Raw genomic sequence first — 144,179 nt, 5'->3', positions numbered from 1 at the left:
AAGTGAGCCAAATGGAGAGACAAAAATATTGACCTAAATAAATTCACAAAACTTCACTTACATGTACAATCAATATCATTAATTATACTCATCAATTCTATACTCGTCAATTCTCCACCAATGTTGTAGACTCCTCTTTTGAAGGCCAAATGTGTATCAAAACCTTCACCATATTATCCAATCTCACAATTTACCCTCTAATGCAAATGAATTTAAAATCTTTATTATCAAATTTTTCGTAGTGAAGAAGGGATGAATTTCAATGGTGCATCGACACTTGTCTAAGTGAGCCAAATGGAGAGACAAAACATATTGACCTACCTACACATCATGGAGGATATTGTTAGGATCTTCTTTATTGAATCCAATAAGACCTCTGTTATATTTGTAGGTCTGAATTTTGCCATAGATGTACCAGATGTTTGTCCAACTGCCTTCACAATAGCCATGCTACCAATGGTGGTAATCACCTTTCTTGATTCAACCTTTGGTAGGTCAGTCTCTGTTTTCATTTCTACAAATAAAGGTTTAGTCTTTTCAGTTTGGGTCGGTGACACTGTCTCTGTCTGAACCTGTGCTTCAACCTGTATCGATTTCAGTTTCTCTATCTGTGTCTCAAAAGGTTTCTTTGAGATTTCAACTGTCGATTTCTCAGATGTAGTCTCAGTTTGTACCTTTTTACTTTCCTTAGCCAGTTCTTCTGATGGTTTTTCAGATGTATCTACCGATTTCTCAGTGGTATCCACTGTCGGTTGCTCTGTAGGTGTAGTTTTTCAATGCTTATCTCAACTTTTGCAGTCAGTGACTCAATAGTCACATCTATCCTCTTGTCCTCAGTGGTTTCTCTATCCACCACAACATTTACTTCTTGAGTATCAATATTTATAGTATAAAAAAATTCAGACTTGGGATCTGTATCCTCTAATGGAGTCTCTATACTCTCTATGGCCGGTTGACTATCAGTAGTATCTACCAGTGGAGTATCTAAAGGAGGTGGGGGTACATTATCAGTTATTTTAAGGCTTGGAGGACCACCTACCTTACCTTTCCCCTTATCCCTGTCCTTTTGATCTACTTTAATAGTCTTTGGTCTGAGTAGTTCTTCTTGTTTTCCTTTTTCCACAAAGAATATATCCCATGCATTAGTTGTTTCTTCAGAGACTTCTTTTACTCTTCCTGCCATTAGTGCTACATGTTGGTGAGCAGTAGAGAATACTATCTGGTTTGCTTCACTGATAAGTTTATCTATTTCATCAGTTGAGTTGACTAGATGTACTGCAAGTAGTTTTTCAATCTTAATTTTCTTGTCCAGCTCAACGATTTCTAGCCTTCTAGCTTCTAATCTCTTATATAGATCATTTGGTATTTCATCGACAAGTTCCATCAAAAATTTCTTATAAATATCTAAGTGTAAGATTACACTGTTCTCTATGCTTTCCTTATCATCGGCTGATAGTGTATTGTATATTTTGTTGATGTTCTTCAGCTTACCATCCTCTATGATTTCACTCAAGAGTTTATCCAATGGAGCAATATTCTGTTTTACCTTCTTTATCTTAGGAGTCATTTTCTTTACCAAAGGCCTAACTGATTGTTGTTTTTGTCTTGTTCTCTTTGGTGAAGGTGAGGGTACCAGTGAGGGTTTTCTTTTCCTTTCTACCCTTTTAAATATTGTCGGTATGTCACTCTCAGAAGAATTTCCAACGGGTGAAAGATGAGTTTTCGGTTGAAGTGTTTTCAACTCACTTTCACTATACCAGTTTGCTTCAAAACATCTTCCTTAATTGCTTTATCCTATCGGGTTCCTTTTCTTAATGTTTCCTCAACCTTCTTAACCCTTTTCCTAGATTGAATTCCACTTTCTATTGTTTCAGCATTTCCAAAAACTTCCTCAGTAGGTTCTTTGGGTGCTTCAAGGAGGGCTTTTGCATAAGTTTCAATAATGTTTTTGATTAAGTAAAAATGGGTTTTAAGGGACCCAAAACCCGATTACATTCAAAAGATAGCCAAGAAGGAAACAAAACAAGACAGCTACAAAAGACCAGCAAAAAAACCAGCAGCAAAGAAAGGGACAGCAAGAGGCCAGCAAGAAATTGGCCCCAAGCCCAACATTACAAGTTAATTAAAAACTCTTAATAGATTCCTCAGCATTCTGAACCAAGAGCATCATCACCTTGGCCGCTTCCCTCAGGTCATTTTTTTCCTGTCCCAGCTGGCTCTCTTTCATTTTGGTGTCCTTCCCAGTAGTGGTCTGCCTAGTTCTACGTCTAGGATTCTGGTGGGTGGGGCTGGAGGTTGGACCGTCTTCTATAATTACTAGGTTCTTATCCTGATTTTTCCTTTCCAAATGATCCACCAAAGTGTTCATGTTCTGGGAAGAAACTTTAAGGACCTGGAGGCTATGGATCATGAAGCTTTTCAGAGCCTTCTCATTGCGGGCGATCTGAGTGTTGATGTTTTCTTTGTCCTATTCCACCTGCTCTTTCAAAGTTCTAATAACATCCTCCAAGTGTTTTAGGTCCCCTTTGATCAGATCTTTCTCTAGCTAATCCTCCATCTCCATTTTCCTCCTCAACTTCACTGTTTTCCATATCATCATTCTGTTTCCCAGAGTTAGAATCCTTAATCAATCTATTAATCTTATTTTCTAGCTCCCTTTGCTTACCTTGCATACTGGTAATGTTTTCGACAACCCATTTCTAGAAATTGAAGGATTCCAAAGTGCACTTACGGGCGGTGTTCAAGATAGTTTTCATAGAGTCCTTGCCCTGTTCAGTCTCCTCAGAGTTAGCGTTGTCATAGTCCTTAGAATTCAAAGCAGCATTCTCACTTTCCAAGCCATTAGGGTTAGAGTGAGGATTTTTAGAGTTGCCCCCTTCCTCCCCTTCACCATTGTTCTCATCCTTATTTTGCTCCATTTCAGTATCAATTTCCTTATCCTTTTCCTCTTCCTCATCACAGTGCACCTCCTTTTCCTCATGCTTTGTTTCGGCTTTCCTTTTTTTGTGGGTAGGGGTATTGGGTTGATCCCCATCCGAGTCAGAGTCTTTGCAGCTCTCAGAGATATGAGCGTTAGTGATCAAGGGGTCATCTTTGGTTGCCCTGGCCCTGTCCTTTAGATGTTCATATATTAGCAGTATAAGCCCCTAGTGGGCTAAAGGGTAAGAGTTAGGCTATTTAGCGTGGTCTGCAAGACTCTCATTTAGAGAGGATGCTAAATAGAAAGGCAGGGAAATTTTAGTCCCATGACGGAAATTGTTCAAAATAGCGAAGTGATAGTTATAGATTTTTGTAAATCTTCCATCCACAGTCAAATACTCCATTAAAACCCTTAGAACTTTTTGCTAGAAGGGCTTTACCTGCTGGGGAGTGTAGTAGGAGATGTTGTCCTTCTTCACAAGCTTTCCCTTCTCATCCTCTGACTTGGGGAATTTTTTGAAAGTTTCAACTACATACTTCCGATCCTTGTAGAATTTAGTACCCTCCGCCTAAAGACCTGTGACCTCTGCAACCAGTTTTTCATCAATTTGCCAAATCTCCCCAAACAACGTGACTTTGTTGTTACTCCAGCTTCTAGCAAAACCATAAGACATAGAATTTTTGCTTCCGTGAAGCTTTTCCATATAGTCAATAAAGCCGTACCTAAGGAGCCTTCTCCAAACCTTTCGTTCACTCTTCCAATTTTCACATCCTGGAGGCTCGTTCCTATTTAGGTTGCCACCCATTCTGAGCTCCAAGTAGAGATACCCACTGCTACAATTCACAGTCCGCAGATGAAACCCTGAAAACTTGTTATTTCTGGAATTCTAGTGTAGAGACTCTTTCGTTGTTTTGAAATTAGTGCTTATGGCCGCACAAACCCAGCAATTATTACTATAATCTTTCGCACACATATGATCTTGGAAATAATGCCAAAAAACACTCATTAGCTGACAGTTAATCCACCCCCAAAATCTATCTTTGGAATTCATTCCCCAAGAAGTAATCATGAGATTAACTTGACCCATTGATACGATCAAAGTATAATCGCTCTTTAACCTCCCTTTTAATGTGAGTTTCTCCAATGTATTTGACATCCTTCTCCAAATTGACCCCTTCATTGGCTAGGATATCCGCAACCTTATTGCCTTCTCTAAAGGTATGAATTATGCTAATACTAACATAGTTATTTAACAAATATTTAGCACTTTTAACTAAGTTAGTAATATTCCAAGAGACAGAGCTTGTACGTTTGAGGGCTTGTATGATGTTTAAAGAGTCCCCTTCGAGCCAAATTTTTTTGAATTTGAATTCCTGAGCTAGCTGGAGGCTCTTTAGCATTGCCAGAGCTTCAGCCACATGGTTATTTTAAACCCCAAAAGGAGAAGCAAAAGCAGCAATGCAAATTCCTTGAGCATTTCTAATAACTCCTCCACCACCAGCCTTCCCAGGGTTCCCCTTAGCGGCCCCATCAAAATTTACCTTTATCCAGTCATAATCAGGAAAATGCCAGACAATATTATCTCTCCTATTCTTATTGTCCAAGTTGTAGACCTTATGTATTAGGTTCCATTCAGTGAGGATGTCTCTTTCCATATCATTCATATCAGTAACAAACCATTGTTGATTGTTCTTGTGAGGAATATTGATGTTCTCCTTTATAGACCTGCAAATTTTTTCAAAGACCACTTGAGTATTACACTTAGCTTCCCTAAATATCCTATTATTTCTTTCTTTCCAAATGCCCCAGCAAATCATGGGGAGGGTCAAAAACCAAAGGTTCTTGACAAGTTGGCATTTGGTTGGAAAATTCCATTGCCAGATAATATCCTTGATACTCTTGTTCATAACCCAATTAACTTTCCATTTTTCCCACATTTTGCACCAAATATCCCAGGTAAAAGAGCAGTGAAAAAAGAGATGATCAACTGATTCTCCCTCCTTCTGGTATAGCTCACATCTATTAGGGAATTTGAAACCTCTTCGAATTAAATTGTCAAGAGTAAGGGTACTATTACAAGAAGCAAGCCAAAAGAAAATGCTGACTTTAGGGATCAAAATGTTGTTCCAAACTTTACTCCAAATGGGATTACTGGTTTGAGAAAAGGTGTTTTTGTAGGCTGAGGCAACTGTAAATTCACCTTTAGGATCACTTTTCCAGAGGAACACATCATCATAGTCTTTGTTAGGGGAAAAGGACAGCAACTCCTTCTGGAGTAAGGAAAATCCAAAATGAATATCATCAAGCCTAACCCACTTGTTCTCCTTCCAGTAGTCACACACCATAAGCCCAAACCTCCTTTTACATTCCTCAATAATTTGACTGTTGCCTTGATCATAAAGAACTTCATTCTTCATCCAAGGGTCTTCCCAAAACCTTATTTTGTCACCTTTTCCAAGGACCCATCCAGCCCCAGCTTTGGCCACTTTTATGGATTTAGTAATGCTATTCCAGATGAAGGATCCAACAGGGATGTCTTCAGAATTAAGGATCCCTTGGATAGGCTGATTCTGAATGTATTTGTCAAACCATATTTGATTCCAATCTTTCTTAGTATCATAGGCTCTCCATAATTGTTTAGCAAGAAGAGCTTTGTTTTAGGTTTTTAGAGCTTTAATCCCCAACCCCCCTTTGTTCTTTGGTCTACCAACTTTGTCCCAAGCAACCAAGGATATTCTCTTTTTTTCTTCCACTCCTGACCATAAAAATCTCTTCTGGATTCTTTCCATTGCTTCAACAAATTTAGCTGGGATGCCAAATAGGCTAAGGGCATAAACAGGGAGGTTTTGAAGAGTAGCTTGAAGGAGCTGCAATTTCCCAGCCTGAGATAAAATTGAACCTTTCCATCCAGCAAGTCTTTTATTGAATTTATTAATAAGCATATTCCAGAAGGAATTTGGGGGAGCTAAACCCAAGGGAAGACCCAGATAGGTGGAAGGGAGCAGCTTCACTTTGCACCCAATAATTTTAGCAATTTTTTGTTGTCTTATGATCAGAGTATTCAGGAAGTAAATAGCCGATTTGTCCCAATTGACTTACTGACCAGTAGCCAAAGCATAGGAATTAAGAGCTGTTATGAAGGCTTCAGCCTCCTTAACAGAAGAATATCCCATGAGGATAGTAACATCAACAAACTGTTGATGAGAGCAAAAAACATTGGCAGAGGAAGGTTGAAGACCTTTGATAGTTTTTCTCTGTCTCATAGCCCATTTCAGTTACCCAGATAGTTCTAAGGACAACTGCCTCCATCCAGATTTCATCTTTCTTGATTACAAAATAGATTTCTTTTTGATATTTGTCCACAATAGCTTGTGACAGTCTTACTCTGCTTTTCATTCGAGCCTTTAATGCTTGAAAATGTTCATTTAAGTTATTCTCTCGGTTTTCTCCCATGTTGCTCAATAGATCCAACAGTTGTTTTCCTACTGCAATGTCAAAACCAAAATCTTTTGGACCAATACTGGGTACTTGTTTAGTTATGTATAGCATTAGACAAACAAGCAAATTTCCAAATCTGAATGTTCCTTTCTGATCTCTTTTAATTTTCCCCAGATTGTCTATCAATTCATCTTTGAGCCATTCACATACATCTATTCTTGCATTATCATTAACCATATCATAGGCACTTTTAATACATAGGCTAAAAACTAAGTTCGACCTATTTGCATGTGTAGCTTTATAACCTAAGATCATATTGATAAATGTGACATTGATTTCTTTTACATCGTTTACCCTTAGAGACCTTTTGTCGAAAGTTGCACCGGTTAGGTTTATCACTGTGTCATTTGAGACCTTCTTTGTTTTGTCAGGTTGGCTACCAGTGGAAGGTAACCCTATTATAGCCTTGATGGCTTCCTTTGTGATTTTATGGATTGAATCCAACCAGAAGAATTCACCATGAACCCTTCTTATCACAATCCTTATAATATCCTTGGGAAAATCCAGGACACTAAGGATTTCAGTAAAACCTAGGGTTTCCACTATCTTATGTTCTGGCTTGATGTTTCCAGACTCATCACAAATCATAGTCCTATACATATTTTTGATCTCATCATCACCTAATTCCTCTATATGACAATGTATATACATCCTAAGGTCTTTAGCATATACTACTACCTTAGGAATTTGAGAAAATGCACCTATGCTATCATCTTTCTTCGCAATTTCAGGAACTAGTTTGAATACGGGTCTGGGGCGCTTAACAACCTCAACAATAGTAGGGTTTGCAATAAATTTAGGAGTGGATGAAGATGCCATGATTATAAATACCTCAATTCGCCTTAAGGATGAATTCTTTGATGAATTGCTTCACTTCTTCGCTAAGAATGCCTTCGTTCAGGAATTTTCGCGCTCTCGAAGGTTTGAATGTTCAGTGAATAAAAAGGAGCCAAAATGCTTGCTTTATAATGTTATTTTCTCCAACTACCACATTTAATGCTCGTTGGTTAAGTCACAACTTAACTCATCTGCTGGTATAGAAGTAATTATAACTTCTTACCATTGATCGAGGGAATAATAGCATGTTTATCATTTTGTTGCTAAACCCTCAAGGATTTTTCTTCAGTTATATGAAGAGTCTCCTGTCGGTGGAGTGTTACTCTGTTCTACTGATGGAGGAGTATTCCCATCAACATTCCGATCTGACTTTCTAATCCATTGTTTTGAGAATTCTTGCTTTACCTCTTCAACCTTTTCTTTACCTTTCAAACTAGGACCTTTGTTATTTGCCAGTGGGGACTTGCTTCTACAAAATTTTGCAATATGTCAAATCTTGTTACAAGCATAACAAGTCACATTGTTCTTATGAATAGCTTTACCATATCCTATGCCGATATGTGTTCTGCATTGATTAGATAAGTGTCCAAATCTTCCACAAACATAACATCTTACATTCATTCTACAATTTTCTGAATTATGACCAACTTTGTTGCATTTAGAACATTGACCGGTGGGTGTATTAGTGTTTTGATAATTTTTAGATCTACACTGATTTGCTCTATGACCATACTTGTTATAGTTAAAGCATTTCCCATTAAATTTGTAAGCATTAGGTTGTATTACCGGTTTGCTATGATCATGATTGTTTGTAGTACCGGAGCTTTCACCAATTTCAAAGCCAAGTCCATTTGTATCACCATTAGGTTTCTAATTCTTCAACATGTCACCAAGTTCTTCTGAACTTTTCTTGAATTTCTCCTTGTGTTGATTTGCAACAGTAAGTTCATTCTCCAAGATTCCTTTTTGTCATTTTGTGTATGCATCAGATCTATCTTCAACATATCATTTTCATGATTAAGTCTTGTGTTTTCATTTCCAACATCATTTAGTCTTCTAACCAAGTCTTCTTCATTCTTCTTTCTGTCTTCAATTTCTTTACAAAACCTCATAGTCATGTCTTGCATCTCATTCTTTGTTGTACCGATTTCTTGTCTTAGCTTGTTTACCAAATCATTTAGAGTTTCATTTTCATCTTCATCATTCTGCATTTTTTCACAAAGTTCTCTCCTCTTGTTCCTTGCAATAGTAAAATTCTCTTGAAGTGCTTGAATGATATCTTGAGCAACCTTCAGATCGTCTTCAAGTTTGATATTTTTCACCTTTTCTGCATCATAGTCGGAAAGAATTGTTTCCAATTGCTTTCTCAAGTTTTCCATCTCTACCGGTGTCAAGATCTTCCTCAAGCTATTAGGCTTTTGAAAATAGAGGAATAGGCTTTGATACCAATTGTTAGGATTCCCAAAGATACTGAGAGGGGGGGGGTGAATCAGTATCTAACCGGTAGTAGGAATTTCTTAACTTATAACATGAAAAACATATTAAGACTGTGTACCGATAAAGCAGAAATAATGCAGCAAATAAGAACAAGGACCACAACATGAAAATCACACCATAACACAAAGTTTTAACAAGGAAACCTAGTGTGGGAAAAACCTCGATGGGATTTGTGACCCACGATATTTGCTTACTGGCCAATAAGGGAATATTACTCTCTACAATAGGGGCATGCACATGCAGGAAGGTCAAGTGCCTAGAGCTCACTGCTCAATTATAAAGGAAGTCACACTGACTTACAAAAATGGATTAAACTAATCCAATGTCTTGTACTGCTTCAAATTAGCATCTGCTATGCCAAATTCAATACCAATTTAAGCTCTGCTACATACATAAACCCTTTCCAATAATTTGCATATTAGGTCTACTACCTTTACATCATATTTTGCATCATACCTCTACTTCTTCTCATCTTGATGATCTACAATGATCTCATACATATATGAGTCATATTACAATCCGCCATGTCGGCTTACAAAAGATTTTACAATTAATTACAAAATATATTAACACAAAAATGTTGTCGACCAGGGTGTCGGTATTCTTCTTTTTCAGTGTCGATGTTCTGTGTGCCGGTGTAGAGTTTGTATGCTGGTATCACATGATTGTAATGTTGCCATCAATGACAATACCTTCAATCACCTACAATTTCTCATTGGAGTGTGCATTTGCCAACAGATATGTGGCATTCAAGTGCTTCAATGCAACTTTAAAAAGGAACGTGCCAAAGTAGTTGTGCTTTGAAAAAAAAATGGTGCTCTAATAAGAAGGGCCCAACTTTTCATGAGAAATGCAATAAATATATCTAGTAGGTGCCAAAACCAATGGAAACCCGGAGCTCATACATAAAGATACCATATTGGCATATTTGGAAAGTGTGGGTCATTCATGATGATAATGAGATGGTGCAACTTAAAAGCCAACTCGAAACAAGAACTTGTGCTATGAAAAATGGATATTCTCCAAATAATGCCACATGTGATGAATAATGATGAACAACAGATACCCCAACTGGTACTGAGAGGGGGGGTGAATCAGTACAGACAAAAATTCTCAACAACTTATCTAGCTAAAGCAATACCAACTGGTTATCGCCATTACTGAACTTAACCATGGCAATACCAGTTAAACATAGTAAGACACCAGAAATCATAAACTGATAAGTCTGAATACTTCAAATACGATCAATATGCAACATCAACTTCACCCATAAACATATGCATGTGGTATGCTAGTAATACCATAACCTATTAACTTTGCATGCATAACCTTTCAACCAAATACTTCATAAACATCACATGAAAAATGCATAACACATAACACAGATTTTTCACATGGAAACCCAAATGGGAAAAACCACGGTGGGGATGAATACCCACAAGCTTTTTTTGAACTCTTTTGAAGCTTGCCCTGTTAGGAGCCTAGTCTGGTTAAAGACTTTATAATAAGGTTTTGTTAGGAACCGATCCTATTAGAGATCACCCAGTTAAGGGATGGCTATATACCCTGTTAAAGGTTACCTCGCTAGAGGATTTAAAGAACTCAATGATCTTGAGTCACCTGGTTACAGGTTTTACAATAAGCCTGTTAAAGCTACTCAATAAAGGGATTTTCCAACCGTCGAAATCGTTAGAAGACAACAGGTAAAACTATGATCTGATAACAACACTACATGCCAAGGCAGATCCTTTTTGTATCCTCTACTCTGCAATCACACTCTACAGTTTCCCTATTACTGGTCTGGCAAGTATCAAGTATCTCTTCACTCAGATACACACACAACATTTGCCAACAACTTTACAATAACAAACATCATCGACCTTATAGACAATAGATAGGTCGGTAACATAAACCCTAAACCCTAAACATCTTAGGTTTACAACATAGGCAATCCAATCCTCACCGTCCAAACATATTGCATAGAGTATTACAATTTCAAATAGATCACAAGACAATATGCATTGTTCATTCATCACCGCTCATGGGAATCAGTAACCCATCACGCTCCCTTCGCATACCACCAAGAAGAATGATCATTCCCGAGGTAGACTTCAAACGCGGTCGATCTTCTCATGCCTCAATCCTTCATGCACACAAGGCTGATGTGGCACCTCGATCACATCTCTTAGCAAACTCATCACAGAGTATCATACAAGTTGGATCACCAAACCGATAACCATAGAGCTGAAACTACCAATCGGTAATCACACTTAGTGAAACCCTGACATCGGTTCACTGCATGTCCTCATACCTCTTCATACCGGTTCACTTGAACTTATTGACATCAATGACAACATACATTATCATCATATCAACATACTGGTTCATCATATGCCAATGATATACAACAACATGGACCTAGGAAAGGACCACCATATGAGCACACATTTGTAAGTGAACAATGGCATTGCTAAAATATTTAGGAAAAGTGCTTGACCGATAGAGTAGTTTGAGGAGGTGATAGAATAATGTAGCAAAAAACGTCATAAAACTACTTAAGAGGCATAAGCAGGCTCAACTAGTCAACACAAAAAATAAAGTTTTGTATACTAATGATGCAAAATATCGATGTATTTTCAAGGTACTAGCAGTTTTGGGGGCCAATAGAATAATGTAGCAAAACTTATTATAATATTACTTAAGAGGCATAAGCAGGCTTAACTACTCAACACAAAATAGAAGGTTGAGATATTAATGATGCAAAATATAATTGTCTTTTCAAGATGCTAGTGGTTTTTTAATTTCAAGATATTGTAATGGTGTAATTTGGAACTAGGGTTTCACCAAGTAGGATAAGACCACTAATTAATCAAATTAGCCAATACATTGAAAGAGGGGTGCACCTAATAGATCTAGCCTCAATCCAAATAAGGAAAGGGTTGGAATTCTAATTAGATTCATTGGTTAGGGATCTATTCCCTCTTTCTAGATTGAAATGGATTGTATATTGTGAAGTTAGGGGAAAATGAGGGATAATTGAGTTAAATTGATAGAAATGGTAAGTTACAGATGTCAAATGGAATCACCAACTAATATATAGGAAAAATAAGATGTTTAGAACCTATTCTCAAAAGTTCAACCTGTTTTTTTGGGATCATGTAGCACAAATTCGCCCTAGTCCTCTGTATTTTTCTTCGTCGAAAGCTAACCTTTTTGTCACTATTGAGTGTTGGAATTCTTGAGTATAGCTCTTGTACCTATTTCTAGCACACAAAAAGAGAGGGAAAGATGTTGTAGATAGGGGTTTGCCTAAGTAAAACCTTGGTTTAGGAATTAACCTTGAATAAAATAATGCAAATACTTAAACAAATGTTAAGGAGATATACCTCAAATCTGTAATTGTTGATGATGATGCAATGATCTTTGAATGTAATCACAAATGTTGAATGGAATGGCATGACAAACACATGGACATGAAAAACCCTAATCACACACACACATGATTGCATGAAGATTGATGCAACTTTGCTCCACAATGCTCGAATGATGAATATGCAGCTTTGAATCTCTAAAGATTCTTCATGATGAATGCTTTATGAATGCATGAATACTTTAGGTATGTAAGGATTCTTCTAGGTCTAAATGAATTGATATGATGTCTTTGTATAGGTTTCCCTAGGTAAATTATTGATTAGGTTGACCTCCAACGATCATTTGTAGCCCTGAGAATCAAATGCTATCAGGGAAATATAGAACCTGCCCCATTTCAAATTAGGGCATGTTTGAGAGGGACTAGGGTGTTTTGGGGTGCCCTGGTCCAGATCACGGAATCCCATGGCCCGGTCCTTCTACAAACAGGACCAAAATAAATAGTCAAGGGGGAGTGTATCCCATGATAGAACCCACAAAAGGGTGTTCATGACATCAAAGTTGGAAAACGGGGTCAAATCGAACCTAGAGAGAGGATGGAGATAGAACACGCTAAAGTAGGAAACCAAACATGAGGTGTAAATTGGACCGGTTACAATTTATGATGCTATAGATTAATAATATTCCCTTCACATAAGTGTTTATTACTAATAATTATTATTGTTTCTACTGAGAAAGAAGACAATAAGTCTTTTTATTCTCAGTTAGTGTTAATTGTCTTGTATCCTTTTTGGAGAAGTCTATATTGAAGTTGTTTTATTGTTAGTAAACTATGTTGATTTGTTTTCTTTTTCGTACAACTTTAATATGCAATTTAAAAAATATTTGTTTTATTTTTTTTGGTAAGTAAATTTGGCCATGAGTGTTGGCAAATGCACACTCCAATGAGACATTGTAGGTGATTGAAGGTTTTGTCATTGATGGCAACCTTACAATCCTATGACACCGGCAAGACAATTTACCGGTGCTAGCAAGATCAAACTTTACACCGGCACATAAACCATCGGCACTGGTAGTAAAAGGAAGCATACTGGCACAGAAGCCGATAGGAATTTTGTTTGTAATATATTTTGTTAATTATAGTAAAATCATTGTAAGCCGACTTGGCAAGTTGTAAAATGACTCATGTATATAAGAGATCATTGTAGAACATTTTGAAATAGATGGAAGAAAATATATAGGCAAAATAAGGCAGACCTATTATGCGAATTATAGGTTAAGGGTTTATGTATGAAGCAGAGCTATAAACCGGTACTGGATCTGGCATAGTAGATGCTATTTTGAAGCAGTACAAGATACTTGATTTATATAATCCATTTTGTAAATTAGTGAGACTTCCCATTTTGTAATGGAGCAGTGAGCTCTAGGCACTTGGCCTTCCTGCATGTGCAGGCCCCTCTTGTAGCAATAATATTCTCTTATTGGCTAGTAAGTGAATATTGTGGGTCACAAATCCCACCGAGGTTTTTCCCACATCGGGTTTCCTCGTTAAACTACTATGTTATGGTGTGTTTTTCATGTTGTTGTTGTTATCTCTGTTTATTGTTTATTGCATTATTTCTTGTTTACCGGTATACATTATTAATATGTTCTACATGTTGTAAGTTAAGAAAATCTTATAGCCAGTTAGATACTGATTCACCCCCCCCCCCCCCCCCCCCCCACTCTCAGTATCTATGGGAATCCTAACAATTGGTATCAGAGTTTGGTCCTCTATTTTCAGAAGCCTAACAGGTTGAGGAAGATCTTGACACCGGTAGAGATAGAAAACTTGATGAAGCAATTAGAAGCAACTCTCTCAGACTATGATGCAGAAAAATTGAAAAATATCAAACTTGAAGATGATCTAAAAGATGCACAAGATATTATTCAAGCACTTCAAGAAAATCTTGCCATTACAAGAAACAAGAGAAGAGAACTTTGTGAAAAGATGCAAAATAAGAATGATGAAAAGGAAACTCTTAGTGATCTGATGAATAAGCTGAAACAAGAAAACATGACAACAAAGAATGAGATGCAGGATATGAATATGAGATTTTGTAAAGAAATTGAAGATAGAAAGAAGAATGAAGAAGACTTGACTAGAAGACTGAATGATGCTGCAAATGAAAACACAAGACTTACTTATGAAAATGATATGTTGACGACAGATCTGATGCATGCATAGAATGACTCAAATGAACTCATGAGACAAAAAGGTATCTTGGAAGGAGAACTGGCTGCTGCAAATCAATATAAAGAAAAATTCAAGAAAAGCTCAGAAGAACTTGGTGACTTGTTGAAGAATTAGAAACCTAATAGTGACACTAATGGTCTTGGCTTTGAAGTTGGTGAAAGCTTCGGTACTGCAAACACACAGGTTCATGGCAAACTGGTAAGACAACCTACTACTTATAAATTCAATGGCAAATGCTTTAACTATAACAAGTATGATCATAGAGCAAATCAATGTAGATCTAGAAATTATCAGAATACCAATACACCCACCGGTCAATGTTCAAAATGCAATAAAGTTGGGCATAATTCTAAAAATTGCAAAATGAATGTGAGAATTAATGTTTGTGGAAGATTTGGACACTTATCTAATCAATGCAGAATACAAACCGGCATAGGATATGGAAAAGCTATTCAGAAAAATAATGTGACTTGTTATGCTTGTAACAAATTTGGACATATTGCTAAACTCTGTAGAAGCAAGTCCTCACTGGTAAATAATAAAGGTCCTAGTTTGAAAGGTAAAGAAAAAGTTGAAGAAGTTAAGCAGGAATTCTCAAAACAATGGATCAGGAAATCAGAACTAAATGTTGATAGGAATACTCCTCCACCGGTAGAATAGAGTAACACTCCACCGGCAGAACAGAGTAACATTCCACCAATAGGAGAGTCTTCATCTAACTAAAAATTTCCTTGAGGGTTTAGCAATCAAATGTGAAACATGCTATTATTCCCTCAGTTGATGGTGAGAAGTTGAAATTACTTCTATACTGGCAGATAAGTTAAGTAATTACCTAACCGGTAAGCATTAAATGCGGTAGCTGGCAAAATTAACATTATAAATCAGTGTTTTAGGCTCCATTTTCATTTCAACAATCAAAGAGCGCGAAAATTCCTAAGCAAAGACATTTCGAGCAAAGAAGCAAAGCAATTCAGCAAGCAACCTTTCCTAAGGCAGATAAAGGTATTTATAATCATGGCTTCTTCATCTGTTTTCAAATTCATAGCAAACCCTATTGTAGTCGAAGTGATTAAATGCCCTAGACCCGCATTCCAGTTAGTTCCTGAAATTGCTAAGAAGGATGATAATGTTGGTGCATTTTGTCAAATCCCCAAAGGAGTAGTTTTTGCAGAAGACCCTAGAATGTACATTCATTGTCACATAGAAGAATTAGGTGATGAGGAAATCAAGAGCATGTATAAGACTGTAATTTGTGACGATTCTGGTAATGTGAAACCTGAACACAAAATAGTTGAAACCCTAGGATTCACTGAAATTCTCAGTATTCCAGATTTTCCTAAGGATGTTATAATGATAGTTTTAAGCAGGGTTCATGGTGAATTCTTCTGGTTAGACTCAGTTCACAAAATTACTAAAGAGGCAGTAAAGGTTGTGACAGGGTTACCCTCCATCGGTAACAGACCTGATAAGACAAAGAAGGTCTCAAATGACCTGGTGATGAACCTAAAAGGTGCAACATCTGACAAGAGATCTTTAAGAGTGAATGATGTAACTGACGTTAATGTTAGATTCATTAGCATGATTTTAGGCTATAAAACCACACATGCAAACATGTTAAATTCAGTCTCTAGCCTATGCATAAAGAGTGCCTATGATATGATCAAGGATAATGCAAAAATAGATGTGTGTGAATGGTTGAAAGATGAGCTTATTGATAATCTTGGAAAAATTAAGAAAGACAAAAAGGGGACATTTAGATTTGGAAACCTACTTATCTGTTTAATGTTGCACATAACAAAACAGGTGCCCGGTATCAGTAATAAGAATCTTGGTTTTGATATACCGGTAGGCAAACAATTGTCTGATTTACTAAATAACATGGGTGAAAACAGAGAAAAGAATATAAATGAGTACTTTCAGGCATTGGAGGCCCAGATGAATACTAGAGTCAGACTTTCACAAGCAATTGTAAATAAGTATAAGGATGAAATATGCTTTGTTATTAAGAAGGATGAGATTTGGATGGAGGCAGTTATCCCAAGAACCATTTGGGTTACTGAAATGGGTTATGAAACTGATGACCACATAATTGAAACATATGCAAAAGCCCTTCTGGAAGCACCCAAGGAACCTAAAGAAGAGGTATTTGGCAGTGCTGAGACTATTGAGAATCAAATTCAATCTAAGAAAAGGGTAAAGAAGGTAGAAGTAACAGTAAGAAGAGGATCTAGGCAAGCAAAGGCTATCAAATTAGATGTACTTAAACAAACTGGTATCACTGAAGATGAGTTAGAAACACTATAGCCAGAAACTCACCTTTCACTGGTAGCAACTTCTTTGGAAAGTGATATGCCAGCTACATTTAAAAGAGTTGTGAGGAAAAGAGAACCCTCGCCGGTATCTACACCTTCTCCTAGAAGAACCAAACAGTAACAACAGGCAGTAAGGCCCCTAGCTAAGAAGATAACTCCAAAGAAGAAGAAGTTAACACCCAAGAAGAAGACTCAACAAAACATTGCTCCAATTGACAAACTACTAGATGTAATAACAGAGGATGGACAGCTGAAAAACATCAACAAAGTATATGATTCATTATCAATTGATGACAAGGAGAAAGTTGAAAACAGTGTAATTCTACAATTGGACATTTACAAGAAATGTATAATGCAAGCTGTAGATGAATTACCGGCAGAACTGTTTAAAAGACTCGAAGCTACAAGGCAAGTTGTTGTAGAGATTGATAAGAAAATGAAAATTCAAAAACTACTTGTTGTTTATCCTATCAACTAACCAAAAGAGATAGATGATATGATCTCAGAGGCTAACCGGTCAGTATTTTCAACTCCACACCGGCATGTAGCACTTATGGTTGGTAGAGTAAATGAGGTTGCAGAGGAAACTACCAATGCATGGGACATATTCCTTGTAGAGAAGGAAAAGCAGGAAGAATATAGAAAACCCAAACCCATCAAAGTATATCAGAAGGATAAGGATAAGGGAAAAGGCAAGGTTGGTGGACCACCTAGCATAAAAATAAAAGATAACTTATCCCCACCGCCTCTAAATACTCCACCGGTAGTGACTACTGATAATCAACTGGATAGTGAGAGCATGGACATACCACAAGAGAACACAAATCCTAACTCTGAGGTATTATACATAGTGGACATTGATACTCAAAAGGTCAATATTGTGGTAGATAAGGATACAACTGAGAAGATAGATATGGCTAATGAGCAACTGGTAACTAATGGTACAGAAGGTAAACCGACAAATGATAACAGAGAGCAACAAGCAGAGCAACAAGCTCCATCACCGCAACAGGTTCACACAGAGTCAGTGCCACCGGCAACAGCTGGGCAAGACAAACCTTTGCTTAAAGAAATGGAAACACAAACTGACCTACCAGAGGTCACCACAAGCAAGGATATTGCTCCCACCGGCAGAATACAGAGTGTTGGCTCTTCAAGTACAAAATTCAAACCAACTAATGTAACAGAAGTTCTTTTGGATTCCATAAAGAAGATAACATATTGTAGCTCACATGCTTACAAGGCAATAGATGACACCATTCCAATTTTGAAAATGATAGCACCAAAATGTAATGTAGATAATAAAGATTCTTTGAGTCAACTTGACACTTTGTCTAAGTATATTACTGAAAACACTGTGAGAGTTGAACAAATAAAAAAGGAAGCATTCAAAGAGAGATTAGAGAAGGAAAAACACAAATTCTTTGAGGAAGAAATAAAGAAGTGTACAAGGCAATTTGACACACTTCTACCGAAACTATGTAGCACATTGAAGGAATTCAAAACTTTGTACAGGGATACATGTAAAACTAACTTTTTGACAGTTGATATAGACAAGAAAATTAGCAAGATACGGGAAGAAATAAATCAACTAGCTGACAATTTCATTAATTCATCTGATTCATTATCAGTTTTTGAGCAGAAAATAACAGGTTTTGAGGAAGAACTACTAAAGTTGGAAAGAGACAAAGAAAGAATAAAAGGAAAGGCTAAAGATCTTAAATGGAGACTTAGTCCAAAATTGGACTATCTCGCCTCCTTAAGGAAAGAAATATCTGATGCCTTGATTCAAGGACAGAAAACACTGGCAGAGCAAATGCAACACCTCACCGGTACAGTTCAAAGGATAGAGGCCGCAATAAAAGACAACAAAAAGTTCATTGAGAGCTTGAATCTAGTTTTGGCAGATCTTTTTCAGATTGTAACCAACCTGTTACAAGGATGAAGCAGAAAACCACACTCATTGACACTTTGACAACCTTTGTCATTGATGCCAAAGGGGGAGTAGTGGAATGAGAAAAATAATCAGTAAAATGACTCATCAACTCAAGGGGAGTACACATTCTTTTGGTACACATTTTTGGTAAGACAATACCGGCAAATTCTTTTTGGATGACAGTTTTTGGATTTTTCTCATGAGTGTTGCCATCAATGCCAAAGGGGGAGATTGTTGACAAATGCACACTCCAATGAGACATTGTAGGTGATTGAAGGTTTTGTCATTGATGGCAACCTTACAATCCTATGACATCGGCAAGACAATTTACCAGCACTAGCAAGATCAGACTTTACACCGACACACAGACCACCGGCACCGGTAGTAAAAGGAAGCATACCGGCACAGAAGCCGATAGGAATTTTGTTTGTAATATATTTGGTTAATTATTGTAAAATCATTGTAAGCCGACTTGGCAAGTTGTAAAATGACTCATATATATAAGAGATCATTGTAGAACATTTTGAAACAGATGGAAGAAAATATATAGGTGAAATAAGACAACCTATTATGTGAATTATAGGTTAAGGGTTTATGTATGAAGCAGAGCTATAAACCGGTACTGGATCTAGCATAGGAGATGCTATTTTGAATCAGTACAAGACATTGGATTTATATAATCCATTTTGTAAGTCAGTGAGACTTCTCATTTTGTAATTAAGCAGTGAGCTCTAGGCACTTGGCCTTCTTGCATGTGTAGGCCCCTCTTGTAGCAGTAATATTCTCTTATTGGCCAGTAAGTGAATATTGTGGGTTACAAATCCCATCGAGGTTTTTCCCATACCGGGTTTCCTCGTTAAACTACTGTGTTATGGTGTGTTTTTCATGTGGTTGTTGTTATCTTTGTTTATTATTTCTTGTTTACCGATATATAGCATTAATATGTTCTACATGTTTTAAGTTAAGAAAATCTTATAACCGATTAGATACTGATTCACCCCCCCCTCTCAGTATCTGTGGGAATCCTAACAATGAGGACCATCACATAAAATTGGAAGGAAAAAAGAGAAACCACTACATATAAAAATATTTAAAAGAGTGATATAATTCATCATTTCTGACAATAAATGATCATTAAACAAAATTTGGGGGCCATAATAAGATACATTTATTAACATAAAACTTTTTTACATTATCATGTCTATCAAATCTATTATATCATCTACCAAACCAAACCTCGGTGCACCATCCTTAGAGAAAAATAAAGACAAGTCTATATAAGCCTCATTAGACATCCTAGCTACCTCTTACAATAATTTGAGGCACTATGACACTTTTTTTTCCTCTAAACCTTCATATCGCAACCAACAACTTTTACCACAAAGGGGGCCCATAGCCCATTATGTGGGGGAAACTTGATAGACTTTAAACCCTTTCTAGTGTAAAACCACAATCTAGTGATCGCATTCTCCAAATCTGCATGGACCCACCATGCCACTTCAAGAAAACCAGAGCCTCCATAACACTTGTGATAACAGATTTTTGCTCTCAAAGATCTAATATTATGGCCACAAACATAGATGCGATGTCCATGTTCACACAATATCTATGAGATGTTGCAAGGAAAACATTTTCCACAACCATTCTAATCACACACAAAAATTAGGAAATGCATATTCAAAAATATTCATAAGCTTGATATCAATTAGTGTCCCCTTAAAAGCAATTTGTAACCTATTCACAACAAGGCCAACAATTGAATCTTTGGAAACAAGTGAAGAAAAAACCCAACCATGCTAGTATTTAATGTTGATTATTTTAGATAATGAACATATGTGAAATAATTGAGTCATATGGGCATCAATCGTTCACCTCAGTCCAAAAGAATATCAACTCTTAATAAATTTCACTCACTTTCGATTAGAAGAGGAGATTATTGTTGTTTTTTAAAATATATAGCATTGACAAATTAAATCATTAGGTTGGTAAGGTATATATACATCAAAGACATCAATGTGTTGCCTTTCAACATTTAATTCACCACAAGCCAATAAAGTTGTTCAACAGTCAATATATTGAGCACTTCTTAGATGCGCGTTGACATTTGTCTTCATTTTGAGAACTTTATGTAGGAATTTTTTTGTTTCAAAACTTCAGCCCAAAATAGAACTTATGTTGTTGTTCTTGGATCATTTGATGATTTATATATAAATTTTAATATAAAATATAATTTATTTCTTACTCAAAAATTTCATGTACGCTGCAACCAAAGACCAATAAAGTTGTCCAACGGATACATTAAGCACTTTGCAAATACTTATTGACACTTGCCTCTATTTTAGAGAGTATATAAGAATTTAACAGTCAGAACTCCAGCCCAAAATAGAATTTATTCCATTGATATGCAATTATTCAACATGTAATCATAAATCTATTTAAAGTTATAAATTTGCCAAGTAACTTGAGCATTATCATTTATCATTCAACATTTTTGCTACCCACATTATAATTTTTTTTAAACTTACTAGCACATTTGCCAAATAATTAATTCTATAATTTTGAATATTTATTAAATCCACCACTAAACTTATTCGTTTTGTTTGAGCATGAGTATAATTTGCCAATGAAATTATTTTATTTTTTAATACAAGTATAATTCGCTAGAGAAAATATTTTATTTTTTGAATATGAGACCAACAAGATTATTTTATTTGTTTGAATACAGGTATAATTCATCAATATTTTCTACAAATTTTTAAAGATTCAAAAAAATGGCTAATAATTTGTTTTTTTTCTTTTTTGAAAAAAAAAAGACTTTCCAATAGAAATGTTTTTTTTTCAAAAAAATGAAATATTCACCAAAACTTTAAATCTTTTTTGCGGGTTTCTCAAAATTATGACCAATGTCAAAAATACTAGCATATATTGATGATCTAACACCAACATGGGTTGATTTTGCAACATGCAAATTTCATTTGGTTTAAGGAATCGGTGATCAAAGGATCAAGACAAATACTTGGGGATGTGAGTAGATGAGATTGAGTTGGGCTAACTATTTGTTAATTTTCTCACTAGATTATGGTGCTTGTACACTATTCATTGAACTAAGCATAACCTTGACAAAATAGCCCAAAACTAAGAGAAAAAGTGTATAATATGCTTTTTTACTATTATATTTTTTCTCCACTTTGACTTAGATGTGAACTACTATGAATATGTATATCAAAATAAAACAAGAAATTAACAAATAAGGATATCAATTCAGTGTACTTTTCCCTACAATAAATGCTCCATCTTATAAAAAATGTGAAATAGAAAATTTAAAAATAGGAGCATCGATCAATTTTTTGAATAGACAAAACTACAACTTGCTCAAAATGTCAACAATCAAAAAGTAAACATGTAGGAATTCTACTTGGTACACTAATCTACCTAGCAACAAAAACATATAGGACTCAGCAATAAATGAAAGTGATCATGAATTAGTCAATGCAACCATACTCCAAAAAGGATTATTAATAACATTATATTTTCTCGTGCGATAGGTTGCATTCAAGGGATACCAAGAAATTAAGGAACTAAGAGAATGATGAGATCATGTGAAACAGATATGTGTGTTAAGATATCATCGTGTGAAGAACTTCTAACAACATACTGAAATGTGATCATGAAAGCATGTGTGAAAGAGGAAGCAAGGTGTACCCAATGCTATCCTCATTGAGGGAAAATTTAAAAAGTGATAAATTCATGAATACTAGATAAGAACATGTAATAGAAATGTAAGGTGACATTATAATAGTCATTGATAAAGCATAATCCTCATAAACATCACAAAAATCACAAATGTGTAAGCATAAGATCGTAAGTTGTACCCATTTGATTATAATGAGATAAACACGTAAACATGAAATAGGAATATAACATGGTAGCAAAAGATATTAAGCATGATAACTATAATTGAACATGTAGACATGTGAGCATATCAACTTGATGACATAATATCGTAAGTATATGATCCATATGGTCATGAATTTCATCATCAATGTAAGACAAAACTACTATCATGAGAGGGCACTCCCAAGTGGAGAATAAATGACATAAAAACAAGACGCAAAGCACAATATAGAGACTGAAATGAAAAAAATACAAGAAAACATGAGAAAAGGAAGATCATGACATACACATCATTTATCAAAAATTCAAAGTGAAAGGTTAGAATAAGACAATAGAAGTTATATAAAGGATGGGGATCACAACATACATGTCATGAGAAAAAGGTCAAACATAAAGCAAACCAACGATGTAAGATAAAAGGAAACATGTGCACAACAACAAAGAAGTGGCATAAATACAACACATGTTCAAAGTCAATATGAATCAATGAAGATGTGTTTTCATCATCCACGTGCTAAATAAGAACATGAAAACAAACTACTATAAAAAAGAAATATCAATATAAAAAAATAAATATATAAAAGGGATAATAAAATTTTTAAGATTCAACCGATAATGTGAGAAAAATACTCTTCGAAAATATCTCTCTTATTACATTGTATATTAAATTTCAATACCGTTAAGTAAATGGCTCTCACAATCATATGTAGTGTCCTTATAGAAAATATTTGAAATAGGTGTAATAATTGATTTGTATTATGCATGAAGTGGAAGAAATAGATAACACTATGAGAAAAAAAAAAATCCAAGTTATAGGGATTCCTCAAAAAATTCAACACACAAGGAACACTCAAAGAAAACACTTACAAGAAAAAACCAACCTCCAATGCACATTGATCATATTATCTAAAACAAATATTACAATACAATAAAGTAGTACTGCCCATGAGAGATCTTCACCTTTGTTTTATGGAATCAATCCAATAGTATAATCACATATTAAAAATCAATATATTAACTCCATCCCAAGCATCCAATATATAGGTGAAAGAAACATAGAAAACCATGCTTGAATTCTCGAAATCAATTAATAATAATTTATTGTCAATTTTTTAACAAAATACACAACTTTACTATGAATGTTGTCATAATATAGACTTCATAAATATTTATGAATAACACTTATGGACACAATATGTGACACACTTGTGGACACAATATGTGAGACTTGCACTATGCAAGTTCTACCTTAAAACTTTGAATATGCACGTATGCCAAATATAAGTATGAAACTGATAAGTAATCAAGTACTATCAAATTTATTAGTATTAAAAGAATTCTTTGAGAAATGGATTCATCCAAAACTAAAATACGAGTATATTGTTGCTTTCATTAGTAAATAATGATATTGACTAGGAGCCAACCTGTACTTAATTTTCATCTCTTCCTTGTAAGCCAAATGGACTTATAGTTGCAACGCATAACTCAAATCACTTTGAGGATCATTGGGTAAACAAGAATGCATTTATATCATACAGAAGATGTGCTTTTATATATATAGAGAGAGAGAGAGAGAGAATTCTAATGTCATCATGAGATACCATAAGAGTGTAAAGTCTCCTTATTATAATGCAGATCTAGGCATGGGAAGAAAAGAATTCATCTATATGCCTATCATTGGGATGGCCCCCAACGTTGAGAACACATCCTCACATAAAGGCTAGTAGACATTAATCATTTGTAGATAAGAAAGAACAATATCCCTTGATCTTGAAGTCATGCAAAAACAAAATAAGTAGACGAGTGACCCAAATTAAGCTTACACATATCTTGGAAAACAACCAAGATTAATCCTATATCTAAATTGGTACATACATAGCAAACTATGAATTCTAACAGTTCTCGAGTCATAGGCTCTCTCATGTCCCAAATCCAACAATGATTTCAATTTGGGTCTTGATTTTGGCAATGTTCAACCCTTACCAATCAATTACAATTGCTTAAATAGTTCTAAAACACACTTCACATTTCCACATTTTTTAACTTTATTGAATGTCATTCCAAAGAATTCAACGCAATGTTCCTAACTCACAGAATGAATTTCAATCGTATAGATTGGTGGCTGGTATTGAATCATCTTTGACAATAATAGTTTACACTCATTAACCAAAAGAAATGGTTTCTCCTTGTTATAAGCTCCAATTTAATGACATTATTTATTTTAAAATCAAAAAGTATTGCACATGCTAAAAAAAATATGGCTTGTATTCATTAATCATTATCTTCAACCTCTCATTCACATATTATCAATATTAATTTCAATTTAAAAATTGTGTTACCCAGATGTTACCATATAGTGAAACTACTAATACAAAAACAAACTAAAGTTGTCTCAGTCCCCATCTTGGAATATACGAGGCATCATCAACCCTTCAGTTTTGTACCACACCTGTAGTTTCCGCCACATCAATTTGTTACAATGGTTTAGCAATACACTCTCGTGAAAAGGATTAATCTGCCGTAGATATTCATACATAAATTTCTAGGCCACTCTACTCTTCACATCTAGATTGTTTGTCGTTCATAAAAATTTTGCTTTTGGACTTACCAAACATCCTCCTTGCCACCAAAGATTGAAACTCTACATCTAGCTTTTGAAAGAATATAGTGTCAAACTGAAAGACATATACACCAAATTGTATAGAAGTTCAAAACATGAAAGCCCAACCCATGCATGTGCTTAAAATTTATTTCTAACTTGACTTTAGCAAGATTACACCTCGCATGTTAAACAATGACTTTTTTACCATCTGAGGGACAAAGAAGGTACATAAGACCTATCAGACAACAAAATTATTTATATTTCAATGCATTATTTTCATTTACAGGGATATTGAAAAATTAAATCACCAGATTCTTTTGAGTGTCAATATCATGAAATTCATTCATCTCCATTTACCTTTTTAAAGCAAACAAATCTATTTGCATGATTTCTAAAGATGTAATTCAAACTGCACATAAAGGGGTTCTGCACTGCAATCATTAATAAATTCTTCCCTATGTGCTACAAATGTCTAAAATGAAAAAGCTTCTACACTAAATTAAAGTAATAGTAAGAAGACCATCCAGATGCCTAGCCTATTATCTCCAGAGACTAACATAAGGTTTTCTAGCCCATTTCATTAATTGTTACCGGTAGCTCAAGCATGATATTATGACTTCACAATAACTTTACTGATCCCTCTTTTAAAACTGGACAGAAGCTTTACTTTAAGACTTGCTTCATCTCTAGTTGTATTAAAGGAAATCATATAAACTAGTTTAATTGGTTCGCACTGGACTTTTATTCCAGGCATTAGGTTTTAGCTGAATAGTTTTTCAAAGAATTAGTCCATTTTCTGCGATGTTAGCCAGATACACAGCCAAAAGTACTATAAATTTCCCATGAAAAAATTGAAAGAACTATTGCAGATAAACAGTTCTCCATAAAATGAGTCCTCTCACATTCAACAAGCACATAACATATTCTATTGGAGATAAATTCCTGTAACTCAAAAACATTAACATATAAACAAAAACAATGACTGGTTTTAACAGTTTTGAAGATTTGTATGGCCTGTATCAATATCTTGAAGTCCGTACTCATCTACATGAAAATACCTACAAATATGTGAATATCTTACACCCCAAATTATTGCAAACTACCAACTGAATTTCCAGAAAAAAGTGTTTTCTGAAAAAAATAGAAAAATGTTCTGCTTTGTAGCAAGTTTATAAAAGTTTAAAGATGAGTACAAATTTACCACTTATCAGTTGTATAGACAAGGTAAATACCTTAAATGCTGAAAAATAAATGCCTTTACATCCTATATATGCACTTCCAAAATATCATTATCATTTCTTTTCAAAACAGCACAGAGTTCTGATTATCAGGTACAAGGAATCCCTGGTATGTTAAATTGTTGCTGGTATCTAAAGCATGTTATTACGAGTGCACAATAACTCTAGTAACTCTTTCAAAACTAGCCTAGTAGCTTTACTTCAATCCTCATATCATCTCCAGTTGTGTTGAAGGAAGTCATTAAAAGAAATATAATTAGTTATTGCTAGCCTCTTATTTCATGCTTCAGGTGTATGATAAATGATTTTCCAAATTATTAGTTAATATCATATATTGTGTTAGCCATATAGCACAGCCATAAATTCCCCCAGTTCCCAAGAAACAATAAAGAGGTATATCGCAGGTAAACAATTCTCCATAAAATTATTCACATTGTATTGTTTCTTTCAAAATGTATGGAGTTTTTATTATCATGTACAAATAATTGCATCTCAAGTTCAACAATTCTTGTGCCAGCTTATTCAAGTTTATCATTTCTATCAATGACAAGATTTGAATGCCACTTCAGAATCTGGACACAACATTTAACCAAATGAACTGACTTTGTAATAATCTTAAGTTTACGAAAATGCTAGCCCTACCAAAAGCTTTCTCCAAATATATGAATAACACAAATATGAAGCACTTTAACATTAACAGATCCAAGATGGCAGCTTACAATGCATTCCCAAGAAAAGATGAGGCTCTCACAGATTGGCATCTGAGTAACCCCTACATGAAGATTTGGAATTACAAATAAATATATCAATATCAGATCTATATAAACTCCATCTATATTTACAAACACTCTTTCTTACAATCATAACATCTCTAGTCAAGACCTCACACGGCATCATGTTTAGATGGTAGCAATGAAATGACAGCATCAATGATGCCATAAATAGACGTCAATGCGATTATCTACATCTCTAATAATCTTACAATACATAGAATTGATTCCTACAAATATTTTTGTTTGTTGTGTTGAAATAAAAAATTGTTCAATTGATTACAAAAGCATCTATGGGGAATCCACAAATAATTAAACTAAATGAAACAAAAATAGGTGTAAGGAACATCGGAATGACCTATCAAGCAGGAAAAGTTGCCACATCTCAGAAACGTTTTGTTTGAATGGTTCCATCAAAAGGCAGGAAGAGCTGCAATCACAATTCAAAAGCTTCAAACGTGAACAGAAGCCTTATAAGCGATCAAAATGTCGATCCAGCTGTCTATCAGGACCACCCCTTCCTATAACTGCATGTCTCTGATCCCTAAAATGGCGAAGAAGTGCTTGGGCCTATAAAAAATGTCATAAACCACATAACAAATTAGGCAACTTTGAGGGTTTTTCTTTAGTCAAATCACTTATACTATGACAACAACAGTCTACATCTGCTTCAAATGAGTAGTGAGTCACCTTCTCCTTTGCTCGTGGTGTACCAGATTGTGCCAAAGAAACCAACGGTGGAATTGCACCTTCTTGCAAAACCAAAGCTCGAAACCTATTGCTATTTGTACAGAGTTGCAGAAGTGCTGCTGCAGCATTTTCTTTTCCTCTCTGAGAGCCTAGCTCCACTACCTCCACCAGAGCAGGAATGCCTCCCTGCTCACCAATAGCAAAGCGACCTTCAGGAATAGTTGAAAGATTAGCCAAGACAGCAACAGCCTTATCTACCATTCCAGCAGCAGGGTCCATCAATTCGACAAGAGATTGTATTGCCCCAGCCCGTACTATGCGAGCCTTGTTCTCATGATAAATAGACAGATTAAACAAAGCAGTGGCAGCATCCTTCTTCCCCCGAGGTGTACCATCCCTAAGCAGATCCACCAAAGGTGGGATGGCTCCTGATTGACCAATAATTGTTTTGTTTTCTTCCATAACTGAAAGACTAAATAATGTCGCAGCAGCATTCTCTCTTGCTTCAGGACTTCCTGTTTTAAGTACATATATCAGTGGATCAATAGCACCAGCAGCAACAATCTCAATCTTATTGTTGTCATTAATGGATAAATTCAGTAATGCAGTAACAGCATTGTCTTGGGTCTCCATATCAGAACAATGTAATAGTGCAACCAAAGGCCTAGTAGCTCTGCAATTTGCAATTATGATCCTGTTTTCCATATTGTACTTAGCAAGGAGACGTAATTCTGCTGCTGCTACTCTTTGCACTTCAATTATATCTGACTCTAGATCATCCACCAATTTTTCAATTTTCAGTACAATATTTGGACTGTCAGCCCTTGTATCTGACATTGAAGAAATTATCCTAGGCATGGAGCTCCGATCTTCAATTCGCCGGTTCCATAAAGGCAAGCCACTCGATACAGATCTCTCAGATATTCTGTTTGAAGTTTCTGTATCTCTATTTTCTTTATTTTGAGGACCTTTCACTGATGTTGCCAATTTTAGCTCTCCTGAAATATCACTGCTAAACTGGGAACCATCACTTGATGCTTTTAGACCCTCCAAAGCATTAGTACCTCCAACTGCCAGCTCCTGCCTATCATCCAGACTTGAAGTAACACTCGAAATGGATGCCTTTCGGCTTTGCTCAGGCAATTGTTCACAGCCATGATTACCATTGAGAGTCCCTTTCATTGAAGGTGATTCTTGCTCAGTGTCACTCAGTGGTCCACTTACTGTGCTCAAGCCTTCTTGGTTTTCACTGCTTGAAACAAGCCCCATGTTTTCTTTTTGAGAAACACGGTCTTCCATAGAAGATGTAAAATTCCTCAATGTAGGCTGTGAATTTGAAATTCTCAAGTTTCCAGCTGCATTTTCATCTCTAGTTGAAGAAAAATGTATATCATCCAATTCCTTCTTTTTAGTAGCCATTTGAAAGGTTTGGCTTTGAAGCATAGTGCATGTTGGAAGCTTGGCTGGTTCAGGTAAGGGCACATTATTTGACTCACACCAATTTGCAATCAATGCCTTTACAGTGTAGTTGGGAATCAGATTAGTATGACTAAGGGTCTGACGTGTTTTAGGGCATGTTGTCATGCCCTGATCAAGCCATTGCTGAATATAAGCTCGCTCATATGTTTGCCCAGAAGCTACAATTACTGGATCTGACATCAGTTCTAGTGAAAGAGGGCACCGAAAATCTGCAGGAATTGGCACTACTCCTTCTGTTTGGCATTGCTTGACTTCAACTAGGTAATCACATATTTGTGTGATAACACCAATAACATCATTAATGTATTCTTCTTCTTGCTTGTCATTTTCAAGGCGAACATACTCCTTTTCTTTCTCCAAAGCAGATGCTTCCTTCAATACCTCTTGATTTGATATCAAATTGAATCTATCTGCAATCCATTGTAGTTTCTCACAACTTATCTTAAGACCCTCTCTGTGATCTCTCAGAACAGACTCAACCTCTTCCAAAGTTTGCTCATCTAAAGATTCACATGTATATCTTAGCCTTCGCAATTCCTCAGCACAAATTTCAACCTACAATTTATGGAAGTGTGAGTCATCCTCTGCAAACTCAAACAACATAGATAGTAAATATAGAAAAAGTATAAAATAAGTATGTGATACTTAAATACCTGAAGCTGTATCTGGTCTGGAATATGTAGAGAAGAGAGAGGCAATGAATTCAGGACTCGATAGATATCCAAAGAAACATTTCGAAATTTGGCGATATACTGCTGGCTGCGAAGTACCTGAGATGCCAGAAATAGTAAACAGTAAAAACTACTTGCAAAAGCTCTTCTAAAGAAAAATCATAAAATCATTTTGATACATAAGTGTCATCAGAAGACCTCATTCCTCATATCTCAACTGTAAATAGTAGGAAAAACAGAAAATACTGTGCTTTGGAGAGAAACATAAGAAGCTTTGGAAAGAAACATAAAAAGATCAATGCCATTGGCATTTCAGGTCTCCCTCAAGAAACATCATCAGGATAAGAATGCAAAAGAGCTACTTTCTGACTTCCAACATTGACAATAACTCTCCTTCACAAAAATCTCTGTTTGAAAACAATAATTCCAGAGCCCAGCTACTATCGTCAATTTAAATATGCCAATATGTGCAGCATTTTATTTAATTGAATAGAAAAAGGATCCGTAATTCCACAGGTACTAGATCATATCATACAGCCATTGTATTCACTCAAACAAAAAAGAACAATTTAAATTCTTCAAGCTTCAACAAGCTACATCCATTTCTTTGTATCGGCATGTCTCCCTCTCCACAACTCTGTGGAAATAAAAACCAAGATGGAATTTATAAACAATCACTATAGTTGTGTGTTGATATTTAGATTTGAAAAGAGGAATGTATATAGCAACAAAATAATTTGTAAAAATCTAAGATTTGTAAGAGAATATGATCATAAGATCTGATGCAGAAAGTATACTCAATCTGACAAGTTAGGATTTGCATCTCACAAATAAAGCAATAAAATCTATAATGTTATGCTACAATGATCTGATCAGTGCCCCAAAACCATAAGCCTCAAACATGGAACTTTATGAGGAAGCAAGAGCTACAATAACACAAACTTGAAACAGATGAAAATCTCAACAAAGAAATGTTGTTCAGTGAAAAGGACTTTCAGCAATGGCATTGAGACCTTGAAGAACTCAAATCTGAAGATTTTTCAGAACATTGACCTTTACAAGCAACCTTTTAATGAAGGTGAGAAGTGTTAATTATTATGTGTAATGTCCCCACTTTGAAATAGAATTTAATAATAGAGAATAATAATAATAAAATTAAAATATTAAAAAATATAATTAAAAATAATTAAAATTTAATTAAGTTAATGAATGGTCAAAAATAAATTGAAAAGTTGTGACTCCCTCAAACATGAGGTATAAAAGAGAGAAGAGAACCTCATTTGAGGGGGGATAATTTGGGAATCAGATGTGCAGATCTGACTTAAATAAGTGCAGATCTGTCTGTGAAAGGTTGAGTTCCTTTCAAAGGGCAGAAATAATGAAGAGTTGCACTCTTTCAAAGGGTACTAATGGTGAAAGGGTATGTCTCTTGCAAAAGGGCATACATGAAGAGGTGTGATCTTTCCCTCACATTGAGAAATATAAAGGAAGGAAATTAACTGGACTATCAAGGGAATTCAGATCTGGTTTGTATTGAACTGCAAAGGAGTTACATTCTGGTCTTGTGATAACAGACTGGTATGCTGTGCTGACCTATGCAAAAATGCTTTCTTATTATCATGTTTCATTAAGTATATAAGTTTGTCTGAATTATAACTGATTTATAACAGAGATAGGATAAGAAGATAATCAGTGATATAAATCAGAATGTCTAAATTCTTTGTAGATTAATATGTTCATAGTACAACACAATATCAATGTATTCATAGCCTAAGTACTTAACAAATTCTAATTCTTCCCTAAGGAGAGGTGCGGTGTTATTAGAGAGAGGCGGAGTAAATCCATCCCAAAAATAGATGAGCCCCAAGGGTGAATGGACTAATGATCCTAAAATCTGGGCTGCATTATGAGCCCCAAGGGTGAATGGATTGATGTTCCTGAAATCGGGGCTGCATTATATAGGTGCTGACATCGCACCCTAGACAAGTAAATCCCCATCCAGGGTTGAGAATTAGAAGGGATTAAGATTAGAGCTTGAATAAGGATAATATCAGTTGTATTATGAGCAACCATAGTTATTTAATATGTAATTAATGTATCATAATAAGTAGTAATGTATGTTTCTCTTTAGGAATTGGCAGCCTCCTAGTAGGGGACATTACAAATGTTATCAAAGCTTTGATCCTACCATCCTGCAAGGTAAACATTAATCAATGAATCATTCTAGTCAATAAGAAGGAATCTAACAATACATGTATTTGCATGTATGCTCCATGTTTGCATATATCCATGTATATGCTCCGTGTTTTTATGTGTATGCTTCGTGTTTGGTTCATGCCTGATATGTTTCCCGCATGTTCATTCCATGTGTGTTTCCAAAGCCATTTCATATTGGAAGTCATTTTAAACACTCCATGATTATTGCTTGAGGACAAGCAATCTTGGGTGGGGCGGACTGTAATGTCCTGTTGTGATGTTTTCACACATCACCCCAATGCAAATGGGGATCCCATGTTTTCGCTTTTAGGGTAGTGTTTTGGTGTCTTAGGGTTTCATCTCTGATTTCTCGCCTCTGTGAATGAATCAAGTTTGTCGAAATTTGGAGCAGTCACCAAAATCAATGAGGAAAAGTGGTCAAATGGACATTCTAATGTTATGGGTGCGCTCAGATAGGTTGAAGGAGTAAAATCACAATTTCTCGAGGTCAATTCTGACAACTTGCTTTTTTAGGAAATTTTGCTTTTTTAAAATTTAGAAAGTTTCGTTTTTTGGCATTTTGAGGCCAATTCAGGAACCTTCTCTTTCGGTCTACTTTTTTCTAAAAATAGAAAGTTGTTTTTTTGTTTTTTTAAGCATGGATGGTTTCAAGATCAGAGGAAGGGTCGGGTTGGAAAAATTCATCCAAAATGGAGCAAGCATGAAATATCTTTCAGAAGATGTGTTCCTGAAAAGCTAAGTTGAAGATCATGGCAAAAGGGTCAAGTTTGGAATCAAGATCAAGAAATTCCTTGTTTAAATCATGGAGGTCGCCTGGAAAGAAGAAAATTTTCAATTGAAGACCAAGGCATGTGAAATGTTGTGTGGCAATATGCAAAGTCCGCCCATGAGAAGCAAAATCTTACATGGCCTAGTGCAAAGTCTGCCCATGGTAGGTGAAATCATACGTGACCTTATGCAAAGTCCGCCAATGGAAGATGAAGAAAATATAGCTGTGTGTTTGATTAGCCTTGCAAGTGAAGAATGTTCCCAACTCATGTGTGAAGTCTACTCTAGGGGTAGGTATGAAAGTGATTAAGTGTTGGGAAAAAGATCTGAAATGATAGTGAAGTATAGCAAGCATGATGGAAGTTCCTTATCAATTTGCAAAGTCCACCTTCAAGGTGACAAATCTTCCTTACACAAACTTCAAGTCTGCCCATGCCAAGGTCAAAACTTTCTTGAGAACTTGCAAAGTCCACCTAGGCATGTAAAATCAATTCCAAAACATTTGCAAAGTCCACCCTAGGAAGAAATTTCCTAAATCAGACTTAGTTTTACAATTTCAAGAGTTTTTCCAAGTCTGGTTTCAATTTTCAGAATGTTTTGGAAGTCTGATTTTCATTCCTAAGGTTCATAATCGGACTTAATTCCATAATTTACAAAGTTTTTTTCTAACTCTTAACTTTTTATTTTCAGACTTAACTTAGTCTGATTTTGAGTCTGATTTTAAGAATTTATGAGAAAATCAGAGTTTTTTCGAAATTCCCTCAAAGTAAACATCAAACTCTTTGTTTAGCTTAGAAAATTTTCAGGGTGTGGATGTCAACTCGAGGAAGGATTTCAAGAAGTAAGGGACCAAGGCTGGGGTCCATGATTGTGATGGAATGGAAGAAGGTTGGGGATGCCAACCTTGACCATGTGGACCTCGGAGACTTCAAGGAAAGTGGTGCAGGAGTACCTCTTCAACAAGCAAATCATGGATCTGAGGATGAAGACTAGGATCATAGTGTTTGTCTTAGTGTCTTGTGTTTATGCAAGTTTCATGTATTCAATAAAGACCCCACCATGTAAACCAATGTCACTGATTAGGCAACTTGATAAGCCAATTGGGACAATGTGGTCAATAGGGGTAGTAGGATGTTTGTTTTTGTGTTTGATAGGTTTTTAGGATGTCTTAGTGGTGTTTGATTGATCCAAGTTGTGTGGATCCCAAGCTTGTAGTGTTTGACAACTTTTATGCAAAAATGCAACTTTTGAGAGCAAAAGTGCAACTTTTCAAAGTGCGGTTGATGTAAGCCTTTCAACGGCTCCAACCTCCTCCAAATTCGGTTGGTAACCGTTGGAGAGGGCTATAAGCCTTGTGGACACGCTTCCCAAGAGAGAAGAAGTTGTGATTTGAAGTTTTGATGCAATAAGACACAAACAAAACTGAGTTTTTCCAGAAATTCTGAGTTTGCAGAGATTGTACGTCCTTGTACGGATTGAATTGAGCAAAAACATTCATGGAGTAGTTGGAGGGTTGAATCAGCTTTCTTTTGGTGGTGGTCTGAGGTTTTCATCATTTATGAGTAGGGAGAACCCTTCATTTTCCTGACTGTAACCCGGAATGTAAGGGTTTGGCTAGGGTTTTAGCCAAAAATGGCCATATCTTGCATTCTTTCCATCTAGAAGCTTCTTCCTTCGGTGGAGTGCAGGATTGGCCTATGTGTTTTAGGATTTTCATGGGTTTTTGCAGGGGAGATTTGGTTGTGTGGAGAAAGAGATAAATCTAGGTAGGCATCGACATGTGACTACCTTAAGCAAAATTAGGACAGTCATCTTAAAATTTGATAGCGGTGGATTCCAGGCGTGCAACCCTGGAATTAGAGGTTATTCACCATCCCCCACATACTCATAAAGTTGGTTTTGCAGTTGGGAAACTGGTAATGGGGATTGCTTTGCAATTTAGGCCTAATCGCCCTAATTAGGTCTCTAGGCTTCTAAGGGGTTCAAAGTCTTCAAACCCTTAGGTTGCAGATCTTGCCAACCCATTTTGGGGATGAGTGTAACTCCCAAAAGGGTATCTGGAATGGTGAGTAGTTTGTCAGAGTGTGTGGAATATTTTGGAGTTAAGGTCAATTCTCTCGCTAAATAGGGCTACTAGCCTAGTGGGTAGGTTTCCAAAGGAGGTATAAGGATTTGAAGACAAAACATTAAACCAATGCTTGGAACAGTCCTTAGTAGCCATGAATGGACCAATTCCAAAGCCCCTAAGAGCAAGAGTCATCGGTGAGGCATGTTAGAGAAGTTGAAGCCATTTACTCATCTCGAGTAGGTGTTAGGCTTGAGTAGTGGAGAGTAGTTCAAAACCTTAAGATGTGGAGTCCTTCCTTGTAGGGTCATTTTTGTCATTTGAAGGGTCAGACCCTAACCTTTTGGACTTGTCCTTAGGTGTAAGAAGGCCTATGCATCAAAAAGAAGAAGGGAAAAAGAAACAATCCAAGCAGTCCAAGACAAGGACATGGACATAGAAAGCCAAAAATTCAAAGCAATTTCTTCACTTTTGTAAATCCAATCCAAAAGCAACATTTTGGCAAGGCATCCTCCCTTATGTCCATTGAGGATGATTTTCGAAAACTGATAAGATGGACCTGATGGAATACAAGGTCAAAATTATGCCATGTATCCCAATGGAAGAGGTCAACCCCATAATGATCAGGTTAATTGAATTTGCTGCCAAAGGAAAGGATAAGGGATGCCCACTTCTAGAAGAAAGTTGGATTTGGTGGTTGTTTATTTCTCATTGGCCCACTTTGGATAACTATTGCAACAAACCCTAATTAGGGCTTTAATGTTTAAACTTGGTTGTTGATCTTGGATCAATCTGGGTCTCTTTGTAATGGGGTGTCTATATAAACCCTCCTCTCATTTGTAAAGGGAGAGATTTCTGAGAAATTGTTGTAGTAGTGATACTTCTTAAGTGCTAAGACATATTCATTATTCAATTGTTGGTGAATTTTTGTCTACTTTTGCAAGTTAGCATGGTTTCTTCGCTCTCCTTAGAATAAATTTCATTTCCAAACTGATAGATTGAATGAAGCATTTGATAGAATTGCTTAATGTGGAATGGATGTGTTCATACTTTTGATAGTTGGATGATTTTCAATTATTGTGCAAAGATAGTCTGAACCTATAAATAAAACTTAACTTCTATTGCTATAGTCATTGTTCAAAATGTTGGTGAATGTGGGTGATAATGATAATCTTTTGAATTCCTTAGAAGATTGCACCGTCCTTGTGTAGTTGTTGAGTTTGGTGAAGCAAGGATTGGTTTTGGATGTCACTTTTGCAATTTTGGTCTCTCGAGTTCATAGGATTAGCTTAGGATTAGAATTATCTTCCTAAACCCTCCCTTTTTCCCTTTTTTTCCAAGTCTTAGTAGAAGTAGGATTGAAAAGAGCTTATTACAAAATCATTCCAAAAAAAGAAGAAAATTAAAAGTGTCGGCAATTAGTAAAATCCTTTGATTGATTCACTCCTCAAACAATATGTAAGTCCCTCTTGAGATTACCAGCATTTCACAATGAACCAACTGAGACTATCCACATTGAATCTGGAACCTTGGAGTTGTCTTTGTGATCACACAGTCCATCTGTTCAGCAATTAGAATATTTTGATCAAAAGAGAATAGGATATCTCAAAGTATTTTATTCTGAGTTGCGCGTGCATAAAAAACACACCAACATGTCCCCACATTGAAATAGAAATTAATAATAAATAATAATAATAAAATTTAAAATTTAAAATATTAAAGAATATAATTCAAATTTAATTAAGTTAATGAATGGTCAAAAAACATAAAATGAAAAGTTGCGACTCCCTCAAACATGAGATATAAAAGGGAGAAGAGAACCTCATTTGAGAGGGGATAATTTGGAAATCAGACGTGCAGATCTGGTCTAAATAAGTGCAGATCTCATTGTGAAAGGTTGTGTCCCTTTCAAAGGGTAGAAATAATGAAGAGTTGCACTCTTTCAAAGGGTGCTAACGGTGAAAGGGTATGTCTCTTGCCAAAGGGCATACATGATGAAGAGGTGTGACCTTTCCCTCACATTGAGAGATATAAGCAAGGAAATTAACTGGACTATCGAGGGAATTCAGAAATGGTTTGTATTGAATTGCAAAGGAGTTACATTCTGGTCTTGTGATAACAGACTGGTACGCTGTGCTGACTTATGCAAAAATGCTTTCTTATTATCATGTTTCATTAAGTATATAAGTTTGTCTGAAGTATAACTGATTTATAACAGAGATAGGATAATAAGGTAATCAGTGATATAGATCAGAATGTCTAAATTCTTTATAGATTAATATGTTCATGGTACAACACGATATCAATGTATTCATAGCCTAAGTACTTAACAAATTCTAATTCTTCCCTAAGGAGAGGTGTGGTGTTGTTGGGGAGAGGCAGAGTAAATCCATCCCAAAAATAGATGAGCCCCAAGGGTGAATGGACTAATGATCCTGAAATCTGGGCTGCATTATGAGCCGCCCCAAGGGTGAGAATGGACTGATGTTCCTGAAATCTGGGCTGCATTATAGAGGTGCTGTCGTTACGCCCTAGACAATTAAATCCCCATCCAGGGTTGAGAGTTAGAAGGGATTAAGATTAGAGCTTGAATAAGGACAATATCAGTTGTACTATGAGCAACCATACTTGTTTAAAATGTAATTAATGTAGCAAAATAAGTAGTAATGTATGTTGCTCTTTAGGAATTAGCAGCCTCCTAGTAGGGGACATTACATGATGTGACATCAAGAACTGCCTGAGGAATCGAAAATCTCAGCTGCATTTTGATGACATTGATGTACATTGTAGATATCCATCGTGAGCATATTTCAAACGTCATTAGCAATAAAGGTTCAGACTCCCAAACAACAAGTTGAAGAAGAGTCTTTCATATTAGAATACAACTTCTGCAGTCCACTTTTTCATTAAGAGCTTTTGCTATTTCCATCACATTCTAATTCTTTCTTAAGCACGTGTCCAAGTTTCAATTCAATGTACAATATAATAGAAGAAAACTGCTTACATTAAAAGAACTCAGCTACATCCAAATGGCATTTGTATATAGTATATACTAATAAGTAATAACAGTTAGTAACAAATTCTTAAAATAGAAGAAACAAACTGTACCAACAGCGAATACTTCAAATAACCAAACAGGACTACCACTAAGCATCAACATCTTAGTGCACAATTTTACATTCTCAAAGTGTTATCATTGTAATTTTTATTTTTTGGCTTTCTTGTTGTTTAAGATAATGCAATTCGAAATTATATGGGGAATGTGCAAATGCTGGCAAATTGGTCTGCAACAGCACTACAGTTAAGTTTTACATTAAGGAGACATAAAGAATGGATGGTGGAGAGATGTGAGGATATCTATAGCATTAAATATTTTAAATTCCAATGTCATTTTGGAAATGTAATGTTAAAACCTGAGAGCACAGATGAATGTATAATTTACATACAGGAGAGATTATTAGACTTTTGTCACTTCAACAAATTAATTGGTCCACCCGAAGCCATTCCTACACTAAGCCCAAGAGAAGATATCTACCACAGCTTTCTTGCTTGCTTAACAGTTTGTACCTGATTTCCCATCAATGTCTCATCTCCCTAAAGACAAGTGCAATCTTGCGGAGTTGGGCGGACAAGAACATACATTTAAACATTATTCATTATGTGTAAGCAATATGTAAATATGTATACCACAATCGATTTGGCAGATATGTTATTGGTACCACAAAGATAATGGTCTGATTCTTATTTGAGTGCTTCAATCTGGTCTTCCTTAATGATTCGGTGCTGTGGTTTTCCTATGATGATTTGATCTGCCTGAAAACTTGGTCTGCTGGACTGATTTCTGATGCTGATTCAATGCTGATGATTTCTTTTGATTCTGTTTTCTGATGTCTGATTTCAAATCTATTTGCTTTCTTAAATTCCAGTACTTTTCCTAGATGCCCCTCCTTAGCATTTATTTGTCAATTAGGACACGCCCGAATGATCCCAAAGTGGACCAGCATATTGTACATCAGCTTCAACAAATACCTGAACGCATGTAAGAGATTGAACATTCAATTTTACTGTACTAAACAATGACCTACAGGTCTGCAACTATATTTTCCTGTTCGTGTCCCTTAGCTGGAATTGTATATGCGCCCTCTTATATCTTGTTAGTTCCCAAGAGAGGCATCTTTCCCATGAAGTCGGCCATCTACTGCTTTTAGACATTCTTTAATATTTAATCCCACATAGCCCTAAGAGGTCGGCAATCCACTACAGACTTAATTCATTTCAAATACTGTTTACTAAACTTACTTATTGATGGCTTTAGGCTTTAAATACTCCATCTTGGGCAATAACTGATTCAGAATTTTGTGAAGTCTTTTTGAAAAGACAATTTTCTTAATTAGGGGTTTAATTGTGAAGGCGGGGGGGGAGGGGGGTGGAAGATATGGCAGTCCGCCCTTCCCAAAAAAAATGTCCTCAAGCAAAGTTAGTGTTTATTGAATCCAATTCAACCCTTAGGGTTTATGGTGTAATTAGCTTCTTCTATGCAACCCTAGTTGCGAAAATGCACTAACTTGTAACAACAAAATCTAGAGTTGTCATGGTCTGGAAGTTTTCTCATTCTTAATCTCATCACTATGCTTAGATATCTCTTAGTGTTTATGTAATAAGATGAGGATCAGAAGCATGACACACATCTATCCTCATATTTTAGATCAACCAAAAAATAAAAATCCCGTTTTACTGTAATCATAGATACTCATGGGGCAGACATCAGGTATGTATCAAACGCAGAGTATACACACAAATGTAAAGCATACAAGTTAATATATGCAGACACGAAGCATACATTCAACTACACATATTGTCATGCTTGACAATCTCTCATATTGTCTCGCCCTTGTCATTTAGTTCTTGTCATATTTTGGGACTGCAAGACCCACGTTTGTAGGAGGTAGGGTCTTGATGTCATGCACTTTATTTTAACTCGGATGGATCTTGAACAGTTATAAGTACTCATAAAGCCCTCATGGAGTAAACTTATTGAAAACACATCAAACATGATGAGACACATTTTTAAGACATAAGGCATACATTAGGAAGGCACAAACCACCATGAAGTAGCCATGCTGAAACATAATAGACATAAATCAAACACGTAACGCATGAAGTATTCACTTGAATATGCATAAGGCATGAGTCATACACATGAATACACGTAGAGCATGAAGCATGCACCCGAATACACGTAAAGCACATGAATACACAAGGCATAAATCATACGTAAGTCATGAATCATACACATGAATACATGTAAGACATGAATCATACACATACATGTAAGGCATGGATCATATACACGTGATGCATAAAGCATGAGGTATACACATGAATGCACTTAAGGCATGAAGCATATACGTAAATATGCATAGCTCATAAGCATGAATTCACTTAAGTCATGAAGCATACACGTAAATACATGTAGCACATAAAGCATGAAGTATACACATGAATTCACTTAAGTCATGAAGCATACACGTGAATACATGTAGCATATAAGCATGAAGCATACACATGAATTCACTTGTCATGAAGCATACACATGAATACATGTAGTATGTAGAGCATGAAGCATACACATGAATTCACTTAAGTCCTAAAGCATACATGTGAATACATGTAGCACATAAAGCATGAAGTATACATATGAATTCACTTAAGGCATGAAGCATAAATGTAGCGTATAAAGCATGAAGTATACACATGAATACTCTTAAGGCATGAAGCATACATGTAGCACATAAAGCATGAAGTATACACATAAAATGCTTAAGGCATATTTGTGGTGCATGAAGCATGAAGCAGCATACATGTAAAACGTGAACCAATATACATAGATATGTGCAAGGCATGAAGCACAAATGCATGTAAGGCATGAAACAATATTAAGGCATAAAGCATCCACATAAGGCATGAAGCAGTACACGTGAATACACATAAGGCATGAAGTGTTCACATAGGGCACGAAGCCATATAAATACATGCCAGGCATAAGCAAACATTTGAAAATCACACCCATATAGAAGTGCAATGTTGCCCTATTTGTTTTTAATCCACTTAGGAACAGTTAACCCTAATTGTATGGCAGTTAGGTAGGTTTGTTCCGCAAATTGGCAGGAACGGTGTTCTAATACCATTTGTAATGTCCCCTTCCTAATTTGCCCTCAATTTAGCCCTAAAATACAATTGCAATAAATTAGGGTTAGGGTTACATCTTACCAAGTAAATATCTCTTTAACAATGAGATCTTGGATTTGAATTTTGCATTCATAGCATAAGCAACATATATATATATATATGGTAAGATTCATATTCATATACTATCCATAATACTGTACAAGCATATTAGGGTTTGGAGGAAGAGACATGATGGGTCCGCCCAAAGCCCATTCTAATATTTGTGTGGCTTTATAATTGAACTACTCTTTGAAGATTTTGCCAATTTTGACAATTCATAGCAAGTCTCAACAGATCCAAGTCTATATAGTAATATACAACCAAGACTATCTTGTCAGTACTATAAATAAAGTGTCCTACAAGTTATTCTCCACAGCAGATGAATATTTAAGGGAAGAATATTATGGCAAAATTGACATCATATTAAATGAGAAATACAGCTTAAGTAGTAAGCAAGAATAGTTATACATTAAAATTGAGATAGACAAATAACACACTCCAATACCAAACTATAAATAGTAGCAGTTCAAAGGAGAGATAAAGAATATCAATAACAAGGCAAATTTATATCTTGGAAAGCATCACCAATTAAGGGGCAAAAAAAGATAAGGCTATGCATCATAAGATACAGTGGAAACCTCCCATAATCGTTTACTCAAACAGAACTGTAGCAGGGCAAGCAAAGAAAATAAACAGCTAACCCAAGGCAATGGTCTATCGAATCAACCTACACCAAACAATGAAGAATAAGGGAAAGACACTTCTTAAAAGACTACAGATAGCTCTTCATAGCAACTATTTATCCCTAATAGTAGAATGAGATATGATAACTAAATAACCTAATCCATAGCATCAAAAAGAAGGGTTGTCAATATTGGTATCTTAACTCTACCATATAGGACATAGTTGTCCCAAATGAAAAATTAGTATCAATCATAGATAGCAACCTTGTCGAGTATTAAGTGGAATTTTCACAAGGTCAAATATTTCAGGCTTACCTCATGATTCATCCCTCAGTGAATACAGACAAGTTTCACCACCAAAAACAAGTACTCAATGTGTCTAACACTGAAACTCCCCATTCACAGATTGTACACACAAAATGTGTTTCAAACACAAATTTCACATTCAAAAAACACCGCATTTGCGTCTTTTTAAACACACATGCCCTCACAGGTTCCTCACATAGCATTTGAGCATCCTTGGGTGAATTGGAGTTAATTTATGGCTTATTTGAAGAGTAGATTTAAAGAATCGCTAGTTTCCAAGTTAGTTTCTTCTCTTTTTTGTAGATGCATGTAAATTCTTTCTAGCATGCTAATATTAGGTTTGTCAATATGATTTACAAGTTTACATGCATTGAATTTGATTGATGTAATTTTGATTGCTAATTTTACACTAGTTTTTGTGAATGAAATTGCTAGTTTTTTGTTTAAAATATAATTTACAATTTTACATTGTAGGGTCACAAAAATGTTATGTTGGTTGAATAAGTTAATGTTGTTGCTATTTAATTGTCCTATTAAATTTCAAATGCAATTTGTATACAAAACTAATGTTCAAATCATTGTTTTTTTTCATATTCAAACATGTTGCATATTAGCATACAATGACAACCAACTTAGCATCAACAAGTAAAAGTTGTCATATAGAGAACTATGCCACCACTTGGAAATATGCCACACATGGACTAATCAAGTGAATTGTGATTTGCCTCTTCCTCAAGAAGAAATTTAATGGAGGCATCAATTGCCTCAAAAGACCATACCATATGCATTCCTTGTCATGACACCAAGCCATGTGAAAAAACCACAAAAGAGACAAAATGAAAGATGTAAGCAACCCCTGCATTATTGGTTGAGAGGAAACTACACAAGGCAAGGGCACAAGCAACCATTAATTCTAACTTGACAACCAAAATAGAGGTACTTTAATCATGGTCAATGCATACAAGACACATCTACCTTGTCCAATTCGAGCAAAGCCTAATCAAAAGGAATTTTGTGCCTAGAAATGTATCTGGACCACAATCATCATTGCAAGGTACAAGGTGGAACAAAGAAGTAGATAAGGCATGTGCAAATTCCTAGAATTATAGAAACCTTCACTTCAAAGTGGTGAAGATCCTCTATTGGGAGAATTTGATGATGGCATTGGCTATAGAGAAAAGGTACAAGGCACCCTGTCCAAAAAACTTAAGTGGGAAGTTACTCCAGGATGCTATTGCAGATGTGAAATCAATTCTAGAAGAACATAAGAAATAGTAGCAAAAGTGAGGATAGACTATCTCAACATGAATGGACAAACAGAAGGAACTACACCCTCATCAATTATTGGGTAGCTTCATATGGTGAGATGGTTTGAAAGATACCCGCTTATGCAACAAGAAGACTTTTAATAAAAATCACAATGTTATCAAATCATTCACAGCAAACATTTCCATTGAATTTCAAGTTCATATATTTAAGTCTTCAAATCATCAATTTATCTAGTAAGTAGAACCATGGACAAACAATATCATAACCCTAGAAGACAATAATTCCTCTCTTCAATCTGTAACTTATAAATTAAGCATTGGCAACATACTGATTTTTCTGGAAATGAAGATTTGCAGTCGGCAGAGGTAGAAAGCGATGTTTCCAGATTGGCTTGTGTTCCCAGGCGCAAGCATCAGCTACAGACAATGGCCACGATCTGCTTGCTATCATGGTTTGGTTCCAAGTCTAGCCTAAGTTGCTACACCGTCTACAGTTATTGTGGATTATCAGATGTTGTATCCATCCTTATTTGAATTGTATGGCCTCCTGGAATCCCCAACTGGAAGACTTCAAAAGATGTTATTAGCCGTAGAACCCACGCAGTCCTTCCAAGAGCCTGTGTTATCTCCTTCACACTCCACTCGTCCACATGCAATCTCGCTACTACACAAACAGTTGTGGTTATACACAAATCTTCAATGATCGATATCACCATTAGCGCCACAGCATTAAGGAGGACGATTTAATTAGTTTTACGACGAAACATATATTTGCAACCTTTACTAGAATTCCACCCAAACATAATATGACTCCACCATCAATAGGGCCTGTATGTCACGAGGCAAATATTAATCATGCGCACCGATTCATAACATCCAATTGCCCAAAATGAAATATACATAGAACTCGACCAATAGAATAATATAGAACTTCAATAGTCAGAATAAAATATTCTTTAATCTCCCGATAGATATAAATTACCTCAAATCTGCAAACATCTTTAATTTCTGCAATAAACCCTTACAAAAATCTAAATTTGGCACAGATGTAGACTCCGTCACGAATCCACCCTTAGGAAGAACTAGGGTTTCATCTAGCCCTTCTCAAACTTCTGAAGGTTTCTGTCTCCAGGGAGTATAAACCGTTTATCAAATCCAGCATGCATTACAACTCCCAGCAAGCCTCCTTATAAAGACCTCCAGGAACTTTCTAGAAGATAAGGCTGACTTAAAAAATGGAAACTTTATTTAATAAAGTGACAATATAATATTTTTATTATTTAATTAAATTAATTAATATTAAGTCATCAATGAATATTTTATTTATATTTTGATAACTCAATAAGAATCAATTTAACCAAATGTCACCTTAAAAATTGGGGACATTATAGTCCTTTATTAAAGTCAATTGATGCCTCTAATAAAAATGCGGAAACATTGAGTCTAATGTTGGAGGAGGTTGTCTTGGAGGTGGGAATAGAGATTGTTATCCAAGTTGTCACCAAAAATGCAATGTCATACATGGTGTTTGGGAAATTGCTTCAAGAGAGGCATCCATCACTCTTTTGGGCCCCTTGCACAAACCATTGCCTTAACCTTCTTTTAGAGGACATTGACAAAATTGAATGTGAAAGACTAGTTGTAGAAGATACTAACAATATCACAAATTCATATATAAACACCTTTGGATTCTCAACTTGAAAAAGAAGAAGACAATTTTAACATCCACGAGGTTAAACATACTCTATGGGAAAGAGCTTGTGAACAAGTATCAGAAGATTTACAACTAACTTTTTAACATTGTAGATAATTTAGTGATTTGTCAAATGACAATACAAAATGAATACAATCAATATTCAATAATTTCCATAATGCTATTCATCGAGAGCATCAAATTCAACATTTAATTCAATTCCATTTACATCACAGTCAATTGTCACTGCTAGTAGCCATATCATATGCAAAAGCTACCTCATCTATAGAAATTAGCAAGTTGTGCAACTGTAGCATCTAAGCTAGCACATTCAAGAGTTAGATCCTAGTTCCTCGTCACCCCCTCATTGTAATCAAGTCTCTTATGTGACAAGAGATGAAATTTGGACTGCACAATTACCAAGTCCTCAACTTCTTTTTGCACCCAATTAGTTGTGATTAATCAAGTGGTTTAAAGAGTATGTACTCCAATTTCACAACTAGAGAACTTCCAACTTGTTGAATTTGCATAAAAATTTACAATAACAAAACATAGATTATAACAAATAACAAAATAAAAATGAGAAACTCAAAAAATACAAACATGCTACTTGAGAAAAATACTATTAATAGAGTTTGCAAGTAAATAAAACCTTGGCCATGCATGTACCACCATTCATAAGCATCTTTCATATATTTGTCTCAAAGAGCACAAAGATCATGATCTTTTTAAGATATGCAATGGCCAAACTCACTCAAAACAACACTCTATATATATACAACCAGGAATATTCTTCTGAATGCAATCTTGTACCCAAAAGCAGCCACTTCATCTCTACATATTGCCAACACCTCTCTTTTTTTCTTTTTTTTTTCTTCTTTTTTTTCTTTTTTTTTTTTAATTTTTTGCCACCCCCTCCTTAGCAAAGAAAGTACCTCTAAGCTATAACATTCCACTTCAACTGTAGAAAGAGAAATAGAAGCTTTCTTTTTACTGTGCCGTGAAACCAAACACTTCCCAAGAAAGGAAGGCACCTCCACTTGTGCTCTTCCTATCATAAATTGAGCCACCCCAATCTGCATCTATGTATGTTGTAAGTAAGAAATTATTTCCACTTGGATACCAAAGGCCATGCTCCATAGTACCTTTAAGGTACTTAAAAATTCTTTTGACTACATGAACATGTGTTTCTTTAGAAGCAACCTGAAATCTTGCAACACATCCTACAGCCTACATTATATCAGGTCTAGTAGCTGTAACATACAATAAACTACCAATCATAGACTTGTAAAGAGTTTGATTAGCATCTGATGATTCATCATCCTTATTGAGTTTACAACCAGTTACCATAGGAATGCTAACAGGAGTACAATCTTCCATTTTGAACTTCTTCAACATCTCTCTAATATATTTAGTGTGGGAAATAAATATACCTTCCTTAGATTGATGAATTTGCAGCCCAAGAAAAGATGACACTCTCCCAACAGTGACATTTCAAACTCCATCATATTATTTGCAAAAACTTCACACATCTGCACACAATCACTTCCAAAGATTAAATCATCAACATAAACAACCACTATCAGCATATGTTTACCTTCCTCCTCTTTGATATATAAGTTGTTGTCCACAATACCTCTTCTAAACCCTACTGAAGCAAATAACTATTTAGTTTGTCATACCAAGCATGGGGTGCTTGTTTGAGGCCATAAAGTGCCTTTTTCAACTTGCACACATAATCTTGATTCTCTGACAAAATAAAACCATCAAGCTATTCTACATATACCTCTTCATTGAAATCACCACTCAAAAAGGCTGATTTAACATCCATTTGGAAAACTTTCAAAACCTTTAAAAGAGGCAAATGCTAAGAACATTCTAATAGCCTCTAATCTAGCAACTAGGACAAAGGTTTCATCGAAATCTATACCTTCAACCTGAGCATAACCCTTACACACTAACCTTGCTTTGTTTCTCACCACTTGGCCATCCTCATTCAATTTGTTCCTGAATGGCTGCAACCCAGGATTTATCTTTTGTTACCTCTTCAAAAGTCTTTGGTTCAAACATGGACAGCAATGAAATATCATCATCTTCATAGTAATTAACATTCCTTCTTGATGATCTAGGTCTATCCTCTTGCACAATCTAATTAATAGGATGGTTCTTTTAAACAAATCTTGATGTAGTTTTGAGAGATGTTCTGATTGTAGCTTTGTTTCTGTCATGTGAAGTTGTTGGACCAGCTGATGCATCTGCTATACTAGATTGACTGTCTATTGTTCCAGCCTCAAAATGTGTACCAGCACCTTCATTTTGAAGAAGTATGATGAGTTGACTCAATGACACCTTGATTGCCTAACTTTTGTATAGTACAAATTTTGGCTTCACAAAATAAAGGTGGCCACATCACAAGAGTTTCTAAACTTGGATGGTATTGGTCCCTATCGTGACTGGATTGTGCAAAATGAGGAGAGGTGCTTGTCAGAGAAGATGAGATGTTGATTTCAAGAGGCAAGATATGGCAAGTGTAGATATAGTAGAAGCAAGAGAGACTGGATTGGATGACATAAAAGTAGATGATGTCCAACATGTGACAAAGGATTCATCACCATCTAGTACAAGGGTGTAGTCATAAATGCATCCTTCTAGAACAAGTGTGAAGCCCCACGTGAGTGTGAGAGCTAGACCCTCTAAATTTCTTGTTAGAATAGGGAAGAGGAAATTATAAATTCTTGTAATTTGTAACTTGCTTGGTTATGCAATTTAAGATGATGATTTGCAAAGACAATCGTCATAGATTCTTAATAGTTATCAAACTGGACATTGTATTCACATAATGATACGATTTTCTACTCAATTTGTCTTTATATCTAATAGAAAACACTTCCCCAACATTTTACAAACTCATTTGATATATTATGTAATTGTATTTTGCAAAAATTTATGGTTTTTTCTTTAGTTCAATTTTTTTTTTAAGTTGCCAAGTCTCGTCAACTTTTTGGGGAGTCAGAAAAGATTTTTGGCTTGCTGAGTCAAAACCACAAGTATGTGAACCATGTTATCATGGAGTTTGTTAATGATACATATCATCAATGGGACATCAAGTTAGAAGACCTAAGTGCCAACCTTGGGGTCACCCTTCTTGGTATGGAGAAACAAATCACACGGTTACGCAACCACTTTTCAATAGTGAATTCAATATTGGCATGAATCTATATGATAACCATCCCTTAATGGAGGCCATGTGGGAAAGGTTGAAGGTGCCTGCATACTTGATCTTGTTCAGCAACACAATGGATTTGATCCTCAACTGTGCCTAATACAGTATCAGTTAGGAAAAAAGTTGGAAAAAGCAGTCAAATGATATATTCAAGTTTGCAGCTCTTCTCTTATCTGCCCAGAATTTGATTCTAATCACTATTTTGATCCTTCAAGAGGAATTATCTGAGTTTGCCATATGAGTGTGAAAGGTCTGTTGTCAGGGATCTGAGAGACTTGTGTGTACACTTCTGCTGTTTAAGCTTTTTATGCAAAAAAATTGACCTGGTGCTTTGGAGTTTCAATTTTCAGGAAAAAAAAATCTGAATTCAATGGAAGGTTCCTGAAACTCTGCTGTCCGACATTTGAAATTTTATGTCTATTTAGTTTGCAGAATTTAGTTATTTACCCATGCTTTATTGTAGTAATTCCTCCCTACCCTACCAATGGCTTTTGCTGTTGGGGTCGAGACATGTCTGGAAAAGCAGATAGAAAGGTTGTTAACTGGAAATTCAGTAGAAGACACTAGCTGAAAATTATTCCTTGAAATTCCACAGGAAATATTCAGGCCATAGGCTTGGGTCATAGGCTTAAGAAAAGTCTTTTTGCCCTTACATCAAGTAATAGAAAAAGGAAAAAATCACCCTCTAATGAAAGCAGAAATTTCGGCAGAGGAATCTGAGGATGAATTAAGTTTAAAATCTTAACATTTATTTCTGGTTGCAAAATTGATTAGTCAGATAGTAAGTCAAAAATTAGGGTGAGCCTATTTTCAAGGATATTAGAATGTTGATGTTTTGATAATAGGGTCCAGAGGACTCACTGATCTGATAACTGATCAAAAAATGAGTTAGTCACACTATGGATCCATGATAAATTGGAGAACAGCTTGAAGAAAACTTTTGATAAAGGGAGCAAAGGTTTCTGGAAATAAAACATAGGTACCAGCATACCCAAACCTTAAACTCATACCCTAAAGTAAGGAGGATGATCAGCAGAAGCACCAGGATCATTTCTCTTAAGTGGAGAAAAAAAGAGTTGATATAGCTTCTCCACATAATTCAAGCACTTTAATCCTTTAAACACCTTCAAATAGTTGGAAAAAAAAAGGTTTCCAGGCTCTTGGTTGGGGTTGTGCAAGATTTGGCAGCAGGCATGTAATTCATTGAGGGAGACTTCCCTCATTTCTTAATCTGCATAGCTTTGAGGGATTAAAAACCTCCATATTGGGGAGGTGTGATTTAAATACGTGAGAAAATGAATTAGTCACACTACAAATTCATGACAAAGTAGAACACAGCTTGAAGAATACTTTAATGAAAGGAACAAAGGTTTCTAAGAAGAAAACAAAGGTGTTTTTGGCCTTGTAAAATGGCTCCATTAGGGGTCAATTATGCAGCCATCGAATCCAAAAGCAAAGGTTTCACAACCACTGGAGTAATTACAGAATCATCAGTCTACCTGAGGCAGTAGTTTCATTATGCATCCAAAAAAAATGACCTGTGGAGTTTTTAAGTCTGGATTTTTTGACTTCTTGGAATCTTCTCTTTCTATCCAGCCTTGTAAAGCATAAATATGCTATTTTAGAAGCACACGGGGTGGAATGGGAGGAGATGAAGTGAATTCTATGACGATTCATGTGCTCAAACTTTAAACCATAGTTACAAGACTGAAACTCATTAGGCTGAATTTTCACTCAAACTTAGACTCATAAATCATCATAAATCATTTTGCACTAGTTCCAGGCAAAAGGAATAGAAAGTTTCTAGGGTTTTCTACAGCTGCAAGCAAATGGAATGGTGATATTTTAGGGATTTTTACCAATAGAAAAGGGAATAAAGTCTTTGCCAAGTCTGGGTCTCTAGGCCTCACCCAAGCCTGCTCACCTCAGGACTCACCAAGTCCAGTTGAATTTTGCAAGCCCTATAATTATGCTTCAAAGTGAACAAGTAGACTGTACTTAGGTAGACAGTCACAGAACTGAGAGAGTGTTTGAGAGCTGTTGTAAACTTCTTAGGGACTGAACATTGTTGTTCCAGGCTGTTTGTGTTCCTAAAAGGCATAAGACGGTATTTTTCAATTGTCTTGTTGTTTGCTATCATTTTCCTTTCTTCTTCAATGTTAATTGATTGCCTAAAGATTACAGTACTTATTTCCTTCGTTTAGATCTGTATATTGATGAATATTGTATCAGTATTACCATTGTAGTTTATGGATCACTCACAGAAATATTCATGCTTTGGCTCAAATTCTGGCAGTGAAATTCTTCATGGCAGGTATAATGTTGCCCTTTACCCTACAACAGGACATCGATAATAACATGGAAAATATGAGAACTTACTGCACCACTTTTAGCCTGCTCCAGGAGATAAAGGACAGCGCTTGACCTGTTTGGAAGATCTGGATATTGCGGTCAACCTTGTAGCTATTAACATACCAGTTAACTGCATATGTCACACTCTCCCAGACAAGAAAACCGCAATGCAGATGGTGTGAGGGTAGTGTGATGTTCGTTACCATCATCACCATGTTTTTATTTCTTGTCTTTCTTAGTAATGTTTAGTTTCCTTTTTTATTATAAACTTTTCTGAGGTACATAAATCAGAGGTTGTCTTTTAAGTTGATCTTGGTCTGGAAGAAAATTCTGGTCTTTGTTTTCAGATATTCTGAACCTGAAGTTCATCAAAATGTTTCTCTCGTCATATATTGGTTCTGTAAGGCTATAAGCAATGTTAAATCAATGGGCAAAGTAAGCTTTTTATTATTGTTGTAGCAGAAATATGATTTGGTGAGACTTAAATTGATCTCAAGCGTACTGAAGATGTGCACTGAAGATATTTGTTGTTGGATCGGGATGAGGTCCCATAAATAGAAGCCTCCATAATTTAGCTATATTATGTGTATCTATATCTACACACACAAACATATACATTTCAACAAACATTACATTAGTCCAAGGAAATGTGGTCTAATGGTAATGGGGGATACTCATAAGAGGATGACCCTTTTTCAAACCCCCCTCACTGCAATAAGGCAGCCTAGAATTCTAGCATTCATTTGCCAAGAGTATGGGATGCATTCTAGAATGAACCATGTTTACATATCTTAAGAATGTGCTCCAAGCTTACCCCACACTGCTAAATGGCCAGCACACAAATTCATTTAAAATTAACCAAGCTTTAAAAAGCATCACAGAGAAATGGAAAAATACAAGAAGTATCTAATATTTTATGGAAGAAGATCAATCAATAGAGACAAAATAGATTTACTTGAAACACATACAGTACATGTTCTTTGGCTAAAATAAAAAGTACTATGCTTTAAAAGGGAAGATTAATATTATAAATGAAATGTAGGGAACTGAAGATCAAATATTGAGCTAATGAGAAATCACAGGTGTAATTTCTTAAGTTACCACGTTATAAGAATCATCTTAGCACAAAAACATAGAAAATAAACCTTGATCGCAAAAGTTCCTCCAGACCCCAGTTATTGATGTTTGAGCTTTTCAACACCTTTGCACATGCTTAGGTTTTTGTTTATTCATTCTTTCTTTTAACTAGCTCAAACAAAAGGCAACTGAGATAGCTCGTACTATAGTTAACTTCTATATATATTTGTTAAATGTATTATATAGTAGATTTTTAAATGTGTTAAATGTATTATATTAGTTAACTTCTATATAGTGGATTTTTCTAAGAACAGGGTGCTCAAATACTCAATCTTGTCAGTTTCACCAACATAAGCTAAAAATATCACTTTTTAATTAGAAAGATAATATATTAAAATACAACAAGGGTGAGATTGCCTTTTAAAAGCTTCCACAGACCATAGTTATTGTATGGAATAGAGAGTTGGAAGGCAGTCTAAGAGTACAAAAACTAAGGGTGTCCCAGAGTTATATAGTGCTGCATAAAAATAACAAAGAGTATAATGTCATGGGATCTGAAAAGCAAAACCATGAGTTTAACTAATGCCTTTACATAGAATCTTGTAAAATGTATGAATTTCCAATGCACACACGCACACATATAGTTAAATAAGATAGAGGGTAAAGGTGGACTGTGAGTATAAAATTGGGGTGTCCCAGAGTTATATAGTGCAGCATAATAACAGCAAAGTTCATAATAACATGGGACCAAGAAAGCAAAACCAAGAGTTTAACTAATGCCTTTCAATTGAATCTTATATAATCATTTACAAGTTTTCGCTACACATACACACATTTATAGCTATGTATGTATACATAAGTGTATATGTGTGTATGTGCACCTGTATACACATGTATTTCATTATATGTGTGTGTGCATGTTTGTGTTCATTATGTTGAATCTTATCCAGTGCTCACTATTTTATTTTATTTTTGTTTAATAATTAATTGCTGATGAATACAGAATATGACTTAATTATCTTAGAAAATGTAAAAGCTCAAGATCTTTATCAAAACTTTGAGGTGGTTCAAATAACACCAGAAAACCTGAGATAATGAAAATTTGAAAATATTTTACCACTTTGTCAAGATTCATATTTTGAAGGTTTATTTCAAAACAAACCTTGCAACCAGTTGCACCAAGTACTGCTGAACCCAACAGATTATCAAAAGAAATGTTTCTTCATTGCATATCAAATTAAGTCAACTCGGGGCAGATAGTAACTTCTTTAATTAATAATTTAATAAAAATATTTATCTTACAATGGAATATTTTATAATTGCAATTTAGCTCAACAAATAACTAAACCTGAAATGATGAAAATTTGAATATATTTTACCATTTTCTCAGTATTCATGTCTTAGAGGTTTATTTCAAAACAAACCTTGCAACCAGACACACAAAGCACCATCCATCAGCACAAACCATACAGCCATTGCATCAAGTACTGCTTCTTCATTGTATATCAAATTAAGTCAAACTCAGGGCAGACAGTAATCTCTTTAATTAATAATTTCAAATAAAATATTTATATTGTAATATTCCACAATATAATATTTTAGTCTCAATATATCTCAACAAATAACTCTTCTAATCAGAATAAGGTTATGATCAGATTCAAAATCACGTTCAAATAATGTGAGTAATCCACACAATTATTATAACTTTATACAATTTTCAAATCTCTGCCAAGAATTATATATGCAGCATCTATGAATATAAAAATTCACAATAATATTGTCAGTATTTGGCCCCACAAGAGCAGTCCTCAATATACACCACAAATTGCCTTTTGTTGAAGCTCAGAATTGACCTCCAACTCAACTCAAAGAAGGCCCATAAAGGAGCCAGAACAGAAAAAATGCACAACAGAAATTAAATAAGGCCCAATCAACTAGTGAAACAGCCAATGAAATCACCGCCACTAAATGCTCAGAATTGACCTCCAACTCAACTCAAAGCAGGCCCATAAAGGAGCCAGAACAGAAAAAATGCACAACAGAAATGAAAGAAAAGGCCCAATCAACTAGTGAAACAGCCAATAAAATCACCGTCACTAAATCTCTTTTACACAGTTCAATCACACAGCCAAAACAATATCAGAAATTGTCTACAAAATTGACTGTCACAGCTGGAAATCATCTACAAGCAATCCCACAACTCCATACAAGCAGTAGTTACAGATACATATAATTGGCTCTTGAAAGCAACCAGATTCATATGAGTTTGGCCCTATACTAGCAGCCACGGTGGCACAAATCCTGTTTAATCAACAAGATGCTAAACAAACCGTCTGGTATATCAGGAACATCAGCTATGAATGCAATAATTCAAAATTAACTCAAAATGATTTCACCATGAATTCCAATTGCTTGTCAATATGAAGCTCTAATGCAATCTCATTGAGATTGCCCCAAATCTGAATCAGAGGCTTCCATCCACTAATCCAAAGATGGAAATCAGGAGCTTTCCATCCTCCAATCTCCTGCAGAGAGGGTTTCTGTCCTCGAAGCAATAGATATATCATAAACAAGATGTACAATCTATTTGAAAAGAATCATTTTATTATCAAAGAGTACCTCCTTCGTTCTTGTGCCTTCCTTATATAGACCTCTTAACTCTCCTCCTTTCCCTCCAAAAGACACCTTTTCAAATTCCTCAAGTGTCTTTTCCAACACACTTAGGAGAATTAAATAAAAGAATAACTTAATTTACAGAAGGCCCCATGTTCTAGTTGCCCATTTTGGAGTAACACTTTAAGTGGTCAATTTATGATAACTTAGAAATATTTCACTTAAAACGTTATAAAGTTTATGTTATTTTTCATAAGCCTATGGGAAATGGGAAATGGGAAATGGGTTTTCAGGTCATTATAGATATTAACTGAGAAAAGAGACATGACATATATAAATTTATTCATTTAAGTAATGCTGCCAACAATAGATCAACAAATCTGTTTCAATCATTATTCTATTCCATAACTAATCTCCTGATTTGAACACGGTGTTTGCTACTTTACAAATAAGTCATGAGTCTATAGATAGACCAGTGAACACAAAACCTCCACTACAACTTACCCTCTGAAAGTTTTTTAATTTCAATTTGACATTTGGGAATCTTAGGAACTTTTTGACTCATCAAATATATAACTCGTAAATGCAGTCTTCTCAGTAATACTGCATAAAATATTATTAAAAGGAATACCATCAGCTGAGAAATATAAACTATAAAGAATAGATCAATAAATAGATTATTACCATCTGAGTAATATAAGCTGTAAAGAACATATCAATAATGGCCTAGCTGAAATTCCTAGGTTAGACTAGCCAATTTGATAACTTCTTGATGAAACCTTCGACACGGATCCAATATTATCTTGCCATCATTATCAACAAGAAGTCCTAGAGTTTCGCTCTGAATAGAGCAAATGATTTAGGCAGAGTGAACAATAATATATTAGGGTATCAGACTAACCTTGAAATCAAAATGAATTACAGAGACAGCAGAAGCGGGTCCCTCATGAATAGTACGAAGGAGCTTAATCAATCAGTGATAAGACCAATAGCGTGTCAATCATATATGGTGAAAAAAAGCCAGGGAGAATTTAACTTGAGAAAAATAAAGCACAGAGTGCATTTCTTAATACTAAAATATAGGAGGAAGATCTCATATTATGTGGAATATAATCTGGAAACGTTTGAACAAAATATTAAGAAATGATCTAGAAAATCTAATTCAGCTTATCCAAATAAATATTTACTTTTTCAACAGTGACAATAGAATTAGTAATAGCATTGGCTTTCTTAGGCCATTACATCTACTACAAACCACCTTGTGTGTGCCTGCATATATGTGTGGTGTAGAACAAGGCCAAGTTTGTATATTTAAATTTAAGTATGTATTCAATAGATTGTTAGGATGATGATGCAGCCTACTTGGATTTGAGCTAGGGAAATATATGACCTCTACTAAATTTCAAGGAAATTAAATTCAAACCACCTCTTAAGTCCAATTCCTCTCTCACCTTGGATCCCTCTAGCTCTGATCCTCCATCAGAGAATATGAATTCGGTATCTCAGTCTGGAGTAAAAGTGCAATTTTACTTAGGGAGCTCACAGTCCATCCTTCTTCATCAAAGCTTTCTCGAAGGGAACTCCCATTCAGTCCTTCTTGGTCAGGAGGCAGGTGAAATATAGTCTGGGCAGCTCACAATCACTTCTTTACAGTCCAGCCTGCTCCATGGGACTTTGCTTTCATTTCTCCTAGTCTTGAGGCAAGGAAACTCACATTCAGTATTTAATCCAACATCTCCCTAGGGAATCCCCATATAATATCTCCTTTCTCAAGGGGAATACAGATAATTTATCAAATAAAACAGATTTAATGGTATATACAGCACACAACACCCTAGACAGCCAGACTTTTGTGTATGCATAACACAGGTTTGAAAATCTAAATCCATATATATTAGCTATACTGCTGTTTACAAATTCCCAATCCATACAGAGATGTAAAGTGTCCAGATTTAGTACTAGACAGCAATTGTCCCATTTCGTACTCATGATATTTCCAATAATTATTCTAGGCATATTTCTAGCTAATAAATGGTTAGATAGAGCTCCATAATTATGTCATTGAGAATAACTCATGAGGGAGATCACTCCAGTCTCTACTTATAGCTAGGGATATTGCACCAAAGATATAAAGAAATTGATGCTAAAAATATGAAGACTTTGCGATAATCAAATTGATGTTAAAAATCTGGAGACAATTTGCTAGTGACAAAACAGTCCACCGATGCATTTCATCAAGACTCCACAGGCCATAACATCTTTACCAAGTTGGGCAGCTCTCTTCCAAAAGTGACTAGTATATGCTTAGACACTTTGCCCTTGCCTTTTCCTCAAGCAATGCCATTGCACAACCATTTCCTCTTCATGGCAAAATGGGTAAAATTGTCTTGTTCCTCCTTTCATAAACCTCATTCTGTAGTGCAACATAATTATTCTTTACACTATTTGTAAGTGATATTTCCTTCAACATCTACCCAAATATTTCTAATATATCTACTAGTTTCATTCTTCACCAATGCTTTGCTTTTGACAAATTGACCAACACATTCAGACTTGAACTTCAAAAAAATATGTAATGTCCCCTTCCTAATTTGCCCTAGAATCACAATTACAACAAATTAGGGTTAGGGTTACATCTTACCAAGTAAAATATCTCTTTAAATAATGTGATTCTGAATTTGAATCCTGCAATCATAACATAAGAAACATATACAATATATATGTATATTTAATTACTAGGGTTAGACAATATCACATGGCATTCAACTACTAATCATAACATTATTATATAAGCATATTAGGTTTGGAGGAAGCGACATGATGGGTTCACCCAAAGCCATTTCTACACCAAGCCCAAGAGTGGATGTCTACCACAGCCCTCTTGATTGCTTGGCGGCTTGTACCTGCTTTCCCCATTCATTTCTCATCTTCCGGATGACAATTGCCATCTTGTGGGGTTGGGGTGAGGTTTAAATGGAGTTCCTTGACTCTGTAAGTGCCCTCTTTGTCCTAGGCTGCTATGGTCCTTCTAGGACAGCCTACTAATGAGCCCGTTCATCACCCTTCTCTTACACCTCAAGCCCTCTCCCGCAAGGTGGATTTCAGACAGGCAGGCATATCTTATATATAGGCATGCACTTAAGCATTTATCTATTTATGCATAAGCAATATGTATATATATACCAGAAGCGGTTGTGAGGATATAGAGTGCTGAGAAGAGCAGATCTGAAAATAATATCAGACTGCTGTTTTAAGTCTGATCTGAAGATTAATTCCTTTGATGTATTTTCTGTTGGATGACTAAAGGTTCGATCTGGATTTCCTTTCTTTTCAGAATTACTTTTTCTTCAATCTGTTGAATGTATTCTTGGGTGTGAATGTGTTTGTGTCTTTTTATACCTTCATATCTCATTGAGGAGAGATATCTCTTTGGAAAGAGATATCCATTCAAACGGGTCATGTCTCCTCATTGCTGTCTTGTTATTCAAATCAGATCTGCACTTCTGGTTATTCATTACATTTCTTATTTTCTATTCCCCAAGCTGATCTCCCTTGGATGTATTCCTCGAATGAGATCTTCTCCCCTTTATATCTTCCCATGTGACCTCTTCATCGTATCTGCCCTTTGCAAGGGTCACAACCTTTAATAATTATCACCCTTTGAAAGTTACAACCCTCCATCATTCTGCCCATTCCTTTCTACTTTCATTAATCCCTCCTCGTTTCGCATGCTCCCTTCTGTCTTCTTCCTCCCCCCATCCTCCTTTCAAATGAGGTTCTCTTCTCCCTTTTATATCTCATGTTTGAGGGAGTAACAACTTTTCATTTCACGCCTTTTGACCATTTATTAAACGTAATTAAATTTTAATTTTATTTTAATTTTAATCTTACTTTTATTCTTTTGTATTTTAATTTTATTATTATTATTTAAAATTTTATCCTATTTTTATTATTATTTATTATCATTACTATTTATAATTAAATCCTATTCTTATTAAATCCTACAAAATAAACCAACATTTTTTTAATGAAAACATCAACTAGTGGAAGAAAATTTCTTGACCCTAATGTTGTTGTTGATTCTATACTCAAACCAGCATAAATGAGGTCAAGTACTCCTTTGACTCATTGTGCACTTTCAATAGGAAATGGCCATCATTTTTGTTTACACACAAGCACCTTATACATATGTCCTACATCAACTAAACAGAAGGTATCCCATGAATCACATCAATTCTAAGTGAAAAAGGATACAAAAATTACATATTAGGCATACCAACTTATCAAGGTTAAATCAACATGCTTGTAAAAACCCCTTTCTTAATACCAAGGTCAACAACCTTGTTATGTTTGACATGTAAGACTGAATTTATTACCACTAAAACTCATACCAACATCTCGATTCCAGGTACGCTGGCTAACTGAAAGCCAAAAAGATATTCATATTTGTAATATACATGACATCCAGAAATAAATTCTTCACATAATTTAGAATAATACAAAGTTGAACATCATCCCTTCATTCCACTGCTTGAGATCATCTCCCAATCAGACTGACTCAATATTAATATTAGCAAATGGTAAAATCAACATGCAATCTTTGTAACAAGTAAAATGTTGTGATGCACCTGCTCAAAGTATCAACACCTAACAGCCTCTTGCCTATCTTAGGAGACAAAGAAAACATATTCCTCTCTGGAATCGTGATCCTCATTTGTTTATGCCAAATTTGCAAATCTGCACTTCTTATTAATAAGATCATATTGTCCACACTTCTGACAATAAAAACATTTCACCTTCACCTTGGCCAGAGATTCTGGTGCTATTTTACTAGAACGTGACTGATGTGTTTTAGCTCTGACTCTGTAGTATGTTGCAAAAGCACTCTCTGTGAGTCCAGAACTGGACTCTCCAGTTTGTATTTATCTCCATTCTTCTAGAAAACATAGGAATAAATATACCAAACGGTTAAATCTTGAGTTTCCACCATCAAATTGATGACTAAACAAATGCTTCAAAGGAATATGGCAAATTGTTCAACACCAAAGCAACCATATTTTCATTATCTATTTTTAATTATGGTAAATATCTGATCAATTTGGTTTTTCAACCTATTCAAACAATTTTATGGAAAACAATTGTTTTTTTCAAATATAATGTGCCCAATTGTATAAAAAGTTTGATATTTATTTTGCTGAATTTTCACAAGCTGGCAGAAGAATTGGAATTTCTGACCTCTTGAATCAAGAGGTCTTATACAAAAAAATGAGAAGAGTGCCTCTTGTGAGCCTTCTCAAGATTACTAGCATCCATACTAGCATCCATAGACCCCTTAATTTGTGTTAATCTTGTCACAATCATGATACTCACAAATTATGAGCATCTTTTGACTCCAGATGTTGTAGTTCAACCACATGACTTTCTAGGAGTTTGACAGAACTAGATTTTGAATATTGGCAATCATGTAAAATGACACTTCAAACTAGTTGACAGTTTTACAATTTTATTAAAAATCTGGAGTACACAATAAATGAATAAACCAACATCACAAGAGGCTATGATGTTCTGGTTATTTCATATTTAAATTTAATGAAAAATTGCGGAAAATTATTATTTAACAGCACGCTACAGAATATTTAAACAGATGTCAGTTAGTCGATTAATCTAGTTCTATGTCAACAGCAGATGAGGGTTTCAAATGTGCATAACTCTTTGAACAATGCATCAATTGTCTCATACAACAATTCTCATACACAAAAATTTCATGTTTTAATCATATCCTTGTACTTGCCGTAGATTCTTGTACTGAAAACTTCTCCAAATACTTTCTTGCACTTTTTTCATCAAATTGTGTTTTTTGACAATGTTGGAGTTTTCTCATTCACTACTTTGACCAGTACTGTGATTTCTGAAATTGAAATAGTTTGAACTGATTTCATACTCTTTTCTAGTGCTGCGACCTTTCACACATGTACTCATTTATCATGGAGGCTCATCTTTCTCCCTTTAAACTTACAACCACTTCCAAATGCCACTGCAGCTCTGATACCATGTTATCAGAAATCAGATACATACAACAATGGAAATGTGATGAATTAAATTATAGACTGAAACGCAGTGTGCATGTTGATCTTCATTTATTAACACAATGGGAAAGATGATATAGACGATTGGTGGTTTGTTATTTACATCTTAAGTTACACATGTATTAAAATAATAACATCAGTAATAAATATTAAGTAAATATCATTAACTTACTATTTAACTTTAATATAGCTCTATAACTTTAATACCCACAATCCTACTTTCTTCCTCTACTCATCAGAAACCTCTTGTATTGACCACTCCTGGCGGTGATGGATAAAAACCACTGGTGGATCTTGTACTTGAGCTTTCATGCATAGCCATCTATTGAATTGGTAGTAGTAGTACATTCTCTCAAATTTGATCAAGGATCAAAATTCAAAATGTTGAGAGTCCTCCATCAATGCCAATAGTTCAATTGAAATGCTTTATACTTTGCTTTCCAACTGTATAGGATCTGCTTCTACCCTGTTTGTCTGTACCTGCAGAGTGTGACCTATTGCACCCTATCTCAAAAGATTCTGACCCATTTTCTGTTTAAAGTCCACAGCTGAGTTTTTGTGGTCTATAGACCAATATGATCTGTAAATACTTAGGAGATAGTCTCCATGAGCTCACCACAAACATATATCAGCTTAGAAACTCAACAAACAACCTTCTAAAGACTGCTTCTACACTTTACAAAGATACTGATGTCATTTTATGACACCCTTGGTCCATCAGTGAGAACCGATCAGAGATATGTTCCATGGACCAGCGCTGCCCCAGTTTGATCAAGGAGAGAAGAATCATGAAGTGTGAAGTGTTGTCTTGTCTGGAGGAAGTTCCTCCCTTGGCCTTTTCTTCTTCCCGGAACTCCGAAACCCCGAGGTTCCGAAGTTCTTTTCTCTTTGCCCTTGTCTCTTTCCTTCTTCCTTTCCAGAACTCCGGAACCTCAAGGTTCCGAAGTTCTTTGCCTTAGCCGCTTTCTTTCCTTCTCCGGAACTCCGGAACCCCGAGATTCCGAAGTTCCCTTTCTTCCCTTGGCTTTTCTCCAGTTTCTTCGGAACTTCGGAACCTCGGAGTTCCCCGAGGTTCTGAAGTTCTTTCCCTAGCTTAACCCCTCCTCTCCTTAGCCTTTCTCTCTTTTCCCCCAGAACTCCAGAACCCTAAGGTTCCGAAGTTCCTTGTCCCTTTTCTCCTTCCCTCTTCGGAACTCCGGAACCTCGAGGTTCCGAAGTTCCTAGCCTTCCTTTCCTTCGCCTCTTCTCTTAAGCATCTCCTTTGCCCGGAACTCCGAAACGCCCAGGTTCTGAAGTTCCCCTTCTCTCTTTAGCCCTTTCCCTTTTTGGAACTCCAGAATCTCTAGGTTCAGAAGTTCCTTTGCACAGTTCCCTTCCCTTGCCTTTCCCGAAACCCCGAGGTTCCCTCCTCCCCCTTCTACCTTCTTCTCCCTAGAACCCCGAGGTTCCAAAGTTCCTTCCCCTTTTGCCTTCTCTCTCTAGTTCCTTCGGAACTCCGGAACCCCGAGGTTCCGAAGGCTTTTTCCTTCTCTTCTTCTCTCTATCTCAAAACTCCGGAACCCCCAAGGTTCCGAAGTTCTTCCCTTGTCTTCCTCACTTCGAGAGTCCGAACTTCCGAAGTCTCCAGACTTCCTTCCGACTGACGACACTTCCGAATGGCGTGATCAACACTCAAGGCTTTTAATGCTCCGACAGTTTTGGTGACATGTGCACTTTCTTTTGTGGAGCCACAAGGGTGCATTAAGTGTTTTTTGGCAGGATTTTCATCAAGGAAGGTACGGGGCCATGCTTGGTGACTTATGTCATGACCGACTTTGGAAGGTTAGTCAATCCACCTTCCCAGGATTGCTCTTTGTGGGTATGGCTAGGTTGCTTGCATGTACAAGCCAAGTGCATGCACTTCCCTGCACTTCCAAACAAACATGCAAGGGTCATGATCACCATTGTAACCCATTTCACTATATAAGGTTGTTAAGCCTCATTGTAAAGGGTTCTCTCCCTGCTGCCTTGAGCTTTCTTATGCTCTTCTCTTCTCTTGAAGACTTGTAATCATTTTTTTGCACTTCTGCAACTGTAAGATTGGCCTTTGGCCTTCGAATGAATTGAAGTTACATTCTTGCCTTCTTTCAACTTGTGCATGTTGTGTATGTTTCCTTACCTTCATCATAAGTGTATGTTGTGGCTCCTCTCTCCATATATGTTGTGTTGACTTGTTTTCTGAGTGTGACTTGTGGGAATCCTTCTCCCCTCTTGACACTTAGCAAAATTCCAACCTCCATACATGTGTTTGGGTCACTTATGCAACTGAAGTTGTGCATCTCTGGGGTATTTCAGTTGATTCCTTGTGCCATTTCGGTAGGGAGAGAAACAATCTCTTCTCGGTGCATCACCTCCCTTTTGTTTCAAGCATTCTCTCTTCCCTTTTCCTCTGCAATTTGTTAGGATAGGCTTAGGAGTAAGTTTTGAAGCGTTGAGTAGGTTCAACACCTGCACCTATTTGAAGAAGGAAGCCGGCCTTCTCCAGAGATTCAACCCCATGCACAAGGTCCCACACTTCGGGGTTGTTTCCATGTTTCACAAGGTTGCTGAGTTGATAGCTTAGCAAGGGTGCAAGCTTTTATGATAATAGATACATCATGCATTACCATATGGCATATGTTCAACATGATATAAATGCATTGAAAACATGAAAAACCAACATATCTTCCATGCCAACTGTTGTGCCTCGCACAGCACACCCCCATCCTTTTGACAGGGAACCCCCATGTTTGCCTACCCTTGTAGAAGAGAGGAAGATCAAGAGTCTTCGTGAACAAGGCCATCGCTAATCATCCTCCTTGTTCAGCCCAGTATGAACCAAAATCGTGCAAACCCCCTGAAATGGCCGAAATTTGCAGAATGCTAAACAAAGAAAGTCGCACGGAAACTCCAATTGGCCCGAAATTCGTTTTTTGTCAAAAGGGCACACAAACACCAAAATTGTGAGTTTTGCAGAGGGAACTCACGCATTCTCTGTGAAATGGCCGAGTTCCATATAAACCCCTCCAAATCGCCAAAGAGCTCTCGAATTCGGCTTGGAAGGTCAAAGTGCGAAGTAAAGGGGGCAAAATTGCAAAAAATGCCTCTCAAAGCCATGAAAAGTCCCTACTCTCCAAAATCACGCATTCATATCAAATGGCCAAATTTTGATTCATGCCTAGGTCACACAGAGAGCCAACATCACGTGAACGCCAAAAATCGCGAATTTCATCCTTAAGGGCCGAATTTGTAAGTGAAACATCCCAAAAATTTCGCTCATTCCAAGCTTAACGCCCAAGTTTGTGAGGCGTCTGAAGTTTGGTGAAGAAACTAAGTCGCATAGAAAGGTTGAAATCGCACAAAATGAGCCCATTAGCCGAAAGGTTACAGCGTCCAAGTTCACGCTTTCATCTCATTTGCCCGAGGAGACTAAAAGACTAATATCGCCCAAAAGGGGCTTCATTCGCCGAATTTAAGCTAAGTTCGCTTCCTTCACATTAGAGCCCGAATTTCATAAAACAAAGGGGGTGAAGTAATAAAAGAATCGCACTTTTTTAACAAAATGCCAAGTTTCTTTTAAAATGAAAAACAAAAGGCAAAGTTCGTCATTTTGCACAAGGATAAGTAAATAGCGCAAAACCTCCATGATGCCCGAAATTCTTAAATCAACCAAGCATTCAAATCTCACATGGCAAAATAAATTGCATTTGATAAAGAAGTTGGACATTTAAAAAAAAAAACAAGATACACAAAATCGTGCAATTCGGCTGAATTGGCCAAAATTAAAAGCGAACTCCCAAAATCGGCTTGTAAGCTGAAAAACATTAGAGTCTAAATCTGCACAATAAGGTCATTTAGCCGAAATAAGGTCAAGAGTTTAACATCGCACAAAATCCCCATCTAAGCTGAAAACTCAAAAAGTTCTCAAATTTGGCCTTTAAGCCGAAAATTAGAAAACAAAATGAAGTCTCGCATTTTAGTCACATAGGCCAAAAAGGTAAGAAGGAGACTCAAGTCACGTAGAATCAAATTGGACACCGAAGTTGAAAGACCGAAAGGCATTAAGTTCGCAAAATAACCTCATTTGGCCGAAAAACAAAAGCTTCAAACAGTGCACAATTCATATCAAATGGCCGGATTTCACTGTCAGAAAGGAGGGTGTTTTAATGTTTTATTCTCTCAGTAGCCCGAATTTTGCTTAACATAAGAGGGGCATTTAAAGTTAAAATTTATTATGATTGTTAAATTTAATTTATTTAGTTTTTTCAAAATGATTATTAAAAGTGAAATTGATTGTTTGCAGTTACGGTCGACGGCATCGGAATGATTAAAGTGTCAACTTGAAGAGTAAATTGGAGACGCGATCGCGAGCGACGCTAGGAAGCAAGAATGAGGAACGCACTGCAGAGCGCAGCATCAAAAAACCAAGCATGAGGAAACGCACCATCACCAAACCACAAGACGAAGTCCACCCTCAAGACCAAAGTCAGAAACACAGCTGGAAGAAATTCCAGAAAATCAGTTTAAAAACTGAACTGTTTTATTGTAAAAGAACTGCCTGTGGGTTCCGTTCAAGATATTTTAAAACAAGGGAACACAGGTCAGTTATTTCCAACTACTCGATTGACCGAATTAATGCCAAGTAGTGGCAGGTAGTTGAGAATATGGTTGGGGGGATAACTGAGAATTGAGTAGGCATGGGTTAAAGCTGCCAAGCTTCTAGAAGGTAGATCAGGACTATTGGATGCAGTTAATCCTGGCCTCTGATTCAGAATTGTAAAATCTATAAAACGCAGGATGCCTCTCCTTGTAAGGGGTTAGATTTTTAGAGTTAGATAGCTAGATTGTTAGATTTTGGTTAGATAGTTAGAGTGGTTTTTTAGAAGGTTAAATTTTAGTAGTAGCATAGGAATGCTGCAGAAATTGTTGTAATAGTAGCTAAAATCAATATAATGGACATTGATTTGGTGTTCATTATCTTGGTTTTATTTTGTTTGCATGGTTTCTTTCAGCAGGTTTAGATAGATTATTTTTGGTGTACAGGTTTTTGATGGATTCGAGTTCATACCATTGGGGATATGTTGATTGTGTATCCCTGTGTATGGTTAGTCTGAGCCTTTAAAAATGTATTTAGTTCAATTGGAGGTGTCTGTCTGAACTGTGCCAAAATTGGGTGTTTGTGTATGCACCTGCAATCTGAAAATCTTATAAGTCCCCTTGAAGATTGCAACGTTCTTGTGAGCTTGTGAGTTATTCTGGCCAAGCAGGGATTGGTTATGTTGGATCCGTCTACTCGCACACTAGTCTAGTTAATTTTAGGTTTCCTACCCCTTCTTCTTTGCTTTTATTTCCTAGTTCCAGAACCAGATGCTGTCCAGCTTGTTGCATTTTAGTCACATAGGCCGAAAAGGTAAGAAGGAGACTTAAGTCGCGTAGAATCGAATTGGACGCTGAATTTGAAAGACCAAAAGGCATAAAGTTCGCAAAATAACCTCATTTGGCCTTTAAGCCGAAAATTAGAAAACAAAATGAAGTCTCGCATTTTAGTCACATAGGCCAAAAAGGTAAGAAGGAGACTCAAGTCACGTAGAATCGAATTGGACACCGAAGTTGAAAGACCGAAAGGCATTAAGTTTGCAAAATAACCTCATTTGGCCGAAAAACAAAAGCTTCAAAAGGTGCACAATTCATATCAAATGGTCGGATTTCACTGTCGGAAAGGAGGGTGTTTTAATGTTTTATTCTCTCAATAGCCCGAGTTTTGCTTAACATAAGAGGGGCATTTAAAGTTCAAATTTAATATGATTGTTAAATTAATTTATTTAATTTTTCAAAATGATTATTAAAAGTGAAATTGATTGTTTGCAGATTACGATCAACGGCATCGGAATGACTAAAGCGTCAACCTGAAGAGTAAATTGGAGACGTGATCGCGAGCGACGTGTTGACGTGTCTAAAGTCGCAGAACTTACAACTTCATCCGGCCAACGCAGAATAGAAACCCTCTCTCCTTTTTCCTTTTTTTATTAAAGAAACCCTCTAGTCAAGCTGAAATAGCATCAATCAGAGGTAAAATCAGATGATATAGGACTGTTAAACTTTAGGGAACCCGTTCGAAACCAATTCCGTCTAACCGTAAGTCGCCTTTGTGTTTCCAGCAAAACACATCAAACTGCTAGGCTATCCTGCTATCAAGACCTGACAACCAAAACATTGAGGTCATCCCCATTGATCAAATTCGCACAGCATTAGGGATTTCCTTATCTCAACAGACGATAGGATTCTTAGTATTTCTATTCTGCGTTGGCCAGATGAAGTCGTAAGTTCCGCGACTTTAGACACGTCAACAGAATTGGCACTAGAAGGAGGGCAAGCTAGAATGAATTGGATCCTTCTCTCCGAAGAGATTCGAAAGAGTCCTGAAGTCCAGCCCAGAACAGGAAAGATTCACTGGATTTCAGTTCTATAGGCGTAAAAGATACCGTAGGGTTGTAGACCCCAGTGAGCCCAATTCGTCAGACCAGCAGTTTGCTGTCCCAGGAAGCACGGTTTTCACAACCCTAGTTGCCACAACTCCAGTTACCCCTTTGGTTCCATTAATTCAGCCACGTCAACAAAATTGGCACTAGAAGGAGGGCAAGCTGGAACGAATTGGATCCTTCTCTCCGAAGAGATTCGAAAGAGTCATGAAGTCCAGCCCAGAACGAGAAAGATTTGCTGGATTTCAATTCTATAGGCGTAAAAGCTACCGCAGGGTTGCAGACCCCAGTGAGCCCAGTTCGTCAGATCAGCAATTTGCTGTCCCAGAAAGCACAGTTTTCACGACCCCAATTGCCACAACTCCAGTTACCCCTTTGGTTCCATTAATTCAGCCACAGATGGTGCATAATCAACCTGCTCCAAATGGTGCAACTTGGTTGGTGGACAACCCGTCACCAATAGTTTTCACCAATTACCGTGATATGCCCAAAAGTCTAGATAGATTTTGTTCAGTCTTTCATGTAAATGATTTAAACAAAACAACAGAGGAGCATATCAAAATATTTGAAGATGCGTTGCAAATCTTGAGCTCCGTGCATGTGCACTTTTAGAGCAGCTTTTTGGGTAGTTATTAATTATCTTTTTGGTAGTTATTGCTTCTCCTTTTGTTGTTGCTGATATTTTGCCTCCCATTTATGGTTATGGGTAGTTTTGATATAAGATGAATCTGGCCCACTTATTTAAGGTTAAATCTTGGCCATTCATCTGTTTTTGGAAATCTATATAAAGGAATTAGTTCCTCTTTGTAATGGGAGAAAAAAAAAGATTGTTGCAGAAACTCTAGCAAAATACATACAGGATTTAATGGAAGTTAAAGTTGTGTTTGTTCTACTGTGAGCGCATGGTCCTCTTCTCCATTTATTTCATTTTTTTGTAATTGTATTTAATTCCAGATAGTTATTTATGCATATATTCGATAGAAATCTTAGTTCATACCATTAGGAAATACTTGATTATTGTTTCCTCTGGATGGTTAGTCTGAACCCCTTTTGTGCTAAGTTCGGTTGTTAGATTTGGATAAATAGGTGTAAGAAATATATCGTTCATGTCTAATAGCTTGAAAATTAGAAATCCTTAGATGATTGCACTCGCTTTTACCTAGTTGTGCTAATTAGTTGGCGAAGTAATTTCTAGTTATTTTGAGATTTTTGTCTATATGTTGAAATATGTTGTCTTAGTTAGAATTAGTTAGCTGTTCTTATTCACTCTTTATCCCTCTCTCCTTTTTCCTTTTTTTATTAAAGAAACCCTCCAGTCAAGCTGAAATAGCATCAATCAGAGACAAAATTAGATGATATAGGACTGTTAAACTTTAGGGAACCCGTTCGAAACCAATTATGTCTAACCGTAAGTCCCTTTAATTATCTTTTTGGTAGTTATTGCTTCTCCTTCTGATTGTAAATCTTGAGCTCCGTGCATGTGCACTTTTGGAGCAGCTTTTTGGGTAGTTATTAATTATCTTTTTGTTGCAGAAACTCTGGCAAAATACATACAGGATTTAATGGAAGTTAAAGTTGTGTTTGTTCTACTATGAGTGCATGGTCCTCTTCTCCATTTATTTCATATTTCTGCAATTGTATTTAATTTCAGACAGTTATTTATGCATATATTTGATAGAAATCTTAGTTCATACCATTAGGAAATAGTTGATTATTGTTTCCTCTGCATGGTTAGTCTGAACCCCTTTTGTGCTAAGTTCGGTTGTTAAATTTGGATAAATAGGTGTAAGAAATCTATCGTTCATGTCTAATAGCTTGAAAATTCGAAATCCTTAGATGATTGCACTGGCTTTTACCTAGTTGTGCTAATTAGCTGGCGAAGTAATTTCTAGTTATTTTGAGATTTTTGTCTATATGTTGAAATATGTTGTCTTAGTTAGAATTAGTTAGCTGTTCTTATTCACTCTTTATCCCTCTCTCCTTTTTCCTTTTTTTATTAAAGAAACCCTCCAGTCAAGCTGAAATAGCATCAATCAAAGGCAAAATCAGATGATATAGGACTATTAAACTTTAGGGAACCCGTTCGAAACCAATTCCGTCTAACCGTAAGTCCCCTTTGTGTTTCCAGCAAAACACATCAAACTGCTAAGCTATCCTGTTGTCAAGACCTACTAACCAAAACATTGAGGTCATCCCCATTGATCAAATTAGCACAGCATTAGGGATTTCCTTATCTCAAGAGAGCACATGCACGGAGCTACTCCAAATAACTACCCAAAAAGCTGCTCCAAAAGTTCACATGCACGAAGCTCAAGATTTACAACTGTTTTGGCAGTTAGAAATGAACTTTATGCCTAAAAAGTGTTTTTTAAGATTTTAAAAGAAACTTGCACTTTTAGGAAAGCACTTTCTCCTTTTCTGTTGTAGACCCTTTTTCCAAGAATTTATCCTCGTTGTGCAAATACTCTTTCCAGAGGTCCCGACCCGTTGCACGCTCTGCCCGGACATATTCTTGAAATTTGATGCATAGCTGCAACAACACCATGCTTTGGGGCATGGGAGGATGGCGTATTTTATATTGCATACCCTCCAAGTGGCGATCTACATGCTTTAACTCACCCTTCTAGTTGGACCGATGAGCCTCAAAACTTAGTATGTCTGAATGCAATCCACTGGCAAACTCTAGGTCCTCCGTGGAATATGCGACCTTATCAATTCTTAATCTATCCTCCCAATCTGGTTGTACTTGGTCATCAGACAAACTATTTTTCCAGCCCAGAACCATTGATCGAAGGATCTTTCTACCAAGATCCCTCATGTTTTTCAAAATTTCCTCACATTCCTCCTGCTCTTTATTCATGGTGCCTTTTGTGTCATTCTTCATGTTTGTAGTCCAGTATCATTCTTTAAAAACGTTGATGTCATGAGGATCCAGGATAGCGGACAATGTGGGAATCTGCGTGTGGGTCCAGAAAAGAGCCCTCATGAGGGGAAGAATTGTATCAACCACCTCATGGACCCTGAAACACTCCTTTTTTATCTCGAACAATTTGACCAGAATGCTCTCTCGATGGTGGGCTATTTCCTTTACATCTTCAATGATCCGCTCTCCCTTTTCCTTAATGTCTCAAATCCATTCCTTGACAGTTTTGGCAATATCACGTACTCCTTCAAACTCTGTTGTAGTACTTTGTGCCAATGCCAATGGGGGAACATGGGACTCAGGGGCATGTTGCAATGGTTTTAGCAAGTGATCAATATATCTCCAGCCTGCTTAGCACGAACTCAGTACATGTTTCTCTCAACAGTCATTTTGTCAAGTTGCCTAAGCATATTCTACCGGAGTCCTTGAACTCTTCCCTTTCTTGCTCTTTGGTGGCTCGCCCTATCGGGATGGTTGCAATGCTATAATTGGCCAATGCAATTTGATCTGGTGGCTTATCGACAGGTGGGGTAGTGATATGGATGGTGCGGTTCCTTTGCTCATCCTTGGTGATCCGGGAGCTATGTTACCAGAAACGAGAAACGAGAAACGAAATTGCAACGGCAACGTGACGAGAAACGGGATATCAAAAGGTTGCCTATAAGAAACGGCCTTTACATATATGCATGTGTATATATATTATATATACACACGGGTATATATATATATATATATATATATAAAAAAATTAATGAAATATAATAAAAATGATTTAAAAATAAAAATCATAAAATTTATATTTCTATTTTAACTTTCATTATATTATATAATAAAAAAAAAAAATTAAATATAAAATATATTATGTAAAAAATTAAAAATTAAAAAAAATTAAAAGCTAGAAACATTCTAAAAAAGGTTTAAATTTCATTCTTTTATTTTAAAATAATTTATACAAAGGCTTCACATGCATGAGAAGTGTAATAAATCTACCATAAAAAAATTTAAGTTTGTGTGATAGTTAACTGCCCATCAAAAAATTATAAATTAATGTAACTGTCATTTATGAACCTGAACTGAACTTGAACTGCTAGATATTAGGGGAAAAAATTAAAGAATCCAAATTTTTTTGTTAAAGTTTTAATGGCAACAGTTTCAAATGGTAATTAACACTGAGACATGGTCGTCCACAACGGGAAACCCGTTTCGGCAGTCGAAACGCGAAACGATGGTGCTCCGTCGTGTTTCTGGTAACTAGGTCTGGGAGTAAGTCTTGGGCTTCTTCTTGCCTTTGGATTTTGTTTCCCCTATGCGAGAGAAGATATCCTCCAAGTTGATAGGTGGCTTGACGGCTGCATTCTGTTGTGCACAAGCAACTAGCCAATCTTGAGGGATGGTCTACCCGGATGTTATGGCCAAATTCCCACTTTGCTCCTTAGAGGTTTCAACTAGCCGACTGCCTATCTACAATTGATTTGTCATAGAAGGAACAGATGTAGTATCCAGCCCTTTACTTATAGCTGAGTTCTCCCCTACCTCACTGAACAACTGTCAGGTATCCCCTTGTGATGGTTGCTCTTCAGTTTTGTCGGGCTCGTGGGTCTCATCTGCCTTGCATTCTCCTTCGACGGTGGTGTCATCTTTGTCGGCGCTATTGAATTGTAATTCATGCCGACTCCCCTAGGTGAGCTCATGCTTACCAGCCTCTTGATTAGGTGGAATTTCTCCTTCCTCAACTTGATTTCCAGGTTCATTAGAACAAATGATCCTGACCTCTGCATCTAGCTCACCTTGTGCTGGAGGATTATTAGCCTCGAATGCATCAACATCGCTCTGGGAGGGCAGAGCAGGTATATAGTCAAGCTCAACTACATCATCCTCTGAACTAGGGTCTTTGGATGACGAACTGACTTTTGGCCTTCTAATAGGGATCTTTTCCCTTCTAGTTCTTTTTGATGCCCGAGTCCCTCTATTAGCTCTGGCTTTCTTCCTCTTCTTTCCGGGTTTCTCAACCTCTTCTTTCGGTGCACTTGAGGTTCCCTCATCTTCCGAAGATTGGGAATCGAGATTGCCCATTATATGGTATGTAAATTGAACTCCTTCGTGGGTTAGTCTCTCAATCTGCAGGGATAACCAGTGATCGGTATATCTTCCAAGAGCTGCCATCATTGCCTCAAAATTAGTAATTGGATCCTGAGACCAATCAATGCCCAGCAAAAGGTATTTTACTGCCTCAAACTCTTGGACCTACAAGCAATTGCCAAAATCTGTCACCTGATCTGGGACCCGATGGTACTCATAAAGCCGCATCTGCTGGACACTAGCCTGGAATAATCACGCCTTCGGACCTCATAGTCATCGGAACAATTTTTCCAATAGTCCTCAATTGATGCCTTTGCTTTGTAGCGCCTGCCATAGGCTCTTTTTGCCAAATTGTCATGATCAAAACATTTCCTTGGGAAATGTTCCCGTAGGCCATAAGATGCTAATTCAGCAAGTGACTCATCGGCTTGTACTGAATTCTTGAAATGCACATCGAGGGCACCCAAAATCATAGGGAAGGTGAATCCGGACTGTTTCTTATCTCTAAGTAAGCTGCCCCCTAGATGTGCCTACCTTGCAACCTCCATAAGGACTATTTTGTCCGTCGGATAGAGTGGAAGTCAGAACGAAGCTCCCTCAAAGCTGGCTATCCTAATATAGGTGAACCTAGGGAATTGAATAAACCAGGCGCCGTACTTTTGTACCAAAATGGTAGCCTGCTCCGAGAGCCTCATGTGCAATCCCCCTGCATCAACCTGACTAGGCGCATTGTAAAGGCGTCATTGACACGCTCATATTGACCAATTGCATAAGCAGCGTTGTTCTTTTCTCTTTGAGCAATGTCGTAGTAGTGCAGCTGAGGGTAGCAGTCATACACCTTGACTTGATTCGGGTCATTCCCGATTTCACCCTTCTTGATTAATCCCGTCAACGGCTGGTGTCGAATGAACATATAAACCAAGTAGGAGGTCATGGTGAAGTACTTCTTTTCTTCAAGTTCAACTAGCTGTGTATGGATATTATCACTGGTAATCTGAGCCCAATCGAACTTGGATTTCCCAGCAAAGACTTGCTCCGTAAAGCAAAACATCCACTCCTCAAAAAAGTTAGACTGAGGGAGTCCCATAACCCGGCTAAGGTGACCATATCACCATGCTCGTTATGAAAGTCACTTCTAGGGGTCTTTTTACTGATCCTAATACTCGAAGGCCTTATCTCCTTATATCATTCTTCGTTTATCAATGTCCTGCATTTAGTGGGGTTCATGTCGTAAGCAACTTGTGCTTCATCTATGGTTGTAGCAATGGGATTATCAGGAAATGGGATGTCAAATGCATCCCCAATGGCCTCAGGTGTGAAGTCAGCTAGCACCATATTTTCTAGAATCACTAATCTAGTCTCTGGCTGATAATGTGGAGCAGCCTCAACTACTAGCTCATAATTTTGCACGGATGGAGGGAAACCTGCCGCCTGAGCGATACCACTTTCCATCATCCACCTAGACTTGCCATAGGCCTTAGGAGAATATACCCGGTCTCTGAAGTCCTAAATGTCCATGTGGCCCAAATCAGTGTCACCTATGTTCTCCCATATGCTCTGGACTTTTGACTCCCTCACTCCTCTTTGGTACTGGTAATGCATCTTCTCGCCTTTGCGGGGAATGTCAAATTTAGAGACTCAAGATGCTTCGGTTGCACTAGGTGTTTTTGAGGATTCTACTGCTGATTTAGGCATTTATCCTGCACAACCGGACGCGGATTACAAGACGAGATGAAGGAAACAAACAAGTTAGTCAAAATAGAGGATGAAGTTAGCAAATAAGGATCAATGGGAAAACTGAAATTTGAAGAAAGTACGATGCTTTAGCAAAAGAGCCTGATTAATTAGGAAGTGAAATGCAATGAAATAGGGAATTAAGCTCTTTGTTTAAAATCTGCTACTTGGCTGCAATTCAGGGCTCGGGTGCCTAATGATTGCCAATTTTGCACTCGAAGAAGAGTTTTGCCTAAGTTTAATTTTTTCAAAATGTTCAAAATTTCCGTAAGTCTGAATTTTCGCTTTCAAGGTTAATTTTTAGATAGGCTTTGCTTTTGTGCTACGCTTAAAGCTTTGCTTGATGCCTTTCAAAAAAAAAATTGTAATCTACAAAATTTCACCTAATTAATTCTCCATTAACCGTCTAAGCATAGTGACTAGTCTTGCATTTATTTTAAATGATTCTAAAGGAGACAAAACGAGCTTACCTAGCGAACAAGGTGATTATCCCGCGATTTCTCCAAACTTCAGGTTTAGAAAAGCTTTGTGCAAATTCAACCTGCAAGGTCCTTTTTGAAAACTTTGAAAATGCCTTTCCTTTTATCACGATTTTCACTCCTTAGCGATTTTCGGAACCAAAGAGAGTTTTGCAAACTCTTGAAAGCGCCTTCCTCTTTGCTTGCGATTTAACCTAGTTCGGCGATTTTGGATGCTGGGCGATTTTCGGGGCTGAGGAGACAAATGCAAACCTAAAAAAATGCCCTACCTACACCTTGTGCGATTCTCTTTTTTCCCAATTTCAGGTTCACACAACCTTTTGCAAACTCTAAAATTAGACTTCACACCATTCCGGCGATTTTCGGCTACAAGGCAGCTTTTGAAAGTTGACTTTAACGTTTTACCTCTGATTCCGCCTTTCTTCAGGCTAAAAGGGAAGAATGAAGAGCTTTTGACGTTTTAATTCACTGATGATTGCCCATTTTCAAGCCAAATGAACAAAATGCAAACCTTTTTAAAAAAGACGCTATTTCCTTTAGCTCGCGATTTTCGGCCTGGAGAGGCCTTTTGAAAAATTGCAAATTTTAAACGCCTCTTCCTTGGTTTTCGGAATTCGGGCCAAAGGGACCTATTGCAAACTCAAAAATTATAACGCCTTATCCGTTGCTTAGCGATTGTCGGCCTAGGAGGCCTTTTTGCAATTGTTTATAATTTCGCGCTTCCACCTGGTGGTGAAATTTGGCCTAAAAGTGACTTATGCAAGGTTCTATGTTATAACGTTTATTTACCTTTCGCGAAATTTGGCCCATAAGGCCATTTTGAAAACTTTATTAAGTTTGACGTTTTCACTTGCATTTGGCGAATTTCGAGCCAAATGGCACTTTTGCAAAGCTTTTAACTTTTACGTTTTAACTTGTATTTGGCGAATTTCAGGCCAAAAGGGTATTTTGAAAAGTTCTTTTAAGTTTAACGTTTTTGCTCTGGGCCCTGAAATTCGGCCTAAAAGGCCCTTTCGAAAAGTACTTTTAAGTTTGACGTTTTCACTTGCATTTGGCGAATTTTGGGCCAAATGGCACTTTTGCGAAGCTTTTCAAACTTTTAGCATTTTCCCCCTATCAGGCGATTTTCGGGGTGAACGGGGTTTTGAAAAAGTTTCTAATGTGAAGCGCCCTTTATGCTTGCAATTTTGGGCTAGAGAGAGATTTCAAAAACCCATGGAACTGACATTCATGCCAACTTAGCCAATTCCCAGGCTTGTGCTAAAATTAGTCTTCCTTGGATTGAATTTGATTGTTCAGATTGTGAGGCTTTCTGCGACATGGCCCCCGGGCCACGTGACTTAAAACTCAGGCACGCCCTTTCTTTAACGACTACAAAGCTTATTGCTTCACCACTTCATGGATCCCAACAAAAGGGACGACGGACAAAAATCAAAATTCGAAACTCAGCAGGACGAAGGCTGAAAATTAAAGAGGGGGACCCTGTCGGCGACAAGGAGCGTGTGCAACGCACAACACGACGCCAGGAAGCAAGAATGAGGAACGCACTACAGAGCGCAGGATCAAAAAGCCAAGCATGAGGAAGTGCACCATCACCAAACCACAAGACGAAGTCCACCCTCAAGACCAAAGTCAGAAACACACAGCTAGAAGAAATTCCAAAAAATCAGTTTAAAAACTGAACTGTTTTATTGTAAAAGAACTGCCTGTGGGTCCCGTTCAAGATATTTTAAAACAAAGGAACACAGGTCAGTTATTTCCAACTACCCGATTGACCGAATTAATACCAAATAGTGGTAGGTAGTTGAGAATATGGTTGGGGGGATAACTGAGAATTGAGTAGGCATGGGTTAAAGCTGCCAGGCTTCTAGAAGGTAGATCAGGACTATTGGATGCAATCAATCCTAGCCTCTGATTCAGAATTGTAAAATCTATAAAAGGCAGGATGCCTCTCCTTGTAAGGGGTTAGATTTTTAGAGTTAGACAGCTAGATTGTTAGATTCTGGTTACATAGTTAGAGTGTTTTTTTAGAAGGTTAAATTTTAGTAGTAGCATAGGAATGTTGTAGAAATTGTTGTGATAGCAGCTAAAATCAATATAATGGACATTGATTTGGTGTTTATCATCTTGGTTTTATTTTCTTTGCATGGTTTCTTTCAGTAGGTTTAGATAGATTATTTTTGGTGTGCAAGTTTTTGACGGATTCGGGTTCATACCATCGGGGATATGTTGATTGTATATCCCTATGTATGGTTAGCCCGAGCCTTTAAAATTGTGTTTAGGTCAATTGCAGGTGTCCGTCTAAGCTGCACCAAAATTGGGTGTTTGGGTATGCACCTGCAATCTGAAAATCTTCTAAGTCCCCTTGAAGGTTGCGTCGTTCTTGTGAGGTTGTGAGTTATTCTGGCCAAGCAGGGATTGGTTATGTTGGATCCGTCTACTCGCACACTAGTCTAGTTAATTTTAGGTCTCCTACCCCTTCTTCTTTGCTTTTATTTCCTAGTTCGAGAACCAGATGCTAACCAGCTTGTTGCAAAACGTAAGGCCCCTTGTGCTCCTAGCAAAACACATCGATCGTTGAGTTATCCTGCAGTCATGACCTGACAGTTGAAACATTGAGGTCATCCCCAGTGATCAATCTAAACAGCATTAGGGATTTCCTTATTTCAAGAGAGGATAGGATACCCATGATAAACTTACAAGGCACTGAGAGGGGGGGTGAATCAATGCAAGCAAAAACAACACAAATCTGATCACCACTTTTATCAATTTGAAACTTATCAAGCACGCAAGGAAAATAACCACATAAGCTAACACCCAATAAAGCATGCAACTCATAACACAATCTTTTTCACGTGGAAACCCAAATGGGAAAATCCACGGTAGTACCCACAAGATCAACTATTTGCAGAATAGGGATCTGACCAGTTAAGGTCTTACAACTGCTCTGTTAGGAGCACACCCGGTTAAGAGCTATTACAATAAGGCCTGTTCGGAGCTCCCCAGCAATGGGATTTAAACAACACAAGTTAATGTGTGACCCTGTTAAGGGATTTAAACCTTCGGACCTGTGAGGATCCTACCACACCCTGTTAGGAGTGACCTTGTTAGAGGATTTTATCTTGCTGCAACTGTTAGGGAGCAACAAATGACTAATATGTTATTAGCACCTCTGTGCCTGATTAAATTCGATTCAGATCTGCTTCTAACACCGACTAAACATCAATACAGAGCTTCACCTTTCACCACGCAATCACATTCGCACTTCGGATCTCATATCTGATACATCACATAATATACTCCTTTTTATAAACAACTCTGCTAAGTCGGCTAAGAATCCTTGGAACAATTTCCTAGGTACAATGTATCTAATCAATCTTGCACATTACATTTTCCTCATGTCAGCCACAAACAACTTAACTCAAAAATAAAACATTAAGTCTACCGGTTTACCAATCTAAATGACTCTGCTCTACTGGTTAACTGTTCTTCCTTACTGACTGCTCAGAACATCTTAACTCGCTCATTCCATCAAATCTACCGATGCGGTTCTGGTCATAGACTCCTACCAATGTCATTAACATACATTCCAAACCGCAACACTTAACTTGTCACCGATCTTCCATACCGGTCGCTTGAACATAGCTCTGTCACTGTTTATCGGTTCACTGTTTAACTGCTTTCTCTACCAGTTAGGCTTTACCAGTTGGACTAAAAGACTTAGATGACTGACAAAACATGGTTGCCATCAACGACAATGCAATACAAGTCATCAATCAACCTCTTACAACAAAATCATCATCAAGCCAACAACCCAACGAGTAAATTCTATTATGTGTTGGTCGGATAGAGTTGTAGCAATACGATTTTAGCCACGTCAACACCAACATATCTTCCACACTAGCCACCATTCTTATGAAACACAATATGTTCTGACATTACCTAGTTGGCTAGGCTTAAAATTTGTGTATATGCATTGAGGCACTACCACTTCAAACCATAGTTACCAGAAAAGCGACGGCTTAGCACTGTTTCGTGTTTCAATGGGCGAAACTCGTTTCCCGTTGTGAAACGGCCGTTTCTAAGCCGGCAATGCATTGCTTTTTCTATTGCGTTCCTCAAAATCTTCCATACACTTTTTCCTCCACTTAACAAGGAGTTAAGGGTTTTTTTTTAACTCATGCAAATACAGATCAACTTAAATAAATTTACAATTGCAAGATTAATTGTATGTTAAGGATTAGTTTATAGTGATTAAACCATTTTATGCGTTGCAGATATGTTTTTAGTAATAGTTTTGTATTAATAATTTGTTTAAACTTGACACTAATTTATTATAAGTCTATGCATGAGTTCCTTTGCACTTTGACATCAATATAAAATTATTTAATTATATTTTTATAAAATTTGAAATATCATGTATATAAAAAAAATTATAATAGAAAATTGAAATATATATATATATATATATATATATATATATATATATATATATATATATTCTGTTTCTCATCATGTTTCCATTGCCGTCATGATTTCTGTTTCTCGTTTCTGGTAACATAGCTCCAAACATGTATCTGCATTTTTTCTATTTAAAGTCTGCTCTTCTTATATTCATTTTTAATGGCCAGATGCCTAGGCCAAAACAAATACTGCAATTGGAGAACATATGCATTCTAGTCTCCTCGAGTAGGCAAGCCACAATGCACCTTTCCAAGTGCTGCCCAATAAGCATCTCATCATAACTTTTTCATTGGCCACTACCCAAACACTTATGGGTTGTGAATCGCTGTTCAAGGAACCCAGAAGAAACTGAGTTATGAGCATTGCCTTTTGGAAAGCAAAAGGGCTACAAAAATCACAGGATGGCCAAAACGACTGAATAAACAAGGCTAAGCTATTTCTTCTTTAATCTCCCCCAACACCCATTGCTTTCACCTTCACCTTTGACTAGCTGTCAATTAGCTTGAATGTCAAGGAGATGCCAAGAAATAAATGTTAACCTACCTTTGGATGCCTCTTCCACTTGCATTAGCAGCAATTTTCAAATTCAATGGTCTTCACACTTTCTGTCACATTGTTCTGATCCCTGAGTGGATAGTGTGTAACATAAAGTGCCAGACTCTGTCATTTTCCATGGTTTGAGATTGCATGTGCAGTTCTCCACATACGACTGAAAACATGATGCACATGTCCATTTTGTCATTGGTATTTCATGGTGGCCAGGTAGACCACAAAACCACTAAAAAAAATTTAACCTTTCATTTCTGTTGCTTTCTTTTTAAATATTGTGATATTTTTATTTTTAAAATACAATTACTTACTGTAGTCTGGCTACAAAACACACAAAGACAGACCAAAATAATAACACCGGGTCCAGTGAAAAGAATCAATAAAGGAAATTTGACCTGATACTAGGCAACAATATTTTCTACTTTTGACCTCCAGGACCCACCTACAGCACACCAATCCAAAACCAACATAAAAGACCACAACATACCATTTAAAAATGAAATTTATTACCCATTATATTGCAGGAAATTGTGTGAACATGGCACAAATTTCACCATTATAAATATTGCTCCCTATACATGTGAATCATTTATAAAATCCTTGACCCCATTATGAAACTGACGAAAAATTAATCATGACAAAATATGCAAAATTAAAGCCAAGTAATGGAATTACTTAATCTTGGGCCATGACCTTTGGAATTTTGGTATATCACAAAAAATTGGTTTGCATTATATTTATGCCAAATTTGAGAAGATCAAGAATTTTGGTAACAAGTTGAACTTTTATCAAGATAGCTCTTTGTGTCTTCCTAACTTCATTCATTTTGTGTGGAATCCTCCTATATATTATGAAGGAATGGCAACAACATGGAAGTATCACTACCAACAATTTTTTTTGTTAATGGATTAATTTTTTTCCCACAACGTTGAAATGATAATTCACTATTTGGTATTTTACAAAGGAGACGAAGGTTCTTAAATAGAGATTACAAGAGGATCTTTCCATAATGGAAACGATCTAGAATAGAAACATGAAAGAAAACATTCTAAAAAAGAACTAACTACGAAAGGGGAGGATCCTAACTAAATGACCATTATAAAAACACTACAAAATTACTTTAATACCCTCCTTTAATGGTCATTCTCCTCAGTACCCTACAGAAAACTTGACATAATCTGCAGGTCATTTGGCCATGAATGCATAGAAGGATGAACCCTTTTTCTTAGAACGCTCTGCAACATGAGCCTACTGCTGAGACCCTCCTTGGTTCTGTAAAACTTTTGGATATGACCAAGATTATCACAATCCTTTGAACCTTCCAACATATAGTTGGGTAACAAAGCCATCTTCTCAAAAACTTAATTTTTGTTGACAAAAAAATGGGCAAAAAAATGAAACCACAATTTTGGAAGAAAATCGTCAAACCCTCGATGTGATGCTGAAATCACACACAATTTTGTGAAAAAATTGGCAAAAACCTTCATTTTGTGAAAAAACAGTAAAACCCCATGATCATGGATTTTCTGGAAAAATTCATGCAAAACCCTCCCTGATTTTTTTGGAAAAAATCATACAAAAACCCTGCAATGATTTTTTCTGGAAAAAATCATAAAACCCATGAAAAAATTTGCATGGAAAAACACTAGACATCATTCGGCAATAGGAACACCCACGATTTTTGTATGAAAAAATATGCAAAAAACCAACAGAAAAAAACACCATGATTTTGTTTGGAAAAAAAAAAGCAACTCTGTTCATGATTTTTTTTTGGAAAAATTCATACAAAACCCTCCAAAAGCATGAAGTCTTCACGTGCTACAACACTAGCCACAGAAAGCAGAAAACCCACGATTTTTATCAAAAAATTATTCAAAAACTTTGCTAGTAAAAAACCTTGATCTCCAGCAGAAAAAACCACGAATTTTATTCTATAAAAATCCACCAAAAAATACAATTTTTATTTTGTAAAAACCAATCAAAAAACTTCCAAAGATTTCCTCAAAATTTCTAGGTAAAAACCATGAATTTTTTTACTCCAAAAATTCGCCAAAAAAGGACCTATGCTCTGATAGAATGAAATGATAATTGGTTATTCGGTATTTTACAAAGGAGATGAAGGCTCCTTAAATAGAGATTACAGAGGATCTTTCCATAACGGAAACAATCGAGAATAAAAACACGAAAGAAAACATTCTAAAAAAGAACTAACTACGAAAGGGGAAGATTCTAAGTTCTAACTGAATGACCATTATAAAAACACTACAAAATTACTTTAATAAAAGTGAAACCTATTTAGAATTGAAGAAAGTTATAAAACAAGAATTATTATTAAAACCCATTTTTATTCTTTCTTATCAGTAAAGCCCTTCTTGCCCATTTTCTGAATATGATATCTAACATTGAAATTATAATGAATGAGGTGAAGTTAAAGATATATTTACTTTCCCATTTTTGGGGCTTTGATTATTACTTGAAAATCTTTTACACTGAGGGTTCAAAATAACTTTTGACATTTATACTTCAGAATTCAAATAAATTGACATTTTCTCGTCTACAACCCTGAAACATCTTGAAAGCATTTACCATGTCTCAACAATCAAGAGGCATTGATTATCAAATGTGGCTTGAATGTAATTTAAGGCTTTAACTAATATCAAATGGAAAATGCCCTAAAAGACAACAAAATCTGAAAATAAGAACGCAGGTGGAATACCATTATCCTACTGCCATAAAGAGATGACCACCAAAATTAGCCTGCTTAACATAAACTTACCCTATAAACTTTACTTCCTTTTGCACTACATCTCTCTATAAGTTCCCGAGCCTTCTTCAAAGCAGCACATAGTTCTTCAAATACCCTGACGACTGATCCCGTCAAAGCTGTCTTTGAGTCCTTAACATCATCCAGCAAAGGCTTCAAAAGCTTCAATTGTTCAACCAGACATTGGCAATTTGAATGATCTGCCCCAATCTTTCCATTCAGTGTCACAATTTCATGAATTGATTGATAAATGTCAGCAAACAAAACATGTAGAGGATCCATAGGCCTTAAACCTGTTCCAACAAAAACAGATAAGTCATATATTAATAGAGCCATACAAAACAAAATACAATTTGTCCTCCACTGCATTTTTCACTTGCTTCAATGTCCACATAACCCAATGTAATCTACTTGTCATCTTTAGCAATAGACTAACTATTGAACAAACATCCAACAAAACTTAAAGCCTAATACGAAAAAGGTACAATTCAAAAACTAGAGTAAAATTAGACAGGACAGGACCAGAGACAGGGCCAGAGACACAATATTCAACACTATAGCAGTATCCTCATATTTCCACATATTTTAACTATAATACTTCTTTGAGAGGATAAAATATGATTAGCATCCAGAATTTATGCTTCATGTATTCTTCAGAAAACCTTTTGTGTTCATCGTTCAAGAAGATGAATCTTGAAAGAAACATTCTGTTGGAAAGAAAGCAAGATCAGAATCCACCTATCCTCTAGGGAACAATAAAGTGTAAACCACCTTTCTGACAAACACACGGACATACATATTTACAGTATCCGTTTCTGATCCAACAGAAATTGTTCTAGAGGACTCATTCAAGCAGGAAACAAAGCAAGGCATCAACTGCAGGTCAAGGAAAACATATCATTACTTATAAGAAGCACTGTTTGACTTTTAATTTGAACTAGATAGATATGCATTTCATATTTTGATAGTAAATGAATAACTGCTCATGAATAAAGGCTCACAATCAATATTTTGAGGTCAGATGCAATAATGTTGACAATGTTTCATAAAAGCAGTTGTCCGAATATTGCTTGATAGAAGGGAGGTGGCATCCAATGAATGTGTCTTTAAAATCATTTCAGTTAGAAACTAAAATCTAATGGACAAATTCTTCCTCACAAAGCTACTCAATGTCATACAATGTAAACCTAACTAAACACCCAAAATCTCAATGCTGGTAAAAACAGATTACAGGTTTGGGGAAGCAGGGAATAATGCACTAAAATTTAATGCAATAATGTAAATGTTTTCCATTGAAGCTTTTGAAATTTCTTTTCCCAACAAACTAAAAAAATGGAGTGAGAAGTCATTGCACACCAATATCTGAGAACAACTGTTCTCATTGAAGGAAAAGAATCATCAATACTCAATAGTATCATAGTTTGAAGACTCGGACTCAGACTCAACTCAGCAGTGCGAAATTTTGACTCAAACTTCAGACTCTGAATGAACTCGACCAAAAACAAAACCACATAGTTACATAAAAAAAAAGAAATTCATGCATTTTGAGAACATAAAAGTCTAATTTAACTATCACTTTGTCATAATTTAAGCATTACATGTCATATGATCCTCAAACTCTCAAAATTTGGAACTTCATAGTTTCAAAGTCGAACTATACATTGTAATACATCAAAATTATAAAATAATAAATGTATAACAGCCTTATAACTGTTTACATATGATGATATGTCAAAATGAAAAAAACAACTAAATACAATCTACATCTTTGTCTGTCCCCTCCTAGTATAACTTGATTTTTCAAGCTTTGAACTACAAGGTAAATCAATATCAAAATGATGATAGATTGTTTCTTCCAAAGTGTCTTCATTTTCCTCCATTGCATCCAATTCTGCTGCTTTTTTAATGATTCGATCAACTTTGAATGCTTAAAAGTTCTCTTCTCAAATGATCTTCTTGCTAAGTTGATTCTTCACTAGGTGAAATGAGCTAATAAGTAAAAATAATGACCCAAAAAAGTTGAATTTCATATAAAAAGCATGGCTATAATGTCCAAGCGCCAGACAAAAAGTCTGAGCTTGAGACCCAAGAGTCTTGGAGCAGGAATCAGCCGAGTACTCTCCAAGACTCAATGTCCAAGCACCAAACAAAATAGTCTGAGCCAAGATTCGACAGTCTGGAGACTCAGAGAGTCTTGGAGCACGAGTCAGCGCAAGAATCTAATCAACTTGGCTTGGCCAGCTCAAGGACTCGAGAGTTTGCATGGTCCTACAAATTACTCAAAGAGTCTTCAAGTTATGAATAGTATAGCCATGTAGGAAGCATGCACCACTTTGGTGTTTCCACACTTGGTTTGGCATCACAAGTGTGATGTCCCCATTTTCGGCCCAAGCATTCAAAGAAAAAATAATTTAAATAATTAAATTAAGTTGTCTAAATTAATATTTTTGGGCAACTTGTATTTAATTAATTATATTTATAAGTTGAATATTTTATTTTAATAAAGTGACTTACCTAGGGCCAAATATAAAATAAAATATTGTAAAGTCACTTTTATGAGCAAAAAAGAAATTAATATTTTTTATGTAATTTTATAATTAAACTTTGGAGGTTTTTGTGCAAAATCATTTCATATTTTGGATTGTTCATTTTGGGGAAACCCTCTTTGGGAGTCTGAGCCTTGGTTTCAACTGTTCAACCTAGGATGAAAACCCTAAGGCAGATATTGGTCTTGTGGATGAAAACTCATTTAATTAATCCTTGGCGAATTTATATAGTGTTCACGGATGTGCAGATTGTTACAAGTTTACAGACATTTGTTTACAATTGTCGGCTTCAGGTATCCAGGTATAGCATGATTGAATCTTTGTGGACAAATAAATTTATTTTGGAGGTGGGTACAAATGTAAAATACCAGAAAATTTTAGTGTTGTGTAAGGTGAAATTGGCAAATATTTTAGTGTTGTGGGTGCATGAGAATCAAAGAGTATAAAATTAAACATTTGTTGAGTTCCAACCCAGCCGTACCCTTACTACATTCCCAGCAGCAATGGAAATATTTGATAGCTAGTAATAAAAGTTTGAAAGTCAAGCTTTATGCCAATGTGACCATGGAGGGGCCTACCAATCCTAGCACAGCTCTGAAGGCTTAGCAATTTCCATCGCTGCCTCCTAAAGGGAATTTGCAGCCCTGTTTGGAAGTGCCATGCAAGTTTCATGAGCACCATACTGTTGTGCTCGCACACACACCCCTGCTTCGGGGACCCCCCCATTTTGTGTTTGTTTGCTCGATAGGAGATTAGAATGCTCGAGTTTTGGGGAGTTAGGCGTTCAGGCTGTGGAAGAGTAAAATCGCATCTTGGCCATTTTGGTCGAAAACCTTAAAATCTCAAACTCACCATTTAACCCGAAATCATGAACTAAGCCGAAATGTTCTATGAAGGAAAAATTGTGAAATCCCCTCCACAGGCCGAAAAATGGGTTAACTCTCAAAACTCTTCAATAGCCCGAAGTTTGTTAAAGATCGCATTTTTAAGGTAAAAGAAGCGATAAAGACAATCTCGCAAATCCCCTCCATAGGCTGAAAATGAAAAAGATAAAATGAAGAACTTAAAGGTAAAATCACGCCTTTCAGGAAAATGAACAAAGAGTTTTAAATCGCACAAACTAGTTCACTAGGCTGAAATCCTCTTTGAAGCCGAAAATGAAGTAGAGAGAAGCTCGCAAAATGATCCATAAGCTGAAAAGGGAAAACGGAGCAAGTTTCAAGTTTGCAAAATCGACTTCATAGCCAAAAATTCCAAGTTTGAAAATCGCATAGAACTCTTCATCATGCCGCAAACACTAAGGCAAATCGTGAGAAAAAGGGCTTTTGAGCCAAAATTAGGGAGTCAAAATTCCTAAGTTAAAACTCGCAAAATCTCTTTGGAAGCTGAAAACTTCCACAAGGCCAAAATCACGCCATTTTCCTCTAAGCCGAAAATAACAAAAAAAGAAAATCGCGCAGAGGGCCCAAAAGGGGCGAAGTTGGTTGAAGAAGAACTTAAAGGTAAAATTGCGTCATATCATTCATTTGCCCGAAATTCACTTGCAGAGTGAAAGGCGTTCAAAACGAGAGCTCACAAAGTTGGCTTAAAGGCCGAAATTGGAAATCAACATGAATCTCTCAAAATTGGTGTTTAACCCGAAAATCTTGAAAGTTCAATATCTCCCAAGTCTGCGAATTTGCATCATGCATTTCTTCTTTGCAGGCCGAAAAGAGGGAAACCTATTTAAACTCGCGTCGTCTCTAAGCCGAAAATGAAAAGAAAAATCATGAAAAGCCCCCCTATTTAGCCGAACATATAGGTCAAATGCCGAAAAAAGGAAAAGAGTCCTAGTTCAAAAATCGGCTCATAAGGCCGAAATGCGAGAACGTCCAAATTCGTGCCAAAAGATCACAAAAGGCTGAAAAAGTTCTAATTCGCCCAAAAGACTATAAATGGTCGAATTTCGTGACTAAGATAAGAAAGCATTAGAGAGCATAAGCATGCAAAATCGTGCAATTTGCCCAAAATTCGCGAATTTTCTCAAGGAGAGGCATTTGAACTTGAAAGGCAAAAATCTCCCAAAATTGGCTAGTAGAGTCAAAATAGTGCCATATAGCCTTCTAAGCCAATTTTTAAACCCCTCTCACATCGTGCCTCTCATTTCGGCTTGGTAGCCCGAAATTCAAAACAAAGGACGTTTAGAAAACGCAAGGGAAAGTAAACTAAAACCAAGGTCACAACAACGCCTAAGTCGGCCGAAAGTGAAGGCGAAAACATTTAAACTTAACATCTCGCAGTTCCCCTCTCAGGCCTGAATTTCGTTCAAGAGAGCGCAAATTAAAGATCGGATTTCACGATACATCTCACAAAGAGCTTCTCAAGCCCGAACTCCACAGGACATAGCCCGACATCACATAAAATTTAATGTTTGCTAAATTAATTTAATTAATTTTTCAAATTGATCGAAGAAGAATCGCGATCAAAGTCAGGCGCTGGAAGCTAGAGAAGAAGATGCAGGAGCACTTGATCGAAACCAAGCATTGGGAAGCACGTTGCTGAACCACCTGGATAACAAGTTGAAATTCACCAATGCGATTGAAGACAAAGAACACATAATGCAGCAAGTATGCGCATTCCCAGAAGGATACACTGCTGGAAGAAATTCCAAAAATTCAATTTGAGAGGCTGAAACTGTTTTATTGTAAAGAACTGGTTTATCGAAATCTATCTACCTACTGCATCAACTATTATCATCCTTGTCTTTAGGTCTCCTATCCCTTCCCCTTTGCTTTTTATTTCGCAATCTGAGAATCACAGCAGACCAGCTTGTTGCAAAACGTAAGTCCCCTTGTGCTCCCAGCAAAACACATCGACCATTGAGCTATCCTGCAATCAAGACCTGACAATCAAAACCTTGAGGTCGTCACCATTGATCAATTAAAAACAGCATTAGGGATTTCCTTATCTCAAGAGGATAGGATACTCAGCGAGTACATTCTATTATGCGTTGGCCGGATGGAGTCGTAGTTCTGGGACTTTAGCCACGTCAACGCATACCTTATCTTGTAAGGCTGAAAGCTGACGTGGAAGATTGTGCAGTGTTTGAGGCTAAAAAAGCCCTTTAGAATTTCTGACGCAGAACATAGAGAGACTAAAAAGGTCAACGCAGCAATACACAGTGGAGTTGACTATTTATTTCAGCTACCGTACATCTTTTGCTGGATCCATACCTCTTGGAAGGAGGCTGTACAATTTATTTGGAGGTGCTGGTGGTTCGGTTGGCTGAGTTTGCTGCCCAGGTCAGCAAATAAATTCTGGATATTCATATTTGTAAAATCTCAACTACTGTATGAATATTCTGAACATAATTATATTGAACAGCAATGCACTGAGTTTAAAAAAATTAATTATCTGTTGATTCCAAAATGTAAATATTTGCATAAATGAAATGTTGATAATTTTAGGAGTTGAAAATTACATATTATGTTCATTATTTGCAATTTCCATTCAAACAAGCTGACAACCACCTCAGACCAGTATAATGCAAATTGTTTGACAAAATTCCTGTCAAACAAAATTTGTGAAAATTGCTAGTTTGTTTAAAAGATTCCAATAGGGGTTATTACAACAAGGCAGAGAAAATAGTTGTATGGTATGCTGATTTAAATAATTGTGTATACACTATCATAGTCACAAAAGACATTTAATATACAGTTGTATAAGACCCAAAGCGCAGCAAAAACAATATTAGTAATTATTTGAGAGATGCATAAAGCACGGTAACATACTGTTGACGTGTATTTTGTACACAATCATACACAGAATAAAATACCAAAAGGCATCTTATCCTCTCTTGAATAAAGTCGCTAACTGCTGAAGATTCACAAGAAGGATCAGTTAGGATGACTCCAATGTTCTTGTAAGTAGGGTCTCTACGTGTGGATAAGCACCAGTGGTCGTTGTGATTTGTTGTGTCCTCAAGGGGCCTTACGTTGCCGAAGATTTTGCTGAACTAAACAAACTTTTCAAAAAATATCAAAAGGATAGGGTTTTGCAAGAGGTCTAATCTAGTCTAACCCTAAGAATGACTTCATGTGGACAAGACTTGGAAAGATTCTACCAACTTCAATTTTTCCATAAAATAACAACTCAATTGAAATTGATGCAATCTTCTAAGGTAACAAATGATTTTTCAATGCATCAAAGATCAAAGACACTACCACGAAGGTACATATCCAAGATACAACAACGATTGAAGGTTAAATGATTCAAGTATTCTCCAGTCGACCATGCAAGGCGTTCCTACAATCAGCAAGAAGCTAGTGGTTTTGAAAGCGAATCCTACCAAAGATCAAGTCCAACACTTTGTCCTTCGAACTAAAACACTACTTTGATTGAGAATGATTCAAGAAAATTGAACAACCATGAAGATAACCAAGAGAAATGCAACAAAACACCATAACTTCAATATTTCATTGATCTCAAAGCCATCATGTACAACAATTGTTTGAATTCTTTCTTCAAAGCTCAATCTCGCTACAAAAGTAAATTGCTTCTAAACTCTAATCAATAATTTCTAACTCTCTGATATCTAATCTCTAATTTTCTAATGACAAAATGAAATGAAATGAGGGTATAAATAGCATCCTCAATTACAATGAACGGTCCAGATCAAAAGGCAGATCAACGGTCAAGATCATGACACCTAAACCCTAATTAGGGTTTGTTACAAATGGCCTCCTTTTTACTGAACAATATTAAATGCATAACCAAATATTAAATTCGGCACAAAAACCTAGGAGACATAGACCAATGACAATTAAGGTGCCATGTCATCTATAACAACCTTTCATCTAGAATCTTATTCCCTTTCCAATGCTCCTTTTTAGCATATGCAATGAATCTTGATACGATTCCTTCAATCTCAGCGATTGGAATCTCGGAAAGATTCTTCATTCTTTCTTCTAAGTGGATGACCTGATCAAATGCCTCAAGAAGAGCAGCGTCCCATCCAGGTTCGAGTTCCTTAGTCTTTTCAATCAGGAGCATGGTAGCAAACATCTGGTCCTGTTGCTCATCTGTGATATTAGCATCCTTGCAAAAGATGACCTTGATTCTATCCTCCAATTCCTGCAAATCCACATCTATCTCGACCTTGATCCTCCTGCCAAGAATGGTACGAAGTACCTCAAATACTCTGTCCTGGATCGGGTTGATCACCTCCTCAACATGGCTACATCTAGTACTAATGTCCTCAAAGAGAACTTCCTTCATCTGGAGTAAGGTTGACCACTGAAGTAAACTGTGAGGTCCTCCATCCGTGATCTTTTCCTGCGCTAAGACCTTCCTAGATGTTTGTCTGATTACTTTCAAGACAGGAATGATAAAATCTTTGATATGAGCAAAAGCGGCTACTGTTATCATCAAGTTGTGGATGATCTCAAGAACCTGAATAGCCCTATGAATAGTCTTCATCATCCTTGTTGCAAATTCTACGGCAACTGTATGAGATTTGTCCATCCAAGTACTCATACGCTGGACCATACTCCTGAATCTCTCTGCCTCATTGATTGATTGAAGGGGAAGTGCCTGTACGGGTGATCTTGCTGGATCCTGACGTCCCAAAGGCTCATTGAGATGGCTGAAATATGTCCTCCATGCACCGACCTCTCTCTCAAGCTTTCTATTTTTCTCCATTTCTTCTCTAAGCTTGTCTTTCAAGGCCTCAAATGAATCGATGGCATCGTCCATCGTCTGTTCGGCTGTGGATGGACCTAGCTCAAATGTCTCTATATCATATTCCTCTGCTAGGATCTCCCCTTCATACTTGTCCACTGCCGGTGTAGCTATCTGCAGTTTTCTGGATCCAGTGTCATCTCTAACCATCTTGGACATCTTGGTAGCCTTCCTCTTCTCTGTTACTTCCTGAGAATGTCCAACAAGGCTCTCTAAATCAATTACATTGTCTTCGTCCTCGATCACAATTACCTTCGTTAATCTCTCCTTCAACCAATCTGGGATGGCCGATCTTGTCTCTTTAACCTGAATCTCCTTATGCAATACTTCTTCTTCTCTGGGAGGAGATGTTATTTCATTATCTTCTCTATCTTCATGTAGCTCATAATCTTGGAGAGATCCATCTGGTGACCCTTGCGGTGCCTGTCCTTCTTCCTGCCTATCATTCTGTACCATTGACTCCATAGACTCCTCCACTTCAAGTGTCCTTTTCTCTGGTCGAGAAGATGTGCCGGATGAACGATCTCGGTTGGCCCCTTGCTTCTTCTTGGAAGATTCTCTCTTTTCAGGTCTCTCTTTCCTCTTCGAACCTCTTGGATGGAGATTGCCTTCACTTGCGCTTCGAAGGTTGCCTTCACTTGCATTTCTGGGATTAGGATTGCCTTCGCTTACACTAGCTCCACCTTCGGCTGGTTTCTCTTCCAAAGTGAAAGTCATAGCTATGCCTTGCTCTCTCAACTTCTGATGCTGCACATCAACCCATCTGCGAGTACAAGACAAGACTAGAGCCATCAAAGCATCTAGATCCACGACCTCGGGCTCATTCCAATCTAACCTTACTGATTTGCTTTCTCGATCATAGGATGACTGGAGATGTCTGCCACTGTCCTGAGCTTGGTCGGCCACTCTGTAAATCTTGCATTTCCTGATGAAATCCAAAGGCAATCTAGAATGCATCTTTCTTTTCACTTCAAGATCGTCTAAGAGATTCATCATAAAATCTTCTATCTGAAACTCATGCTTAAACTTCCTACCGACTGTCTCCTCTATGTATCCATGTGGATCAAAGCTTTCTCTCAAGGCAAAAGATGAAAAAGAATACAAAGCTAACTCCTTCTCTGCGTCATCCATGGCTAGAGCATTAGGACATACCTCAACTGAATTGCCCAATATGATAGGTACAGGAACTCCATTCCCATGTCTGTGTCTGAATGCCTTCACATAAGCTGCCAACTGTCTTGTTACCTCAAGTAACACAATTCTGTCTGTCGGATATCTCGGCAACATATATGGAGGTGAAGGACATCCATGTACTCTAATATAAGTAAACTTCGGAAATTGGATAAACCAAGCACCATACCTCTTTACTAGTTCCTGTGCATCCTGAGATAATCTGTTGTGAATCCCGCCTTGCAACGTCCTTATGATGTTCATCGTGAAGGTATCATTAACTAGCTTGTAGTTGCTTCCTGGTGGATGATGCAAGTGAACATAGGAATCACAAACTCTGACCTCGCCGGGTCCTCTCCCAATCACTCCTTTGTGAGGTAGTCCTGCGTACTCAAAACTCCTGATCAAGGCATATATGACGTATGAACTCATGTGGAAGGACTTGGTAGCCTTGAGTCTCCTCAACTGTACGTCCAAGCAATGGCTAATCATTCTAGCCCAATGAATTGTTCCTTTTCCCTGAACTATCACCTGGATGAAGTAAAACATCCACTTCTCAAAGTAGAAAGCTTGAGGGGCTCCTGTGACTCGGTTGAGCATTGTAATCAAATCTCTGTACTCCTTCTGGAAATCAATCCTATGTGGTGTGCTCGGGATCTTGCTCAGGCGAGGATGACTCTTAAGTAACCAGTTCTTGTTGATAATGCTTAAGCAAGCATCTGGATCATCTTCGTACATTGACTTGGCTCCTTCTATGCTTTCGTATATCATATCCCTGTGCTCTGGAAGATGGAAAGCTTCACTTATAGCTTCCTCTGAAAGATAAGCTAAAGTGTTTCCTTCCTTGGACACGATCGTTCTGGACTGTGGATCATAATGACGAGCACACTCGATCATCAACTCATGGCACTGTACTGCTAGAGGGAAGCCGGCCGCCTTAATGATGCCACTTTCGATTATCCTCCGGGCGACAGGTGATGGCTTGCCAATGTAGGGGACCTCTCGAAACTTCTTCGTGCTGAAGTTGCCCAAGTTAGTATCTCCAATGTTGCTCCACTTAGACACGATCTTGGTCTCCAGTTCCTCGTTCTTTTGATCTTCCTTCATGAGAGCTGGACGGCTGGTGGATGCTCCCGCCTTCGGGGTCGCCATACCTACACAACATTTCATAATAAGTAACTAGATTTTGCAATGCATAACTAGATTAGATAAAAGATTAATTTTAGGAAACTTCATGATAAGTCTTTGAGTTATCATTTCCTAAAAACGATTGAGCTACTGAAATTCAAAATTTCAAAATTCAAAATGTAAGGCTATGACGATCAAAAATCAAAATTTAAAACATGGGATCACATCGCCATACCTTATTTGAGAGCTTAACTCTAAAATGCAAAATAAAGGAATTCGTCTAGGCAAAAATCAAAATTTGGTGGCTTTCAACGTGATCTCTCTTCAAAAGAACGTCCACTTTAGCAATTCGCCACCCTTGGGATGTCTTTGACGTAATCTTTGGCAAATTCGCCCAACTCTAATCTCAAGTTCGCACTCCTTTGGATAGTATTCGCACCTTGCTTGGAATGGAAATTCGCACTTCTCCTTTATGAAATTTGCACTCTTTAAACACAATTCGCAACTCCTTGTCTTCTCCAAAATCGCATATGAAAGATGATAAAATGATGGTTTGAAAATGAAATAAACCACCCTCCCTTTATAGGCGCTTAACCCCTCTATTACCCTAGGCCGACTTGGTGAAATAAGGCAATTTTAAAACAATTTATAAATAAAACCAAAGGCCGACTTTGTAAGATTTAAAACTCAAGCGCTCAAATTTGATTTTAAAATAATAATTAATTAATTAATGCCTTCGTTTTTTAATTAATAAATTCGATTTTTTAAAGGCAAAAAATTAATTAATTAAATGCTTTGCGTTATTTTTTAAATGCCATTTAATTGAAATTTTCAATTTATCGATTTTTCTAGCATTTAATAAAATTCAAAAAAAAATGTTTGTTAGCGCCAAATTTGGAAGAGGTAAGGGCACAAACCATTATCGCCCTGGTCCCTGACTGAGGGACAGGAGCGAACTATCCTTTTAGTCTTGATTCTTTTACCTTTGACTTTCAAAACCTCCATCTTCACGTTGAAACTGGCATGTTTGCTGGGAATTTCAAACTTGATTAACTTGATTTTGTGGATGAGTGCCTTTTGTGACTAATATCGCCCTGGTCCCTTGGTGAGGGACAGGAGCGATCTTGGTGTTTTCTCCTTGACCTTTGTTGCTATGATCACCAAATTTCATCATGAGGAAGAAACAACGTTAGCCTTTCGTTCCATGCTTGCTTCACTTGTTTTTAACAAGGCATTTTGATGCTTGAAGGATTATCGCCCTGGTCCCTTGGTGAGGGACAGGAGCGATCCCTATGTTCTAGCCAAAATTCTTCGTTCTTAACCTTAACTTCTCGTTTGTCGCCTTCAAAATGATATCTTTGATCTTGTGTACCTTGGCTTTGACGTGATCTTGAAGGATAATGAGTGATTATGTGAAAATCGCCCTGGTCCTTGCCTGAAGGACAGGAGCGATCTAGCTTCTTAACTCAATTTGGTCACCCTTTAACGTTTAACCTCCTCGTATATCATCGTCTTAAGAACACTTTGACCTTGTGCAACCTTGTACATCCCTGACTTGGCGTGATTTTTGAATGAATTGGCTAATATAATGAATATCGCCCTGGTCCTTGACTGAGGGACAGGAGCGAACTTGAAGTTATAGTGCAATTCTTTCATCATTGGCGACCTTTGATACTTCGTTCTTCGTCGAGACACCCCAAACGTCCTTGCCTCCTTGTATCCTGACTTGGAATGGTTTGAACTTGAGTGGAAGGCAAGATAATCATCATTTCGCCCTGGTCCCTGGCTGAGGGACAGGAGCGAGTTTGCATTTTCAAGCTCAACTATACTTTGCCAACTTCCAAATTTATCTTCAATGGGCTCGTTGTGCACCTTTTCATTCATTCTTGGCCGGGAGTTTGTTCAAACTTGGCGAGAAATTGACCTAAGGCAAAAATCGCTCTGGTCCCTGACTGAGGGACAGGAGCGCCTAGGCCTATTTGAGTCTCCTGTTGATGTCTTGTAATCTTCAATTTGTCTTCAACGGATTCATTTCACCCTCCTTTCTTGCCTCAAACTTAATGTTCACTTGATCTTTGCCCAAAACATGCCTCATGAGGAATTTCGCTCTGGTCCCTGGGAGAGGGACGGGAGCTACACTGAATTTCGCCCTGGTCCCTGACTGAGGGACAGGAGCGATTTTTCATTTTGGTCCAATTTTCTTCACGAAGACACTTCCAAATTATATTCAACTGATAAAACATATCTCCTTTGATCTCTTCAAATCATCAAATCGTTGAAATCCTGCAAGGACGAGGCAATGTTTGATTTTGAGCTCCGGTCCTCCACTGAGGGACACGAGCGATTTTTACTCCTAGCACCTTTCCATGCTTGTGAAATTCTTCAAATTATATTCAACGAAAAGATCATGCCTCCCTTTATCTCTTCCAATTCGAAATTCGTCTTGATCCTGTAGAGACGGTAAAATTTTGAGAAACGAGCTCCGGTCCTTCACTGAGGGACAGGAGCGATTTTGCTCCTACAGGCCAAAATATCATGATTTCAAGGGTTTAATCACTTCACAGGGCAAAAACAAGTCATTTCCAATGCCCGGGATCATTCATCAAAAATCTCAAAATTTGGTCAAAAACACTCAATTGGACAAAATTCACAATTCCCTTATTAATACTTAGACAAATTTAGACTCTTCATTCAAAATTCTAATTGAAAATAGACCAAGTGAATTAGCCTCTGGCGAATTCACTTTATTCAAAATTGCATCCTACGAGAGGAAGCTCAAAAAAACTCTCAAGACTGACTGGACTCTGGCCTGAAAACACAGTAACGGAAACCCTAAGGCTTGACCCTAATCCAGACAACTGACATACTACCAAAACCCTAAAAAGCAAAGCGAAAGGCGAGCAAAAAAAAGAGCAAAAAGAGGGGGTCCCCATTTTAATGGGGCGATGTGTGAAATGGTCACAACATCTGGCGACACCACTGAGAAATGTTGAAAAACATTTGGGAATCAATCTTTCTAGAAGAAAAAACTCAGAAAATCTCCCTCAACAAAACCAGGAGTTAAGAAACACTTACAAGAAGAGACCATCATATTGAGACAAAGTATCAAGCCCACAGTTACCCATGTGTGTGCAAATGCATTAATTCCTCTCAACAAGACAATCATGATCTTTAGGTTCCCCTGTGATAAGCTACGTAGTTTGTCTAGACTCCAAAAGCATCCTGGATAGAGCCTCGCTGCCAGTCAGACGTCCATAGCCCCGACAAGGTTATCGCCGCAAGCTCACGAACATTGCTCCATTGCCAGCCAGGCATCCGTTACTCATAAATTCCCTTTAGCCAATTTGATATTTCCTTTTAGCTCATCTTCTTTTTTCTTTTTTTTTCTCATCTTTTCTTTTGATACAGCTTTTAGTTCCGTTAATTCTTTGGCTCGTGAGCAGTGAAGCTCACTAGGGTTTGAGGATTGCGATGGCGCTGAAGTCAGACTTTCGATTTTTCACTGATCACAGCTTCACCTGGAAACCATAACGACTCGGAGATTATAAGTGTGTAAGATATAATAACTGGAGGACAAAAATACGTGAGTTCAATAAGCTAATCTTGCTTCAATGCAAATACGTCCTGACTCAAAGTTTTATCAAAGAAAACTCCCTTTGTAATTCCAAAAGACCTCATGATTGCCCAAATGCAACCAACAACCTAGCAGGAAGTCAGAGCGTTACATAACAAAAATCACTCAATTTCAAATGGATACCCCTCAGGACAAAACAACTAACCTAAAACAAAACACCTAAACTAAAAACGGAAACAAAGCAAAAGGCAAACCAAAGCAAACAAGCGAAAAACAACGAAAGCAAACTAAACTAACTATGTACACGGAAGGCCTTAGGCATCTTAGGATTGGAAATAATGTTTGAGATACCTCCCATTGACAGGCAATGGGATGTCTTCTCCAGTTAAAGTTTTCAACCTAAATGCATTTTCTCCCAATATCTTTGAAATTTGATAAGGGCCTTTCCAAAGCTTATCAAACTTATCATGTTCTCCTCGTTTCTCGTGTGCTTTGTCCCAGTACAGGACGAGATCTGAAATCCGGAACGCCTTGACTCTTGCTTGTCGATCGAACCATCTTTTCACCACTCCTTGGTGTTTTGCAAAAGTTTCTAACGCTTGATCTCTCTTTTCTTCCAGATTCATTAACTACGTCAATCGGGCTTGCACAGCATCAGTGTCTTCCATGTACTTCTGAATAAATCTCAAAGTCGGGATCCTGAGTTGCATGGGGAAGACTGGATCTTGGCCATAAACCAGAAAATAAGGTGAAATGCCTAACGCGTTCTTGGTCCTGATTCTGTCTGCCCATAAGGCGAATCTCAACTGGATGTGCCATTCTCTCGGACTTCTTTCTAGCAATTTCTTGATAACGCTGAGTAAGTTCTTGTTGGTTGACTCAGCTAACCCATTACCCTGAGGATAATAATTTGATGAAAACTTGAGGGTTATTCCATATTCAAAAGCCCAATTCGAGAATCTCAATGATGTGAATGCCGAGCCATTGTCGCAAACCAACGCATAAGGACATCCAAACCTCGTGATTATGTTTTCCTCCAGGAATTTGATTACAACTTCAGTGGTGCAAACTTTGAGTGGCTGTGCCTCCGACCATCTGGTACAATAATCAGTCGCTGTGATGATGTACTTATGTTGTGCCGAGGATGCGGGATTGATGACACCAATAAAGTCCATTCCCCATTTAGCAAATGGTCTGGCTTCAATCACGGGATTCAGTGGCATAGCAGGATTTCTTTCTCTAAAAGCTGCGACTTGGCATGTGTGGCAAGTCCTGATGTGGTTAAATGTATCTTTGAAAAGTGTAGGCCAGTAATATCCTGCCCTTAGGATCTGGTGAGCTGTAGCGAGGTTGGCTCCATGTCCGGTTCCAAACTTGGAATCGAAATGTTCGATTATCTGTTTAGCTTCATCTTTGCCAACACACCTCAGATATATTCCTTCGTGATTTCTGCGATATAGAACAGATCCTTGAAGCATGTAATGTTGACACTTCATTCTCAGTGCTCTCTTCTGTGTGGGTGTCATGCGAGCAGGGCATTTGTGATTAAGCAAGTATGTCACAATATCTTTGTACCATTCATCAAGTGTGACATCCTCTAATTCATAAATTTGTTGGACTAATCCTGGTCCATCAATTGCCAATGTTTGCGCCAAAGCTTGTCCTCGAACAAGTTTCATGGGCTGGATCTCGATATCAAATTCTTGGATAATGGTGACCCACTTGCCTCTTCTTTCTCCTAATTCATTTTGCATGAGAAGAGTCTTGACTTCTGCATCAGGCACTATTGCATAAATTTTGGCCCTCAGGAGGTAATGTCTGAATTTCTTAACGGCTTTTACCAATGCGTATGCTTGCTTTTCAATGTTGGGATATCTGAGTTCTGCATCTTTCAGCGGGGTACTCATGAATGCAATTGGATTTTCATCCTTTTCTTCACTTCTCTCGGTGAGAATGGCGGCACAAGTGTAGTCAGAAGCGAAAGAATATAAATAGAAGGGCTTGAGATAATCAGGACTGATCAAAACTGGGGCTTCTGTAATTGCCGTCTTTATCTCTTCAAATGCCCTTTTGGCTTGTGGTGACCATTCAATCTTTGCGTCCTTCTTCAACATCTCGTTCAAAGGTCTGACAATCTCAGCAAATCCGGTAATGAACTTTCTGAAGAAGTTGATCTTGCCAAAAAATGATTTGAGTTCTTTCTTACTAGCCGGTAAATTGATAGTGGATATGGCTTTTACTCTTTCAGGATCGATGGATATTCCTCTTTCTGAAATGACATGTCCTAAAAGTTTCCCTTCTGTTACTCCAAATATACATTTCTTCGGATTGAGGGAGACACCGTATCTTCTGCACCTTTGGAAGACTCTTCTTAAGTCATCCACATGATCTTCTCTTTGCCTGGAGAAAACTGTGATGTCATCCATATATATAACAATGCATTTCCCATTTAAATCTCTGAAAGCGATATCCATAGCTCTCTGGAATGTGGCCCCGGCATTTATAAGTCCAAAAGGCATTCTCTTGTATGCAAATGTTCCCCATTTGGTGGTGAAAGCGGTCTTTAGTCGATCTTCAGGTTCGACTAGAACTTGGTTATATCCTGAATATCCATCTAGAAAGGACATCATCTGCGACCCGTTGACAATCTGCAACACCTCATCTAGTGATGGTAGCGGATAATTATCTTTCTCTGATGCTCGGTTGAGATTTCGGAAATCGACACACAATCTGATCTCTCCATTTTTCTTTCTGACAGGTACCAGGTTGGCGACCCACGTCGAGTGTCTTACTGGGAAAATGATCTTGGCTGAGAGCAGCTTCTTCACTTCTTGGTATATCAGGGGTTCCAATAAAGGATTAACCGGTCTTTGTCTCTGCTTGAATGGCTTGCTTCCTGGCTTCAAAGGAATTGTGTGAGTGATAATTGCAGTGTCGTAGGTCTTGAGATCTTCATAACTCCATGCAATAACATCTGGGAAATCTCTCATGTTTTTTAGGATTCCATTTCTTTCAGTTGTGGTACAGGACTTTCCAATGAACACATTCTTAGCTTGTATATCATCACCTAAATTGATCGTGTCGCACATGTTTCCTTTCGTGCTGTGGTTCTTCTTTTCTTTCAACTTGTCAGGATCAAAAATTCTCTCCAATTCTACCATTCCTTTTGGAATAGTGTTTGTCTTTAAATTCAAGACACCTTCTGCATCAAATTCTGCTTCTCCTACTTCTTCCTCATCAATGATCTGGGCTATGAAGACATCTGTGTTGGTTAAGAAGTCCAGGATGTGTTTGTCGTCCTCGAAAACTTGATCTTTGATGCATTGAAAAATCATTTGTTACCTTAGAAGATCGCATCAATTTCAATTGAGTTGTTATTTTATGGCAAAATTGAAGTTGGTAGAATCTTGCCAAGTCTTGTCCACATGAAGTCATTCTTAGGGTTAGACTAGATTAGACCTCTTGCAAAACCCTATCCTTTTGATATTTTTTGAAAAGTTTGTTTAGTTCAGCAAAATCTTCGGCAACGTAAGGCCCCTTGAGGACACAGCAAATCACAACGACCACTGGTGCTTATCCACACGTAGAGACCCTACTTACAAGAACATTGGAGTCATCCTAACTGATCCTTCTTGCGAATCTTCAGCAGTTAGCGACTTTATTCAAGAGAGGATAAGATGCCTTTAGGTATTTTATTCTGTGTATGATTGTGTACAAAATACACGTCAACACATACAAACAAGAAGAGATAGACAGTGAATATCAGACCACCTCATAAATAATTTTACTAGATTAAGGGAAACAAGCGTTCCGAAATAATGATCATAAAAGTTTTAATTGACCTCAAAAGTTTTAAATTTGTTTAAAAAATTGAATTTCCTCCTTGCAGACAATGTTCTGAGACATATGCCACATTAAAACTTAATTCTGAACCACCAAAAACACAAAAGAGGAACAATTTTTTGTTTTCACCAGTACCTGTAAGTATCATTTGACTATGGCTAACATTGCCTGTCAAAATTGAGTGCAGTTAAAATAAGATTTTAATCTAGAAACATGATCAATGATTGCTAAACAAACCCAAATGTCAACTTCCTTTCACCATTAGTAGACAGTAGGATAGTTGCAGGTACCTTTTTTTTAGCAATTGTGAAGATAAAGAAACAAACAAAATTGAATTGAGTAATCAGCTTCAGTTTTACTTCTGTAAGATCAGTATCGTCCAAGAAGTACTCAAAGGTTTCAATATCCAGGACCAAAACTTATAGCTAAGCAAACTAGATTGTTGCATCTTGTTGATCTATTATTTATCTCGTCCTTATTAGAAGTCCACAACATCATAGAGGAAGTACATGTCCATTCAGTGGCTGTAATTCCAAGATGATGTTGGATAAAAGTTGACAACAAGAAAATTGTTTTTAAAGCCAATCTTCAAGAAATGAGAATTTTCTGTGCACACTCTAGGTGAAAGATGTCCTAGAACAGATATCATCAAGCTATAATTTCCCCAGATAGTATCTCTAACTAAAGAAGCAATGGTAATGGTGCCAGTAGAACAGTTGGACTGTTTGCCGTAGTGAAGCCAAGCACAAAATAACCATAAACGACAAAATAGACATGTATTGGTACTAGGGAAAAATGATATACCAGAAGCCAACATTGAAATTAAAAAAATGGATCTTTCAAATACATTGGTAGATCATTAGATGGATGATTGATTCTGGAAAACATTAGGGAAGAAGCATTGATTCTAGCAGAATATAGATTGACAATGTCAAATAGGGTAATTTAAGAGAATAACTCCCGTAGATATATAAGTAGGTCAAGACATTGTCATAGGGAAAGATACTCAGTGTGATATCTGTAATCATAAAATACATACAGTATACTACAATCAATTGCAGTACTAAGCAGACCATCACTGGAATAGGTGAAAGCAAACCAAGACTTAGAATATAAAACTATTGTAGTTAGTATTGAAAGAGCCCAGTTAACAACAGGTGTCTTAAGAGAAAGTTCTTAGAGAGGAGCAAGCAATTTCAGGCAGTGGCTCCAACAGGGAGAATGAATATGAAAATGTATGAGGAAGAAAGGTTCCTTCACAAAATGTTAAGAGAACAGCAGGTATACAGACTGAGACTTGCTACAATGGCAAATTGATGAATATGAAACAATTAGGCCTGCAAACCTGGTTGAAGCTGGAAAATGCCAATGAAACACAAACAAGACGACAAAGAATGAGGAGTCAACCATTTTAGATATTGATAATGATATAGAATAATATCCACATGTATATCAAAATGATAATGGAAAGGAATGGCTACTCTGTTTATCTTAGGGACTATAAATGCAGTGAAACTGAACTCAACCTGCATTTGAACTCCCACAAGAACATAGCCTCCAATATGTAGGACCAGTCACACATGAGATAAATTTGTGGACTCTAGAAGATCCTAAAACAATTACAATGAAAGCAGAATTGGACCTACAACTGGCATAGCAGCTATACAGGTTTTAACTGAGCACAACGAAGTGATCACTTGGACATATAAAGACTTTAGAGGAGTGCCACGAGAGTTATGTTAGCATGCATTGACCTCATACTAGGAGCTTTGCCAGTTAGAGGATGACCATATCCAACTGTAATTGCTAGAACTTGGAACAATTTTTAAATCAGCCACTAGTGATTAGCTGTCATGGTCTGTAATGGCTACTCTGTTTATCTTAGGGACTATAAATGCAGTGAAACTGAACTCAACCTGCATTTGAACTCCCACAAGAACAAAGCCTCTAATATGTAGGACCAGTCACACATGAGATAAATTTGTGGACTCTAGAAGATCCTAAAACAATTACAATGAAAGCAGAATTGGACCTACAACTGGCATAGCAGCTATACAGGTTTTAACTGAGCACAACGAAGTGATCACTTGGACATATAAAGACTTTAGAGGAGTACCACAAGAGTTATGTTAGCATGCATTGACCTCATACTAGGAGCTTTGCCAGTTAGAGGATGACCATATCCAACTGTAATTGCTAGAACTTGGAACAATTTTTAAATCAGCCACTAGTGATTAGATCTCATGGTCTGAATGTTGTAGTAAAAAATACCCCCATCTCAATTACTGTTCACAGATACACTTTTGAGGAAGTAATCAATCATGAGTTGTATTAATTTTCAGTGGATTGTCAGAATACAATCAAATCAGTATTGTATATGAGGACTTGCTGATGTGTGTTTTGTGACACCCTCCAACACAGAATAAAATACCAAGTATTCTATCCCCTCTTGAACAAGGAATATTAGAATATTTAACAGCTTTTTAGCTTTTTCGTTCGTTAAGTGAAACTATTGCTTCTTTTATAAGAATGCATAGTTTGCTTTTTAGATTTTAGCTTTTTAGCTTTATTTAGCACTTTAAGCATTTTAGCTTCATGTTGAAGCTTTAGATTAACGGTTCATTCTATTTAGAACATCGTCTTGTAATTCCTTTATATATGGTTGTATATTCGTAAGTAATCATTCAATTATTTTTCATGGTATCAGAGCGTGAAAATTAAAAAAATTCGAAAGTTTTTTTCATAAAAATTTTGGAAGTTATTTTAGGAGATATTTTTTTCAGTCTCTTTTCTAGGCATTAGAGTTCGTGGTCAACGAGATTTTTTTCGCAGGGTTTCTAGTTCACGTTTTTAGGGTGTATTTTCTCAAGCATAAATCAGAGGTGTTCAACATGTTTCAAAAGTTTAAGGCCTTAGTGGAAAAAGAGTCTGGCTGTCAAATAGTCACTCTTCAATTCGACAATGGAGAGGAATTTTGTTCTACAGATTTCACCAACTTCTACATCACATGGCATTAAGCATCAACTTACCACACCTTACACCCCTCAACAGAAAGGTGTTGTCGAGCGCTGGAACTGTACAGTAACTAAGTTGGCTTGGTCTATGTTGGAGCATAGAAATGTTCCAAAGCAGTTTTGGGCAGAAGCAGTCTTCACTGTAGTCTATCTTCTAAACCGGTCTCCCACAAAGGTCATTAAGAAGCTGATTCCAAAGGAAGCTTGGTCTGGCAGGAAGCCCAAAATCAATCATCTGAAAGTTTTTGGCTCTACAACTTATGTTTGGATTCCAGATGCCAAGCTCACCAAACTGGATTCCAGGAATCAGAAATTGATGTTCACCAGCTATAGTGACAATCATAAGGCTTATTGGCTGATTGATGTCAACAAAAAATAGTCTCATATTCAGTCAAGATGTAGTATTTGATGAATAACGAGGGTTTTTCAGCCTTCTCTTGTTTTGAGCACTGGGGATCAGCCTCCATAGGCTAAAAGTATGGGTGTTCACCTTCCCTTAGCTCCACCCGATGGGAGGGATTTAGTTGACTCTACAATTGTGGGGTCTTCCAAGCATGACATTGTGCCACCTGACTTTCCTCAGGAACAGTTGGATCCAAATCCAAATGAGCTTGCTCCAAATATTCCAGGCAATATTCTTCATCCTGCAACAAATGTTGGTACTTCTACTCTTTGGCCTAAGTGGTGGACCAAGACCATTGGTGATCTTCATGATGATGAGCTCATTGAGGGTAGATCAGCTAGAGGCAAGAGCAAGAAAACACAGTTATTTTTTCTCTTATGACCAACATTCACAGTATTTATGAACCTCAAACATATTCAGAGGCTAAAGGTGTACCTGAATGGGAACAGGCTATGGGAGCTGAGCAGCATAGTCTTTTGAAAAACAAAACTTGGGTATTGTCAGATCTTCCACTAGCAAAGAAGCCCATTGACTGCAAATGGGTGTTTAAAGTCGAGTATAAAGCTGATGGAACCCTTGATAAGTACAAGGCTCAGTTAGTAGCAAAAAGGTTTTCACAGAAGGAGGACTCGACTATGAGAAGACATTTGCTCCCACAACCAAGATGAGTACCATTCAACTTGTCCTCGCTCTCTCAACTCAATTTGGATGGAAAGTCCATCAAATGGATGTCAAGAGTGCCTTCCTCAATGGTGATTTGCAAGAAGTCTACATGATGCAACCTCCAGGTTTCAAGGTTGCCAGTAAAGAACACCAGGCATGCAGACTAATCAAAGCACTATATGGCCTCAAATAGGCTCCTCATGCATGGTACATGAAAATTGATAAGTACTTGATTGATCAAGGCTTTCAGAGGAGTCTTTTTGATCCCAATTTGTATGTCAAGCATACAGGTGATGATATTCTATTTCTAGTCATCTATGTTGATGATCTCATCATTACTAGCAATGCAACACATTTGATCAAGCAAGTCAAACAAAATTTGTGCAAGAATTTTGATATGAGAGATTTGGGACTTCTCAATTATTGTCTCGATGTAGAGGTTTGGTAGACTAATAGCCACATATTCATTTCTCAGTCAAAGTATGCCAAGAGCCTACTAGATAAATTTCAGATGCAAGATAGCAAACCTGCATCTACACCTATAGAGATAGGACTGAAATTATCAACCAAATCCGATTCACCTGTAGTGGATAAAGCTTCATTCAGGGAAACTAGTGGGCAGCCTCATCTATCACACCACCACTAGACCTGACATCAGTTAGCTGTGAGCTATATTTCTCGCTTCATGTCAGCCCCAAAAGCTAAACATTGGGTTGCAGCAAAGCATGTGCTAAGGTATGTGAAGGGCACTTCTGATTTTGGCATTCTGTACAGCAGAAGCAAGGATCCTAGGCACAAACTCAAATTAGGCAGGTTGTGTTCATGATAGAAAGTCAACTTCTGGGTATGTTTTCAGCTTGGGCACAAGTGCAATCCCATGGACCAGCAAGAAGCAGCAAACAATAGCTCTTTCCTCAACTGAAGTAGAGTATCAGGGAACTATTAAGGCAGCATGTGAGGTAATTTGGCTACGTAGGATGCTTGCAAACATGCAAATGTCTCAACCAAGACCTACTCCCTTGTTTTGTGATAATCAAGGGGTTTTGAAATTAGCCAAAAATCCAGTCTTCCATGAGCGGACTAAGCATGTGGAGCTTCATTGTCATTTCATCCGCAAGCATGTTGAAGATGGATCAGTGATATTGCAGTACATTCCAACAGAAGATCGAACTGCAGATATCCTCACCAAGTCTCTAAGCCCGGAAAAGTTTGTCAAATTTTGAGGGCAACTTGGTGTAGTAGATAGAATGACCACTAAGGGAGGGTATTAGAATATTTAATTATATTTTGGTCACTTATATTTAGTTCTTTTATTAATGGTCATTTAACTTTTTAGCTTTTTAGTTTGTAAGTGAAACTATTGCTTCTTTTATAAGAACGCGGAGTTTGCTTTTTAGATTTTAGTTTTTTTAGCTTTATTTAACGCTTTAAGCATTTTAGCTTCATGTTGAAGCTTTAGATTAACAGTTCGTTCTTTTTAGAACACCGTCTTGTAATTCCTTTATATACGGTTGTATATTCGTAATTAATCATTCAATTATTTTTCAAGGAAACCTCAAATGCTAAACAATGTGATCAAATAAGGCAACCCCAAGGTTTACAATGCAACTTTGCAACAGCTAGACTCAATGAACGATGTGATTTTACTGTTTACACAATGGAACTTACGTGATCATTTCAACAAAGCAACTAGAACTTGAATTCTAAACTAACTTGAACTTCAAATAAAAGACAAAAAGGATAAGGGTTAGAGAATCTAATCTAAACCTAAGGACAATGATAATAATGGATAGTGCTTAGATAGACAAATTCCTTTTGGAACTATTTCCTACTTAACCAAAGATAGCTCACAATGCCATAGAAAGAGTGCAATGTGCTAAGGTAGTGAAAGATTTTCATATTGTAAAAATCCATCAAATACCCAATGCTAGCGCAATCCAAATGAACATCCACAATCGAACTATTGCCAAATAAGATTCAAACTAGCCATACACTGCACTTTGCAATCAACAAACTACAAATGGTATAAACCAAGGAATTCATCAAACACCTTCACATTTCTCTATTAAAATCAATGAACTTCAACTAAAAATTTGAGAAGTAGAAACCATGCAAAATGTTGAAACTCCACACAAAGATCCACCATATATTCAATGAAAATTGTGTATTAATTTTGGCATAGTAGTGGCAACAATTTCTGATCTCCTCCTACTACTACTACTATTAACTATTGCTCCTCTTCCTGCTTCTATTAACCATTACAAATGAAAAGGCCAACCTTTTATAGACTTTGAGTTACAAAATGAAGGGCCCAAATTGCTTATAAATCAACGGCCTAGATAATTCTATGAAACCCTAAGGTGAGGTAGTTACAACTACCACCTCCTTAAATTTAATATCCTCCAATGAGAAAATTACAAGTCTTTGAGTGCACATCCTTTTGAGGAAAAGGACCTATAAAAATTAACATAGCCTTAATGGCACAATTTACAAGGAGTAGATGAAGATATTTCATTCAATGCATCCACATGTCCACCTATTCTTCTTTGGATGAGTTAGGTTCAATGAATCTGGACATGTTGACCTTGATTCATTCAATTGGTTGGAGATGAGTGGACACCACATCAGCATGCATATCTTGTAAACTTTCTTCTCCTTGCTCTTTGTTTCAATATCTCTTGATACTCAACATCATCTAGCTCTTGACTGATTGTGATGGTTCATATACCCATATTGCATCAACTTGATCATTATTCTCTATATCTCCTTTGGATGAGTTTCTAACTTTGATTAACTCTTCTAGAACTATCTTCCTTGCAATTTCCTTGTCCTTAGGCTTCATTGCACATTCCATCTTCATCTTTGGCTATTTCTCCTTGGATGTCATCTTCTCTTGATCTCCATTATGTGAAGTAATCCTTCTTTGTGATCTTCTTGAACATTTTGACCTTGAAATGTGAATCTTGATGTTATCTTCCTTTGCCTTGTTTCCTTTCATTCTACTCCATCCGTTTCCTTGCAATCATTCCTTGGATTCTTGATCTTCTTGTTGTAGATGTATCCTCCATGTTTAGATTGCATCGTTGAGGTTGTGATGTCCTTCTCCTTGTGAAGCTCTTTTCATCTTGCATGATTTGGACTTTGACTTCTTCATGTTGTTGAAACATCTTTCTCCATTGTTCATCATCAGTCCATATGCTTCCTTCATCTTCCCTTCATCAATCCTAAAAAGAAAGAGAACACTTTGAATCATGATTGTGAAAGAAACCATACATAAGTGCAATGCAAGAAGATTGCGATAGGACAATGAGAGTTGAACATCTTGCATTCTTAATTTATGTTGAAGAATTTTAAAGGAATTTTCACGACAATCAAAGGTTGTGAAACAGATTCTATCTTAAAAGAACACAAGAACTCATTAACAAATGTTTCATAAACCCTTCACAAATCTGGAAATAACCCTTTAATCTTGGAACTTTTATGGATATGATATCTCAAATCTGTAGAATACATAAAATGGTAGGGAAATCCCCCCAGATCTGCATTCAAATCACTGCCTTTCCTTCAAAATTTCCTCCTTTCTGATCTCAGTTCTTCAAAGCATACTTTGTAAAATTTCCTCCTTTCTGATCTCAGTTCTTCAAAGCATACTTTGTAATCTGATTTTCTTCCATAAGTTCACACCTATCTTTTGCTCTGCCCTTCATCTTCTGCGACCTGATTGTGAATGGATTTGATTTGCATTGCAAAATTACTTTGCAATCCTTCCTTTATATGCCTTCATGCAACACTACACACTTTGTTTAGAATTTGATATCCTTGCCTAAATTCGCCTTCATCTGATGGAATTCAATCCTTAACTCTGCTGGAATTCGCACTTTTGCTCTTGAATTGTTTGCACTGACTTGTGATGAAGTAATTCTTAATTCTTGTCCTTATATATGCTCCATCCTTTCTCTTGCAAGGTCGGCCTAGGAAACTTGTGGTTTTCATTGTTTTATCAATAAAGGTTCACCATATTCAAGTTGCAAGTTGGCCTTCTTTCTCTTAACGCATGTTTACCTTGTCTCTACATGTTTTGAAGGGGTTTTTAAACTTTTAACTAAGTTGTCCTTTAATTGTTGCATTCCCACACACATTTGGAGAAGCCCTATCCAAGTTGACCTTCATGTTTTGCACCTTTACCTCACACGTTTTGGAGGGCTACTTATAAAAGGAAAGTGCTCACATAATGCTAGGCGCAAATCCGACCTGCACATGGACAAGTGGGTGTGAATTCCATGTCGAAAGGGACTGCTGAGCACATATTGAGGGTGTTCAAGGGCAACTAGGCACAAATTATGTGTTCCTGGACTCTCGGGCAGGATTTCATGATAGACAAGGGCACTATAGTGCAAATTTCAGTTGGAGAGGAACTATTGAGCAGGAATTTCATGTGTTCCAAGACTCTTGAGCGCATTACAAGGTTGTGCAAGGACAAGTAGGCACAAATAAAGGTTGGAGAGGGACAATCAGGCACAATCCTAAGTTAGTCAAGGTCAAGCAAGCACAATTAATACCAATCCAAGGATTTTGATGAACTTCCAATTTTGTCCATGGATTTTCAATTTAAACTCAGGAGTTCCTCACTTCAACTCTGAATTTTTCATTCTAACTTAGAAATTCCTCTTTTCAATCATGGATTGAAAATTGCAATTTCAACATGGATTTTGAAGGGAAAAATCGATTTAGTCTTGATTTAAAATGAAATCTCAATTTATCCAAGGATTTTAAATTTATTCTTAAAATCTTCCCTTATTCCCCTTCTTGTCAAGGTCAGAAATCCAACCTTGACAAGGAATTTTCCTTGTCATGATTTTGGATTTTCATTATTTTTCCTTTGACAAGTTCTTGATAACATTTTACACAACTTTTCTTGCTTTGTCAAGCGAAATTCCCTCATAATCTCACATTTCATCCTTAAATTCCTAGAGCATGAATTAGGTGTTCTTAACCAACACTTTGAATTTCAACAATTTGACAAGGACAACATACAATTTACATGCATTCCTAAGATAAACCTTGCAATCCTACCTGTTCCAAGGATTGATCATTGCATTTTTCCGAGAATGACAACACATTACTACCACCTCCCAAAGGCTAAAAGACCAAAATTATCGCCAAGCTAAGGACAACTAAGCAAAATGCTAAGCTAACAAGCAAAAGCAAGAGGGATCCCCATTTGCAATGGGGCGTGTGTGTTTACAACACAACAGGACTGTTGTCCAATCTTTTGACACCATCATGGTAAGAGATTATAAAACCCTTCTGTTTTAAGACAAATACAATTGGAACCATTGCACAGGTTACAAAACCACCTTAAAAGGCCCAAAAAATAAAACTGAAATTTTAACAAATCTAAAACAGCCATCCATAAAGTAGAATAAGTAATCCAAACCAACAACATGATGAAAGAAACAACAAAAATGAAGAAGATGGTGAAAAAAATGCTTAGATTGACCCCAAGACACTAAAATAAAGCAGATTTAAAAATACTGTGAGCATAAAATTCTGTCTCAATTCTAAACTGCCCTGAATAGACATGACAAGGGTCCAAATTTACAAAGGAACAGCCAAATATCATGAATGAAATATTAATTAACAAAAGCTTGAACAGAAAAATCAATTAATTTCTCTGATGGAAAATAATAACTGGGAATATGAGTAGAGCCACAAACATTTAAAGTTTAAATAATCACCAATCACAAAACAAGATGCATGCATAGACGAATGATATTGATATTAAACTAAAATATCAATGCCACAAAATTAATTCAACCTTGAATAAAACACAATACATCACCATGCAAAGAAATCCAACTCCTTTCTGATCAAATTTGCGAAATTTTGCAGGTATCTCTTGCTGAGATCAAAATTTACACTTAAATTTGGAATATTATAATTCCAATCCCTTTTACAGAGGTTTTCACAAATATAAATCAGTTTTAAGCAGGCAAAGCCCGTTCAGCTACCCAAGAACTAAATAGACAACTATCAGTTACAAAGTTAATAAAATCAATTAAAGTTTGACTTTGTTGATTCAACTAGATGCAACTTGTTTCTCAATAACAGTCATCAAGCATCATATACTTGATGACCATATGACAAGTTAATAACCAATTTCTTTCCATTTTGCACAAATGTCCATTATTTATTTATTTCCAGAATTGACTCCGCAATATTCTTTGCTAGCACTATTGTCCTCTCAACCTTCTTGGATAGGACGAGCCCATATTCTCCTAGAAATCCTCTGGTCACTTTCTGAGTTGCAGTAATTTCTTTCCTCAACTATTCTAACATCAGTGCAATCAATTATTTGAATTCATCAAATGACATCTACTGGCCATCTAGTCCATGAAATGTGGGAACTGAAAACAAAGAGAAGATACATATAGCTTTTGCAATGTACTTATTATAAGACTGACTATACTATCTTGTTAATGGGATAACTCCACCCTATGAATCTTTTAAAACTCTTTTACCAGATTACCCTCATATTCTAGAAACAATACATTTTTCAATAAATTCTATCTTGTTTCTGAGGTCCACTGCTTCTTGAGATTTGTACCTGGATCTCTTATGGACTTTGGTCATTTTCTCCATCCAATTGTACAAGTTGACATAAATGGAGTATGTGTATAATCGATTCAACACCCCCTGTAAACTCCAAATAGCTTCCTGCAAGGATGCTTTTACCTCTACCATGTCAATAGAATGACCATGGACTTCTTGTACTTTCTGTTTCAGATTCTCAATGTCTAATTCTTTCTGCTATTTCTCTCTCTACCCTAATTGCCTTGGACAACCGGCTCAGTAATTCCACTATTGAAGCAGTCTTCCCTTTTTTTCTTTTCAGAGACTTTTGTTACCACCTGTTGTGTAATTACAAAAATAGTTTTTGGGACTTTTCTTCTTTTATTTGTGGTAAACCTTCAATTTCCTATCATATTTAAGTTCAACGACTGGTTTTCCCCTACAATATTTCTTGTTTTATGTTTCTCAGCTTCTAAACTTACTCTCCAACTTGGACTTGAGCCTTAACTACTAAAGGGGTTTTGAGAAAGAGGAATAGATTTAAGTCCAAGCATATCTGCAGGGATGTGCATTTGAGACATCTAGATATCTAGGAAGAATGAGCGGAGTTAGAAATAACACACCAGAAATCATCATCATGCTCACAAATCTTGACAGAAATGACACAATAATCTACGGAATAGAAGAAAAATCAGCTCCCATGGGCAAACTAGTGAACAACTTGAATCCACCACATCCCCCAGCTGTTTAACCTAAGTTTTTGACTGGATGCTTCTGTGATGTCTTTCAATCTGTTGGGCTACCCTACTCTGGTGTGCCACTATATATAAAGGAGGACAGTATGTTATATCCCTTTTTGACTCTGCAGCGCACTAGACTGGTCAGCAGTTAAACAGGACTGTGTCCTTGTTGTCAGTTAGGAAGAAGTGGATCTTGCAGTTAGTATGAGGCGACTGAATCTTCCTCTTGGAGCAACTCGTCTGCCAGCTAGGTAGTTGCTAAATAAAATAAGGCCGCTGAATTTGTATCAATATTTTTAATGTTCTCTTAACTATACCTGCCTGTACTTATCCTCAGCAAATAAGGTAGTGATTGGTCAGTTAACTGCAAGCAATTTGTTGGAGAGATTTGTTAGTTCAAAACTACCGACTATGGAATTGAGTGCTCCTAATTTAGGACCTCATGAAATGGAGAGTATAGGATGTGCTAAGAGGAAATGTTATGCATCGCTTTGAAAATTACAAACCGAAAACTTCATTTTGTTTACAGAAAGTGGACCCTGCTACAGAAACTTGGTGCTTAAGGCAAAACACTCAAGCTTATCCAATTGGCTCTCACAAGGATGGAAACCATCTGAGACATTTGATAGTAGAGGGCAACAAAAAGGTCTTATTAAGGCAATCAGCAGTGCAAGGCAACTGCAAGGTCATTCTGAGACATTCAGCAGTGCAAGGTGATAGAATTATGAAGAGAAATAGGTGTCAATGAGTAGTTAAGTTTGTTGTACTTTTTCTGAGTATATTTATTTCCATAAAGACAAAATTACATATATATATATATATATATATATCCCCATTTTCAAATTCTCTAGCAATACAATTGTCACTGACTTTCTGGGTTTGTGTTAGCTTGTTCAGAGGTGTAATTTGATGTTACCGGTGAACTCAAATGGTTTAGATGATTTATATGACATTGTTAGATATTATTTCCGACTTTTGGTTTGGGCTACAAGATTTTTGGAGGGAGCTATTTTTAGTAAGTCACCTAGTCAAGTCCATTTATCATCTTTCATCATTGGGATCACTCCTATGCAATCAGATTTCAATTTCGATGCATTTAGACCATTGTCGTTAATTAGGTGCATTATTGAGCTATATTTAATTATTTTCACTAAAGTTGTCTTTTTATTAGATTTATTTATCAAGAACCTTAGTGTTATAGCTCATTGGAAAGAGAATGGAAAGTTTCAAATGATGGGACTCTTAAAAGTGACCTTAAGTGCCCAAAATGTTTTAAAAGTAAATTAAATCACTTTTTGGAGTTAAAAAGCTTAATAAATTAATAAAGTGATTTTAAAAGAGAGCTTCTGGAAAGTTCCCCAAAAGATTTATAAAAAGAGGAATTGGAGCTCATTTTGGCATGTTGAATTTATTATTTCTAATTTTTCTCTCTGAGAAAACCCTGCATGGTTTCTTGAGTTGGATTTGGTTCAGCTCAGACTTTGTGACGACAAAAACCCTTCAAGGAACATCTTCTACGTTGGTGAAAGATCCAATATGGAAGATTACTCGGTGATTTCAAATAGAGATCACAGTTGGGCTTCGTCATAAAAGTTTTCAGTTGTACTTACAATCTTAAGGGAGTAGATAGAAAGAAATATTTGCAGGTTTATTTCCTTTATTTGTTGGTCGAATAGCCTAGGGCGAGGTGTGAGCATAGAGGAAGGTGGTGCTTGGGGTTTGAAAAGGTTTCCATTATTGTTTGGAGGCATTTAGAGTCTGCACTACTATTTCTATCCATTTCATGACCTTTGGAGAAGTTATTGAAGATTGGTGTCCAAACTACAAGTGCCAGTTAGCTAATTTCAATACCAGTTCAGTGTATTTCATTGTTACATTTTCTAGGTATGTTTGAATTAGATATGTAATGCTATTTAATTATATGGGTTGCTCTTACTTTTTGGAAAAAGTGTATTTTCCTATCAGAAATAAAATCTGGAATTTTTAGCTTCATATATTTATGAGTTTTGTCAATTTTCTGTGTTGTTAAATTGTTGCAAGTTACTTTATTACCTACACTTTTTTTATTATCTCAAAACCATTGCAAAACACAAAACAAACAAAAAGAAACAAGGAAAAACAGGGCAGCATATTATGTGTGTGTGTGCGCGCAAACATGTGTGTATATTATAATAGCTTTTGTTAGAATCTTTTCTTGAGTTTACATTCTATGTGTATTTAGACTAGATTATTATACACATTATGATGGAAAAACAATGAGGTTATCTAGTATCCAAGGAAGAAAATATCTTACTATTTGTAAACCCACTTTTTACTTGAGTGGGACTAATTGGAGTCATAGAAATGATTGGTGGAGGATCTTGGAATAACCCAGCTGCTCTTATTCTAGTGTCTAGTTCTGCAGAGTTGTATGCATCTTGATAAATCTGAGGCTTAAGCATTTCACAGTTCTTTATGCCGGTACTCCATGCTTGCCCTAGGTTTATGGGTAAATAAATGTCCTCTCACATTCATTTGGCATTCCACCTTAGAGGGTCAACTTTATTTAAATAATCACTTGTGTATAATTTTATTTTCTTGCATTTAGTTTATCTTCATGTTGCATTATATGCACCTAGGATAGAATAAGCTTGCTTAGGTAGGTATCTACTTAGGTAGGTTGTATTGCATCATGTGACTTGTACTTTCTAGTTTGGTGGAGATGTTGTGCATACATGTGACTACATCTACTTTATCCAACATTGGTTGTACATTCACACCTCTTAGTGGTGTACCACATATATACCCACTTGTAGCTCTCATTTGAATAATTTAAAATCATCATTGTATATTTGCATCCTTCAATAGAATAGAATTATTCTCTTTCTTTGGATCTCTTTTGTGCTTTCATTGAAGCTCTGTGATCTTGAGTGGCTATCTGCATAGCCAAATCTTAGATGATAGACCCCAATTTTACTTCCCTTCACTCAATTGCCAAGAAATTGTAGAATCTATGTTCGCCAATGATCAAACCTGTTGATATTTGATAACAAACCTCCCATACAACCAAACCATCATGATCATTAAAAGGGAATAGATGAGACACTTCAAAAGTGTTACTACTATATCTGATAAATTAAATACATCAAATAATAATAGAGATGACAATGCATACCATATATAGGAGTAAAATATATCTTTATTCACACATGAAATTATTAAAAAAGACCAAAGATGGTCAGCTAGAGATTGAAGATGGTTCAACTAGATCATACTACTTTCCTTGACGATACACAACATATTTAAAGGACCCAACAATCACAATCAGCCACTCTATTGTAGCAAAGCTTCAAAATAATTCTCCAAATGCAATTGTAGAAAACAAGTGATGATGGGGAGCTCTACTAGTAAGCTGATTTGGGATATTGTAAAGGGAATTAGCATAGGAGACCCAAGAAAACGATATGATATGTACAATGGGGGTGTTCCTTGGGAGGAGGGTGTAATTTTGTGCCCTAGATTAGTAATAAGATTTATGTCCTTTAATTATGCCCTAGTTTGTTAATCAGATTTGTAACATTTTAGTAAATCATAATTCAGTAAACTCAGAAATGAAGGAAGTAAACAACAGACAAACACAAATACCCTAGGAAAACCTCCAAGGAGGAAAAACCCAGCATTAAAGACCCACAGGTCAGATTATATATTCTCCCTTAATATCACAAGTACAATACTTATCTTCCTTGTCAGATCTGATCCCTTCTTGTATGACAGATCTGCACTTCTAAGCTCTTCAAGTCTGCACCAAAGATTGTCTTTGTCCTCTTGGACAAGTTTGCATAAGTCTAGACAAGTTCGCACCCTCCTAGTGTAAATTCGCACTTTTCATGCAGAGCTGATTCACTGAATGCTTGAGAATGAAATGATTGTGTTTGACTTGTGAAATGTCTTTTATTTATATGCACCTTTAACCCTTATTTGCAAGTCGGCTTCCTTTAAGTTTTGGCGCCAATATTATTATGGCGTGTGTATTTAGGATAGCGTGAGGAATAGGGCAGGGCCTAGACTTGGGGCACATTACCCTTTAGGGCCCAGACCTAAAAGGGTTCGGATGTTGCCTTAAGGCAATCCGAACCCTATATAGCCCTAGTTACAAACAACACTCCCTCTTAACTAGGGAAGAGGAGAATACATAATCTGAACCTTTAGAGTTCCATCTAGCACACAAGCATAGAATGGATCTAGCACACAAGCATAGAATTACATCTTCCACCTAGCACACAAGCATAGGATGGTTCTAGCACACAAGCATAGAAAGTGTAATACACAAGTGGGTCTTTACATAATTACAATTATCCATCTAGCACACAAGCATAGATTGGACATAAATCATTCTTGCACACAAGCAAAGGATGATTCAAAGTGCTGCAGATAGAGTCACTAAGATTGAAGCTTCCTCTCACTCAAGGTTCTGTTTTCCACAACACCAAGTCTGTCTCTGAAGTATTCGAACTTCACTCTGGATAAATGTTTGGTAAGGATGTCTGCAATCTGCTCATCCGTGCTAATGTACTTTAGATGAATGGCGCCTCTTTGCATCATGTCCCGAATCAACACTCCCTCTTAACTAGGGAGAAAAATAATCTTACAACCAAGTTACGTGATTAGTGCCCAAGCCTAAGTAATACATTCAATGTTCAATTTGTAATCCGAACTTAGCTATCAAATTCAATACTCCTTAGAGAGGATCACAATAAGTAGCTTGTAATAACATCACCTAATAATAGCCCATAGTATCCATCTTGCATTCCCTGTAGAGGATGAATCCAAACTTTAACATGCACGCCTGCAAGTCATGAATTCATACATAGATATATTCATGCACATCGTGGACTCTTTCCATGATATCCATCATTCATTGCCTGCTAAGGATGAAGGAGAACTTTCAATTTTAATCTTCTCTCAGAGAAGATTGCAACACCATCTTTATTTCCATTTTGCACATAAGTATCCTCCTTAATCTTCTCCCAAAGAGGAATGCAATACCTTTACCTCAATCTTCTCCCAGAGAAGAATGTAACATCATAATCTTCCATCTTGCACACAAGCAAAGAATGGAATAAACATAATCAGAAAATTGTAGTCTTCCATCTTGTACACATGCATACAATGGAACTACATAATATAATCTTGCAACTCGCACACAAGCATAGACTAGATCCACCTTATATTGCCAGTAGAGGGTGGAGAGGATCTTTTCTACCATCTTACATTGCCCGCAAAGGATGGTTAACAATTACTCTTCTCCCTAAGAAGATTACAATACCATCTTACATTGCCCGCAGAGGATGGTTAACAATTACTCTTCTCCCTGAGAAGATTACAATAACACCTTACATTGCCCGCAAAGGGTGGTTTGATACAACACAATGTATCATTGAGGTTGAGACTCCCTCTCAACCAAGGCGGTGTTCTTCACAGCTCCAAGTCTATCTCAAGCTTCAAGAGACTTGGTGAGAACATTTGCAACACAAGATTGTCCTGCCATAAAACATTGAATTGTCAAATATTTATATACAATTTTGATAATAAATAAAATAACTTTAACAAGAATTTTGAGAAGCCACACTGCTTCTCTTGAGGCAACACTTGCAACAATGAATTAGCTTCAGCAGTACTCAATGCAACTGAGGACTGTACACTGTAGGCCCAATGGATCATAGAGTATCCAAGTTGAAGGAAATGCTTGAACTGTCTTCCTTATCTGTAGCATTTCTTGTTCAATTAGAACCTGAGATAATCTTCTAAGGTGATTACAGCTTCAACTCACAATCATCTGTGCTTTGAAAAGTATTTCGGGGCATGCTTAGCAACAATCATGCTTAGACTTGTTCATGAAGCACTCGCCAATCAACAGCCTGTCTTCAGATGAATCTGCAAAATCAGATTTAGCTACAGACATCCTCAACTTCTTCAAGTTAGTTTCCATATAAGTTTGCAATCTATCATTCTAAGTCTCAAGATATAATTGACTTAGAATAATTTTGTTGGATCCTTGACATAATTCTAACTTATATCCAATGTTTAGACTGTTGACATCAGTTAGAGTACACTCATCCATATATGAAATCAGAATTATCATTTCAAATACTTTAGACCTTTACAAAACCCTAGGCTTGTCAAATGATTGTCAATTCTTTTATACCAAGTAATCATTATAGGACTCCCTCTTAATTCTTAACATTTGACAATCAAATATAAGAATCAATAAAGAAAGCACTCATCATATAAATCTGATGATACTAAATTTTCATTTCCCTTATTTTCACTTTCTGTGAAAGGTCCCTATGACGTACCTTTAGTCATCTTTTCAGTAAGGAGATGCGCTAAAGGTTTGTATAGGATTTCATAGCTATTTCAAGCTCCCTCTGAAACTTGAATCAAATATTAACTTGAAGAGAACAATCAAATTAAAATCAAATATAATTAATCATAAAAGAAGGCTTATCTCTTTCACTGGTTGTTAATCCTCCAGCATCCTTAAGCTATTCAAGCCCAAGAATCTCTGAAAGCTGAGAGGCCAACCTTACCCTTCACTTTTGACCCTGAGAGTTAAATGAGAGGCTGATGTACAAACTAGTCAACATCTGAATAGCCATGCCTGAAAGGAACCTTATATACTGATCAGAAGAACAAATGTCAGTTTCAGGCAAGCGCTGTACAGAACCAAGTTATCTGAACAAATGAAATTGATAAACCTCAGTGACTCGATCACAATATATAGTTGGCCACATACATATGATTGATAAATATCAAATGGAATGGAATCTTCATACTTCGCTGAACAAGATCCTAATTATATTCAGCTTTGATGGAAGTAGAATAAACTAACAAGTGAAACGCTTACCTCAACCTGTAGTAACCTCAATGCTAGTCACAGGAGGAAGCCACTATCTTATTGAATCATTCATCTTTCACTCTTCCTACATATGCTATTTACTGCAGCACATACTAACCTCTACTATGTAGGACAGAACATCAAAGCATCATCATAACCAATTAACAATGATGTATCATTGTCTAGAGAAGCCCTATGAAGACATAGATCCAATCATCCAGCAATAAGAGACATACCTTGCCAAGGTGATGGAATGATCACAGCTAATCGAAAGAGGTACCTTTTGTGCCATCAAGTAACACAAAACAACAACAATGGGACAAGGGAAGATTGGCATTTCATGCCTAGCAACAACACCTAGGTCCAATAATAGAGTGTTGTATGTCTAGTAGCAAAATAAATCTACCATTCAATAAAAAAAACTTCAGTCATCATTAATATTGGATCGGATCACATCAAAGGTTAAGAATCATGAAATATATATCAATGTAGGGTTTAGACTAAAATACTTGACACAAAGAAATTTAAGTAATTACAAAACCTAGAAAATATGCAAACCCTCGATAATACTCTTGATGTGATAGAAAATAAGTTAGAACATCCTTAGCTTTTAGATAAGACGACAACTAGGGTTATAACAGCAAGGCACACCAATGCAAATGCTCAAGAGAAGTGAACCCTTCTTGAGAGCAGGGGAATGAAGACACTTATTTGATTGAATCCTTCATACCTTTGATGTGGACCCGTCAATGTCCTTATTCTTCAATCTGATTCCCAAACATTTAGTAAGTCATTCCCCTCAAAGGGTACAAACTTTCCAAGAGGCAAAGTTGAGTGCCCCATCAACTCTATCCTCTATCTTCAACCCTGCCATTATCTTAATCTTAAAAACGAACAGCAACCAAAAGTAAAAGCTTACTGAATTCTGAATGTTAGTATAACCTTAGCTCTGATACCATGTAATTTTGTGCCCTAGATTAGTAATCAGATTTATGTCCTGTAATTATGCCCTAGTTTGTTAATCAGATTTGTAACATTTTAGTAAATCATAATGCAGTAAACTCAGAAATGAAGGAAGTAAACAAGAGACAAACACAAATACCCTGGGAAAACCTCCAAGGAGGAAAAACCCAGCATTAAAGACTCACAGGTCAGATTATATATTCTCCCTTAATATCACAAGTACAATACTTATCTTCCTTGTCAGATCTGATCCCTTCTTGTATGACAGATCTGCACTTCTAAGCTCTTCAAGTCTGCACCAAAGATTGTCTTTGTCCTCTTGGACAAGTTCGCATAAGTCTAGACAAGTTCGCACCCTCCTAGTGTAAATTCGCACTTTTCATGCAGAGCTGATTCGCTGAATGCTTGAGAATGAAATGATTGTGTTTGACTTGTGAAATGTCTTTTATTTATATGCACCTTTAACCCTTATTTGCAAGTCGGCCTCCTTTAAGTTTTGGCGCCAATATTATTATGGCGTGTGTATTTAGGATAGCGTGAGGAATAGGGCAGGGCCTAGACTTGGGGCACGTTACCCTTTAGGGCCCAGACCTAAAAGGGTTCGAATGTTGCCTTAAGGCAATCCGAACCCTATATAGCCCTAGTTACAAACAACAGAGGGTATACTCAAAAATCTTAGGGGAATGATGGAGGACAACAAGGAGCTCATTTCCCATTGACACAAGAAACTTGCATTTCTTGTGCTGAAGGAAACAATGATAGTCTCTACAAGTGGTAGAAATGGAAGGAGAGCCTTGGACAAAGATAAAATGGAATCTCCAATGCATGGCATTAAAGTCATTGTCAAACCAATGACATAGAGAAAAAACTGTGAAACTAAGGTGGACTGGAGTGACAAACAATGTAGGGAAAAGAATCAAGGGCTACCTCCCAAAGAACATTAGAGAGAAACACATATAAGGCAGCAGCAGAAGAGGGTGGAAGGAAATAGAAGCTGGCCATGAGCTAGGAAAGCTGGGAAGCATAATCAATGGAATACTCATCATCAAAATGGACCGTGGTATGACAATATTAATGGTCTAAAGGAGAGAAGATTGGGGTGATGGGAAGAACAAGGAGAGGAGCATGGAGGATGAAAGTTAAAACAGCAAGGTCAACAAGAATAGATGCAACAATGAAGTCCTAAATATTGGAGATAAGAAGATAATCAACAACATGGTGAAAAAAATTGATGACATGTGAAGAGACTGTTAAAAAATTCCATGAAGGTGAAAATGTTCATCTTGGTCTCAAAATTCTATTATTAAGTAGATCAACAAAATTGTCTAAGCAGTTGCAAAGTTATGGTCTCATGAGTCCAAAAGTGATATATAAGCGAAAAATAATTATAGGAGGTTGAAATTCATCTAGAAGATTCAAAATTCAGTTTTTAATCTAATTGTTTACATCTACTTCAGTGAGATTGAGATATCTTAAAAACAAGGTCCACTGAGCCAAAAGACATGATGGTCAATATGTGAAAAGAATGAGTTCATTTGGTATCTACCATTTCCTTGAACTTGGTCACTTTTGAATTTGATTTTTCTTTTTGGATTAGAATTAGGTTAAATGGCATTGGGAGAAATCCAAACGACAAAATGCATCTCAAAAGAGTTTGTTAGGAACTCATCAATATTTACCCATCTAGGTACGTGTTGGAATTCGCCAGTGTGGACCACACTAGATAAGAAGGCCAAATTTGTCTATCTCAATCATGGCATACTCAACAATGGCCAAATATGCATGTCAACAGACCAAGGGAGTACAACTATCTAATTTGACAAAGTAGACTCAATTGTTGCCAAATTTCACCTTGTTATTGCTGAATTCATCAATGAAGTTTATTGTGCCCAATCAAGGTTGTTGAATGATCGACTACGATGTTTTTCAAGCAACTATCTTTCAGCCATGATTGTTTTATTGATTTGGTGATTGTAAAATCTAAAAATTGTTTGCTCTTGTTGTTTTGCAAGTCGTGGTACCTGATAAACTATGGTGATATACTAACCCAGCGTGGTTCCGATATATGATAGCAGCCATGATAACAACAGATATGGCTATATTGCTTGCTATTAGGCTTGGGATTATATGTCAAATCAACCATATATACACTCAAGGCACCCTTGGGTTCATATGATTGTAAACACATGGCAACTCATAAGCACTACCTTTCAGTGGGATCATGATGAAGATTAAATTAAGGCCATCATGCTAAACTATGTCAATGCTAGCCTTGGGCTATGGGTGGCAGGTGAACAGGTACAAAGACAAGTATTAGACGATGTCACATGCAATGATATGCCCATATAGGTAACAGTGCAAATTGGGTACTACTGTCTTGGTTCTTGAATGATGATTTTGTCAACAGCTATCTGATATGGTCTGATTCCAAACATCCAAACGAATCCTTTTACGATCTTGTTTGAACACATTGCTTTTACAAGTTCAAAGAAAAGATCACATTGCCATCAATTTGGACTGCTTGTCAAGATTTGAAGCAATACCTTCGTGGATCAGAGGTATTGGCAACATAGTATCATTACTTATATGAGAGTCATCTGTGTGATGGGCAATTGACTGGCCATATTGTTTTGTTAACGACATAGATTTATGAGCAGTTCTTGGCTTGCATTCAAGTAGGACTACTTATAGCTATTGTAGGGCGAAAGGATTGAGCTGAAAGACGAGTATAAGCACCAAAAGAAAGAGTAGAGCCAGGCCTAACTATATCAGACCTAATAATGATAGCTGAGATTCAGATATATTGATGCCACATATCTCATTCAAAGATACATGGGAGTGTATTCAATTCAGATAAATCGATGCCATATATGCTCTTCGAAGATACATGGGAATGTGTCTGGTCAATCCTACAGCAGTAGCCAGTATAGGGTCATAGCAATCAGTTGTTGAAAAGTATTCAATCAAATGCATGCCTAAAAAGCCAAAGCATCAATTGCAAGGTGTGTAGACTACAATATTTTCAAGGTTAACAACATTTAAAAGATAATCAAAATGCACTCCATTTTATGTCCCAAAGTAGAATGGTTCTACTTCAATGTTTGTACTCATGTCATTTAGTATTTCCATAATGATTTGGGGAGACGGTCATTTCAGCCTTTGCTGTAAAACCTAAATTGTGTGTCATGTCTACCATTCACTCTAAGAACTCTGAGGAGGCTAATATGTTTCTAGTTGCCACATTGCTGCCAAAAGAAATGTGGGGTCTGTGTTGGCACCCACTACCCCGAGAAATAGGCATCACGCCTTCAAGGAGATGGTTGCAGCTAGGGAGTTAAAAGAGTCAAAGGGAGATGCTGCTCTGAGGTGTGAGGCTCAAGTGCCCTCTTCTAATCTTAAGAGTTGGAATAAGAGTTCAAGGTGGATGGTTAAATCTACAAAGAAGATTTTGATTTTGGAGGTGGGTAATAGTGATAAAAAAGCAGAGCATTACTCGAATATGGCTATGATATGCAGGTTCAACTCTCGACTTACATTAAGAGGTAACTGATTCCAGGAAACCTTTATCGTGAGGAACCTTTGGTGATTTATCCTTATGCTCAAGGCTTCTTTCTCATTGTATGTGAGTCACATGTAGATAAACTCTCTGATAAAGTGAGTATTTTTGCAAAGGGTCCATGGTACTAAGGGAATGCCTCCCTCTTTGTCAAACCCTAGCCTTTGGGGTTTAACCATTTAACTAAAAATGTCAAGATTGTTCCAGCTTGGGTAAGAATGTTGAATCTACAATTGCAATTTTTTGCTTCCCTCTATGTAGAAAGTATGGGCAACTCCCTTGGAAAGTTTGTTTCTGTCATTCTTGAAACCCTAGGGTGCTCCCATTCTACTTAAGCATGTATTTCAGTAGATTTGGACTTTTCTTTGAATTTTCTGGCAAGATATGGCTGAAAGCAGAGGAAGCAATTTGGAAGCAACCTCTTGATTATGAGAAGCAAGCCTTCGAGTGCTCGAATTACTTCAGGCTTGGTCACCTATCTGGAGTGCGTCTCAAGGAAAACCAAAGACACCAAGATGGCAACTTGGCAGTTGAATACAAATCAACAGCATCAAGTGGTTGGCTGCCCTATGGATGCTAAATCACTTATTAGCAGGCCTATTTTGCTGTTGTAGACAATGGAGGGATTGGTGGAAGAGGTCATGAGGGAGGCAGCAGATAATGCAGGTCAAGGGCAAGAAAAGTTGGTAGTAGATTCTCCTGTAGTTTTTGATGTTGTGCTACCTGTTTTTATTCCTCCTTCCTGTTCACAGGTCCTATTAGCATTGGATATACATGCTATCCCTATACCTGTTTGAAAGGAAGAATCGAAGCCTATGGAGGAATCCTTAAGAGAAAGCAAAGCAGTTTGCTCCAAACTGTTGCAGGAGGATGTGCTGAAGCCTTTGGCTGTATTTTTGGCCAATAACACAGAATGTTCAGAATTGTTTTGGCCCTTGGGTGCCTGTAGGGATTGATCCTTTTTCATTAGTAGGGGATTTCCACTGGGAGGAGGGTTTTGACTTTTGAGGACGTGGAGAAAGATGATTTAGAGATCGTATCTCCTAAGAAAAGGGATTGGACTATTGTAGCCAACAGAAAAGTAAAATGGAAACAATATGCTCTTCCCAGATGTTTTTAAAATCTCATGTTAAAAAAAGGCTAGGTTAATTATATTATCAATTGGTATGTTTTTTCAAGAGTGGGGGCCCCAATAGAACCCCTAACTAATTAGTCTGTTAAAAAAATGTCACTTAGATCAAGATGTAGATTCAATTGACATCAATGACACAAATTACAACCAAGTCATTTTTATTAAAACACTCGATACTTTCTTGACAGCATTCAACAAAGACTCAAAAACTCAATACCATGCTGAGTAAAATTGCTAAACAGATTCAAATTTGGATTTCCACTGCCAAAAGATGTTGTTTCCCCTTTTAATTACATTCAGCACACATTTATCAGAAATTATAAACTGAAATTTTTTCAGATAACAAACAAGAATCCTATCACCGAGTCAATGGCTTGCAATGCATAGGCGTGAAGAATTAGAAATGGTATTCCACATGCAAACCATGACAAAACAAAGAGGTTTTTATATTCAAACACTCACTTGTCAAATCAGTTTGACGATAAGCCATGGTTTGATTGTGCTTAAGTGTTTTGTTGGGTCCATTTGAGTGGTATTAATAAAATTTTGGATAAAGCTTGAGCCCAAATTGCACACTAGTCAAATTCAAGAGACAAAATGCTCAAAAAATTGAATTTGGTTGTTATCCGATTGCCAGATTTGCAAGAGTACAGAGCAAATATACAAATATATATTAACGTAAGATTGTACTATTTAACGTGTAATGGTCATCTAGTTAGTTTTAGGAAGTTTCCTTCCTGTCTTTTGTCATCTAGCTAGTTTTAGGAAGTTTCCTTTCTATCTTTCATTCTCGATCGTTTCTTTTATAGAAACATCACTTGTACTCTCTATTTAAGGGGTTTTCATCTCCTTTGTAAAGAACAAATTATCATTTCATGGTATCAAAGCATAGATTCTTTTTTGGCGAATAATTTTTCGAAAATCATGGTCGGTTTTCAAACTTTTTTCCAAAAAAACTTATGGTGGGTTTTCTGATTTTTTTCCAAAAAAATTATGGTGGGAACGAGTTTTTATATCATGGGTTTTTACTGTATTTCCACAAAACAAAGGCTTTTTACTGTTTTTTCCACAAAACTAAAGTTTTGGCAGGTTTTTTTTTGACAATTTTTGGACAAAATTGTAGGTTTCAGTTTTTTGCTGATTTTTTATCAGCAAAAATCAAAGTTTTCAGAAGCTGATCTCAGTTTTCATGTCTCTGGATTGCGGGAGAGATGGTTACGTTACCCAACATCATGCTGAAAGGCACTCAGAGGTTCTCCGGCAAGTGGTAAACTTGTTCATGTACAGGAGGTTCTACAAAATGCAGTTGGCTAATCAGAAGTCCAACCAGGGAGGGTCTCAGCAGTAGGCTCGTGTTGCCGAGCGTTCTGAAGAGGATTCAACCTTCTATGCGTTTGTGGCCAAATGACCTACAAATTATGTCAAGTCTTCTGTAAGGTAGTTAGTAGAATGACCATTAAGGGAGTGCATTAAAGTAATAATGTAATGTTTAGCGTGCAATGGTTATCTAGTTAGTTTTAGGAAGTTTCATTTTTGTCTTTCGTCATCTAGTTAGTTTTAGGAAGTTTCCTTTCAATCTTTCGTTCTCGATTGTTTCTTCTATAGAAACATTGCTTGTACACCCTATTTAAGGAGTTTTCATCTCCTTTGTAAAGAACAAATTATCATTTCAATATATAGGTTTATGTTGAAATCTAAACTTGCCACTGCACCCACATACATCAAAATTTAATAACACTCTTTTAAGTTTTACTGAAGTAGTGGCAACTCATGGCAAAAATACAGTGTTACAGAGTTGTTTAAACTTCTTAAATACGTTAAATGCAGATGTGCCCCACTGAACCATTAGACAGTTCAAAAATATGAAGTGTTAACCAGCTAGTTGAAGCTTGCATGCAAAAATGAAAGTTTCTCCTAACATGCAAAACTCTAAATTAGCCCAAGGCACCAAAAGGATAGACCTGTTTTTTTCTTTACATATCAAAAAAATAATGTTAATTGGTCCCACTGCACAAAAGCCTAAGATAAAATATGTCAAATGTGCAACTTTCATCTGCCCTCATTTTCAAAATAAGTGGTCTCATTAATGTCATATATCATACCAGGTTCCAAAGAAGTTCAAATGTTATTCAGTGGGCTCTGGCAGCACCATGTCAGCCAGCAGATGCTACAAGATCAGTGAGCTAAAGCCACCTCAAACAAGACAAGTGTTTTCAATCAAGAGTTCAATGATATTTTCCATATCTTCTTCATAAGACCTCCAAGCCCAATGTTGTCAAAAGCACCTAGGAGCTTGTTCAGATAGCTATCATATCAACAAAATCGAACCTACATGACCCCATGTAGGTTGTGAAACTTCACATGTGCATTACACCCTTTCAACTTAACACACTACAGAATTTTAGTTTAGAATAACACCACAAAGAGAACACTATATAAATAGGAAGAATATTGCTGATCACCCCATAATGTATGATACAATCATATTTATAATTTAAAAATAATTATGATCCATTAACAATATGCAAAATAATAAATAGATTAATGATTAATCTATAAGATGGATTTTCTAGATAAAATTTGTTGGGATTATGTTGTCTCAACCTTTAACATTGATAAATTATTTAATTATTTGATGCATATATTGTTTATATCCTAAGTTGCAGACTTCCTTTTGTCATGTCACTTTGTGAGACTTCTTGGTAAGGTGGCATCCTACGTAGAGGATGATGACTATGACAAAGCTCATATTTTCTAGCAAGATCGGCGCCCACCTTGTAGGACCTATATTTTAAGGGGCAAGTGTCATACGATGCTATGTTGGGACTACGATGGTTTCCTATCATGACTATGACAGCAACTAGTCTGTAGTAAGAGTCAGGAGGAGTTAATTTTAGCAGCTGACATTTATTGTTGAGTTCACTTTTGACTAGTACGTGTAAGGAATACACCTATTCTTGGTTTTGGCAGTTTCTATGTAGAACGTGCCTTGCATATGGCAAGATGACCATTATGGATGAGTTCAGTGTTAGTACTTTGGAAGTTGCTATGTGCAATGTGTCTTGGTTATAACAGCTTGCTGTTTTGGACACCACTTTACCACCTAGGCATTGGAGATGGTTTTGGAAACCTTGGGTGCCTACTCTTCATGTGTGAGCTCTATAAATACCTGGTGCCTTGGTGTATTTTGTATGACAGGTTGGATAATTTCTAGGATGCCGTTATGCTGCCGGAATTGCTCCAAATTTCTCTGTTGTTGTATATACTCCTGTAGAGCATTAGCTGTGTATATTGTATTGCAACTCTTGTAGCTAGTAATACAACTGAGCTCTCTGTTTTTGAGTGTGGGTTTTTTCCCGTAAGGGTTTTCCTACATAAATATGGTTTTCTGCTTTGCATTGTTTTATTCTGTAATTTGTTTAATGTGCATTTAAACTGTAACGGTTAAGGGTTTGTAAGAATTTTCTGCATTCACTCTCCTGATTTGATTAGCATTTGAAGAGTTAATCCACACCCAACTTCCTTTCAAAATTATCATTGTGTCCAAGTACATGGAAACCCACAAACCATATAGCAATACTAAGAGAAGAATGGTGGGGAGCAACCGTCCCTGCCAAAGTCTTCTAATCAAAAAACTAACAACTCACATACCTTACATCCCTCAAACTTATGCTTTTTTTCTTGACTTATTCATGACTAGTTGCATCTCTTCAACTAATTGTCATTCTTGGCAAGGAACTAAGAGGCAATGTAATGCATGCTTCATAACGCTATGGGCTCTTGAACTCTATAAATTAATCTGACATAAGTCAAAGTTAGTGACAGTCAAACTTGAAGTGTCTAGGCAAGGGACAATGATTCTAATGTTCCCCACTTGAGATGATCCAACTCCTATCAGAGATAGTATAATTTAACCATATGCTATATTAGCAAAATTGTTCCATCCTTAGCTTACACACCTCAATCTTTATCCACTCCACCTTTGTTCCCTAAATTTGCTTCTATATTTATTATCTTTGCTTGCTACAACACTATCCCAACTTCAAAGTCCATGGTAGGAAGCAACTACCTCTTTTTCCTAGACTATTCATGATGCTTCGACTTTTGCAAGTCAGCATTCCATCTTTTGAGCGGTTCCTTAGAATCCTAAAGTTTTCCTTCTAAGTTTGTCACATGTATCATCAACTCAAGACAATGTTCCTCTACATTAATGTTCATTATCTTAGACATTTCTACTTGCTGCATAGCTCCCTTATACTAGTCCTCCATCATCTCATCTGTCGGTCTCTTCTAACTTAGCCAAGACAAGGTGCCATCTTACATGTCAATCAAGTTAGGTGGGGTTTGTTGATTGTAATTAGGTAGGAATGGCGGATTCCAATTGCCTTAGGCAACATTGGAATCAGCCCAAAGGGCTGGCCCCTCCTTCAACATGTAGGGCTGGGCCCTATCTCTCATGGCACCCCTAAATCCTCATGCCACACTCAAACGTGCTCCCATAAAATAGGGCCGACCCTATTCTATCAAGGCAATTCGCTCAAAAGGAAATTAATAAATAAAAGTTAATTATAAAGCAAAAGCCAACCTAACTAAGATCTTGCACCACATATAAATAAATGACAACTTCACCTCATTATTCACTCAACACAAGATCTTTCATGTGAATTATACATCTGCCTAATGCGAAGTTTGAAGAAGGAATAATTGCGAATTATCTCTGCCATCGAAGGTGCTAACATTAAGAGCAAATACCATCATAAAGGAGGGCGAACTATTCTAGATTCAAGGCGCTAAGGTTGCAGTCCAATCTCAAGCAAAAGTGCAGATCTAGGGTATGAGCCTGAGTGTTGGTTGGTGTGTTAAAGGGGCAGACCTGATGCTCATGAAAGTGCAGACCTGTTGTTGATTTCATCAGCCCTAAGAGCAAACATTTCAAACATCTTCAAGTACTTGAGATAAGTGTTGTAATCATTATATGAATATAATCCATAATCAGATCTAAGGATCTTTTCTGGCTGGGTTTTTCCTCCTAGGAGGTTTTCCCAAGGTAATTGTGTTTTGTTCTTATTTGTTCATTTCTATGTTATGCCTAAATCTAGAAATCTCTAAATTCTACAACAAACAAATTAATTAGACACTAAATTTTGATTTCTAAGTTTTACATTAATCTGAAAGTATAAAATCAACATGGTATCAGAGCTATAGGCTAGATCAACTTGCAGTTTTCAGAATTTAGTACTCCTTTATTTCCAGATTTGTTGTCTCATTCTCAGGTCAGGTTAATGGGGCTAAAAGTTGAAGACAGGCTTGATGGAAATCTCAATTTTGCTGCATGGAAGGTTCGAATCATGTTGGCTCTAGAGGAAGAAGATCTTCTTCACTTTATAGAAGCGAAAGAGCTAACTAAACCTACGAATGCAGCTGAACTGAAACAATTCAAAAAGGATGTTGTCAAAGCCAGAAAGCTTCTCATTGATTCAGTTAAAGACCACCTAGTCACCTCCATTGCCTCATTCACTACTGCAAGGGAAATGTTCATTCATCTACAAGATACCTATGAAATTAACAATCTCAGTAGGGCAATTACTTTAAAATAGCAATTACTTAATATCAAAATGTCAAAAGAAGATTCTGTTATTTTTATTTTATGAGAATTTCAGAACTAAAGAATCAGCTAGGTATAATTGGACATAACATGGAAGACAAGGACCTTGTTATGATTGTCCTAAATGGTTTGCCACACTCATGGGAGTCTTTTATTCAAACCATAAGTGGTAGAACCGAGTTACCTACCCTTGATCACCTTAAGAATGATTGCATTCAAGAAGAGTCGCGCCTTATCACAAGGGGGCAACTCAAAAGTCCTCATGTAAATGATCAACACATGCTTGCAGCCCAATGCAAGAAAGGTGGAAATTGGAAGAAGCATTATCCAAAGAGAAATAGAGAATTCAAACCACCTAGTTCTCAGCATTCTTGGAAGAAACCAAGAGATGTCTCTCGTGTTCGATGTTTTAGATGTGACAAATTTGGTCACTATGCTAAAGAATGTCAGAATGATCCTACTCAAAGAGAAGCCAACCTAAATGAAGTCTCAGAACAAAATGATGACTTCTTATTCATCTCTGCCCTGTCAAGCAGCATACCCACAGATAGTAATACATGGTTGATTGACAGTGGTGCTTCCAGACACATCACAGACTACCGTGATCATCTTTCAGACTTAGTAGAAAAGGATACCAGCCTTCACGTGGTAATTGGTGAGATGCTGGATATTCGGTAAGAGGTTCTGGCACTACTTCTTTAAATTTAGACTCTGGTATTTCACTTCACCTTAGTGACATCTTATTTGTTCCTGGAATTAAAAGAAACTTAATTTCCATTTCTGTTCTAAAAGATAAAAGTTATCAAATTGCATTTTCTAAAGGAAAAGTACTTGCTTGGCCTAAGAAATCTAGTTTTAAATCTGCTCGTGTAAATAGCAATAGATATGATAGTTTATATAAGCTCTCTACTAACCCTATTCAAACCCTCATTAATGAGGCTCCCGAATCCTGTGAGCTATGGCATAGAAGACTTGGACATTTACACTATCAAGCTCTTCCCTCTCTTGAAAAGTTAATCAAAGGTATGCCTAAACTCAGTCAAATTCATGATAATACTTGCAAAGGTCGTGCTATAGGTAAAAATGCAGAGTTACCCAGGGACGCGTCCCCAACCTAAAAACCCCCGTCCCCGTCCCGGGGACATTTCGGGGACTTGGGGACAGCCAAGGGACGTTTCCCCCCATCCCCAAATTGCCCTGTATTTTGAGGGGGCGTCCCCGAAATGGGGGGACACCTGCCCTAGCTCTGGGGGACGTCCGTACGTCCCGGGGACGGCTAGGGATGGCTGGGAGGTCCCCAATCCGTCTCGGGGACGGCCAAACGTCCCCCATATCTAAGGCCCTTAAAAAATATTAAAAAAATTTAAAAAGTTGTATTTTCAATTTTTTATTTAAATTTTCTAATATAGGCCCCTTATTAATTCAAATTGTTATTAAAAATAAAAAAAATTAAAAGATAACATTAATTAAATTTTAAATTTATTAATTTAATTCATAATTTTAACAATGAAACTATATGGCAGCAATGTAGCCTTTGGGCATTTTGACACAGAGATTAGAAAATCGCCAAACTCGGCGAGTCAATAGAAAAATAACACCCAACGCCTTTATTAAAGAATAAGTTTTTTTGGCCTCGCGGGGCACTGCCCCTCGACCCCGCCCTATATCGCAACAGGGAGCATGCAAGGGGCGCTGCCCCTTGACCCCACCTTGGGGGCGCTGCCCCCAAACCCCCGTTGAAAAATATGGGGGGAAACTGCGTCGATAGAAGTAGGGAAAATTTAACCTCCGAGTCTATTGATATGCATATTGACAATGTGAATGAATTGAAATTCTGATTTATGAATGCATAATTGCATATTGTCTATTGAGTATTAACAATGTTGTATGTTCAGAATTTACATTCTAAAATGTTTTCAACTTTTCATAGTATCATACACATGTTATATCCATATTTTATTGTTTTCATATGAATATAATGTATGTATGCATGCTTTATCCATGTTTTCATATGAACATTTAGAATTTTGAAATTTTCCTATATATTTTAAATTTTTCCTATATTTTATATAGTCGTCCCCTTTGCCGTCCCCCGCCGTCCCCTACCGTCCCCGTCCCGGAAACTCGAGGTAACTTTGTAAAAATGTTAAAAGTCCTTTTAATAAAAGTGAAAATAGAACTAAAGATAAACTAGAACTTGTTCACTCTGATTTATGTGGTCCTATGTCTATAGCATCTCCTAGTGGATTTCTTTATTAAGTAATCTTCATAGATGATTTCTCTAGGAAAACTTGGATCTACTTCCTGAAATCTAAAGAATCTGATGAAGTCTTAAGTAAATTTAAGGAGTTTAAGGCATTGACTGAAAACTTCTCTAGTAAAAGAATTAAATGTTTAAGATCTGACAATGGAGGTGAGCACACCTCCGGTAGCTTTTATGATTTTTGTGTTGAGTCAGGAATTAAGAGGGAGTTTTGTGTACCATACAATCCTCAGCAAAACGGAGTTGCTAAAAGGAAGAATAGAACTATTGTTGAGGCTGCAAAGGCTATGATTCATGATCAAGATTTGCAGACCTTTCTATGGGCTGAGGCTTCTAGAACAGCGGTATATATTCAGAATAGATGTCCTCACCGTGTTTTAAAGAACATGACTCCTGAAGAAGCCTTCACAGGATCCAAACCAGACATCAGTCACCTCAAAATTTTTGGAAGTCTTGTTTATGTTCATGTGCCCAAGGAAAAGCAAACCAAGTTGGAGCCCTCCGGGAAGAAAGGCATGCTAGTCGGATACAGTGAATCCTCCAAGGCCTTCAGGATCTATATTCCTGGTCAAAGCTATGTTGAGGTAAGTAGGGATGTTACATTTGAAGAAGATATTGAATTTAAGAAATCAAAAGGTTCTTCTATTATTGATGAAGCTAATGACAATCAAGATATGAATGTTGATACTAACCCTGAGATTCAAAGGGAGCCTGTTGAACCTCCATCTCAAGAAGAACATAATGATCCACCAGAGCCTATGAATCCCACTGACATGCCTAGTGACATTGTTGTTACCAAAAAGAGGCCACTTTGGGTAAGAAACACCATTCAAGAAGCCGAAAGATTTGCTGCTCCCAGTGGCACTTTCTGAGAAACCAAGAGACCTCAAGTATTCTCCAACTACATTGCATTGATGTGCAATCTCATTGAATCTGAACCTTGCAATGTTGAAGAAGCCTTGAACCATCATGCCTGGAAGCTTGCTATGGATGAAGAGTATCAGTCAATCATCAAGAATGATGTTTGGGACATCGTGCCCAGACCCAAAGGTAAATCTGTTGTTTCCTCTAAATGGTTATTTAAAATTAAACATAATGCTGATGGTAGTATTGAAAAATATAAGGCTAGATTTGTAGCTCGTGGCTTTTCTCAAAAGGAAGGCATAGATTATGAAAAAACATTTGCTCTTGTTGCTAGATATACCTCTATTAGAACTATAATAGCTATTGTTGCTGCTAGAGGTTGGAAGTTACATCAAATGGAAGTTAAGACTCCTTTCCTTAATGGTGTCATTGAGGAAGAAGTCTATATTGAACAACCTGAGGGTTATGAGATTCAGGATAGAGAAACTCATGTGTGCAAATTGAAGAAAGCCTTGTATGGCCTCAAACACGCCCCTCGTGCTTGGTATGAAAGAATTGATAAATACTTGTTAAGTTTAGGAATTTGTAAAAATGATGCTGACTCTAACATCTACTTTAAGTTATTCAATGATGAAATACTAATTCTAGTTCTATATGTGGATGATTTATTTCTTACTGGTAAAGATGAACTTATCATTAGATGTAAGAAAGAACTAGCTTCAGAATTTGAAATGAAGCACTTAGGTCTAATGCATTATTTTCTAGGTCTAGAAGTATGGCAAAGATCTAACAAAAATTTTTTAAGTCAAGGAAAGTATACTATTGATATTTTGAAAAGATTTAGAATGATGGATTGTAAACCTATGTCTACTCCTATGGAATCTAACTTAAAGAAGTTAAGTGTTTCTGCACAGGCAGTTGATTGGTTCATTGATGTATCTAGTTAAAACTAGACCAGACATATGCTATGCAGTGAATGCTCTCAACCAGTTCATGAGCATGCCCAAACATGTTCATCTTGTTGTAGCCAAGCACATCCTAAGATACTTGCGAGGAACAATTGGTTATGGGCTGAAGTATCCACTTAACACTTCAATAACCTTGGAAGGTTATTCAGATGCAGATTGGGCTGGAAGTGTCAAAGACAAGAAAAGTACTTTTAGCATTTGCTTCAGCTTAGGTTCCACAATGATCTCTTGGGCTTGTAGAATACAATCCTCAGTTGCACTAAGTACTATTGACGCTAAGTATATTGCAGCAAGCGTAGCTTCTAGAGAAGCAGTGTGGCTTTGTAAGCTTCTTGCGGGGCTGTTTGGTCAGCCCTGGGATCCTACTGTCATTCATTGTGATAATCAAAGTTGTATCAAAATGTCTATCAATCCAGTGTTTCATGACAGGTCAAAACATGTGGAAACTCATTATCACTTCATTCGAGATATGGTGCAAAGAGGCACCATTCAGTTGAAGTATGTCAGCACTGATGAGTAGGTTGCAAATATTCTTACCAAGCCCCTGTCCAAAGTGAAGTTTGTGTACTTTAGAGACAGACTCGGTGTCTTGGAAAATGAAACCCTGATTGAGAGGGAGTCTCAAGACTCGGTGTCTTGGAAAATGAAACCCTGATTGAGAGGGAGTCTCAACCTCCGTGATACATTGTGTTGTATCAAACCCAAAGAAACGGGACTCGGACTCAGCTCGGACTCGACGTCAGACTCAGCTCCAGACTCGGCTGGACTCGGGAAAGTGAAAAACTCAAGAAATTTAGAGATTTTTAAAGATTTAAAACTTGTTTCAGACACCCTTTATTGAATACACCTTAAAGACACAATAATATCATCAAACTCGGCTCATTTGATTACATACACAAGTATACATCAATCACATAAGCATAAACGCAAATTGTAGCTGAAGAAAATAACAAACATAGATATATAAATATTGTCAAATGTATACAATATTACAAAACTCATGGAATAAAAAATACATTGCATCGTATGATCATCATCAAATGTTTCATACAAATACCAAAGGTAAATACAACTACAAGCCTATGGCTCAGAGAAGCCTGCACGGCAGCACCCTCCGGCCCCGGCCCCCTATGAAGGCGTCTAAGGTAGGTCCTGGATGATTGGACAGCCATGGCCGCTCCCCGTGACACCATGCCATGCTCACCAACAACAGGAACATCTGTGTCACTATCTGCCTCTGAATCTCCTGTCTATGCTCATGCTCTCCGCTCCTCTGCTATGACTACAGTCTCAGCCTCTATATCTACCTGGTCGATCCAATCAGTGTCAGACTCGGAGGTTAAATTTTTCCTACTTCTATCGACGCAGTTTCTCCCCATATTTTTCGACGGGGGTTTGGGGGCAACACCCCCAAGGTGGGGTCAAGGGGCATCACCCCTTGCGGGGTCAAGGGGCAACGCCCCTTGCGTGCTCTCTGTCGCGATACAGGGCAAGGTCGAGGGGCAGCGCCCCGCAAGGCCAAAAAAACTTATTATTTAATAAAGGCGTCGGGTGTTATTTTTCTATTGGCTGACATGTTGTAACCCTAATTTTTCTCATTCTCAGGCGGAGTTTGTAGTGAACAAAGACGAGACCATTCATTTTAAAAAAACTTTTTAAAATGTTTTTTTTTTGTCATTTTACTTAAACTAGACAGTAGCCGAGTTTGGGGCTCAGGACTCGCCGAGTTTGGCGAGTTTGAGCCAAACTCGCAAACTCGGCGAGTCTGGCAATTTTACTCGCCAGACTCGAACGAGTCCGAGTCTGAGCCCCTAGGACTCGCCGAGCATGACTCGAACTCGGACTCGCTAAGCATGACTCGTACTCGGACTCACCGAGTTTGAGCGAGTCCCATTTCTATGGAATAAACCACCCTCTGCAAGCAATGTAAGGTGGTATTGTAATCTTCTCAGGGAGAAGGGTAATTGTTAACCATCCTCTACGGGCAATGTAAGATGGTAGAAAAGATCCTCTCCACCCTCTGCGGACAATGTAAGGTGGATCCAGTCTATGCTTGTGTGCGAGTTGGAAGATTATATTATGTAGTTCCATTATATGCTTGTGTGCAAGATGGAAGATTATGATTATGTTTTCTCCTCCCTAATTAAGAGGGAGTGTTGATTGTAATTAGGTAGGAATGGCGGATTCCAATTGCTTAGGCAACATTGGAATCTGCCCAAAGGGCTGGCCCCTCCTTCAACGTGTAGGGTTGGGCCCTATCTCTCACATCACCCCTAAATCCTCACGCCACACTCAAACGTGCTCCCATAAAATAGGGCGAACCTTATTCTATCAAGGCAATTCGCTCAAAAGGAAATTAATAAATAAAAGTTAATTATAAAGCAAAAGCCAACCTAACTAAGATCTTACACCACATATAAATAAATGACAACTTCACCTCATTATTCACTCAACACAAGATCTTTCATGCGAATTATACATCTGCCTAATGTGAAGTTTGAAGAAGGAATAATTGTGAATTATCTCTGCCATCGAAGGTGCTAACGTTAAGAGCAAATATCATCATAAAGGAGAGCGAACTATTCTAGATTCAAGGCGCTAAGGTTGCAGTCCAGTCTCAAGCAAAAGTGCAGATCTAGGGTATGAGCCTGAGTGCTGGTTGGTGTGTTAAAGGGGCAGACCTGATGCTCATGAAAGTGCAGACCTGTTGTTGATTTCATCAGCCCTAAGAGCAAACATTTCAGACATCTTCAAGTACTTGAGATAAGTGTTGTAATCATTATATGAATATAATCCATAATCAAATCTGAGGATCTTTTCTGGCTGGGTTTTTCCTCCTAGGAGGTTTTTCCAGGGTAATTGTGTTTTGTTCTTATCTGTTCATTTCTATGTTATGCCTAAATCTAGAAATCTCTAAATTCTACAACAAACAAATTAATTAGAAACTAAATTCTGATTTCTAAGTTTTACATTAATCTGAAAGTATAAAATCAACAGGGTTATAGTATCTTAGATGGTTGAAACTTGAGTCATTCACTCACTTGTCCAAGACTCAACCCTCTGTAACATAGATTGGTCCACCCTATACCAAAAATCATTATCTTCTAAAACATTGGAAATAATAATATACCCTCTACATGGATAAACTTTTTATCATAGATATTAGATAACAAAACACCTAACAATATCACCCATCAGGCCATCTTACCACTAGAACAACACATCAAAATGTACAAGGAAACTATTCTCTGGTCTAGTGGATCTCAACGAACAGTTTATTCACATTGACCATGCAACTCAGTTTCCTCTTCGTCACCTCTCCCAAGAAAAAGAGGTATTAAACAATAACATATGATGCCCCGTGACAACATCCATTATCCTTTGCATATCATCTATCATTAGCAGCTCTTTAAATGACTCTCTTGTCCACCTGAATGCCTACATGATATAGCCAAGCTTGGTATCTACAATTGTACCATGCTCCTCCATTCAAGCAAGATCTGTTTGCTCTCGGTTGGCTTCTAGCTTTGCCTTTACTCTTATAGTCACATGCTTTGACTCATTGCAATATGAGGTAGTGTGAGCACCATGAATCTTGTGTTCGAACTGTGTGATCATCCCCTCAACATCATACTACATTCCAATCAAAATACTTTAATCACAAGTAACCTCTTAAGCCTCCTCCATCTATTGTGGTTGAAAGAAACCACAATATGTAAGGGTAGGTAGTCAAAAATTGAAAAACATCTCATTGATATGTCTTAGCCCTATCTGTAGTAAAAGCAACCACAAAATGTAACGGTGAGCAGCCAAAAAACATCTTATTGATATACCTTAGCCCTGTCTTTAGTATAAATGTTGTTTAAAGGTATATTTCTAGCAGCATTGCCTATTTGGATCCTCATAGTCCATATGATATTCATCCCTTCTATTGTTGTCAACACCTAGAAATATACTTAAACAAAACCAATTTCCCATGCCAAGTATGGAAATAAAAACAAGCAAATTAAACAAGAAATCATAAAGAGATACGAAGTAATTTTCACTTGATAATGCATGTTCATTTCTTGTATAGTTGTGAACGAACAAGCAAGTGAACAGTGGATCATTTCCAAGCAAGGAACATATTGCATGAAATTTTCAAGGTCAAAGGCATTCAAAAGCCATCAAAATGTATTACATTTTCTGTCACAAGGTTAAAAGGTCCTATATAATGTTAGTAATTGCATTATTTAAATCGGGACTTAAATTTAAGTGACATATGAACTTTTATAAAGTGACACAAATCAAGATCTAGTCATTTGTGTAAATGCAACATGTTATTTTGTTGATTTAGTAAAGACATGCATATGTAATATGTGTTGGTTCAAATGAAAGAAACGAAACTGAGATGTAATATGAAAAAACAAAAATGAGTCGGGTTTGCATCCCAACAGATAAGGAACATTCACCGCTTTGGGTTAGGATGAGTTAAAAGTTGCTTATGTGGTAGTTAAGTATTTATCAAATTAACTACAATTCCAAGAATTGTACAAAAGAAATGATATTGAATGAAATAGTGTCATCTTTCTCAAACACCTTTTTAGACATGACATACTTTAACTTAAGTTATATCTTGTTACATGCTCCCAAATATCTTAGTTTGAGATAAAGTGTGTGTGCATAATTAATTTTTGAATGTTTATCTTCTTTATAAATTAGTAAAGAAAGATGCTTGTGAAACTCTATAAAATACTAAGAATCAGCTTTATCTTTAGACGATTGTTTCATATAGTTGTACTTTTAATATCTCCATGTAGATTAATCCTTTTATCTTGGAAGATAAAAACATTTCTAGAAGACCTTGTGTTTCTTGAAGATTATGGACTTTAAACCACTCAGCCAAGTTTTTAGGGCAAAGCTGTAACTTCACCTATGTCAATCAAGGACTTCACGTATTTTGTGTCACATAAGTTTTTTATTCTATGTATTAGCCACGAAAGTTATTGACCAGCTTGCACAACCATTCCATTATGCCTCGTATGCCTTAGTCACAATCTTTGTTGAATAAAGAAGTCAACTAAGTTCTCGAACACTTTAAGCAATTTTTAAACTGTACTTTCCAAACACTCCAGTAAGGTTGATGCCTTCTACAATAAATTAAAATACCAAGGATCTCCTCAAACATAAGTCCGTGGACTTCCCATTGCTTAGGCCTAGTTTAAAGACCCCAAGTGAACATGCAATTCAAATCTCAAAAAGAAAATCTTGACTTATTAACAGATCTAGGTGGACCCTGTCCACATGCAGCCCTTGCAGAATTTCAAGTGAAGAAAAGGTTTGACAACACAACCCACCGTTGATCAAGGTTCAATCTAACAGTGCAAAATAAAAAGGTCTGACGGAGAGAAAAGCAATAGCATCGAGCATGCAAGAATACCATGAGGCCCTCCCACCACAAGTAGTGCCCATTATTGATCTTCTATACTTATAGCATGGTCTAATCGTTGAAGCAATTTTTAGAAGATCCTCATCATGGTTTCCACCACCAATACATTCATTCCACACAGCTCACCTTCATGTGAATCCAAGGAATCTGAAGATCTTCAAATACCCTTTTGTGCATCCTCATTCCCTGGTTACCATTCATCCTCATTGAGGCCATGGCCTACCATCCAGAATCAACTCAAAAGTAAATCACACTGAATCATTATAGTTTAAGGTCACACCCAAATACCAAAGCAATAAGGACGGATTGTCAACCTTCCATCAAGCATCTTCACATATTATCAGACATCTAGATCTATGTCCTGGATGGCATGTATCCCTTGCATTCTATTTCTATGTTCAGTACCATGAAACAATATTTTGCCACCTTTTTTTATTGTATATATACAAACTTTGCTCTCTTTAGAAAACATTGTAACCCTTAATTAGCTTCAAAGTTTCAAGTACCACTGAGCTCCTAAAGAAATCTAGTTATAATATCTTGTTGTATTCGCATTTCATGCAACCTTCAGCCTTAAAGACTTTACGTAGCTGTGTGTATTCAGAAACAATTATTTCTGTCTTAGCATAATCTTCATCTCTTTTCCTCTCAAAAAGTAGACTAGTTAAACTGTTAAAGTGTGTTAAGATAGAGAAGCCAACCTACTCTGGAGGTTTCTTGAGCTTCAAGGAAAGCTGTGCTCAAGCTTCCCAATTGTGAATTGAACTGGTGGGCACAAACATAAATTCAACTCACCTAATCAACAGTAATGATCCCAGAAAACCCTTCCATTTAAATTTACATTTCTAATCTTGGACACCTTTCCATTAAATGGTTAAAAATAGAGGGAGACCCTAAAAGATCCAGTACTTTCTATAAGTGTCTCACTTTCTATTGAAAAGTGGATAAAAAATATTAAAATATATTAGCATAAGATTGACACTCCTGTCAAACGAGGAGAGGAAAACCGTTCAGAATACATGCCCCTTGTTCCAATTTTTATCGGCATACATTGGGCATAGAGTCAGCTTAAATTGAAGATTGAAATGTGACGAAATTCAGGAGCAACAGGTATCATGGCTCTTAACCTTCCGAATATCCCTTGCAAACTGGCTGTGCTTTTGTGGTTTCTTGATGTACTGATATATTTCTATGCTTACCTTGTTTCATTTGTATGGCCTGCTGACCTGTAAAAAGTCCATAAAGTTTTCCAAGTTTAGTATTAATCTATATCCAGAGCAGTATTTATCTGTTACTCTCATTAGGTTTACCTGGAAATCTTTTAGCAATATTTGGGATTTTAAGATAAAATTACTTCTAGCTGTTGGTAAGATTGAGATAGAATGATATTTTGCTCTATAATTTGTAACACTCCGCAGTTTAGGAAGGCCGTTGCATCATGGAGCTTAGATCACTGTTAGACTTAGAAGCAGCATCTTGAGAAAATCCTATTTTACAAAATTCGTCATTCACCGGCCTCACCCTGGCGTTGACTGAATTAAAAAGGTCACTAAACATTGAGATCATACATAGCATGCGCAGTGGCAGAAACATTAACATCAAGTATCTCTAGCAAAGTGTGGGCTCTGACGTTACAATTAAAGCCTTCAAAATGGACCAAATGGTTTCCGAAAAGAAAAACAATGTTTCTTTTTCCTAAGCAAAAACACACCAATTCAACAGAAAACTCCCAAATCAACATCCAAAGACAGACACAAGGAACAAAACGTGGAGGAGGAGGAAAGTAAGACAAGGTATTAATATCATAAGTTGCCATTCCTCTCATTCTGTCAAACATATAGTGAGGTCGTGTTGTAACTGTTATGGAGTGTCTCGTCCATGTTTACAAATCTTAATTATGTGCTCCAAGCCTACGTAACATGGCATTACACGCACCTCATCATCTCAACAGCTAAAACCATGTGCTGGTGTAAGCTATAAGTAAATAGAGTGAAACACAAGCAACTAGTTCCAATTGGCTAATCTGCATCTTCCTTGCGGATGGTGAAACTTCTGTTGCTGAGCAAACAAAACAGATATTACTGTCCCAGATTTAAAGATACCCAGCTGTTTTTTTGCCAAAGATATTTGTTTGAAGATCACAGTATGCCCCCAAGAACTTTAGTGACGAAAGGCCTATGTTCTAGGCACATTTAAAGTTACTAAATGGGGAATAATCCCTGAAAATCATCAGAATTGCTCAAATAGATAATGATCACTGAAAATCATCAAAAATCCACAATGTAACAAAGAGCTTACCTCTGTGTTTCTCATGTGAAAGGGAACTTTAGCAGCAAATAATTGACCAGAATTTAGCCAAACCAACCCTAAACTGGACAATAATCCTTACACAAACCCCATTTATTGCACACCAACATCAATCAGCAATGCTCCTCTTCATCTCAAAGCCCCTGTTACTCGTTTCAACTTTGACCCACATGATAAACCAATGTTAAAACCCATCCACCCTGTTCACAGCTCATGTCCAATGGCACAAAACCCTAAAACAAGTCGCCTGTTCAATTCCCTGGCAGGCCCAGTTCACGGACAATTACGGTTTTCTTTCATTAGCCTTTTGAGGAAGTGTATAAAAAACACATGATCGAGCATTGACATTTGCAGTCCAATCGGTACCCATCAGTGCTTCGAGCACAAACAGACCATTCTGACAAATCAAATAATGCTCTTCAGAGAAACATTCTCTGTAAAAAATAACAATAAACCAGTACAGGAGCTTTTGTATTTGAGAAAAAATATTAAAATGTAAGCAGGTATTAGTGTTGGGTGTTTTACTCGAATGGTGCATCATCTTAAATCCCAAAGAATTTCTTTGGGATTTACGAAGAATATAGCTGTTAAATCAATAATAACAACATCAAACCGTGATCTGTGTATATCTGTGTGGGGAAGAAAATATGCGAATTTTTTAAGTAGAAAAGCGATCTTTGTGATAAAATAAAGGCATTTTCATGATGGTTTTGATGGAATGCAATGATAGGAGGAATTTGTTAAACTGTCTAAAGTTCTATGCTTGTGATGAAAGTCATGAAGTGGAGCCACTTGGGACCTTGAGATTAAATTAACGAAAATGATATATTATTCCTTTCAAGGGAAAATAGCGTCTCAGACATTTTAATTCTTTACTTTTATTTTAATCATAACAACATATTGACAAAATAATATGTTGGCTCTATTTTAGTAATAAAGAATAACATCCTAGACTAAAAATTTGTTGTAGTTTGCCCGAGTGTTTATATGATGTAATAGCATTTTATATCAAATCTAATTAATGTGAGTGGGACATAAGCTACTTTTTGTTTTGTATGTTCTCTTTTAACCTTCTCATTAGGAGGTTAGTTCCTTATGATTTTTTTTTCATCAATATAAGCTACTTTTTGTTTTGTATGTTCTCTTTTAACCTTCTCATTGGGAGGGTTAGTCCCTTATGATTTTTTTTTCCATCAATAAAAGATAATAAATAAAATTGTATTACATTTAGTTTGTTATATTAATATAATTTTTCTATAATTAATATCAAGCTTAATAAATTAATAAATTAAAATTAAAATAAATTGATTAAATAAATGTATATTTTGAATTTAGAAAAAAGAAAATTATTGTGATTGTTATAGAGATGTGATGCTTCAAATTTAAGACTAGATTTAGAAACATGTGTTGTGACAAATGATCTGTATTAATATGAAATTGTACAAAGACTCGTATCAAGGTCATAAGTGTGGTCCTAAACCTTCTAATAGCAACACTAACCTTTAGGGATAGCCTTGACCTTTTTGGCTTCCTTAACCTCTAAACCCTTAATTCTTTAGTATTTTATAAAAATGTTTCCATGTATTTTGTATTTTCAAATACAAAGCTATGCAGTGTTAAGAAGCACTTATTGGATGTGTTATCAACTGGGAGAATATATGACTGGTCTTGATAGTAATCAAGCCTGTTTGTTTCTTCAATAATGTTCAAACAAGATCAAAGACATGCCAAGAAGGATGTAAATGTTTGTGTGCATCCTTTTATATACATATGTTAATGCAATACTCCCTCTAATTGAAACAATAATGTTATGTAAATCTTTCAACCATGTTAAATGGTATTGGGCTTGGTCCTTTTACATAACATCGTAGGGTTGAAGTTTGAATATTTAATGTGGGATTCTATGGGTAACAACTAATTGAATCCAAGTCAACTTAGGTGCATGATAAACAAGGAATTTAGAAAAATAGGGATCAAGGCCAACTTGTAGGCCTAATCAAAGATCAAGGTTGCCAAAGTGACCTTGGTGCAAAACTAGGAACAAGAAGATTGAGGGTTGGATATGGATATTTGGGGAAGAGGGACTCAAGTTTAATAAAGGTATGATATGAATGCCAACTCTACAATAGAAATACACAAATTGAATATTAGACTATTGTATCGGGGATAAAGAGTTTAAATGATTCAAAATAAGAGGGAAAAAGTGTTAAGGATGAAATTTTCACCTCTATATTTTACCCTTACTTTGACTTGTATGTGAACAACCATAAATCATGCAATTCAAAGTAAACAAGTTGTTGATATGGGAATAAATTACCATCAAATTCATAAAGTATGTAGGTATTAATAATGTTTTAGTTGTGTAGACACCTAAAATTGTCCTGTCTAATTAAATAAATATTTTTATTTATTTAATTATTTAAACCTAATTCTTCTATTGATTAAATAATTTATTATTTATTTAATTAATTCATTTATCCTCTTCTAAGCCCTTTTTCATTTAAATAAATACTTTTATTTATTTAAATAGTCATTTTTCCTAAATTAAATAAATAATTTTATTTATTTAATTGATCCCACTTCTTCTATTAATTAAATGAATCTTTATTTATTTAATTAATTCATTAGCCCTTTCTACCCATGACACATGTCATTCATCTCTTAATTTCTACACTACCTACCCTCTCATTATTTTCTTATTTTCTCTACCTACCCTTTAATCCTAGCCGGCCATTTATCTTTTACACCTCTTAATCTTATCCCTCCATTTTTTACAGTGTCTTCAATATAAGAGGATACTTCTTTCATTATCAATTATCCTAAGCTC

The 144,179-nt window shown here is 36.8% G+C and overlaps 1 protein-coding gene across 4 annotated transcripts; it reads right to left on the bottom strand.

Annotated features, from left to right (window-relative positions):
- Positions 1 to 24,754: 24,754 nt before the first annotated feature.
- On the bottom strand, positions 24,755 to 142,066 carry LOC131064014 (U-box domain-containing protein 4). Of its 4 annotated transcripts, none has more exons than XR_009111197.2 (6): positions 141,344 to 142,066; positions 82,030 to 82,310; positions 29,932 to 30,048; positions 27,800 to 29,833; positions 27,468 to 27,679; positions 24,755 to 24,948 (listed from the first exon to the last, which is right to left on the bottom strand). XR_009111197.2 is itself a non-coding variant. In XM_057998035.2 (5 exons), the coding sequence occupies exons 2-5, from the start codon at positions 82,297 to 82,299 to the stop codon at positions 27,581 to 27,583; spliced, it is 2,520 nt and encodes an 839-aa protein (XP_057854018.1). In that variant the 5' UTR covers positions 82,300 to 82,310; positions 141,344 to 142,066; the 3' UTR covers positions 27,141 to 27,580. The 4 variants fall into 4 exon arrangements, 1 of the variants encoding a protein (XP_057854018.1); XR_009111196.2 differs by lacking the exon at positions 24,755 to 24,948 and adding an exon at positions 26,738 to 27,100; XR_009111195.2 differs by lacking the exon at positions 24,755 to 24,948 and adding an exon at positions 26,739 to 27,111.
- Positions 142,067 to 144,179: the final 2,113 nt, after the last annotated feature.

Source organism: Cryptomeria japonica, chromosome 11 (assembly GCF_030272615.1).
Source record: "Cryptomeria japonica chromosome 11, Sugi_1.0, whole genome shotgun sequence".
NCBI lineage: Eukaryota > Viridiplantae > Streptophyta > Pinopsida > Cupressales > Cupressaceae > Cryptomeria > Cryptomeria japonica.
This window is presented reverse-complemented; position numbering and strand designations above follow the sequence as displayed.

Bases quoted from the DNA above. Each gene is read 5' to 3' on its own strand.
- LOC131064014 (XM_057998035.2), bottom strand. From the start codon at position 82,299: ATGGATCCTCTACATGTTTTGTTTGCTGACATTTATCAATCAATTCAT. The intron at 30,049-82,029 runs GTAAGTTTATGT...CTGGCATCTCAG, and splicing joins AAGGAAGTAAAGTTTATAGG to GTACTTCGCAGCCAGCAGTA. The intron at 27,680-27,799 runs GTGACTCACTAC...CATTTTTTATAG, and splicing joins CACCACGAGCAAAGGAGAAG to GCCCAAGCACTTCTTCGCCA.